Raw genomic sequence first — 144,179 nt, 5'->3', positions numbered from 1 at the left:
TCTCACAGTTATTGCCTGGGCTCAGAGAAGCAGGTCATTGTCAATACGATGCTTGTTGTAGGCAGCAGCAAACATCCTGATCTACCTGATATTCAATCTACACTGAACAAAAATATGAACGCAACATGTAAAGTGTTGGTCCCATGTGTCATGACCTGAAATAAAACATCCTAGAAAGGTTCTATACGCACAAAATCTTATTTCTCTCAAATGATGTGCATACATTTGTTTACATCTCTGTTAGTGTGCATTTCTCCTTTGCCAAGATAATCCATCCACCTGAAAGGTGTGGGATATCAAGACAGCATTATCATGACACAGGTGCACCTTGTGCTGGGGACAATAAAAGGCCACTTAAAATGTGTAGTTTTGTCACACAACACAATGCCACAGATGTCGCAGTTTTGAGGGAGCATGCAATTGGCATGCTGACTGCAGGAATGTCCACCAGAGCTGTTGCCAGAGAATGTAATGTTAATTTCTCTACCATAAACCGCCTCCAACATATTTTTTGAGAATTTGTCAGTAGGTCCAACCAGCCTCACAACCGCAAACCATGTGTATGGCGTTGTGTGGGCGAGCGGTGTGCTGATGTCAACCTTGTGAACAGAGTGCCCCACGGTGGCTCTGGGGTTATGGTATGAGTAGGCATAAGCAACGGACAACGAACACAATTGCATTTTATCGATGGCAATTTGAATGCACAGAGATACCGTGACCAGATCCTGAGGCCCATTGTCGTGTCATTCATCCGCAGCCATCACCTCATGTTTCAGCATGATAATGCACTGCCCCATGCCCAAAGATCTGTACACAATTGCTGGAAGCTGAAAATGTTGCAGTTTTTCCATGGCCTGCATACTCACCAGACATGTCACTTATTGAGCATGTTTGGGATGCTCTGGATCGAAGTGTTCGACAACATGTTTCAGCTCCCGCCAATATCCAGCAACTTCACACAGCCATTGAAGAGGAGTGGTACAACATGCCACAGGCCACAATCAGCAGCCTGATCAACTATGCGAAGGAGATGTGACGTGCTGCATGAGGCAAATGGTGGTCACACCAGATACTGACTGGATTTCTGATCCACGCCCCTACCTTTTTTTTTAAAGGAATCTGTGATTAACAGATGCATATCTGTATTCCCAGTCATGTGAAATCCATTGATTAGGGCCAAATTAATTAATTAATTTCTTTATAAGAACTGTAACTCAGTAAAATCTTTGAAATTGTTACATGTTAAGTTTATATTTTTGCTCAGTATAATATCTCACACAATCCTTAAACTCCATAACACACAGCCATATCTGCACAAGAGGGAACCAGATTTTCTGATATCTCATTCGAACACTAGAAATGGCATCTCATTCTCAAGGAGAGTAAACTTGGTAAGTACCCCTACCTAGTCTCCTACATATTCAAATCATATTTCCCCCCCAAAAATGACAAAACTGAATTTGTTTTAGTTTAAAACACTTTTTTAAAAACACAGTAAACGTCCCTACTCTCGTACCTATATGCACCCAGTGGTGGTTGCTATGGTGACGCCCCTAAACCACGCAGAGCGACAGCAGATGGAGAGAAGGAGAGCTAAATATATCTCCCAGCATCCTCGTTGAGAAAGGGAGAGAGAGAGATGGAAAGAGAGAGAGAAAGACAGATGGAAAGGGAGAGAGAGAGAGGGAAAAGGATGGAGAGATAGATGGAGAGAGGGCGAGAGAGGGAGCTGGAAAGAGAAAGAGGGAGGGAGAGAGAGAGAGAAAGCCAATTGAGATGCTTCCCTCCCACAAAGCGTATCTTTTTGGACAAATAAATGTACAAATCCAAAAATCAATACCTGGCTTTAAATCACCGCTCTACAGACATGTATCCCACCAGAAGAGAAACTGAGAATATGATCCTGTTCTTGAGATGACAACGAAGAACTAACAAACCACAGTAAATACAAAATGTAATATCTAAATTTGAAAATACACAAGAATTTACAACAGAATTCAACAGCATTAACAACACTGTGCACAGATAGTCTGGGAAACGACCTTGCCAAAAACATTTTGTTAATTGTGTCACCAAACTCTTTGTAATGGCTTATGTAACAATATTTTTTCCCCAATAACAACATGAAACATCTCTTTCTGTCTCTCTTTCTCTCTCCCTCCATCGCTCTCTCACATAGGGCTGGGCGGTATACCGTATTTTACTATATATCGGTATTGATGCACGGACCGGTTTGGGGTTTTACTTTACCTTTTATAATGGTATTTGAATGTTTGGTTTGTTAAATGTGATATGCTGTGTGTACCGTCCCTTTTTATACTACTTGAGTCATTCCTCTCTGCTCTCTCTCCATTCTGCTTTCCACACAGACCTAGCCCCGCCCCGTCACTCAGGGATTTGGTTTGTTGTTGCATGTCCAGGAGACACTTGTGTTCAATCTGCATGGTCAATGCAGCACATGAAACAATGTTGATGACAAAGATGTTGTTTCTACTTGCTTCTTAATATAAATATTGCTAAATTTTTAGCTAAATCGTGTTAGCCACTAATGCTAATCGCTAGTTAGCTGGCTAGCTAACTAATACATTTGCTGAGTCAGAGCAAACATTGCTAGCTAATAAAGCCTGATATCAGTGCTGGTGTAGGCCTAAATCAGCATGTTGTTTGTGCAACAGTCTCTTCTAAATCAAAGAGGAATAGGCGAAGCATGAGTATGTTGGCTACATGAAGAAACATTTTATGTAGCCAAGGATTATAGGGTCCCCTAGGAAACATTACATTTACATTACATTTACATTTAAGTCATTTAGCAGACGCTCTTATCCAGAGCGACTTACAAATTGGAAAGTTCATACATATTCATCCTGGTCCCCCCGTGGGAATTGAAGCCTGGTCCCCCCGTGGGAAACACTGACCATCACTTTGGTTCCTACCCTGCCACAATCAAATCGAATGTTATTAGTCACCTACGCCGAATACAACAGTGAAATGCTTCCAACCCTTAACCAACAATGCAGTTAAGAAAAAATAAGTGTTCAGAAAGTATTTACTAAAAATAACTCCACCATGGCATTTTAATTTGTTGTCATGTCAAACACTGTATTCAAAGTGCCCACTATTACTTATATTCTTACTATAGAATTAGAATAAGCATTCGATTTCCATGATTCCAACAGTTCACCTGTCACGCCCTGACCTTAGATTGCTTTGTATGTTTCTATTTTTAGTTTGGTCAGGGTGTGATGTGGGTGGGTATTCTATGTCTGCGTATTCTATGTTGTAGCTCTAGGTTTTCTGTTTCTGTGTGTTTGGCCTGGTGTGGTTCCCAATCAGAGGCAGCTGTCTATCGTTGTCTCTGATTGGGAGCCATATTTAGGTAGCCTGTTTTCCCACTTTTGTTTGTTTTCCGTTTCAGTGTTTGCACCATACGGGACTGTGTCGGTTTAAATGTATTCTCTTGTTCTTTTTGTATTCATTTTCGATTAAACGATATTATGGATACGTACCACGCTGCATTTTGGTCCTCCTCTCCTTCCACCAACGAAAGCCGTTACATCACCCAAATGTTTTAATCTAAATTGCAAGTCAAATCACAATTGCAACATTTGGTTAAAAATAATGCCTTGTTTTGCTGCCCATATCATGCAGCTCTACGTGGCAGTGTGGAAATTATTTCAAATGAGTGCAGGAAATGCCGAAATGTATGGAAATGCAGGAAATTATTTTAGGTTGAAGTTGAATTGAACAGTATAAAACAATCAGAATGGAGAAAGAGCCATTGAAATAATTTAGAATATGTGTTGCCACCCTAGGGTCATGCACCACTCATAAAGCAAATGTAGAACTTTTATTATGCAAAAACATAAAATACTGGCAAATAATGTCACACTGTCAAAAATTTGAAAAATACTGTGATATGATATTTTGGCCACATCGCCCGGCCCTACTCTCACAGACAATGTATTGTTTCAAGATAAAATGTCTCTTTTTTCAATCTGCCAGTTCTCTCTTTTTTTCTCTTTTTCACTCTCCCTCTCTCTTTCTCGCTCTCCCTCTTACATTATTTCAGGAACAGTATTAGCAGGACATTGAGTCAGAAACCGACCACAGCTTCATCAGCAGTCTGTCAGAAAGACAGAAGTAGAGCCCTGGGGCCATTACACACACGCAATGCTGACATTCCTAGGGCTGTGTGTGTGCGTGTGCGTGTGTGCTTGCACGCGCAGGTGTGTCTGTGCATGGGCGCACACTGGTGTGTGTTTGAGGCCCAGGGGTCTCTGACAGAGTACTGGAGTATGGACGGACAAACAACACACATGGAAACCATTCACAGAATCACCACACACACACACCAATAACCAGGCAATAAGTAAATAGTAAATTAACAATGTGGAATAAAACACAGTTATCAACAGTAAAAGGCTAGAGAATATTAATGTCCATTACCTGGAGGCAGGTAGTTTTCCCTCCACGTCTGACAGAAAGAGGGTAAGTAAAAGATGTGGCGAGAGAGAGAGAGCAAGCGTGAGAGAGAGAGTGAGAGAGTGAGAGAGCGAGACAGAGGAACAGAGCAAAAGAGAGTGTGAATGAATGAGAGCCCGCTCTGTGACTGTGAGAAGGGTAATTGAAACACCACTCTACTCTACGTGCACTGATAGACACCACTCTACTCTACGTGCACTGAGACACCACTCTACTCTGTGCACTGAGGTGACAAATAGTTAGTTTATTACGAGTGTCTTTCAGTCTGTGTATGAATGGGCAGGAGGGGTCTCTCTCTCTCCAATTTAAGGGTCTTTATTGACATGGGAAACATATGTTTAACATTGCAAAGCAAGTGAAAATAAAATAAATAATACAAATGAACAGTATACATTATACTCACAAAAGTTCCAAAGGAATATAGATATTTAAAATGTCATAGTATGGCTATATACAATGTTGTAACGATGTGCAAATAATTCAAGTACAAAAGAGAAAATAAATAAACATAAATATAGGTTGTAATTACAATGGTGTTTGTTCTTCACTGGTTGCCCTTTTCTTGAGGCAACAGGTCACAAATCTTGCTGCAGTAATTGCACACTGTAGTATTTCACCAAATTTCTACATTGTAGAATAATAGTGAAGATATCAAAACTATGAAATAACACATATGGAATCATGTAACCAAAAAAAGTGTTAAACAAATCAAAATATATTTCTATTTTAGATTGTTCAAAGTAGCTAAGCTGCCTTGATGACAGCTTTGCACACTCTTGGCATTCTCTCAACCAGCTTCACCTGGAATGCTTTTCCAACAGTCTTGAAGAAGTTCCCACATATGCTGAGCACTTGTTGGCAGCTGTTCCTTCACTCTGCGGTCCAACTCATCCCAAACCATCTCAATTGGGTTGAGGTCGGGTGATTGTGGAGGCCAGGCAGCACTCCATCACTCTCCGTCTTGGTCAAATAGCCCTTACACAGCCTGGAGGTGTTTTGGGTCATTGGCCTGTTTAAAAACAAATGACAGTCCCACTAAGCGCAAACCAGATGGGATGGCGTATCCCTGCAGAATGCTGTGGTAGCCATGCTGGTTAAGTGTGCCTTGAATTCTAAATAAATCATAGATAGTGTCTCCAGCAAAGCACCCCCACACCATCACACCTCCTCCTCCATGCTTCACGGTGGGAACCACACATGCAGATATCATACGTTCACCTACTCTGTGTCTCACAAAGACACGGCAGTTGGAACCAAAAATTTGGACTCATCAGATCAAAGGAAAGATTTCCACCAGGCAAAGGGTAGCTACTTTGAAGAATCTAAAATATTTTTGGATTTGTTTAACACTTCTTTGGTTACTACATGATTCCATGTGTGTTATTTCATAGTTATGATGTCTTCACTATTATTCTACAATGTAGAAAATAGTAAAAATTAAGAAAAACCCTGGAATGAGTAGGTGTTTCCAAACTTTTAACTGGTACTGTATGTGTCTCTAATATGGTCATACATTTGGCAGGAGGTTAGGAAGTGCAGCTCAGTTTCCACCTAATTTTGTGGGCAGTGTGCACATAGACTGTCTTCTCTTGAGAGCCAGGTCTGCCTACGGCGGCCTTTCTCAATAGGAAGGTTATGCTCACTGAGTATGTACATAGTCAAATTTTTCCTTAATTGTGGGTCAGTCACAGTGGTCAGGTTTTCAAATAGCATTCTAGTTTGCTCTGTTTTTTTGTTAATTCTTTCCAATGTGTCAAGTAATTATCTTTTTGTTTTCTCATGATTTGGTTGGGTCTAATTGTGTTGCTGTCCTGGGGCTCTATGGGATCTGTTTGTGTTTGTGAAAAGAGCCCCAGGAACAACTTGCTTAGGAGACTCTTCTCCAGGTTAATCTCTCTATAGGTGATGACTTTGTTATGGAAGGTTTGGGAATCACTTCCTTTTAGGTGGTTGTAGAATTTAATGTCTCTTTTCAGGTTTTTGATCATTAACGGGTATCGGCCTAATTCTGCTCTGCATGCATTATTTGGTGTTACGTTGTACACGGAGGGTATTTTTTCAGAATTCTGCTAGCAGAGTCTCAATTTGGCGTTTGTCCCATTTTGTGAATTCTTTGTTGGTGAGCGGACCCCACTCTCTCTCCATCTCTCTCTTGCTCATTGTAAAAGTGAAGTGGGATCTCCTTATTTGGAGGGTGACGTCAGGCCATGTTAATCTTGGCAGGGATCTCAGGCTGCCCAGCTGGCAGAGAAGGAGAACAGAGAGGGGGGTGGTGAGTTTCCCTATTCAGTTCTCACTTTCAATAGGCGGGGGAAGCGAGGGAGCAGTTGCATATTGCTGCTGCTGCTATCTGACAAAAACTTGGTTTCGTGGAAAAGCTGAAAACACAGGGACCCAGGTGTAAATAACAAGCTCACAGGGTTCCTAGGTTTTCAGAGTGGTTGTGGAGAATGTCCACACACACACCGTTTCCCTCTGCATACTGCAGACAGATCCAGCTGAACACAGTCCAGGCGATTCAGTCATCGCTACTCCTCTCTTTATACCACGGGAGGGAGAGCGAGAGGGAGGTACTTTTTCCTTTTTTCCAGTTTCACTTTCAAAAGGCTAAAAGCTTGCTGACATGTGGAGTGTTGAAGGAATGCCATCAAGGCACTGGGTAGCTAAAGAACGGCCACTCTCACACACACACACAGACACACGCACACACACACACACACACACACACACACACACACACACACACACACACACACACACACACACACACACACACACACACACACACACACACACACACACACACACACACACACACACACACACACACACACACACACACACACACACACAGAGGCTGGCTGGCTTTCAAAGGAAAGGCAGAGGCAGGCAGTAGGAGAGTGGAGAGAGAAACAGGAGGCAGCCCTAACCAAGGTCTTCATCCCTCTGCAGCAGTAGCAGGCAGTACAGAGAGAGTCCTTGTCAGCATCACAGCCATAACGCCAGTGACAAAGCTGCCAGTGTGCGTGTGTTGTGTTCCCTCGCCCTCCACAGGCAGCTGGGCCTTGAATGGGAAGGCTATTTGCCACAACGCGATGCCAGCCTCAATCTGCCCACCAACTTGTTCCTTTAGTTGCCATATTGATTGGGGGGGGGGGGGGGGGGGGGGGGGGGGGGCACACTGAATAACATCACAGAGATACACCCAGCTTGTCTGAGTCTCCCTAGTCCCCACCCTGTCTCTCCTTAACCTCACTGACTCAGACACTCACTGCATTCATTGTACTGTACTGTTCCCGACTTAGAGCAAGACAGTACATTTACTAGCAGTTAGCTAACTGGGAGAGAAGATGATGAAGGGGTGGAATAATAAAACGCACACTCACACACAAGGAGAATCAACCCTGTGCCATCACACGTTGTGGCCAGTGGAGACTGCTGAGGGGAGGACAGCTCATAATAATGGATCGAATGGAGTCAATGGAATGGTATCAAACACATCAAACACGTGGTTTCTATGTGGTTGATACCACTCCATTCCAACCATTATTATGACCCATCCTCCCCTCAGCAGCTTCTACTGGTTGTGACAATTTTTACTTTGAGAGTGTTTGAGTGTATATTTAGCTATCCTTATGTAAAAACAGTGTTTATATAAGCTCATACATAAAATACAAAGCTTAATGTCCTGTCTCTCCCGGTTGCTGCTGTCTATACCCATGCTGGAATTTCCACTCTCCATCTTCCCATTGTCCATCATATCAATCAATTAACTATAGGCCTAATGGTCATCCACTCAATAGGCAGCAGCAGCCGTAGCAGGAGTCAACCAGGATAAAAGACAGATAACCTTCTGCCTGGCAGAACACACCCCAAGTAGTAGCTCAAAGGCTTATACTGTCTCTGTCCCCAATATCCACACTAGCCCACTACTTAGAATGGATCAATGTACTGGGCATGTGTATTAAGTGGTATGTTGGTATGGACATGGCATGAAGCAGGTGTATGACCGTCTAATGTCAGCTAGCCAGGCGGTATGTATTCCGACATGTACAGACACCCACACCCAAACCCAAGCACACACAAACACAGACCCACACACACACACACACACACACACACACACACACACACACACACACACACACACACACACACACACACACACACACACACACACACACACACACACACACACACACACACACACACACACACACAGAGAGACCCAGGTACACACACACAGACACAGACACAGACACAGACACACACACAAGCACAGACCCAGACACACACAGAGACCCAGACACACACAGAGACCCAGGCACACACAAACACAGACCCAGACACACGCAGAGACCCAGGTACACACAAACACAGACCCAGACACACACACGCAGAGACCCTCCCTCACAGCCACATGAAATGGCGACATGACCGTCATGTGGTCACCCATCTTAAAGACCTTGTTCAGAGGAAGGCCCATATGAAGTTCTGAATAGTACCTGACCAGACAGGATCTTGTATGTTCCCCTATGATCTAATCAGTCTGACACGCCACCATGTTGACATGTATAATACTGTAGGGCTATGTGTGGTGGGTGACCCATTTCTGTAGAACCCTGTTGTGAACTGTTCCAGTAACAGGTTCATTACATGTATGTGGTGCATGTATTTACTCAGTCTGTACAAAGGACACTTCAGAGATTCATTTGGAAATAGAAACCCGATGGGTATACTTTGCTCACCTCATTTAGTCTAATTGATTCTGAGTCGGATGTTCTCTCTCTCTCTCTCTCTCTCTCTCTCTCTCTCTCTCTCTCTCTCTCTCTCTCTCTCTCTCTCTCTCTCTCTCTCTCTCTCTCTCTCTCTCTCTCTCTCTCTCTCTCTCTCTCTCTCTCTCTCTCTTCTGCGGCTATTTATTCTAAGTATTGAGAGTGAAACAGTACAATGTTACAGTGAATTCACTTTTGAATGACCTCACTAACTACAGAACAGAAGAAATCAGAACCCTTATGCAGACCCAGAACTACACCATGTGGTTCTAGTCATCTAGAACGTTCCTTTCACATTATGAAATAATGCACCATTATGAACCACTTAGTAGAGCTACTATGACGAAGTTCCACAAGTCTAACAATAACAATCAAAGTTTATCACGTTCAATCTCGGCCAAACAGAAATATAAACAGAACGTTTAAAGTGTTGGTCCCATGATTCATAAGATTTTCCATACACACAAAAGGCTTATTTATCTAAAATGTTATGCACAAATATGTTTACATCCCTGTTAGTGGTCATTTCTCCTTTGCCAAGATAATCCATCCACAGGACAGGTGTGGCATATCAAGAAGCTGATTAAACAGCATGATACTTACACAGGTGCACCTTGTGCTGGGGATAATAAAAGACCACTCTAAAATGTGCAGTTTTGTCACACAACACAATGCCACAGATCTTTCAAGTTTTGAGGGAGGCTGCAAATGGCATGCTGACTGCAGGAATGTCCACCAGAGTTGTTGCCAGATAATTAAATGGTCATTTAAATGTTCATTAAATGTTCATTTCATTTCAAGCCGCCTCCAAAGTCGTTTTAGAGAATTTGGCAATACATCCAACCGGCCTCACAAACGCAGACCACGTGTAACGCCAGCCCAGGACCTCCACATCTGGCTTCTTCACCTGTGGGATCATCTAAAACCAGCCACCCGGACAGATGATGAAACTGTGGGTTTGTACAACCAAAGAATTTCTGCACAAACTGTCAGAAACCGTTTTGGGGAAGCTCATCTGCGTGCTTGTCGTCCTCATCAGTATCTTGACCTGACTGCAGTTTGGCGTCGTAACCGACTTCAGTAGGCAAATGCTCGACTTTGATGGCCACAGGCATGCTGGAGAAGTGTGCTCTTCATGGCTGAATTACGGTTTCAACTGTACCGGGCAGATGGCAGACTAGCGTTGTGTGGGCAAGAGGTATGCTGATGTCAAAGTTGTGAACAGAGTCCCCCATGGTTGCGGTAGGGTTATGGTATGAGTAGGCAGGCATAAGCTACAGACAACATACACAATTGCATTTTAATCGATGGAAATTTTAATGCACAAAGATACCGTGACGAGATCCTGAGGCCCATTGTTGTGCCATTCATCCACCGCCATCACCTCATGTTTCAGCATGATAATGCATGGCCCCATGTCACAAGGATATGTACACACTTTCTGGACGCTGAAAATTTCCCAGTTCTTCCTGGGATGGGCTGCAGACATGTCACCCATTGAGCATGTTTGGGATGCTCTGGATTGACACAACAGCGTGTTCCAATTCCTGCCAAAATCCAGCAACTTCGCACAGCCATTGAAGAGGAGTTTGACAACATTCCACAGGCCACAATCAACAGCTTGATCAACTCTATGCAAAGGAGATGTGTCGCAATGCATGAGGCAAATAGTAGTCACACCAGATACTGACTGGTTTTCTGATCCACGCCCTTACTTTTTTTTTAAAGGTGACCAACAGATGCATATCTGTATTTCCAATCATGTGAATTCCATAGATTAGGGCCAAATTTATTTATTTCAATTGACTGATTTCCTTATATGAAATGTAACTTTAAAATTGTTGCATGTTGCGTTTATATCTTTGTTCAGTGTATGAGTCTTACCACAGGGCAATCATTACGCAAATACAGTACGACGCCATTGATATAAACAGAACACATGGGGTTTTTGTGCAATCATAGAAATACACACACACACAAAGAATCTGTTATGGGAAAGTGTTATAAATACAGTCAGACAGACTGAGAAGTGGACAAAAAAAGGACCATGAAGGAAATCAAAGAGGACATGAATGGGAGGCTTTGTGTGGTTAGAGAAAATACTGTAGAAAGAGGAGCTGCTACATTTAGAAAGTGTCCCTGCCCGCACTAGTTCTTTCTTTGAACCCACATGCTTCACTTTAGGTTTACTGTAGTGTGTGGGTGTCTGGGAAGGAGAGGGGGGTTAACACCAACTAATGTCAAGGAAACTGTGACAATATTCATACACACTCAACAGTCACCAGGAAGAAGGTGTTAGGAGGATGTCAACATTATATTGTGTCTGTCTGTACTTGCACCTGTTATTACTGTCATTGACGAAAAAAAGAGGTAGTGACAAAGATGAGGTCATGTGATCCAGAATATAACACGCACACGCACACAAGCACAAACACCAACCACTAGGAACAGAGCCAGGAAGCTGATTGCACAGAGTTGATAACAACCGTCATGCAGAAAGGCTTAACAGGCAGTCTACTCTGGATTTCGTCAATGTGAAGCAGCGTTATATGATGTAACTCCACATTACTAAAACACACTCACACAAAACACACTGGGCAGCAGTGAGAGCTATGATGTAACTACCATCAGAGGGATCGATCCAAACACAGTAGAGTGAGTAGATGTGATGCATTTAGCTGGCTGAGGGGTTCAGCAGGATGTCCAGCAGTAAACTGTTGGGAAGACAAAGCCTGCCACACAACACACTAACTCACCGGGTTGGCTCCCTCTCTTTCTCTGTATCAAGTTCACTTTGACACACATCGTTTTGACCCGGCGTGAGTTAGGAGTTCGACCGACCAGGGTTTCGAAACCGGTTCTCCGGGAAGCGCCACAAGACTCTGTTTTTAACCCGCTGAGCTAAAGCGTAGGCATTAGCTCAACGAGAAACACGTGGTTAAGTATCTGGCAAGGTTACTCATCACAAGAGTGCGTGCGGTTCACCGAACCACCTCTGTTGCATGAGCACATTTTGGTTGAAATCAGCTCCAATAACACACTTTCAGATCCAGTGCTTTCTCCTGATCCCTTTGCTCTCACCGAGCATGATGTCAAACCAATCAGCTCCCATATCAAGATGATGTAATGCAGAAAAAAAGAGAGAGGACGAAAGAGAAATAGAGACAGAGAGGAAGGGGGTGGGGATAGAAGGAGAGGGACTAGCCATATGTTCTCTTATTTCACCAACAGAGAACCAACACACTGGGGCATTCTGCCAACAAGCCCCTGTCCAGGAATCTATAGCAATTACGGGGAGGGGGGGGTAAGAGGAGGTAAAGGATATAGAGAAAGAAGGGAAGGGGTAAGAGGAGGGAGAGAGAATGAGAGAGAGAAGGGGGGTAAAAGGAGATAGAGAGAAAAGTGGATAAGAGGAGAGATAGAGGGTAAGATAGAGTAGGGTAGTGATACCGTGGACAGTGAAGCACTGAGGAAAATATTTTTAACGTCTATCAATGAAGCCTGCCACAGATATCGATAAAAGCGGCCCTTTTATCGATATCACAGCTACGCTTGACACGTTAACATTTTAAGACTTGATAAGACCAATTAATCCATTTAAAAAAACTATTCTCCACAAAGCTTCAACCAATCCCCACTCTAAGAGGACACAAACAAATAAATAGGTTTGCTATAGCTACTGGCATTGGTCGCTTGACTGTAGGCCCTGTTTTAACACACTGGCAGATAGTCCTCTATCCCAATCCAGAGAACACTTGACCTTCATCAACTATGAAAGCAGTAGAGTGTGTGTGTGTGTGTGCTGTTGGTGTCTTGTGAATGAGCCCTACAGCTGAAGGCCTTCTGGCCTGACCGGCTGCTCTCTCCACAGGACAAAGGGAGAGCAGAGAGAGCCTGGTCCTGCACCTCACTGCAGGCAAGCTGGACACTGAACGAGAGAGAAAGCAGAGAGAGAAAAATACCGTCCAGGGTCACACAGAACCAGCCAGCCTCTCCAACTAGCTGGGAAGGCAGGCTGGGCAGAGAGAGAGGGGGGGGGGGATCCCTCCGCCAAACTTCCCTCCACAGGAGAAAGAGAGAGCTTCTCCATCTAACTGAGAAGCCAGGTTGGGTTCATACTCGGGCCATACATTCTCCTCCAGGGTATTAGAACCATCCAACCTTTGACAGGACAGGCTCAGGTCCAAACACAGCACTCCACGGGAAAGGGAGAGCAGAGAGATCTCCATCCACCCCTCCACCTAACTGAGAAACATTTTGGGTTCATTCTGGGTACATACACTCCCCACCAAGCTCACAGTGTGATAACAGAACCACCCAAGCCCTTCACCTTGGTGAGAAGGCAGGCTGGGCAGAGAAAGTGCCTCTCCACCTCACTGTGAAAGCAAGATGGGTCCATATGCTCCCCACCAGGGTCACACAGTACTATCCAACCCTTGACAGGACTGGGCTACAGGCTACGTACAGGTCGGGCTCCAGGCCAAACACAGCACCCAGTCAACATGTGAGCTCATTCCCATACATAGTATAAACACATGAACACACACACACACTAGCCTAGACATGTTTATGTACACAAATGCTTGGGCGAGCACACACACACACACGTTTGTGTGCTCTTTCATTAATGAGGGTGATATAGAGAAAGAAAGAGAGAGGGGTGTAATTTCCGTTCGTGATGTCCTGTAAGCCGGTGCCAACAGGGAGGAAGCATGTTCACTTAGAGCAGTTTGAACATTTCTGCTGTCGCCGTGATGACCCAGGGAAGTCCTCCTGATTAATGGCCAAGACAAGTCCCTTCTCAGATCAGGTCCTCCTCAACTTCACTGTAGCTTCTGTCTGCTTCAATAACTGGCTTATTGGATATGTCTGAGTGTCTATAAATACACACTTGTTTAATAGAGTGACGTTGATACAGTAACAATACACTCATTCTTGATCTCTGTCTTTCTCTCTCACACACACAAACATTTATAGAACTCATGATTTACTGGTGACAGAGGTCGACAGATTATGATTTTTCAACGCCGATACCGATACCGATTATTGGAGGACCAAAAAAGCCGATACTGATTAATCGAACGATTTTTATAAATATATTTGTAATAATGACAATTACAACAATACTGAATGAACAATGAACACTTTAATTTTAACTTAATATAATACATCAATAAAATCAATTTAGTCTCAAATAAATAATGAAACATGTTCAATTTAGTTTAAATAATGCAAAAACAAAGTGTTGGAGAAGAAAGTAAAATTGCAATATGTGCCATGTAAAAAAGCTAACGTTTAAGTTCCATGCTCAGAACATGAGAACATATGAAAGCTGGTGGTTCCTTTTAACATGAGTCTTCAATATTCCCAGGTAAGACGTTTTAGGTTGTAGTTATTATAGGACTATTTATCTCTATACCATTTGTATTTCATATATCTTTGACTTTTGGATGTTCTAATAGGTACTTTAGTATTGCCAGCCTAATCTCGGGAGTTGATAGGCTTGAAGTCATAAACAGCGCAATGCTTGCAGCATTGCGAAGAGCTGCTGGCAAATGCAGGAAAGTTCTGTTTGAATGAATGCTTACGAGCCTGCTGCTGCCTACCATCGCTCAGACTGCTCTATCAAATCATAGACTTAATTATAATATAATAACACACAGAAATACAAGCCTTAGGTCATTAATATGGTTAAATCCGGAAACGATCATTTCGAAAACAAAACGTTTATTCTTTCAGTGAAATACGGAACCGTTTCGTATTTTATCTAACAGGTGGCATCCATAAGTCTAAATATTGCTGTTACATTGCACAACCTTCAATGTCATGTCATAATTATGTAAAATTCTGGCAAATTAGTTCGCAAAGAGCCAGGCGGCCCAAACTGTATATACACTGACTCTGCGTGCAATGAACGCAAGAGAAGTGACACAATTTCCCTAGTTAATATTGCCTGCTAACATGAATTTCTTTTAACTAAATATGCAGGTTTAAAAATATATACTTCTGTGTATTGATTTTAAGAAAGGGATTGATGTTTATGGTTAGGTACATTCGTGCAACGATTGTGCTTTATTCGCAAATGTGCTTTTGTTAAATCTTCCCCCGTTTGGCGATGTTGGCTGTCTTTGTTAGGAAAAAGTGGTCTTCACACAGTTCGCAACGAACCAGGCGGCCCAAACTGCTGCATATGACATTACCCTGACTCTGTTGCACAGAACGCAAGATAAGTGACACAATTTCCCTAGTTAAAATAAATTCATGTTAGCAGGCAATATTAACTAAATATGCAGGTTTAAAAATATATACTTGTGTATTGATTTTAAGAAAGGCGTTGATGTTTATGGTTAGGTACATTGGTGCAACTACAGTGCTTTTTTTTCGCAAATGCGCTTGTTAAATAATCACCCGTTTGGCGAAGTAGGCTGTGATTCAATGATAAATTAACAGGCACCGCATCGATTATATGCAACGCAGGACAAGCTAGATAAATTAGTAATATCATCAACCATGTGTAGTTAACTAGTTATTTTGTTAAGATTGATTGTTTTTTATAAGATACGTTTAATGCTAACTAGCACCTTACCTTGGCTCCTTGCTGCACTCGCATAACAGGTAGTCAGCCTGCCACGCAGTCTCCTCGTGGAGTGCAATGTAATCGGCCATAATCGGTGTCCAAAAATGCAGATTACCGATTGTTATGAATTGTTATGAATTCCATTCCGATTAATCGGTTGACCTCTACTGGTGACTATTCATTTTGCTTCGTTTTGCTTTCAATAGTAGTGAAATGTGTGAGTGTGTGAGTTGGTTAGGACAGTGGGCAGGAATTTCAAGATACTGTATAATGGAAACAAACAGTTGTTCTAATCAGATGGCTAGTAGAGTAATGAGTGCTGGACATAATGTAGCCTACTGGATCATATAGATCAATGGTGGACTGAACTGACTGTCATTTCCTGTAGATTATTATCAGCATTAAGCAATATGCATGGCTATAATCAGTCATCTGGTTCACTGGGCTCTCTAGAAGGATGTCTGTTCGTGTACTCTTATGTCTAGGACCAAGGATTAGAAGTTTGCAGAGAATGTTTCCTCTTATTCACCTGCTCCCAAGGTCAGCGTGATGACTGAAACCTGAGGGATGAGGAAACTGACAGGGCATCCAGAAGCAAGTGTAGGAAGAATATCAATGTTGTCCTCACCAGGCTGAACTAATCTTGGCTGAACAGAGACACCTTTGACACACACACACACACACACACGTGCAAAACACACACACACACACACTTTCAGGACCGCACTTTGGAGACTCTTCGTTCCTTCTTAAATGTTTACCATACCACCACTGTATGTGTTTTGGCTCGAGCTGGAATGACTCGTGAGACTGTGTTGCTTCTCAAAGTGTGCTCATGTTCAGTATCAAGAACAAACTGCATTCCATTTTGGTCCTAAAGGCAAACATGGTAAGTGCCATTTGGGCTCTGGGCCAATCAGTGTCACAGTCACAGCATTATGCTCTTGCTTTGGCTAAATACTATAGTTCACAGTGGAAAGTGAAACTGTGGTTATTCAAGTTTTATATAAAAGGTATTTTAACTGTGCGAATGTTCATATTGTTATTGTTCTGCATTGATCCCTTAGATTTTTAGGTCATTCTGTACAGGTGTTTTTCCTCAATAGCATCTAGTGTGATTGTCCTGATGTCCTTGGTCTCTCCTCTCCCCAGTCACAGACACAGCTGAGAGAGGGGCATTTCTATTCTACCACTCAAATAGAATCTGGGACAAATGTCTACTAGTGTTGTTAGAGGCTAGTTGAATAAAATATCACAAAATATGAATCAGTTACATCCTCCCTCAGTAGCAGCCTTGTGATCATCATCATCATCACCAATAACTGGGTTGGAGTAGAGGTTTATGCAACAGCATACAATCAACACTTACCATGATCTCTCTCTCACACACACACACACACACACACACACACACACACACACCCACACCCACACCCACACCCACACCCACACACACACACACACACACCTATTCCTGCTATTATATGTCTAAGAGTAAGGAGGAGGGACGCCTTGGAGAAAATAAATCATAATGTTACCACTGGGCTCTCCATGAAGCCACGGGGGAAATTCCCTCTATGAAGTCACACACACACAGTCAGAAGAATGCCAAACATCCCACCTTTCCACAGCAAAGCAGGGAGTGAGACTGTGTGCTCTCTCTCTCCTCCCTCTGCATGCCAAACTGACACCCAATCACCCTGCTGCACAGCATTAGGTGCCATGGGATGTCAGGACTGATCAGTTTGGGGGCACCAGATTCCTGGCCCTAAATCGTCAACTTTAAATACTGTAGCAGTTAAATACCAGCAACAGCTAAACCAACTAAATTAAATCAAGCTTTATTTATACAGCACATTTTAGACATGGAATGCAACACAATGTACTTTGCATGAACACTTGTACTACACAACATAAGAGGATTACAAAAAACTACAAAAACTGAACAAGTAAAAACTGGTCAAAAAAGCTTCAATGCCAAAACAAAAAAAGCTTTGATGAAGAAAACAAGGTTTTGGTGTTGAGTTTGAATAATTGGGAACCATTTAGTGTCCAAGGCCTATTATTTTGGAAATCATATTTGCATCAATAAAATACACTACGATATGGCACACATATGCATTGTTCTCTCTATAAATTCAAAACAGCAAAAAACATTTCTGAAGTGTCTAAAATCGACATTTCAACAGTTTGGCCTGAAATGCCCTCTGTCTTTACGACAGTCCATCGTCTTGATTACACGCAAGATGATAGTTAATACTATAGGGGCGCGTGGTATTGGAAATCGAAGCACTCTTGAGCTGTTGATGGACTCCAACTGTCACATGGGTAATACTTCTTATAATGCACTATTAACAAATACATCGCGGGACAATATGTATCCGTATTTCACCAAGAAAGAGGTGCTTGCAACAAACAGAAGGCTATGTGCGTGCTAGAGAATGGAGAAAGCGTCACAGAAAGCGTCACCGGGGCGCATGGATGGACGCAGCAGTGTCGTCCACAACAGTGCCACTGACTGCGGTGCGGCAGCGTTACGCCATCGTTCATTCCAAGAAACCTACGCGGCTGGAGTCTAATATAGGCGATCTAATTCTTACCAATGTAATTTTCTGACAATTTACTTGGCGAATAGAGTAGAATTTGATGAATAGGGTCCGGATCTGTGCAGACAGACAGACAGACACAGTGGATAGATATTGACTACTGACATTGCATGCTTCAGTATATCCGCAGTGACATAATATTAAACACAAACGAGCCGCAATCTGAGCCGAGCAATGGGGATTATGTATGCTAATATTTATTGATAACGATATGATTTCGTGTGCGGCTGACATTCCCGCGGACTGTACGGGATGCTCTCTCTGCCGTAGTCAGTCACATTGAATTCTAGCAGGTTAGCATTCCATGCACAGAATAAGTCAATTCATAGGGCATGCTCTGCAGAATGACCACTACATTTCCGGCTATTCTAAAATGGTTAAGAAATAGGCCTACGTTATTTGACATCCATTTTATGTTGTAAATTAATTTCCCTATTCTCGCTTTCGGAGATTGGAGGAGAAAGGGAGGCATGGCATCCCTGTCCTGTGGATGCTGATGTGGGATTGAGGGCTCTTGCATTCCTGAGAGAGCGACTCACATTAGTGAGATGCACGTTGGCAACAGCATGACCTAATCGAATGACAAATTATTCGAATAAGCAAATGGCATAATATTTGACCAAGATGTCTTTGTAAGACAAACACAACTAGAGGATTTTCTTATTCATACATAATTATTTCCGTTATTTTATTGATGAGTCAATAGCTACTGTAAAATAATGGCTGATAAAAAAATAAAAACACATGGCCGTCCGATCGCGTGTTGTTCCGTTTCCTATCTGCATAATGTAGCCTGGCGACTGTGTGGTTGGCAAGCTGAAACACTGGTTTCGCTCTTCCTTTTCTCATATCTACCTATTACACTTGAACAATGACAAACCAAGCCTTGGAATGGACCCAATACTGTACAAAACAGAGGCAGTAGGTATAAACTAGTAGCTACACATGCACACAACACGCAATCCACGATTTTCACAATGCATTCTGCTTCATACACAAAAACATAACACATTTTTCATAGTTCGCTGTTTTGTTGGATAGAAGGTTTTATGCACGCGACCTGCAACGCGCGAGAACGCACAATAACCTATCATCATCTCCTGTGAAAAACAGTTACTGTAGCTAGTGAGCTCTTGAAGGTTTCAAATAATGATACAATGTATCTAGCATTACTGTACCTGCAGAGCCGCTGGTAGTGAACTTCACTTCGTTGCAGTGCAGTTGCCGTGTCTCCTCCACAGAGGCTTATCAGCCAGGGGCATACCGGTATGCAAAATTATGGTAATAAAGCCAGATGCTAAAATGTAAATGTGCTACCTGTCAACATAGCTGCACTGTTTAAGCCATGTAGGCTATTCGGAAACAGAGCAGACTTTCTCAGAATCTATCCTACCATGTAAACGGACTGCCCCAGGTTGATAAGTGTTATTTTTCTTGACGCTGGCGGGATAGGGATGGATGGTCCCCTCTTCTCTCCTCATTGTCCCTTTTCAAACTGCGATTTCACACAGCAGCGTGCGCCAATGTCCCACACACACAGCTGGTCCTCGCGAAAAACATGCTGGTTCGATCCACGCAGTTCCAGCGCACCGCACTAGCACTCACGAGACCAGAGAAATACTCCGCCCACTTTAACAACTTGCAGTGCTGGCAGTGGCATACTGTAGTCACTACAGTGGAGAAACAGGCCTATGCCTTTTGTTTCTCATTAAAGGCTCTGGTATGGTATTAGCCTTCAATGTAGTGTTAAATAAACCTATGATATTATATATTTCATATAATCTCCGTTTGAACAAATCCTGGTGAGTGACAGAGACAATGGATAATAGCAGGCCTACATTGTAAAGGGGTTGCCATGAATTTGACAGGCAGCTTAGTGGCAAGTACAATTCTGTTTTTCATATTACAGTATTGCTACTGTAATATACATACAGTCTCAAAGCAAGTACTGTGTAATGACAGTACAATATTGTAAAATGGACTATTATACTATTAAAATACATACATTTTCCCACAATGCACCATCATTTAAAGTATTATGTAGTTAAACGTTTGAGTTTACTGTTGAAAGCCAAAATTACTGTATAAATGAGTTATGTTACAGTGTAACACAATAGACAATGTAAATAAATGTTGAATTACTTTTCTGTACCCTAATTAAATAATTACTATGTAATATTAATAATGATGCCAACAAATACAATAGGGTTTCTCGCAGCTTGAACCCTTAATTACTTGATGATCATACATCAGAATGTGAAGAGGTTCCCTATATTATTATTGTATTGTCTGAATCAAATATATAAGTCTGGACCTAAAGTACACTGCTCAAAAAAATAAAGGGAACACTTAAACAACACAATGTAACTCCAAGTCAATCACACTTCTGTGAAATCAAACTGTCCACTTAGGAAGCAACACTGATTGACAATAAATTTCACATGCTGTTGTGCAAATGGAATAGACAAAAGGTGGAAATTATAGGCAATTAGCAAGACACCCCCAAAAAAGGAGTGATTCTGCAGGTGGTGACCACAGACCACTTCTCATTTCCTATGCTTCCTGGCTGATGTTTTGGTCACTTTTGAATGCTGGCGGTGCTCTCACTCTAGTGGTAGCATGAGACGGAGTCTACAACCCACACAAGTGGCTCAGGTAGTGCAGTTCATCCAGGATGGCACATCAATGCGAGCTGTGGCAAAAAGGTTTGCTGTGTCTGTCAGCGTAGTGTGTCCAGAGCATGGAGGCGCTACCAGGAGACAGGCCAGTACATCAGGAGCATGTGACATTTATTGTCAATCAGTGTTGCTTCCTAAGTGGACAGTTTGATTTCACAGAAGTGTGATTGACTTGGAGTTACATTGTGTTGTTTAAGTGTTCCCTTTATTTTTTTGAGCAGTGTATTATCACAGCGCCTTCAGAAAGTTTTCACACCACTTGACTTTGTCCACATTGTGTGTTACAGCCTGAATTTTGTATTTTTTTTGTCACTGGCCTACACACAATACCTCATAATGTCAAAGTGTTATGTTTTTCGAAATGTTTACAAATTCGTTTTTTTTTTTTTAAGTAAAAAGCTGAAATGTCAAGCCTAAATAAGTTCAGGAGTAAAAATGTGATTAGCAAGTCACATAATAAGTTGCACGGACTCTCGGTGTGCAATAAGTGTTTGACATATTAGGTAGCCCTAAAAATTCTCTTTACCCCACACAGAGGTACTAATAATACACTTTAGATGGTGTATAAATACATCCAGTCACTGCAAAGATACAGGCGTCCTTCCTAACTCAGTTGCTGGAGAGGAAGGAAACCACCCAGGGATTTCACCATGAGGCCAATGGTGACTTTAAAACAGTTAGTTTAATGGCTCTGATAGGAGAAAACTGAGGATGGATCAACAACATTGTAGTTACTCCACAATACTATCCTAAATCACAGACTGAAAAGAAGGAAGCCTGCACAGAACAAAAATATTTCAAAACATGCATCCTGTTGCAACAAGGCACTAAAGTAATACTGCAAAAAATGTGGCAAAGCAATTAACTTTTTGTCCTGAATAAAAGGTTGTTTTGGGCAAATCCAATGCAACACTTTACTGGAGTACCAATCTCCATATTTTCAAGCATCGTGGTGGCTGCATCATGTAATGTGTATGCTTGTAATGGTTAAGGACTGGGGAGTTTTTCGGGATAAAAAATAAATGGAATGGAGCTAAGCACAGGCAAAATCCTAGAGGAAAACCTGGTAGTCTGCTTTCCGCCAGAAACTGGGAGATTAATTCACCTTTCAGAAGGATAATAACCTAAAACACAAGGCCAAATCTACGCTGGAGTTGCTTACCAAGAAGACAGTGAATGTTCCTGAGAGGCCGAGTTAGTTTTGACTTAAAAATAAATGGCTCGACCTGAAAATGGTTGTCTAGCAATGATCAACAAAGAATTTGAAAGAGCTTGAGGAATATTTTAAAGAATGGGACATGGTGTGTAAACTTTCAGAGACTTACCAAGCAAGACTCACAGCTGAAATAGCTGCCAAAGACCTCCGAGACTTCCCATTAAAGCCTTCAGTAGTTAATTGCTCAACATTTAGCTTGTTTTTCTACACAGGTTGCTAGGTTACATTCTGTACCAGAGAGTTGCCAGGTTATATTCTATACCAAAGAGTTGCCAGGTTAAATTCTGTACCAGAGAGTTGCCAGGTTATATTCTATACCAAAGAGTTGCCAGGTTAAATTCTGTACCAGAGAGTTTTTTTATTTTATTTTTATTTTTACCGTTATTTTACCAGGTAAGTTGACTGAGAACACGTACTCATTTGCAGCAACGACCTGGGGAATAGTTACAGGGGAGAGGAGGGGGATGAATGAGCCAATTGCCAGGTTTTATTCTATACTACAGAGTTTCCAGGTTATATTCATTACCAGAGAGTTGCAAGGTTATATGTTATACCAGAGTTGCCAGGTTTTATACTGAAAGTTGCCGGGTTATATTCTCTTCCAGAGAGTTGCCAGGTTTCATCACGCTAGTAGCTATCCTCCCTCCTGCATGAATCTGGTCTGACCCTACTACACACTTGATTCTAATCTATAGTAATAGATCGATGACCTTGAGTAACTGAATATGGAGTGTCAGAGCAGGGCTGAAGAAAAAGCCTGCACATCCAGTAGCTCACTAGAACAGGAATCTCCAAAACCTGTTCCTGGAAAGCTACCGACCTGTAGGTTTTTGCTCCAACGCCAGTTGTACCTAACCTGGTTCAGCTCATCAAGCAGCAACATTTTTTTGAATCAGGTGTGCTAGATTAGGGTTCTGGTGAAAACCTACAAAACGGTAGCTCTCCAGGAACTGGATTGTACAGCCCTGCTCAAGAATATACATTTTCCCTCTACCTGTGTTCACCTGAACCTACAGGAGGTATCCAGACGCACAGTGGGAGTGCTCATCCCCAGTGAGAGCATGATCCTAACTGGTTTATACAACAGACCTTTCCCGGATTCTGTCCTCTACCGCACCACAGTGGAGGCCCCAGACAGAGTCATGGCATGGTGTGTTCCCCCAGCCAGGCAGTTATATAACAGCATTATGTAGGCTAGGTCTGCCTGGCTGCTGTGAGGGGAACTCCACCACTATCGAACAGATTGTCACAGAGACCCAGGATCACCACACTAAAAAGGTCACCCACTCATCAAGATCATATAAATAGAATTACTAGTCCATAGCACCGAAAACCACTCAGATATTTCCTGTAAAAGAGCAAAAGGAAGGCTCTCAGTGATTAAATGAAAGCATGTGCACATAAGCCCAAACTAACAGACCACCATAAAGCAGTCAGCTGAAATTAATATGGCATGGCACTATTTTCCACTGTGTGTGTGTAGTACTACAGTGTGTGTCAGTGTTTAATTCTGCTATGCGTAAACTCACACTCAAAAATCAGTCAGTGATTTGATTCAAGGACTGGCTACAGACCCATCTCTCTGCGCTCCTCGTACCCAGCCGAACTCATTTGATCCTCAATAAATACACCGTTGGGCTTGTGTAAAACCCCCTCATGCCGATCTTGTGATGGGGAACTCTCCCTCCTTTGAGAGAAAAATCCTGCATCACAAGAAAATAAGAATAATCCTGTTGGAGCGTGATTGTGGTCAGGTGATCAGGGTGATGGAATGAAGCCAGAGGCTATGGGAGGTTCTGGAATCCCTGTTGGCTTAGACTGATGACATCACGTGACGACATGTCTTTGGTCCGTTTCCTTTACTTCTCCTGTGCTGGAATGTCCCGCAGATAGAATGAAGTAGGAGTAGTGTTGAACAGAGTATAGCACTTGATTCAAAGGTTGCTGCAGCCATTACATGGGAAATGCTATTTTATTAGTAGACGGCATTAGGCATTGGTTGTCCTGGTGAATTGAGCTAACATTTTTCACTTGAGGGAGAATGGCAGAGACACAATTCTTAAATATATCCCAAAAGAAGTACTAAGGGCACTTTCTACTTATATAAAAGAGGTGCATAGCACTAATCTCAAAGAGAATCTCGCAGAAATAAAGTTTATTTTTTTTATTTTATCCCCTTTTCTCCCCAATTTCGTGGTATCCAATCGCTAGTAATTACTATCTTGTCTCATCGCTACAACTCCCGTACGGGCTCGGGAGAGACGAAGGTCGAAAGCGATGCATCCTCCGAAGCACAACCCAACCAAGCCGCACTGCTTAACACAGCACGCCTCCAACTCGGAAGCCAGCCGCACCAATGTGTTGGAGGAAACACCGTGCACCCGCCCCCCTCGGTTAGCGCGCACTGCGCCCGGCCCGCCACAGGAGTCGCTGGAGCGTGATGAGACAAGGATATCCCTACCGGCCTAACCCGGACGACGCTAAGCCGTGCATCGCCCCACGGACCTCCCGGTCGCGGCCGGCTGCGACAGAGCCTGGGCGCGAACCCGGAGACTCTGGTGGCCCCACCCGGGAGGCGGAAATATACAGTAATTTGAGGGGCAACAGTCCCACCTACAGGATACCATGTACGCTTAAAATAACAATAGAACACGACATTTCAGAGATTCAGATTTATTACATTATTATAATAAGGCATTAGAGATACAAATCATATACAAATTTGAATATAAAGCTAGTTTATTATGTAGCAAATCTGTAGGTTTAAAAAGGCACTTTTACATTTTAGTAGATTCGCTGACCAGATATGTTAAGAAATATTATTAAAACCGTCAAACCAAGCAAATATTTTTGTATGTATATTAAAAAAAAACAGAATGATAAAACCAACCTCAAATATGGCTAACAACAACCTGGACTCATAGGTAGACTTAAAATTTTAAATGGAAAACACAAATTACTATATATATATATATAGTAATTTGTACAATGCGTTACGAATATGCAACGTTACAAATTCCAATTTATTGCGACTAACGTTAGCTAGGCTAGTAGTTACCCCCTAGAGTTGACATCCGCACCCCCGCGGAAATCTAGTTAGCATAAAAATTTCAACAAAAAAACATCACCATCAAAGCTGTCTGTTAAAGATAGCAGTTTATTTGCGTGGGCTGTCTCAATCCACCACACCCACCAATGGCAGCCTTCCGCATTTGTGGTGGAAGGTGGCCAAGCTAGAGGTGTTTGCCAGACCATGAGACATCCATGGGGGGATTTTTTTTAATTTATTTTTTATTTTTTTATCGTTCCTCACGAAAACATCTGTCGAGTCCGAACAGTTTGGACTACACACTAATATGTCCCCTCGATGAAGAAGTGACTCTCCCGAACACGTCGGTTGTTTTGCTCTAGGATGCCCACATCTTAAGGTAGTCCGGTACCAGTAAAAACATTTATGGAAGTATGCAATGTGTAACTTTTTGGGCTACCCGGCCAAATTCACATAGAAGTGTGGTATAGGTCTTTCACTTTTCTATGTGCGCCATTTCTATGTTTCCCATCCTGAAGTTTCCTTTGTGTGTGTTACTTTCGGTTTTGTACATCCTCTTCAAATAGCTGAAAATACAATATTTTTGGTTATGGAAAAGGGTATATTTCACAGCGGTTTAGATGTTACAATGATTCTCTACACCAGGGTTTCCCAAACTCGGTCCTCGGGACCCCAAGGGGTGCACGTTTTGGTTTTTGCCCAAGCACTACACACCTGATTCAAATAATTAAAGCTTGATATCATTATTTTATGTATACCGAAAGGGGTCCTAAAATTCTAAATCAAGTTGCTAAATGATCCTTGGTATGACTATCTAGACGCTTAAGGATTAAAGTTAAAAGGTAGCTAGCATGCTAAGTATTTGCAAAGTAGCTAAAAAGTATTAAGTCGTCACAAAGTTGCCAATTAGCTAAAATTGTCCGTGATGAGATTCACCCACACAGCCAACCACCCTCCTTTCGTTTTTGCCTTAAGTAACTAGTTTAATGAAATCATACCAAACGCTGCATATCATACTCATTTGAGTGTCCCAGATTCTTGTTAAGTCTAGTCAATGAGACAAGCCTGGACATTTTTCTTTTTAAATAAAACAAAAACGACAGTGATTCCCTTCTTCAAGCAGCACAATGAAAAAATTTTTACCCAGTAGTGTGACTCAAAACATGCCAAACAGTAAAGCAAATCTGAAAAGACACCTACCCTATTCCTACTTAGGAATAGAGGTACCATTTGGGACAGCCCTGGATGGAATGTGTATGCCTTTAGTTGAAGTCTCGGTTAGAGAGGATGAGAGGAGCTACCAAGGTCCAGAGGTAGAGAGCCAAGCCTATCCAGCTAGAGCTAATCTTCACCCACACTGCTGGCATACTGCTCTGCATGGCCTGGTAGTCTGCGTCAGGTCTGTGGAGAAAATCAGGATCAATCACATTTTATTTACTATCTCAAAAACACATAGTAGACCATATGTTTGTTTGAAAAACCGGGTCGTCTGAGTACCACAAGACTGTTAGCCTGCTGACCTAAAGCCCTGGCATTAAATTGGGGAGCTGACGCATGTATCCACGTCTTAAACAACATGAATCACCGCAGTTATACCTGTACACATTCCTATTCCTCTATCCCATCACATATAACCAAAGAAAAACAGAGCTACTTACTGGTACCAGTTGGTGAGTGTCATCATGATGTATAGGGAGGCCAGGCACAGGCTGAAGTGGAAGAAGGAGTAAGAGTAGGTGACCGCATCTTCCTCATTGTCCACAGCCCGTCTGATCCCGTCCTCCCCCATGGCCGCCTCGTGGTCGTCTGCAGCCAGACCCTGGTCCTCCTCTGTCTGCATCAGCCTGTTCACCTGGGTGTTGTTGGACGATCGGATGCTGCAGGCAAGAAGAGGGAAAGAGCAGGAAACACGTCAGGAAAAAAAAGGTAAGTGATGGACAGGCTCGAAGGGTCTGGATTTCATTTGAAAGAGCTCTAAACCAGTGTTTCTCAAATCTACCCCTGAGGATCCACAGGCTTAAATCTAGCACAGTACTTCGATCAGGTGTCTCTGGTCTGGGCTGCTACGAAGAGTACCCGGTCCAGTCCTGTGGGCAGTTGTGTAAAGTAACAAAGAATTTCTACTTTGTTACTGTACTTAAGTAGTTTGGAGTATCTGTACTTTTACAAATTATATTTGTCGACTTTTACTTCACTACATTTTCAAAAGAAATGGCAACTTTCAAAAGAAAATGTAAACTTTAACTCCGATACATTTCCCGAGACCTTCATTACTCACTACAAATTCAAATCAATCTGAAGCTGGAAGAAAAATAAATAAAACGCAACTCGGTGAGTTGATCGCGCTGCAAGTCCTGCCTCTCCCATCTCCCCATTGGTTTATAGAAGCAGGTACCCACGTGCTATCTCATTGGTGATACCCACGTGGGTGACTGAAAGACGAACGAGGTCGGTGGCAGTAATGCACTTCATTTATGAAAAAGTTGCCAATCGCAATATAAAGTCAAGAGAAGAAAAGTGTGGATTAATTGTCGGAGTAGAGGACCTTGTGCATTTCAGGTGAAACAACTCAATGTTTATATCCCAGGACAAATTAGCTAACAGCAAGCTAGCTAAATAGGACAAATTAGCTAGCATGTGCAAGCTTGTCCCCCCACACCAAACGCGATCACGACACGCAGGTTTAAATATCGAAAGACTCTGAACCAATTATATTAATTTGAGGACAGTTCAAAAAGCATGAAACATTTATGGAAATTTCACTAGTTAGCTTGCACTTGCTAGATAATTTGTCCTGGGATATAAACATTGAGTTGTTATTTTACCTGAAATGCACAAGGTCCTTTACTCTGCCAATTAATCCACACTTTTCTTCTCTTGACTTTATATTGCGATTGGCAACTTTCATAAATGAAGTGCATTAACGCCACCGACCTCGTTCCTCTTTCAGTCACCCACGAGATGGCACGTGGGTACCTGCTTCTATAAACCAATGGGGAGATGGGAGAGGCAGGACTTGCAGCGCGATCTGCGTCAGAAATAGAAAGGATTTCTATTTTAGCCCTTGGCAATGCAGACGCTCGTTGAAGCAATAATTGAATAACATAGATTTTTACATTTATTTTGCAACGCTCGAGCACGCGACGCGAGCGGTGTGGTCAGCCTGTAACGTTAGTCAAGCCAAATACCCTTGTTAGTTGATAAAGTTGTTCTTCTCACCTAGCTAATTACTGTAGACTTATGTTAGCTAGATCAATGAATAGTTTTTTTCTTATTGTTATATTCATTGGTCAAACTCACTTAACTAATGTTGTTTATAGCATTAAAATTAGGATCCTATACCTTAAGTATTTGGTAATGGTAGTTACCTAGTTAAGTAACTGTCTTTTCATTTTATTATTATTTCAGAGAAAGCATGTACACCATCTTAAGTTTGGAGAACTGACAGCAAACACATTGAAGAGAACATGCCCCTGACACTCCCTCCAACATCAAGCAGAGCAAATGACTGAAGGCAGCGTCTCAAATCCATCGACAAAGCTGTGGTGAATTATATGGTCCAAGGGCTCCAACTATTCGCTGTAGTAGAACAAGAACCATTCAGTTTGCAGGATCTGCAGCCTAACTCAACGATAATATCAAGGCCCACACTGCGCTCCAGGATTAATGAAGCATCCAAGGAAATTAAGGTGACTGAGGCCATGGGAGGAGTTGACCACATCACCACCACCACCGACTGCTGGTCTGCAAGAAGACGGAGCTTCATTGGTGTTACAGCCCATTGGATAGACCCTGACAGTCTCAACAGATGCTCTGCAGCCCTGGCCTGTAAACAGTTGAGAGGATCGCACACCTTTGATGTGTTGGCAGGCTCCCTAAATGACATCCATTCTGAGTTCGAAACCCAGAGTAAGATTGTCTGTTCTCACAATGACTTCCTTTTTCAAAGCTTTCCAAGTTTTTGGAGAATGTGAAAACAACGAGGAAGTCGAAGAAGTGGGTGGTGGTGGTGAGGCAGCTATCCAGGACGATGGTGAAGACGAACAAGAGGAGATTGAAGTGAAGTTTGATGTGGCAACGATCTTGAATGACGATGGTTGAAAGTACAAGCTGCGAAGCACCAGTGTTGTGCTTGCCACCTACGCAACTAAGGCTCTACAGGCAATGCCCTAAAAGCAACATCCAGTGAGGCTTACAAAATAAAGTGTTCTGTTCAACATTTGGCAAGTGCCAAGCACTTTGGAACAAATGCGGGAGATCTACACTTGCAGCCGAAACCATTGAAGATACTTGCGACCTCCAGCAGCTACGCCCGAATGCTACAAGGTGGAACTCCTGGTTCATGTTTGTAGAAAGACTGAGGATCGTCAAAGGAGAGGCGGCCGTCAGTTCTCTGCACAGACTTCAAGGTTCCAATGTAATTAAGAATTGTATTTTATAATGTAAGGTCTTGAATATCATATAAATATGTTGCAGTGTTTCCCGACCCTTTGCTTGGGGATTAATAACCGTTTCACATATTGTAGCCATACAATCATTTAGTCAACTACTCATCCAGCCATTGATTACGGTTGTTAAATCAGGCGAAATGGTTAGTGGTCCCCTTTGTAGGTTAGGAAACATTAGTATTTTTTTTTTCTTCCGCAGGTTCAATCCAGCTGAACTGGATTGAGTCTCGCCTTCCTCACAGAGTATGCTGCCACCATGAGCCCAGGGGCAAAGAGCATCAACATCCTGCAGACTGAATCCAATGTCCAGGTGGGGTGGCTACTTCCAGCTATCAACTTGCTGATCACAAAACTTGACCGAATCAAGTTGTCCCTGAAGTACTGTAAGCCTCTAGTGGATGCGCTATAACTGGGACTGAAGAAGCACGTCAGCCACGTTTCAAGACCCTGAGCTGATCGCAGCTGCAATCCTTTTCCCCAAATTCACGACAACTTGGACGAAGGATGACGCCACCGTCAGAATGGTTAAACCTAAATGTGGTTAACTAACAATATTTTATTCATAAACAACTTTTGTATAGTGTACATTGACACTTCATAGATTTGAGAAGCAGCCATTTAAACTACAATCCTGACTGTAGTTCAGTCCAATGGGTAGCCTACTTAGCCTTGTTGCTTGATATACACTGCTCAAAAAAATAAAGGGAACACTTAAACAACACAATGTAACTCCAAGTCAATCACACTTCTGTGAAATCAAACTGTCCACTTAGGAAGCAACACTGATTGACAATAAATTTCACATGCTGTTGTGCAAATGGAATAGACAAAAAGTGGAAATTATAGGCAATTAGTAAGACACCCCCAAAAAAGGAATGGTTCTGCAGGTGGTGACCACAGACCACTTCTCAGTTCCTATGCTTCCTGGCTGATGTTTTGGTCACTTTTGAATGCTGGCGGTGCTCTCACTCTAGTGGCAGCATGAGACGGAGTCTACAACCCACACAAGTGGCTCAGGTAGTGCAGTTCATCCATGATGGCACATCAATGCGAGCTGTGGCAAAAAGGTTTGCTGTGTCTGTCAGCGTAGTGTCCAGAGCATGGAGGCGCTACCAGGAGACAGGCCAGTACATCAGGAGACGTGGAGGAGGCCGAAGGAGGGCAACAACCCAGCAGCAGGACCACTACCTCCGCCTTTGTGCAAGGAGGTGCACTGCCAGCGCCCTGCAAAATGACCTCCAGCAGGCCACAAATGTGCATGTGTCTGCTCAAACGGTCAGAAACAGACTCCATGAAGGTGGTATGAGGGCCCGACGTCCACAGGTGGGGGTTGTGCTTACAGCCCAACACCGTGCAGGACGTTTGGCATTTGCCAGAGAACACCAAGATTGGCAAATTCGTCACTGGCGCCCTGTGCTCTTCACAGATGAAAGCAGGTTCACACTGAGCACATGTGACAGACGTGACAGAGTCTGGAGACGCCGTGGAGAACGTTCTGCTGCCTGCAACATCCTCCAGCATGAACGGTTTGGCAATGGGTCAGTCATGGTGTGGGGTGGCATTTCTTTGTGGGGCCGCACAGCCCTCCATGTGCTCGCCAGAGGTAGCCTGACTGCCATTAGGTACCGAGATGAGATCCTCAGACCCCTTGTGAGACCATATGCTGACACATGCACATTTGTGGCCTGCTGGAGGTCATTTTGCAGGGCTCTGGCAGTGCACCTCCTTGCACAAAGGCGGAGGTAGCGGTCCTGCTGCTGGGTTGTTGCCCTCCTACGGCCTTCTCCACGTCTCCTGATGTACTGGCCTGTCTCCTGGTAGCGCCTCCATGCTCTGGACACTACGCTGACAGACACAGCAAACCTTTTTGATACAGCTCGCATTGATGTGCCATCCTGGATGAACTGCACTACCTGAGCCACTTGTGTGGGTTGTAGACTCCGTCTCATGCTACCACTAGAGTGAGAGCACCGCCAGCATTCAAAAGTGACCAAAACGTCAGCCAGGAAGCATAGGAACTGAGAAGTGGTCTGTGGTCACCACCTGCAGAATCACTCCTTTTTGGGGGGTGTCTTGCTAATTGCCTATAATTTCCACCTTTTGTCTATTCCATTTGCACAACAGCATGTGAAATTTATTGTCAATCAGTGTGGCTTCGTAAGTGGACAGTTTGATTTCACAGAAGTGTGATTGACTTGGAGTTACATTGTGTTGTTTAAGTGTGCCCTTTATTTTTTTGAGCAGTGTATATAGATGGGGGAGGGATTAATGTAGGCTCACAAAAAAACATAACTGCATGATTTCTATTGTCATCTTCCTTGTATTTCAGGAATGTACTACATCAAGGACCACATGGAAGAAGCCTGCAGCTAGGTGATGGAGCCAGTTCATCAGAAGGACTTCTGCCATTAAGACATCACAAGCGCAATAAAGCTCCAAACAGCTGGACAGACACCTGGCCAGTTCAGCTGATCATAGGGTCTGTAATTGTAGTGTTGTGAGCTGTCATAGTAGTGACTGCAATTGTGGTGGCAGGTGCTATCGTGGTGGTGATTGCAGTTGTGGCTGGGACTGTTGTGGTGGCTGCTGCAGTTGTGGTGGCAGCGGGAGTTGTCGAAGTGGTAAATGCAGTTGAGGTTGTGGCAGATGCAGTTGTGGCAGCACTTGGTGGCAGCAGTTGTGGTGGGTTCAGCTGCTGTCGTAGTGGCAACTGCAGTTGTGGTGTCACCGGCTGTTGTCGCGGTAGTGGCGGCTTCAGTTGTGATAAGCGATGCACTTGTGGTGGCAGGGGCTGTCTTAGTGGTGGTTGCAGTTGCTGTACCAGCTAGTTGTGGTGGCAGGGCCTGACAGATGCAGCTAACACTGCATCTTCCATTATAACAGCAGCCCCTGCAGTTGTGGTCACAGCGGCTGTCGTAGATTGGGCTGCAGTTTTGGTGGCAGTGGCTATTATCTTAGTGGCAGCTGCTTTCGTAGGAGCGGCTGCAGTTATATTGGCAGCAGTTGCGTTGGCATGGACTTTTGTGGTGGCGGCTGCACGTGTGGTGGCAGCTGCACGTGTGGTGGCAGCTGCACGTGTGGTGGCAGCTGCACGTGTGGTGGCAGCTGCACGTGTGGTGGCAGCTGCACGTGTGGTGGCAGCTGCACGTGTGGTGGCAGCTGCACGTGTGGTGGCAGCTGCACGTGTGGTGGCAGCTGCACGTGTGGTGGCAGCTGCACGTGTGGTGGCAGCTGCACGTGTGGTGGCAGCTGCACGTGTGGTGGCAGCTGCACGTGTGGTGGCAGCTGCACGTGTGGTGGCAGCTGCACGTGTGGTGGCAGCTGCACGTGTGGTGGCAGCTGCACGTGTGGTGGCAGCTGCACGTGTGGTGGCAGCTGCACGTGTGGTGGCAGCTGCACGTGTGGTGGCAGCTGCACGTGTGGTGGCAGCTGCACGTGTGGTGGCAGCTGCACGTGTGGTGGCAGCTGCACGTGTGGTGGCAGGGGCTGACAGATGCAGCTACCACAACTGCATCTTCCATTACATCAGCATAGCCTGCAGTCGAAGTGGCAGTTGTGTTAACAGCGGCTATTATGGTAGTGGTAGCTGCAGTTGTGGTTGCGGCAGCTGCTGTAGTTATAGTGGCAGCAGTTGCGTTGTCAGGGACTTTTGTTGTGGCGGCTGCTATTGTCGTCGTAGCAGATGCAGTTGTAGTTGCGGCAGCTGCTGTTGTGGTAGCAGCTGCACTTGGTGGCAGAGGCTGTCATAGTGGTGGTTGCAGTTGTTATACCAGCTGCAGTTGTGGTGGCTTGGGCTGACAGATGCATCTACTTCCACTGCATCTTCCATTATACCGGCAGCAGCTGTCGTATGAGCGACTGCAGTTGTGGTGGCTGGACGCTGCAGTTGTGGTGGCTGGACGCTGCAGTTGTGGTGGCTGGACGCTGCAGTTGTGGTGGCTGGACGCTGCAGTTGTGGTGGCTGGACGCTGCAGTTGTGGTGGCTGGACGCTGCAGTTGTGGTGGCTGGACGCTGCAGTTGTGGTGGCTGGACGCTGCAGTTGTGGTGGCTGGACGCTGTTGTAGTGGCGGCTGCTGTTGTGGTTGCAGGTTGCAGTTGTTGTAGCAGGGGCTGACAGTTGCAGCTACAGTTGTGGTGTTAGGGGCTGTCATAGTGGTGGATGCAGCTGTGGTAGCGTCTTTAATTGTAGTGGCATGGACTGTCATAGTTGCTGCTGCAGTTGTGGTGGCAGTGACTGCTGTTGTAGTTGCAGCTGCTGTTTTGGTGACACCGGCTGCTGCCACGAACTCATCCGCCGCTACAACTTCCCCTGTCACAACAACTGCAAACACCAAAACTGCAGCCCACACTACAACAGCCGCTGCCACCACAACTGCAGCAGCTACCACAACAGTCCGTGCCACTACAAAAGCAACCCGAACAATTACAGCCGCTTCCACCACAACTGCAGCAGCTACCTCAACGGCATCTGCCACTATGACAGAAGCCGCTACCACCACAAGTGCTGCCACAACTACTACATCAGCTATCACAACTGTAGCTGCAACTACGACAGCACCTGTCACCAAAACTGCAGCCTCTACTACGACAGCTCCTCCCACTACAATTGCAGATGTTAACCACAACAATCTGCCACTATGACAATAGCCGCTGCCACAACTGCAATCGCCACAACAGCTACTGCCACCACAACTGCTCCCACCAATACCACAGCCCCTCACCACAACTGTAGCCGCAACTACGTCAGCCCCTGCCACCACGAATTCAACTGCCACCACAACAGCAGCTGACGCAACCACAACTGCATCTGCTACTATGACAACAGCCTCTGTCACCACAAAAGCAGCCGCCACTACAAAAGCCCCTATAACCACAACTGCATCCGCTGCTCAAGTCCTTCCCAGCAGTCTGTAAGCTGAGGTTGAACACACCCTTACCTGCATCAGCTGCCTGTGAAAGGCTGTTCAGCCTTGCAGGATTTGTTTCCAGCCCCAGGAGAGCAGGGCTGGATTCCAGAAACTTTTAAAACCATCTTATACTGAAGATGAACTGCAAATTCAACTTCAAGTAATGACACCTTAATGCTAGCAAGCCCAAGGAAAGGGATGCCTTATGCGTTTTGTTAAGTCACATTTAAAATTCACAAGTTATAGGTGTCCATGTTAAAGGTATGACATGACACACTGATGTCTAATACAGTTCAATCAGTGGTGATGTCCTCATATTCCTACAGTGAGGTTGTGTGCAGATCTGTACATGTACTTTTGATGAGTTACCTAAAATAAAAATACTCATGTATAGGGTTCTATACAATTGATTTCTCAAACAAAGTGACTGATTGTAACTGCTTATGTTTACTGACTATATTTTGTCTGTAAGAGATGTAATTTTAAGTGTTATCTGAGCACTTTTTGCATCCGTAAGACTTACCTTTCAGAAAAGCTCAACCCAAATAAAAGATCTGGCTGTTTTACTTTTCGGATTTACAGCTAACATTTCATACTTATACTTTTTATACTTAAAGTAGCTGATATTAAATGTACTTTAAGACTATTACTCAAGTAATATTCTAATGAGTGACTTTTTCTTCTAATGAGTCGTTTTCCAGTAAGGTATCTTTACTTTTACTCAAGTATGGCTTTTGGGTACCTTTTCCACCACTGCCTGTGGGTCCCCAGGATTGGAGAGAACCTTACTCTAGGTTGTGATGTCATACCTGGCGTACAGAGTGCAGAAGAAGAAGATGACCAGTCCTATGATGCCCTGTGCATCCCACCACTGGACCTCTTGTCCTGGGACAGGTGTAGGGCTGGGGGTGTTGTTGACCAGACTCAGCAGACTGGGGTTACACTTACGGTCTGTAGGAAGAAATATAATACTGCCATACCGATGAAGGCCAAAATGTTATGCTTTTAACCGAGAGAGTCACATCTATTTTTCTATCTCGTGATTTTTGGCTGCAACTCATTTCATGTTGGATGAAGTGATCACTGACCCAAGCTGATCTTTCAGGTAAAATATGCTTCTTCACATAGTCTTTGTTGCAGACTTTCCATTACATGAATTCCATGAGTCAGTATGCAGCCATGTGAGTCAGGGTTACGGGCATTGTGAACCATGATTCAGAACAGGGTCATGATGAAACTTACTGGGGTTGTTGGTCATGGCAGACCATGTGACATACATGGTGTAGAGGGAAATGAGGGAGGCCTGGAGCAGGCCTGAGCTAGGCTGGGCCTCCTGGGGGAAAATACATACATAAGTAAATAAACAAGACAGACACACCACACATTAGTCTAACTCTGTTCAACAACATTCACATGAACAAATTGTTCAGTTGCAATAAGCAGAAATTGCACCACCATTTCCTGGTTGCTAAAATTCAAACAGTTCACCTAATTTCTGTGTGACAATACAAGCAGTCATTGTGTAGATAATCCTTGTATCACTACAGCTGTGAAATATAATTTCCATGACCAAAATTATTGTATTTTCAGCTGTTTGAAACTGGTGTACAAAATCAAAAGACAAAAACTAAACTTAGGCATAGAAATAGCGCAGATAGAACAGATCTACCACTTAAATGTGCTTTCAATGAGAATAACAGATCTATAACTCAGTTACATATTGTAGTTAACATTTTGATGATCTTTGATAATTGCAAACATTGCTAATATTTACACTCCAGAAATAACTTCAGTATGTGTTTCAAAGAGTGCAGGCTGTTTCAGTCTTGTTCCTCAAAGAAACATTGTACTCAATAAAACGGTGGGAACTTTCAGTGTGCATGTTTCGATCTTTCGAGACTGAAACTTCACCTGAACTTTGGGCAGGACGGCAACGATGGAGATGATGATGCAAAAGATTAAGTTAAGGCTGATGAAGATCTTGTGTTCAGTGCAGTCATCTCCCGTGGTGTAATAGACATAGAACAACACCACAGCAGAGAAGGCCAGGGCATAGTGTAGCACCGTGAACGACAGGAGAGCTGTGGGAGGGGAAACATAAGAATATTTCACATTATGTTATGAAATTATTTTTCATTTAAATGGAGGTAGACTACACTAATTTAAAATTAGCAGACTGTATTAACGATCAGTACCTGCAAACCAGCACTTGCTGTTTCCCTCCTCAGCATTCTCCAACCAGGACTGGTTCCAGGTGTGAGAAAAATCCACCAGCAGGATCAGTTGGATGATGATGAAGATGAAGGAACCCACTACGCCAAAGTAGAACCACACTGGAACACACACGGTGAATTGTTAAAAGACAAAATGTGCAATGGGTGATTGACCATAATTGACTACACGTTATTGGCAGTGGCGACGTGTCACCGGGCCCACCAATATCCACGAGATTTGCATGCAATTCTGTTATTTCATATCACAATAATATCATATCAGTTAGCAAACAATTTCTTTTTTTTTTAATAGCTTGATCTAATAAAGTATGTGGTCCCTTTCCCATTGTATTGGTACATTTTCATTGAGTCAGGCAGCCCCAAAATGCAACTGTTCCAGCCTTGCTCAGTGCTTTCTGTGGTGGAGGGCCAGACAAAGAAAATACAGAGCGCAGGCGTCGTTGAACTTCTCTGGTTGCGCGTGATTGGCTGAGGGTATGGCCACTCATGGGGACACCACCTGACCGCAGCATTTGCGGGGAGAGCTAGCCATCAAAAGCTCTTATTCAGTGCTCCATTGATTTACAGTAGAAGTGCCCACCCATGAAGGCTCATTGCTATTGGCCACAGATAAAGCAAGGTCTTATGCTGTGTAATTTTGATTGGCTAGTTGTTTACCATGTCTTCAAGCTAGGTGAAACATGCCAACTAGCTTTGCTATCTCCTAGCAAATCATTTTCAAACTTAGCATTATGTAGTTGGTGGTGGATCATGAAGCAGTGGCTAACATCTATTTTGAGGTAGGCTAGCTATAATATCCTATAGGCTATATGTCTTATTGTTGATGCTTGATGGCAAACTAATACCCATGGAACCACATGTAGAAGAAGAGTTATACATCTCTTTGATAGAACTGTAACTGTACAATAGATGAAGGGAATAGCGTTATAAATGTTGCATATTGTTAACCAGGCCCCTTTGTAACAGGCAGGCAGGCAGACACACGCAGTGTTGCAATATTGCAGACCGATTACTAGCCAAGTTTACTCTATAAAAGTATGCTCGACTACTGTGGTCTTTCGTGCAATATGAGCTAAAGATAGGGAAAGTAGCCATAAACTGTTCATAACCCAAATCTTGTAACGTTTGTGTGGCTCCAAACTAATTTCTGGGATTGGTTATTATGGCATTCTATGTGTAGCCAGTGTAGTAGTTTTGATGCACTAGCTTTGTCTATTGCATTTTCCCCACCAATATTTTTGTTAAAATTGCCACTGGTTATTATTGTTTAGAGGAAGCTATTTAACATTGAAGTAATATAATAGAGTATACCTGTGTTGAATGTCCCATCTGGAATGAAGAAGGCTCCAACAGTTATCCCCACCAGTATAAGGAACTTGAAGAACCAGAATCTGAGAGGACAAAGCCACAGGCATTCATTCAATACATCACTTAATACAAAAAACACAAGTCCTGTGTCTGTGAGCTATTAATTAAAAAAACTGGTCATATTTTTTAGGGCAATATCGCAATGTTTTTTCCATGGCTAAAATTTGTATTTAGCAGGCCAACCTATATGCTCCTGCTGTATGTAAAACATTGTGCTATATCTTGGAAAATAAATAAATGTGACTCTGGATGACACCACAATGTTTGTTTCCAACATTAGTGTTGTTTTCCTAAAGAAGTTAAGTCCGCTTCGTGTTTTGTTTCCTTGCCATGATACAAACGAGAAAGCAAGATTTTATACTAGTATGTAAACAAATAAGGGTGTGGGGGGGATGCTTCACTGCCCTGGTCTGGCCAGCAGAGGGCAATGTATTCCCGAAAATCACTTTCCACTACTTTAAAAGTCTGCTACATACCCGTTCTGTAGTGAAGCTCGGGGGTCCTTGCTGCTGCGAACACGGATCATGATGATGGAGAACAGGAAGAAGAAGCAGGCCATGGCAAAGCACATGCGGTACACAGACTTGTAGCCCACGATGACATCACAGTTCACCTTGTTTTCAATGCCTGGTATGGTCATGGAGGTTCCACCAACACAGAACCCTGGTATCTGATTGATCAGTGAAGAAACGTAGTAAGAATTGAACCAACAATCTACGTAACACAAGTCAAAACTTTGTCGACCACAGGGCCTTCTACACCACCTTGTGACAGCAACTGTGTTCGAAACAGAGTCTCCTGCAAGCCACAAGTCTGTTAGCCCGCTGAGCTAAAACCTTGGCACTAGTTCAGGGAGCTAACACAAATTTTTAGGTTTCAGGCAAGGGCCCTCATCAAGCAACCAAGACCAGGGTTGTGTGGTGTTACCTTCTTGAGCTGAGTCTCCATGCCAGGTAGGATCATGATGACAGAGACCAGGGTTATGTGGTGTTACCTTCTTGAGCTGAGTCTCCATGCCAGGTAGGTTCATGATGACAGAGACCAGGGTTATGTGGTGTTACCTTCTTGAGCTGAGTCTCCATGCCAGGTAGGATCATGATGACAGAGACCAGGGTTATGTGGTGTTACCTTCTTGAGCTGAGTCTCCATGCCAGGTAGGATCATGATGACAGAGACCAGGGTTATGTGGTGTTACCTTCTTGAGCTGAGTCTCCATGCCAGGTAGGATCATGATGACAGAGACCAGGGTTATGTGGTGTTACCTTCTTGAGCTGAGTCTCCATGCCAGGTAGGATCATGATGACAGAGACCAGGGACCCCAGCAGCAGCAGGAAGGAGAAGGCCAGCCGGGACACAGTGGAGTTGTAGGTGGAGGGACAGCATCCTGACAGCAGACAGGGAGCGGAGCCACACAGACATGATGCCTAGATAGATTGCACAGACAAGTCAAATTGTTGGTGTGCCAGAGAGAGATGGCATAATCTGGCAAATACATGCATGGTTTGTGTGGTTGCAACAAATCTACTGTGCGCCATTGCCTGTTACTCCCTTTATACAGCTCCATTCCTGTGTATTTTATTCCTCGTGTTGGTTACCATTTTATATTATTAAACTCTGCATTGTTGGGAAAGGTTCTTAAGCAAGCGTTTCACTGTAAAGTGACAGAATTTGATACACTTTTTAAAATGTTTTTATTGTCACGGCAACCATTGTGTTTCCCATCCAAATGAGCCCGGACAACTGTTAGTTGTATTGATGATAATCCTGCCAGTGAAAATGACAGAGGCTGCCACTCATACAATTACAGTACAGCAATGAACACTAACACAGCCCGTCTGATGCATGCTCTTTCTCAAGAAACATATTTCCATGATTGCTTGTTTTCCCTCATAACATATTGGTGGAGATCCAAGGTTCCTTTCCAATGTGTTTTAAGAAGAAGCGTGGAGAGGATGGGAGCAATCAGGACCGATGAATTGAGGAAGACCCCAGTGGTATGTATGTGTTATATGAGGTCACAGAAGGATAATGCTCCTTGGGAGGCATCTCTACTCTCTGATGATTCATGAAGACTGTCAAGTCAAGAGATGCTGTGTGAACTATTGAGGCATAGGCTGGATCAGCCCAGAGATGTGCGAAGCATAGTTTAGTCGAGCACAGGGAAGCCTATGATGTGGTAGCTGGGAAGGATCAGCCATCCTTCATTAAATTATTGCAAGTTACAGTGCATTCAGAAAAATGTTGATTATCTTGGTGGTTCCAAACTTCTTACATTCAAGAATGATGGCGGACACTGTGTTCTTGGGGACCTTCATTGTTTTGTTACCTTTCCCCAGATCTGTGCCTCGACACAATCTTGTCTCAGAGCTGTCAACTGTGGGACCTTATATAGACAGGTGTATGCCTTTCCAAAACATGTCCAATCAATTTAATTTATCACAGGTGGACTCCAATCAAGTTGTAGAAACATCTCAAGGATGATCAATGGGAATAGAAGGCACCTGAGCTCAAGTCTCACAGCAAAGAGTCTGAATAATTATGTAAATAAGGTATGTTTTTTAATTTTGAATACATTTGCTAAAATTCCTAATAACCTGTTTTTGCTTTGTCATTATGGGGTATTGTGGGTAGATAGAGATCATTTAAAAAAAATCTATTTTAGAATAAGGCTGTAACGTAACAAAATGTGGACCATGTCAAGGGTCTGAATTCTTTCCAAATGCAAGCTGTATGCACCAGGGTAGGCCATGAAGTGGAGCAGTAGTTACAAGCTTTTTCTCAAAGGGTGTAACCATTTTAGGTAAATCAGACAGGGCTTTATGGTGAAGTGAGAATGTGGTATAAACTCGTCAATAGGCCGATCACTCTGTGCATTATCATTTCAGTGGTCCCCAAAATTGGATGAAATTCACGTTCTATTGCTCAAGTAGGCTTAGAAAACGTTCAGTGACTATCAAATATACTAAACATTATTATTGAACTCGCCCGCAACATAAGTAATCATTTCAGTCACGCAGACGACTTGGGGTGGGAGGGGACAGCGTGACACACTGAAACTGTATAGAAACCGGAAATTAGCCCAACATGAAACTGCTGACTTTTCTGCAAATAAAACCATGTTAATTGACCGTCTGTTTTCAAACGAAAGTATTTAAAACCACTTCAACATAACATATTAGAATATACTGGGAAAACAGTGTCTGTGTTTACATAAGGACCCCAAAACGAACGTCGTTGCACACTCACAAAGTGAGCAAAATGACAAATAGGAAGTCACATAATTTATACTTACACAGCTGGCGATTGAACACAATGCCATACACGCTCCCATTTCGGTTTAGAAAGAATACCCCAGTCCTAATTAAACGTAGAAAACCCCAAAACGTCAAAAAGATAGACTTGAAAACGTTGTTGAACTAAAATGTGTAGTTTCCTTCGACGCTATCCAAGCAGCAACAGGGCGTGTCTGAAGAATCAGGTACACCCTTTTGTTCGTCGGTAGCTCAACACCGTCGACGGTGATAGGTCCATGAGTGTCTTCAAACCAACTTCTGGACTAATCAGCTGCTGATGCGTTTAATAATTTAGTCATATAAATAGCTCACATTCTAACTGAGGTTTAAAGTTCAGAATTACATTTTTATATTAAAAATAACCGTATACTGTAATAAGTGGAAGACACACACACATACACATATAAATCATCTTCGTGCTTGTTAATAAATCCTGGACAGTCAAATGTGTAAATCACCTCTTTCCCTGATTGTTCTGGCAATACTCAAAAATAGGAACTTCATGGGAGTTAGGATGTTTGATATGCTTTTTACATGTATTGTAACAAAGACAATTAAATAGAAAAACATGATAAAAGTGGCCCTTTTAGGCCTATACGTTCCCCCTGTAAGACCAATGATCTGTGAACTTACAGTTGAAGTCAGAAGTTTACATACACTTAGGTTGGAGTCATTAAAACTCGTTTTTCAACCACTCCACAAATTTCTTGTTAACAAACTATAGTTTTGTCAAGTCGATTAGGACATCTACTGTGTGCATGACACAAGTAATTTTTCCAACAATTGTTTACAGACAGATTATTTCACTTATAATTCACTGTTTCACAATTCCATTGGGTCAGAATTTACATACACTAAGTTGACTGTGCCTTTAAACAGCTTGGAAGATTTCAGAAAATTATGTCATGGCTTTAGAAGCTTCTGATAGGCTAATTGACATAATTTGAGTCAATTGTAGGTGTACCTATGGATGCATTTCAAGGCATACCTTCATAGTCAGTGTCTCTTTGCTTAACATCATGGGAAAATAAAATAAAAATCAGCCAAGACCTCAGAAAAAAAAATGTAGACCTCCACAGGTCTGCTTCATCCTTGGGAGCAATTTCCAAACGCCTGAAGGTACCACGTTCATCTGTACAAACAATAGTACGCAAGTATAAACACCATGGGACCACGCAGCCGTCATACAGCTCAGGAAGGAGACGCGTTCTGTCTCCTAGAGATTACAATATTTTGGTGCAAATTAATCCCAGAACAACAGCAAAGGACCTTGTCCAGATGCTGGAGGAAACGGGTACATAAGTATCTATATCCACAGTAAAACAAGTCCTATATCGACCTAACCTGAAAGGCCACTCAGCAAGGAAGAAGCCACTTCTCCAAAACCGCCATAAAAAAGCCAGACTAGGGTTTGCAACTGCACATGGGGACAAATATCATACTTTTTGGAAAAATCTATGGTCTGATGAAACAAAAATAGAACTGTTTGCCCATAATGACCATTGTTATGTTTGGAGGAAAAAGAGGGAGGCTTGTAAGCCGAAGAACACCATCCCAACTGAAGTACGGGGGTGGTAGCATCATGTTGTTGAGGGTGGCAGCATCATGTTGTGGGTATGCTTTGCCTCAGGAGGGACTGGTGTACTTCACAAAGTAGATGGCATCATGAGGCAGGAAAATTATGTGGATATATTGAAGCAGCATCTCAAGACATCAGTCTGGAAGTTAAAGCTTGGTTGTAAATGGGTCTTCCAAATGGACAATGACCCCAAGCATACTTCCAAATTTGTGGCAAAATGGCTTAAGGACAACAAAGTCAAGGTATTGAAGTGGCCATCACAAAGCCCTGACCTCAATTCCATAGTAAATTTGTGGGCTGAACTGAAAAAGCGTGTGTGAGCAAGGAGGCCTACCAACCTGACTGAGTTACACCAGCTCTCTCAGGAGGAATGGGCCAAAATTCACCCAACTTATTGTGGGAAGCTTGTAGAAGGCTACCTGAAATGTTTGACCCAAGTTAAACAATTTAAAGGCAATGCTACCAAATACAGTCAATTAGTATGTAAACTTCTGACCCACTGGGAATGTGATGAAAGAAATAAAAGATGAAATAAATCATTCTCTCTACTATTGTTCTGACATTTCACAGTCTTAAAATAAAGTGGTGATCTTAACTGACCTAAGACAGGGAATTTTTACTAGGATTAAATGTCAGGAATTGTGAAAAACTGAGTGTAAATGTATTTTGCTAAGGTGTATGTAAACCTCTGACTTCAACTGTACATGGTACAGACAACACCTTGGTGTCATTATACTCCTAAATACTCCTAAATATGGAGTATCACTACATTCTGAAATACAATTTTACACATTAATTTATTGAACACGAATCCCCCTGTTGATGACATTATTATCTGGATCTTGTGAGGACACCAACTTGTTTGAGTAGACCATAGAATCTGAGGATTCCATAAATAAAATTGAGATCATGAGGACTTTTGAGTTCTGAGAGCCATTTTGTTCTGTGACATAAAAACGGGGGTATTCATGAGTCAGATTCCATTGCAAAACATTGTCTGTTACTCCAAACAAAAACATTCGGTGTGTGCTGTTTGGTTCCTAGAGTAAATGGTAAACGGTTTTCCGTTGCAAAACGTTTTGCGACAAAACAAAATGTTTAGCAACGGAATCTGACTACTGAATACAGCCCAGTTCATCCAGAGACACATGACGGCCATTGTTGTTGAGGTCTGAGTTTATCGATATGATCACAGTCGTCCTCAGTATATTCTACACAGATGGTGTAAGCCCCAATTGACGGCACTCCTTGACCTTCTTCAAAATGCTTTAGTTGGGTAACTTTATATTCTCTGTCCATGCATCTATCATCGGCCCCTCTTTTCAACAAACAAATGCAGCTTTCTACACTAAATGCCAATGGCAAAATGAACACTTCAATGATGACAAGTTCATACATCCTCATACTGTTCTTCACCAGCAACATAAGCAAAAGAAAACAATAGAATGTGATTAAGAATTAGACATTGGTTTCTTCAAGGGAACAACACTCCTAATCTAAAGATTAAACTCTCCAGTCAATACAAAGAACAATGAGTGTCCAATTGCATTTCATGAGGGAGAAAATATTCTGATACCCTGCCACACATGAATGTTTGACAAGATCAATGCCAGTGTGGGTGAAGGCTTTTTGTTCCAACAAGCACTAACACAACTGATACCAATCAAGTCGTGAATGATGACTATGGTTGACAGAATCCAGGGTGTTGCTGGTTGGCACTCAACTGCCTACACTGTCCCTAGAGTTCAGGGCCCGTATTCACATAGCTTCTCAGATTGAAGTGACTCAAATCCTATTCTTTTGTATATCCAATTCGAATCGGTTCATTTTCCTGTAGTCTGAACAGCCAAAAAGTACATGGAATCAGATATTTCAAGTCACATTTCGAACCACCTTCGTCTGTCCTTTTGTGGACCCTAAGCGAGATTTGGTGGTGGGGCAATTTTTTGTGTGCCCCCCTGTTGACGGTAGAGAGAAACATTTGTCTTTTAAAGTTTTTCCTGTAATTCTACATATTTTGCCATGGGGCGTAGAGAAAACGTTGCAGTTTTAAAGGAAGTCTTCTGCGGTTCTACACATTTTGCCATGGGGCGGAGAGAAAATGTTGCAGTTTTAAAACGAATTTCCTGCAATTCTACACATTTTGCCATGACTTATGCCAGCTGTAAATGATAACTTGTTCTCAACTAGCTTACCTGGTTAAATGAAAATGACCTGGAGGTCATTTTGCAGGGCGCTGGCAGTGCACCTCCTTGCACAAAGGCGGAGGTAGCGGTCCTGCTGCTGGGTTGTTGCCCTCCTACGGCCTCCTCCACGTCTCCTGATGTACTGGCCTGTCTTCTGGTAGCGCCTGCATGCTCTGGACACTACGCTGACAGACACAGCAAACCTTTTTGCCACAGTTCGCATTGATGTGCCATCCTGGATGAAGTGCACTACCTGAGCCACTTGTGTGGGTTGTAGACTCCGTCTTATGCTACCACTAGAGTGAGAGCACCGCCAGCATTCAAAAGTGACCAAAACATCAGCCAGGAAGCATAGGAACTGAGAAGTGGTCTGTGGTCACCACCTGCAGAATCACTCCTGTTTTGGGGGGTGTCTTGCTAATTGCCTATAATTTCCACCTTTTGTCTATTCCATTTGCACAACAGCATGTGAAATTTATTCTCAATCAGTGTTTCTTCCTAAGTGGACAGTTTGATTTCACAGAAGTGTGATTGACTTGGAGTTACATTGTGTTGTTTAAGTGTTCCCTTTATTTTTCTGAGCAGTGTATGTATAAACCTTTTTGGGTCAGGGGCCCCCTAGTGTCTGGGGACCCTAAGCGCCCGCTTTTGTCTGGAGCTGGCCCTGCACATCCAAAGTGGTTTGAAATCAGATACAAATTTGATTCCTGGCCATGCGCCTTGACTAACGGTCAAATCTGATATATTTTCCCTCGTGGTTATTAGACTGCTATTTTATATATTTCGTTGCTTGCTAGTTAGTCGGTTGACAAGAACATGTATTGCTTACAGACAAATTATTGAATGTGCTAGAAAGCTACCTAGCTAGTTGCCTGCAGTGGAGAGCCAGAAAGGACTCGTATTGAAAATAGTTTCATTGTCCTTTGAGGCTTTAAATGTTCTAACACTATGATTTTGAACATTCAAAGTAACTGGTTACATCCATGGTATGACTTTGTCACCTTAGCTTGGAGAGTCAGCATTCCAAAACAGCATCACCCACCCGTATCACGCACTCCAGCAGGTATATTTCACCTCATTAACTTTAAGCACCAGCTATCAGAGTAGCTCACATATCACTGCATCTGTACATAGCCCATCTGTAAATAGACCATCCAACTACCTCATCCCCATACCATTTTCTTTTTTTGCACCCCAGTATATCTACTTGCACATTTATTTTCTGCACATCTATCACACGTATTTAATTGCTAAATTGTAATTATTTTGCCACTATGACCTATTTTTTGCCTTACCTCATTTGCATTGTATATTGACTGATTAATCCATGTGTAACCCAGTTTGTGTCGCACTGCTTTGCGTTATCTTGGCCAGGTCGCAGTTGTAAATGAAAACTTGTTCTCAACTATCCTACCTGGTTAAAAAAGGTGAAATACATTTTTTTTAAGACAGATGTGAGCATTAGGCCTTGCAGTGTGAACAAGGCTCAAGTGCACTGATCTAGTAGGCAAAACCGAGCCATTGATTAGATGTTCTATACTGCGAGATGCTTTGGGAATATGGGCCTAGAACCCTAAGGCCATTGGCTTCGTTTAGACAGGCAGCCCAATTCTGATCATTTTTTCCACTCATTGGCCTTTTGACCAATCCGATCTGAAAAAAATCTGTTGCGATTGTTCTAGACCAATTAGTGGAGACCGGCAGCACAATTCTGATCAGTCTACATGCAGCCATATAAATTGGGACCTGAATCTCATCTCTGGCTTGTTGGAATCAGAACAGGTGCTGTGGCAATCCCGTGTGCATCTGACCGTAGCACCTGCCCAACTAGATATTAAGGCGTTGCATCCAGTGGTTGTGTGCCACGTCATCAACAGTGCATCAGATGGCTGTATGTGGTTAGCCGATTTGTTAAATACATAACCAGGCATTTTAAGATCTGGCATGCATCTGCAATGTAGTCGGAGGAACTTGACCAAAGCATTCCCATTGACTGAGGCTAGGCGTACACCACACTAAACCCAAACACTTGGGTTTTAGCACTAAATGATCCTTCTGGATAATAATGGAAGTCTTCCAAAAAACAAAGGGGCGGTTTAAGGGAAAGGACCAGTTAGAAATGCCAGTGCCGATTTCTGGTTCCAGTCCACCAGTGGAGGTTGAGGGAAGAACGGTCCAAATGGCAAACACTTGGAAACCATGGGTTTGATACCATTCCACTGCAGTTACCACAATCCCCAATTAAGGGGCCACCAACCTCCTGTGCAGTCCACCCATTCCTCAGACCCTTTATAGCCAGAGTTCACATTGCAAGCCCAATAGCTTACATGCTCAATCAGGAACCTTGGGACAGAGTCACATTAAGCCAGGATGTGATGTCTGGCTCCACAAACACCAATACAGACCAAAGACTAAGCTAGGAAATGTCAGTTGGCAGCAACAGGCACTCACTTTTTTAACAAGTGAAGGAAATATTTCAGATTACTCTAGCATGTAGTGCATAATGGTGAAGACAGAAAGTCAGTCTAAGTAGAATTAAATCATTTATTTTTCAAAGAGATTAACAGGCATCTCTTGAGATATCGTCTGTGTTGTGGTAGTCCCATCACTGGTTGAGTTCGCCAGGAGCAGATGTGGTGCTTATGTCACTTTGTTGTAGGGTCATCCTCCTTGTGTGCTGGGACATCAGGACCGGCATAAACCTCGGTGAGTTGGTGTGCTGCTGCTTGGAGCAAGGATATTAGGGGCCACCACGACAACAGCGCCTTCCAATTCTAGAAATGTGAAGTGGACTGGGAACATATCCCTTCTTTATGAAACCACATCAAAAGCTCTGAAGTCAGAGGCAGATATTTAAAAGTGATTCTGGCAATTGCCATGTTCCTGTTTTTTCCCTCTAAAATAGCAGTACCATCATCCTATACATACCCTTTCAGTAGGTTCCAATCTCATACTGATTCTCAGTCAGACCCTCTTTCTCTGTGGTAACCTCAAGGTCTCCAATGGGCTCAGGTGTAGGAATCAACTCAGGGTCTGGGGTGGCCTCCAGCTCTGAGAACAGACTATTTAGCACAGAGCCTACATGCCATTATCATACATGCAAAACAGTAACGTACTGTCATTACCTCTTTGGGCGATTAGTTCTTTCCGCCTGATGAAGCCATCATATGTTGCAGAGCTAACGAGACCGTGCTTGTTGTTGGGTCCGACCCTCGGACCCAAGGGACTAGCCGCATTTTGGGATTGGGCGAAATAAGGTCCTGGAATTAAATGTAACAGATTAACACAGCCAGTATTGGCAGAATTGCTAGCCTATAGGGATAGGAAAAGACAGGTGTCCGAAGTGGCACCCGATGACCTATAGAGTGCACTACTTTTGACCAGTACATCATGGTCTGGGCTATAGTCTAGACATCCTGGTTGCCTCCCACACATTATATAAACTGGCTTTACACTTCTGTACGTACTAGAATGCGAGTTAGGCAGACTTAGTTGCTCTATGCCAATGTCACTACCTTATCCGCTTGAATACATACAAAATAGCTAGCAAGATGATCAGTTATTTTTAATGAGCACATCATGCCATTGGCTAGTTTTCCTCAACTACCTACACTAAAACCACTGCAAAGGTATTCCCTACAAAATGTGGTTTCAAATCATGACGTTCTGCTATGTCTGCCTCGTCTGCCTTGTTGGGTGAAGTTGCCAAACGAGTCAGTCATTGAAACCAGACCCGAGTCACTGCTGTTGCCTAGGGTTGGGTTATCAAGACAACCTGATCAAAGGTAGTGCACTACATAAGGATTAAGATTACCTCTCTTGTAGTCCATGCCACTCACACGACTGCCAGGTGATACGGGCTTCCTGTCCCCTGTTGAGGCAGGGAAGCCAGGTTTATCGATACCTCCACTCATCCGTGGAGATACAGGTGTACTCTTCTGTTTACTTGGGAGGACCATCATGGGGCCCAAAGTAGTATCCTGGTCCCATACTAAAAGGACAACACATTAATTAAACGCATGCAGGCACACACATTTGCAGTCAAAACACTCAATTAGTCTTCCCTCAATTTCCATCTCAACCATATTGGAGAAAGTCCCGCCCCTGCAATGTGTTTTGAGAAGTTGGTGATGGAATAGAGGGATTAAGATGTCAAATACACCTTTCTTGGCTTTCATCCCAATACTCCAATTGTCACCAGAGGCTGGGGCTTTGTTGTGGTCGACATGAGGTTCAAGTTGGCTACCACCTAGTCTTGGACTGAGGGGACGTTGTGCTGGAGCTTGATCAACCCCCTTCTGTCTACTCAGGCTTGTACAACGCCCACATAGCAAATCATTCTCATCAGCAGACCTCCATCTGAAATGTATGAAAGATCTACTCATGGACCAAGAACACACCACTTTAAAAAATATATGGTTATTCCAGTGAATAGGTCACAGCCCAGTAACAGTAGCTAAGGAAATGTGACTTATCCCACCTGCCATCAATGAAGGAGCATGCCTTGTTGCTAGGCTCTGCATGGTTCATGACAGGGACTGCCATAAGGTGGCAGGTGATGTACAGCTGTAAAAAACAGGATAAGCAAAACAAAGATGCAGAATCACAGCCTACATAATGTCTGTAAATGTTACTGTAGAACCATTTAACTACAGTACCCATAGCCTCTACAACATCTGTTCTTTTTAAAAAAAATACCACCCTCACCTCTGCCCTGTCCTCCTGGTAGAACCTAAAGGCATCAATGTGGAACCCGAGCTTGTTGTCCTGGGTTCTACGCATGAAACCAGAGCGGGAACCAGGCAGCTGGGAATCCGTCAAGCACCTGGAGGGAGATAATATTAAAATACATATTGGGGCATTGTCCTTAGTAACCAATTAAGTCTCAAAGACGCCACCAAGCACCAGTTGACTACTTTAAAAATGGTGGAAGCCCTCAAACGGCATATTCTATTGTTCTCTACGGGCCAGCCGGAGAATAGTCTTCTAAGCCATTTCCTCCCCTGCTTACCCATCACTCTTAATGAAGACATATCTGGGGACAGAGTTGCTATCAGGGTCCAGTGTGGCCACGCAGCTGCTAACAAAGACCCTGAGCCTGGTGTGGTGAGCAACCCTGACAGACGCCTCAATGTTGATGGGATCACCCAGGAAGTAGACTCCAGAAACCCGCTCATAGAGCCAGTCACCTGGAAAGGAAATGGTAGTAAAGACAGGATATCCAATAATGAACTAATGGAGCCTAACAATACTCCTTATAGCCCAAGGACCATCTGTTTAGATGCGAATTGGCCCTGGCAGCTAAAACATCTATTGCAGTGTAGTTCAAGAAACAAAGCCCTCTTTCATATCACTTCACAAGCGCAACACTTACTCTACCCCATTTAGTTGTAGCCGACAGTATTTCAGCGACACCACGTTTGTGGGGTCAATCTTCCGTTTATACACAGGTATTTGAAGACAGATAACTAATTAGCACAAGTACGCCTCTCTCTTCTGTATGTTAACAAGCACTGTCACATGGAACTACACCCGTGTGGGAACCCTATAAAACGTGTAGTAATTGATCTTTTTTGAAAATGTATCGCTGTTATGAAAAACTGTACTGCAAGTGATGCATTTTAAAGTTACGAACGCGAGTCGCTATAAAAACTACCCCGGCCAGAACATTGTCAATAGTCACTCAACTAGTGAGCATCAAATAATGGATAAAAGGGGTTTGTTAACAGCGCCATGTTTTAGTAGGCAAACTGTATAACGTTGCAGATAGAAGTAAACCCCAATAACAGTTGTCTGATGTGATTCCGTATTTTGCATGTCAGAGGGGCATTTGTGCTACATAGTACATTTATATCTGCCTGCGGCTATGGATCCCTGACCTGTTCACTGGACGTGCTACCTGTCCCAGACCGGCTGTTTTCAACTCGAGACAGCAGGAGCGGTAGAGATACTCTTAATGATTTATATCTGAACATTCAATTCACGGGTTTTACCTAGCTTCTGGGAGAGCGCCATTATATCCTTGTGATTGACTATCTGAATGTTCAACAAAATTGTACCCTGCAAAATGCAGCCCAGGATTAATATACCCACTTGTCATAAGCTTCAATGAGAACTGCAGGGTGTCTTCAGCAGGCACTGTGGCGGTGAAAGGGATCCAGGTCGGCTGGAGAGGAGAGCTGTCCAAACTGTACTTCCTGAAACAGAAAGTACAGACCGGTAAATACACCAATAGGTCAACGCAGGATTCCTATGATCGTCATACAACAGTATAGCCTAAACTCACCTTTCATAATGACACTCAATTGGGATTACAGCACCAGCCATTCGAATAACGGCATCTGGTGTGGTTCTGGGCGTATATCTGAGGAGGTTTGTGTAGATCAATGAGTCTTCGTTCATCTGTGGAGTCACAAAGCAGCATTTAAGAGAAGGTTGTTTCAAGAAGTCAACTACTGAATACAAATATATAAATATATTACCAGGTACTTGGTTCCACAGTCTAAAAGTGGTGCAAATATTCTGTACTCATCACCGGCTGCTGACGCTGTAGCCCTACAGTTGTCTTGGTCTTGGTACTGTTCAACTCCAAGTCGCAGGTCATCCACGTCGATTAGATTACCGAGTTTAAACAGATCAGCCTTCACGACTATCTCCATGTAGTCTGAATGGCACGTCACAGCGACAGTTTCTACTCTAACTGGCCTTGAAACTGTTTGTTGGAGTGGAGGCTGTTTAAAGTGTGTCAAATTGTCAAATTGTGGTGTTCGCCTTGGAAGTTGTTGCCATGTGTCAGTGCTATAAGTATATGACAAAGCAGGAGAGACTAAGACGTTTTCCACAAGTAAAAACCAAACCAGTTGCTTGAACAATAACCTGAGCGTGTTTGCCATCATGAGTCCCATGCCAACAACTAATGTGACTCTGTAGGTTAGAGGACAGCGTGCCTCTGCTATGCTACAATAGATGAAACTGAGGTAGCTCTTAACAACCAACCAGGCTGCACACCTGGGCTGGATTACGCCCTAATTGGGCCTTGCATCTGATTAGTCAAGATCTTTAATTGGCACGCATGTTCAAATCAAATCACATTTTATTTGTCACATACAAATGGTTAGCAGATGTTAATGCGAGTGTAGCGAAATGCTTGTGCTTCTGGTTCCGACAGTGCAGTAATATCTAACAAGTAATCTAACAGTTCCCCGACAACTACAACTAATACACACAAATCTCAAAGGGGTGAATGAGAATATGTACATATAAATATAAGGATGAACGATGGCCAAGCGGCATAGGCAAGGTGCAACAGATGGTATAAAATACAGTACATAAATATGATATGAGTAATGTAAGATATGTAAACATTATTAAGTGGCATTGTTTAAAGTGGCTAGTGATACATTACATCAAGATGGCAAGATGCAGTAGATGGTATAGAGTACAGTATATACATATGAGATGAGTAATGTAGGGTATGAAAACATTATATGAAGTGGCATTGTTTTAAAGTGGCTAGTGATACATTACATCAAGATGGCAAGATGCAGTAGATGGTATAGCGTACAGTATATACATATGAGATGAGTAATGTAGGGTATGAGAACATTATATAAAGTGTCATTGTTTAAAGTGGCTCGTGATACATTTAAGTAAGGTAAGGTTCTGTTTTGGGACCACTATTGTTTTCACTATATATTTTACCTCTTGGGGATGTCATTCGAAAACATAATGTTAACTTTCACTGCTATACGGATGACACACAGCTGTACATTTCAATGAAACATGGTGAAGCCCCAAAATTGCCCTCGCTAGAAGCCTGTGTTTCAGACATAAGGAAGTGGATGGCTGCAAACGTTCTACTTTTAAACCCGGACAAAACAGAGATGCTTGTTCTAGGTCCCAAGAATCTGTTGAATCTGACAATTAATCTTGATGGTTGTAAAGTCGTCTCAAATAAAACTGTGAAGGACCTCTTTATTTATTTATTTATTTATTTAACCTTTATTTAACCAGGTAGGCAAATTGAGAACACGTTCTCATTTACAATTGCGACCTGGCCAAGATAAAGCAAAGCAGTTCGACACATACAACAACACATAGTTACACATGGAGTAAAAACAAACATATAGTCAATAATACAGTGAAAAAAATAAAAAAAATAAGTCTATATACAATGTGAGCAAGTGAGGTGAGATAAGGGAGGTGAAGGCAAACAGATATATGTATAAATAAATAAAAATATAAAAAGGCCATGGAGGCGAAGTGAGTACAACACAGCAAGTAAAATAAAAACAAAAAAAAACACTGGAATGGTTGGTTTGCATTGGAAGAAAGTGCAAAGTAGAGACAGAAATCATGAGGTGCAAAGGAGCAAAATAAATTAATAAATAAATACAGTAGGTAAAGAGGTAGTTGTTTGGGCTAAATTGTAGATGGGTTATGTACAGGTGCAGTAATCTATGAGCTGCTCTGACAGCTGGTGCTTAAAGCTAGTGAGGGAGATAGGTGTTTCCAGTTTCAGAGATTTTTGTAGTTCGTTCCAGTCATTGGCAGCAGAGAACTGGAAGGAGAGGCGTCCAAAGGAAGAATTGGTTTTGGGGGTGACTAGAGAGATATACCTGCTGGAGCGCGTGCTACGGGTAGGTGCTGCTATGGTGACCAGCGAGCTGAGATAAGGGGGGACTTTACCTAGCAGGGTCTTGTAGATGACCTGGAACCAGTGGGTTTGGCGACGAGTATGAAGCGAGGGCCAGCCAACGAGAGTGTACAGGTCGCAGTGGTGGGTAGTATATGGGGCTTTGGTGACAAAACGGATGGCACTGTGATAGACTGCATCCAATTTATTGAGTAGGGTTTTGGAGGCTATTTTGTAAATGACATCACCGAAGTCGAGGATTGGTAGGATGGTCAGTTTTACAAGGGTATGTTTGGCAGCATGAGTAAAGGATGCTTTGTTGCGGAATAGGAAGCCAATTCTAGATTTGACTTTGGATTGGAGATGTTTGATGTGGGTCTGGAAGGAGAGTTTACAGTCTAACCAGACACCTAGGTATTTGTAGTTGTCCACATATTCTAAGTCAGAGCCGTCCCAAGTAGTGATGTTGGACAGGCGGGCAGGAGCAGGCAGCGATCGGTTGAAGAGCATGCATTTGGTTTTACTTGTATTTAAGAGCAGTTGGAGGCCACGGAAGGAGAGTTGTATGGCATTGAAGCTCGCCTGGAGGGTTGTTAACACAGTGTCAAAAGAAGGGCCAGAAGTATACAGAATAGTGTCGTCTGCGTAGAGGTGGATCAGAGAATCACCAGCAGCAAGAGCGACATCATTGATGTAAACAGAGAAGAGAGTCGGTCCAAGAATTGAACCCTGTGGCACCCCCATAGAGACTGCCAGAGGCCCGGACAACAGACCCTCCGATTTGACACACTGAACTCTATCAGAGAAGTAGTTGGTGAACCAGGCGAGGCAATCATTAGAGAAACCAAGGCTGTCGAGTCTGCCAATGAGGATGTGGTGATTGACAGAGTCAAAAGCCTTGGCCAGGTCAATGAATACGGCTGCACAGTATTGTTTCCTATCGATGGCGGTTACGATATCGTTTATGACCTTGAGCGTGGCTGAGGTGCACCCATGACCAGCTCTGAAACCAGATTGCATAGCGGAGAAGGTGTGGTGTGATTCGAAATGGTCGGTAATCTGTTTGTTGACTTGGCTTTCGAAGACCTTAGAAAGGCAGGGTAGGATAGATATAGGTCTGTAGCAGTTAGGGTCAAGGGTGTCCCCCCTTTGAAGAGGGGGATAACCGCAGCTGCTTTCCAATCTTTGAGGATCTCAGACGACACGAAAGAGAGGTTGAAGAGGCTAGTAATAGGGGTGGCAACAATTTAAGCAGATAGTTTTAGAAAGAAAGGGTCCAGATTATCTAGCCCGGCTGATTTGTAAGGGTCCAGATTTTGCAGCTCATTAAGAACATCAGCTGACTGTATTTGGGAGAAAGAGAAATGGGGAAGGCTTGGGCGAGTAGCAGAGGGGAGGGCAGTGCTGTTGTCCGGGGTAGGGGTAGCCAGGTGGAAAGCATGGCCAGCCGTAGAAAAATGCTTATTGAAATTCTCAATTATAGTGGATTTGTCGGTGGTGACAGTGTTTCCTATCTTCAGGGCGGTTGGAAGCTGGGAGGAGGTGTTCTTATTCTCCATGGACTTTACGGTGTCCCAGAACTTTTTTGAATTTGTGTTGCAGGAAGCAAATTTCTGCTTGAAAAAGCTAGCCTTGGCTGTTCTAACTGCCTGTGTATATTGGTTTCTGGCTTCCCTGAAAAGTTGCATATCACGGGGGCTGTTCGATGCTAATGCAGAACGCCATAGGATGTTTTTCTGTTGGTTAAGGGCAGTCAGGTCAGGAGAGAACCAAGGGCTATATCTGTTCCTGGTTCTAAATTTCTTGAATGGGGCATGCTTATTCAAGATGGTGAGGAAGGCATTTTAAAAAAAATGACCAGGCATCCTCTACTGACGGGATGAGATCAATATCCTTCCAGGATACCCCGGCCAGGTCAATTAGGAAGGCCTGCTCGCTGAAGTGTTTCAGGGAGCGTTTGACAGTGATGAGTGGAGGTCGTTTGACCGCTGACCCATTACGGATGCAGGCAATGAGGCAGTGATCGCTGAGATCTTGGTTAAAAACAGCAGAGGTGTATTTGGAGGGCAAGTTTGTTAGGATGATATCTATGAGGGTACCCGTGTTTACGGAATTGGGGTGGTACCTGGTAGATTCATTAATAATTTGTGTGAGATTGAGGGCATCACGCTTAGATTGTAGGGTGGCTGGGGTGTTGAGCATGTTCAAATTTAGGTCGCCTAGCAGCACGAGCTCTGAAGATAGATGGGGGGCAATCAGTTCACATATAGTGTCCAGAGCACAGCTGGGGGCAGAGGGTGGTCTATAGCAGGCGGCAACGGTGAGAGACTTGTTTTTAGAGAGGTGGATTTTTAAAAGTAGAAGTTCAAATTGTTTGGGAACAGACCTGGATAGTATAACAGAACTCTGCAGGCAGTCTTTGCAGTAGATTGCAACACCGCCCCCTTTGGCCGTTCTATCTTGTCTGAAAATATTGTAATTGGGGATAAAAATGTCAGAATTTTTGGTGGTCTTTCTAAGCCAGGATTCAGACACGGCTAAAACATCCGGGTTGGTAGAGTGTGCTAAAGCAGTGAACAAAACAAACTTAGGGAGGAGGCTCCTAATGTTAACATGCATGAAGCCAAGGCTATTACGGCGTTACTCTGGACCCTGATCTCTCTTTTGACGAACATATCAAGAAAGGACAGCTTTTTTCCATCTACGTAACATTGCAAAAATACGGCTGCTAGAATCCTGACTAGAACCAAAACATTTGATCATATTACTCCAGTGCTAGCCTCCCTACACTGGCTTCCTGTTAAGACAAGGGCTGATTTCAAGGTTTTACTGCTAACCTACATAGCATGGGCTTGCTCCTACCTATCTTTCCGATTTGGTCCTGCCGTACATACCTACACATACGCTACGGTCACAAGACGCAGGCCTCCTAATTGTCCCTAGAATTTCTAAACAAACAGCTGGAGGCAGGGCTTTCTCCTGCAGAGCTCCATTTTAATGGAATGGTCTGCCTACCCATGTGAGAGACGCAGACTCGGTCTCAACCTTTAAGTCTTTACTGAAGACTCATCTCTTCAGTGGGTCATATGATTGAGTGTACTCTGGCCCAGGAGTGTGAAGGTGAACGGAAAGGCTCTGGAGCAACGAACCGCCCTTGCTGTCTCTACCTGGCCGGTTCCCCTCTCTCCACTGGGATTCTCTGCCTCTAACCCTATTACAGGGGCTGAGTCACTGGCTTACTGGTGCTCTTCCATGCCGTCCCTAGGAGGGGTGCGTCACTTGAGTGGGTTGAGTCACTGACGTGGTCTTCCTGTCTGGGTTGGCACCCCCCCTTGGGTTGTGCCGTGGCGGGGATCTTTGTGGGCTTTACTCGGCCTTGTCTCAGGATGGTAAGTTGGTGGTTGAAGATATCCCTCTAGTGGTGTGGTGGCTGTGCTTTAGCAAAGTGGGTGGGGTTATATCCTGCCTGTTTGGCCCTGTCCGGGGGTATCATCGGATGGGGCCACAGTGTCTCCTGACCCCTCCTGTCTCAGCCTCCAGTATTTATGCTGCAGTAATTTATGTGTCCGGGGGTATTTCTCCTGTCTTATCCGGTGTCCTGTGTGAATTTAAGTATGCTCTCTCTATTTCTCTCTTTCTTTCTCTCGGAGGACCTGAGCCCTAGGACCATGCCTCCGGACTACTCGGCATGATGACTCCATGCTATCCCCAGTCCATCTGGCCGTGCTGCTGCTCCAGTTTCAACTGTTCTGCCTGCGGCTATGGAACCCTGACCTGTTCACCGGACGTGCTACCTGTCCCAGACCTGCTGTTTTCAACTCTCTAGAAACAGCAGGAGTGGTAGAGATACTCTCAATGATTGGCTATGAAAAGCCAACTGACATTTACTCCTGAGGTGCTGACTTGTTGCACCCTCGACAACTACTGTGATTATTATTATTTGACCATGCTGGTCATTTATGAACATTTGAACATCTTGGCCATAATCTGTTATAATCTCCACCCGGGACAGCCAGAAGAGGACTGGCCACCCCTCATAGCCTGGTTCCTCTCTAGGTTTCTTCCTAGGTTTTAGCCTTTCTGGGGAGTTTTTCCTAGCCACCGTGCTTCTACACCTGCATTGCTTGCTGTTTGGGGTTTTAGGCTGGGTTTCTGTACAGCACTTTGATATATCAGCTGATGTAAGAAGGGCTATATAAATAAATTGGATTTGATGATCCTCCATGCTTCACAGTGGGAACCACACATGTGGAGATTTTCCGTTCATCTACTCTGTGTCTGACAACAACGCGATGGTTGGAACCAAAAATCTCAAATTTGGACCATTGCTCGTGTTTCTTGGCCCAAGCAAGTCTCTTCTTCTAATTGGTGTCCTTTTGTAGTGGTTTCTTTGCAGCAATTCTACCATGAAGGCCTGATTTACGCAGTCTCCTCTGACCAGTTGATGTTGAGATGTGTCTGTTACTTGAACTCTGTGAAGCATTTATTTGAGCTGCAATTTCTAAGGCTGGTAAGTCTACTAAACTTATCCTCTGCAGCAAAGGTAACTCTGGATCTTCCTTTCCTGTGGCGGTCCTCATGAGAGCTCGTTTCATCATAGCGCTTTATGGTTTTTGCGACTGCACTTGAAGAAATGTTCAAAGTTCTTGAAATTTTCCAGATTGACTGACCTTCATGTCTTAAAGTAATGATGGACTGTCCTTTCTCTTTGCTTATTTGAGCTGTTCTTGCCATAATATGGACTTGGTCTTTCACCAAATTGGGCTATCTTCTGTATACCACCCCTACTTTGTCACAACACAACTGATTGGCTCAAACGCATTAAGAAGGAAATAAATTCCACAAACAAAGTTTTAACAAGGCGGCAGGTAGCCTAGTGGTTAGAGCGTTGTACTTGTCCCCGAGCTGACAAGGTAAAAATCTGTCGTTCTGCCCCAGAACAAGGCAGTTAACCCACTGTTCCTAGGCCATCATTGAAAATAATAATTTGTTCTTAACTGACTTTCCTAGTTAAATAAAGGTAAAAAATGCACACCTGTTAATTGAAATGCATTCCAGGTGACCACCTCATGAAGTTAAGTGAGAGAATGCCAAGAGTGTGCAACGCTGTCATCAAGGCAAAAGGTGGCTACTTTGAAGAATCACAAATATTAACTATATTTGGATTTGTTTAACACCTTTTAGGTTACTACATGATTCCATGTGTTATTTCATAGTTTTGATGTCTTCACTATTATTCTACAATGTAGAAAATCATTAAAAATTAAGTAAAAACCTTGAATGAGTAGGTGTGTCCAAACTTTTGACTGGTACTGTATATATGTATAAACCTCTTTGGGTCGGGGGCATTAAGCAACCTCCTATGTCTGGAGCTGGCCCTGACCTTCCAAGGTGGTTTGAAATCAGATACACATTTGATTCCCGGTAATGCGACTTGTGTCTAACGGTCAAATTTGATCTATTTGCCCTCGTGGTTTTTAGACTGCTATTTTACAAATCTTGTTGCTTGCTAGTTAGTCGGTTGACAGTTTGACAAGAACATTTATTGCTAACAAATTAGTGAATGTGCTAGAGAGCTACCTAGCTAGTTGACTGTTGTGGCGAGCCAGAAAGGACTCGTATTGAAAACAGTTTCATTGTCCTTTGAGGCTTTAAATGTTCTAACACTATGATTTTGAACATTCAAAGTAACTGGGAACATCCATAGTAGGCTTTGTTGTCACCTTAGCTTGGAGAGTCAGCATTCCAAAACACAGCAGTACCCACCCGTAGCACGCGCTCCAGCAGGTATATTTCACTGGTTACCCCCAAAGCCAATTCCTCCTTTGGTCACCTTTCCTTACAGTTCTCTGATGCCAATGACTGGAACGAATTGCAAAAATCACTGAAGCTGGAGACTCATCTCACTCACTAACTTTAAGCACCAGCTGTCAGAGCAGCTCACAGTTCACTGTACATAGCTCATCTGTAAATACCTCATCCCAATACTGTTATATTTTTTGCTCCTTTGCCCCCCAGTATCTCTATTTGCACATTCATCGCTAAATTGTTATTTTGCCACTATGGCCTATTTATTGACTTACCTCACTTGCACACTGCATATAGACTTTGTGTTGACTGTTTGATTAGTCCATGTGTAACCCTGTTTGTGTCGCACTGTTTTGCTTTATCTTGGCCAGGTCGCAGTTGTAAATGAGGATTTGTTCTCAACCAGCCTACCTGGTTAAAGGTGAAATACATTTTTTTTGACAGATGTGAGCACTAGGCCTTGCAGTGTGAACAAGGCTCAAGTGCACTGATCTAATAGGAAAAACCGATCCATTGATAATGTCACGATCGTGTGGCGGATTGACAGACCAAAATGCAGCAGTTGGAAAATAAGCCATCTTCTTTTATTTAACACCACGAAGATGAACACGACACAAAACACTTTAACAAAACAACAAAAACGACCGTGAAGCTACAAACGTTGTGCACAAACATACAGGCTACAAGCGTTCTTACATAGACAGAATTACCCACCATAGGACCAAGCGGCATGGAAGGCGGCAACAGGACCTACCCACAAAGGATTTCTGGACATGGGAGGAGATACTGGATGGTAAGGGGCCGTGGGATCAACCTGGAGAATATCGCCTCCCTCGTGAAGAGCTGGAGGCAGCGAAAGCCGAGAGGAGGCGATATGAGGAGGCAGCACGGAGACAAGGCTGGAAGCCCGTGAGTACAACCCAAAAATTTCTTGGGGGGGGCCTTAAAGGGAGTGTGGCGAAGTCAGGTAGGAAACCTGCGCCTACTCCCTGTACTTACCGTGGAGAGCGAGAGTACGGGCAGACACCGTGTTACGCAGTAGAGCGCACGGTGTCTCCTGTACGCGTGCATAACCCGGTTCGGTACATTGCAGCTCCACGTATCGGCCGGGCTAGACTGAGCGTTGAGCCATATGTCATGAAGCCGGCCCAACGCATCTGGTCACCAGTGCGTCTCCTCGGGCCGGCGTACATGGCACCAGCCTTACGCATGGTGTCCCCGGTTCGCCTACATAGACCGGTGCGGGTTATTCCACCTCCCCGCACTGGTCAGGCGACGGGGAGCATAGAACCAGGTAAGGTTGGGCAGGCTCGGCGTTCAAGGGAGCCAGTACGCCTGCACGGTCCGGTATTTCCGGCGCCACCTCCCCGCCCTAATCCAGTACCACCAGTGCCTCCTCCACGCACTAGCTATATGGTGCGTGTCTCCAGCCCTTTACCACCAGTGTCTAAACCACGCACCAAGCCTCCTGTGTGTCCCCAGAGTCTTGTGCGTCCTGTTGCTGCTCCCCGCACTAGCCCTGAGATGCGTGTCTCCAGCCCGGCGCCACCAGTCCCGGCACCACGCACCAGGCCTACAGTGCGCCTCAGCCGGCAGGAGTCTGCCGTCTGCACAGCGTTGACTGAACTGCTCGTCTCCCCAGCGCCATCTGAGCCATCCGTCTCCCCAGCGCCATCTGAGCCATCCGTCTCCCCAGCGCCATCTGAGCCATCCGTCTGCAATGAGCCTGCAAAGCCGCCCGTCTGCCATGAGCCTGCAAAGCCGCCCGTCTGCCATGAGCCCACTGAGCCGTCCGCCAGACAGGAGCCGCTAGAGCCGCCAGCCAGACAGGAGCCGCTAGAGCCGTCCGTCAGACAGGATCTGCCAGAGCCGCCAACCAGACAGGATCTGCCAGAGCCGCCAACCAGACAGGATCTGCCAGAGCCGCCAACCAGACAGGAGCAGCCAGATCAGTCAGCCAGCCATGAGCAGCCAGATCCGTCAGCTAGCCATGAGCAGCCAGATCCGTCAGCTAGCCATGAGCAGCCAGATCCGTCAGCCAGCCATGAGCAGCCAGATCCGTCAGCCAGCCATGAACAGCCAGATCCGTCAGCCAGCCATGAGCAGCCAGATCCGTCAGCTAGCCATGAGCAGCCAGATCCGTCAGCTAGCCATGAGCAGCCAGATCCGTCAGCTAGCCATGAGCAGCCAGATCCGTCAGCTAGCCATGAGCAGCCAGATCCGTCAGCTAGCCATGAGCAGCCAGATCCGTCAGCCAGCCATGAGCAGCCAGATCCGTCAGCCAGCCATGAGCAGCCAGATCCGTCAGCCAGCCATGAGCAGCCAGATCAGTTAGCCAGCCATGAGCAGCCAGATCCGTTAGCCAGCCATGAGCAGCCAGATCTGTCAGCCAGCCATGGGCCGTCCCTCAGTCCGGAGCTGCAGTCCCTCAGTCCGGAGCTGCAGTCCCTCAGTCCGGAGCTGCCATTCCTCAGTCCGGAGCTGCCCCTTACCCTGGAGCTGCCCCTTACCCTGGTGCTGCCCCTTACCCTGGTGCTGCCCCTTACCCTGGTGCTGCCCCTTACCCTGGTACTGCCCCTTATCCTGGTACTGCCCCTGACCCTGGTACTGCCCCTTACCCTGGTACTGGTCCTTAGTCCGGAGCTGTCCCTTAGTCCGGAACTCCCCCTTAATGCAATGGGGTTAATGTGGAGGGGGGTCGTTTGGAGGAGGCCTAGGAGGTGGTTAGGTACTGTGGTGACGTGGGGACTACGACCAGAGCCGGAGCCGCCACCGTGGAGGGGAGCCCACCCAGACCCTCCCCTAGACTGTGTATGGTGCGCTCGGAGTTCGCGCCTCAAGGGGGGGGTTATGTCACGCCCTGGCCTTATTATTCTTTGTTTTCTTTATTATTTTAGTTAGGTCAGGGTGTGACATGGGTAATGTTTATGTTTTGTTGGTTTTGGGTGTTTATTTGGTAAAGGGGTTATGGGGTGTAGTAGATGGTTTTGTGTTGAGTGTATATGTCTAGTGTTGTCTATGTTGGTTAGTTATCTAGGAGAGTCTATGGTTACCTGAATGAGTTCCCAATTAGAGACAGCTGATTTCGGTTGTCTCTGATTGGGAGCCTTATTTAGGGTAGCCATAGGCTCTCATTGGTTGTGGGTAATTGTCTATGTAAGAACGTTAGTAGCCTGTATGTTTGTGCACAACGTTTGTAGCTTCACGGTTGTTTTGTTATTTTGTTGTTTTGTTAAAGTGTTTTTGTGTCGTGTTCATCTTCGTGGTGTTAATAAAAGAAGATGGCATATTTTCCAACTGCTGCATTTTGGTCCGTTAATCCGCCACACGATCGTGACAGATAAGCCGTTCTATACTCCGAGATGCTTTGGGAATATGGGCCTAGAACCCTAAGGCCATTGGCTGCGTTTAGACAGGCTGCCCAATTCTTATCATTTCACTCATTGGCCTCTTAACCAATCCGATCTGAAAAAATAATTTGATTGTTCGAGACCAATTACTGGAGAATGATCAGAATTGTGCTGTCGGTCTACATGCAGCCATATAAATTGGCACCTGAATTTCTCATCTCTGGCTTGAAGTCAGAACAGGTGCTGTGGCAATCCCGTGTGCATTTCTGACCGTAGCACCTGCCCAACTAGATATTAAGGCGTTGCATCCAGTGGTTGTGTGCCACGTCATCAACAGTGCATCAGATGGCTGTATGTGGTTAGCCGACTTGATAAATACATAACCAGGCATTTTAAGATCTGGCATGCATCTGCAATGTAGTCGGAGGAACTTGACCAAAGCATTCCCATTGACTGAGGCTAGGCGTACACCACACGGAACTCACACTTAAATTTTAGCACTAAATGATCCTTCTGGATAATAATGGAAGTCTCCCAAAAAAAACTTGGAAACCATGGGTTTGATACCATTCCACTGCAGTTACCACAAGCCCAGTCTCCCCAATTAAGGGTCACTAACCTCCTGTGCAGTCCACCCATTCCTCAGACCCTTTATAGCCAGAGTTCACATTGAGCATGTAAGCTATTGGGCTTGCAATCAGGAACCTTGGGAAAGTCACATTAATCCATGATGTGATGTCTGGCTACGCAAACACCAATACAGACCAAAGACTAAGCTAGGAAATGTCAGTTGGCAGCAACAGGCACTCACTTTAACAAAGCCAATATTTCAGATTACTCTAGCATGTAGTGCATAATGGTTAAGACAAAGTCAGTCTAAGTAGAATTAAATCATTTATTTTTCAAAGAGATTAACAGGCATCTCTTGAGATATCGTCTGTGTTGTGGTAGTCCCATCACTGGTTGAGTTCGCCAGGAGCAGATGTGGTGCTTATGTCACTTTGTTGTAGGGTCATCCTCCTTGTGTGCTGGGACATCAGGACCGGCATCAACCTCGGTGAGTTGGTGTGCTGCTGCTTGGAGCAAGGATATTAGGGGCCACCACGACAACAGCGCCTTCCAATTCTAGAAATGTGAAGTGGACTGGGAACATATCCCTTCTTTATGAAACCACATCAAAAGCTCTGAAGTCAGAGGCAGATATTTAAAAGTGATTCTGGCAATTGCCATGTTCCTGTTTTTTCCCTCTAAAATAGCAGTACCATCATCCTATACATACCCTTTCAGTAGGTTCCAATCTCATACTGATTCTCAGTCAGACCCTCTTTCTCTGTGGTAACCTCAAGGTCTCCAATGGGCTCAGGTGTAGGAATCAACTCAGGGTCTGGGGTGGCCTCCAGCTCTGAGAACAGACTATTTAGCACAGAGCCTACATGCCATTATCATACATGCAAAACAGTAACGTACTGTCATTACCTCTTTGGGCGATTAGTTCTTTCCGCCTGATGAAGCCATCATATGTTGCAGAGCTAACGAGACCGTGCTTGTTGTTGGGTCCGACCCTCGGACCCAAGGGACTAGCCGCATTTTGGGATTGGGCGAAATAAGGTCCTGGAATTAAATGTAACAGATTAACACAGCCAGTATTGGCAGAATTGCTAGCCTATAGGGATAGGAAAAGACAGGTGTCCGAAGTGGCACCCGATGACCTATAGAGTGCACTACTTTTGACCAGTACATCATGGTCTGGGCTATAGTCTAGACATCCTGGTTGCCTCCCACACATTATATAAACTGGCTTTACACTTCTGTACGTACTAGAATGCGAGTTAGGCAGACTTAGTTGCTCTATGCCAATGTCACTACCTTATCCGCTTGAATACATACAAAATAGCTAGCAAGATGATCAGTTATTTTTAATGAGCACATCATGCCATTGGCTAGTTTTCCTCAACTACCTACACTAAAACCACTGCAAAGGTATTCCCTACAAAATGTGGTTTCAAATCATGACGTTCTGCTATGTCTGCCTTGTTGGGTGAAGTTGCCAAACGAGTCAGTCATTGAAACCAGACCCGAGTCACTGCTGTTGCCTAGGGTTGGGTTATCAAGACAACCTGATCAAAGGTAGTGCACTACATAAGGATTAAGATTACCTCTCTTGTAGTCCATGCCACTCACACGACTGCCAGGTGATACGGGCTTCCTGTCCCCTGTTGAGGCAGGGAAGCCAGGTTTATCGATACCTCCACTCATCCGTGGAGATACAGGTGTACTCTTCTGTTTACTTGGGAGGACCATCATGGGGCCCAAAGTAGTATCCTGGTCCCATACTAAAAGGACAACACATTAATTAAACGCATGCAGGCACACACATTTGCAGTCAAAACACTCAATTAGTCTTCCCTCAATTTCCATCTCAACCATATTGGAGAAAGTCCCGCCCCTGCAATGTGTTTTGAGAAGTTGGTGATGGAATAGAGGGATTAAGATGTCAAATACACCTTTCTTGGCTTTCATCCCAATACTCCAATTGTCACCAGAGGCTGGGGCTTTGTTGTGGTCGACATGAGGTTCAAGTTGGCTACCACCTAGTCTTGGACTGAGGGGACGTTGTGCTGGAGCTTGATCAACCCCCTTCTGTCTACTCAGGCTTGTACAACGCCCACATAGCAAATCATTCTCATCAGCAGACCTCCATCTGAAATGTATGAAAGATCTACTCATGGACCAAGAACACACCACTTTAAAAAATATATGGTTATTCCAGTGAATAGGTCACAGCCCAGTAACAGTAGCTAAGGAAATGTGACTTATCCCACCTGCCATCAATGAAGGAGCATGCCTTGTTGCTAGGCTCTGCATGGTTCATGACAGGGACTGCCATAAGGTGGCAGGTGATGTACAGCTGTAAAAAACAGGATAAGCAAAACAAAGATGCAGAATCACAGCCTACATAATGTCTGTAAATGTTACTGTAGAACCATTTAACTACAGTACCCATAGCCTCTACAACATCTGTTCTTTTTAAAAAAAATACCACCCTCACCTCTGCCCTGTCCTCCTGGTAGAACCTAAAGGCATCAATGTGGAACCCGAGCTTGTTGTCCTGGGTTCTACGCATGAAACCAGAGCGGGAACCAGGCAGCTGGGAATCCGTCAAGCACCTGGAGGGAGATAATATTAAAATACATATTGGGGCATTGTCCTTAGTAACCAATTAAGTCTCAAAGACGCCACCAAGCACCAGTTGACTACTTTAAAAATGGTGGAAGCCCTCAAACGGCATATTCTATTGTTCTCTACGGGCCAGCCGGAGAATAGTCTTCTAAGCCATTTCCTCCCCTGCTTACCCATCACTCTTAATGAAGACATATCTGGGGACAGAGTTGCTATCAGGGTCCAGTGTGGCCACGCAGCTGCTAACAAAGACCCTGAGCCTGGTGTGGTGAGCAACCCTGACAGACGCCTCAATGTTGATGGGATCACCCAGGAAGTAGACTCCAGAAACCCGCTCATAGAGCCAGTCACCTGGAAAGGAAATGGTAGTAAAGACAGGATATCCAATAATGAACTAATGGAGCCTAACAATACTCCTTATAGCCCAAGGACCATCTGTTTAGATGCGAATTGGCCCTGGCAGCTAAAACATCTATTGCAGTGTAGTTCAAGAAACAAAGCCCTCTTTCATATCACTTCACAAGCGCAACACTTACTCTACCCCATTTAGTTGTAGCCGACAGTATTTCAGCGACACCACGTTTGTGGGGTCAATCTTCCGTTTATACACAGGTATTTGAAGACAGATAACTAATTAGCACAAGTACGCCTCTCTCTTCTGTATGTTAACAAGCACTGTCACATGGAACTACACCCGTGTGGGAACCCTATAAAACGTGTAGTAATTGATCTTTTTTGAAAATGTATCGCTGTTATGAAAAACTGTACTGCAAGTGATGCATTTTAAAGTTACGAACGCGAGTCGCTATAAAAACTACCCCGGCCAGAACATTGTCAATAGTCACTCAACTAGTGAGCATCAAATAATGGATAAAAGGGGTTTGTTAACAGCGCCATGTTTTAGTAGGCAAACTGTATAACGTTGCAGATAGAAGTAAACCCCAATAACAGTTGTCTGATGTGATTCCGTATTTTGCATGTCAGAGGGGCATTTGTGCTACATAGTACATTTATATCTGCCTGCGGCTATGGATCCCTGACCTGTTCACTGGACGTGCTACCTGTCCCAGACCGGCTGTTTTCAACTCGAGACAGCAGGAGCGGTAGAGATACTCTCAATGATTTATATCTGAACATTCAATTCACGGGTTTTACCTAGCTTCTGGGAGAGCGCCATTGTATCCTTGTGATTGACTATCTGAATGTTCAACAAAATTGTACCCTGCAAAATGCAGCCCAGGATTAATATACCCACTTGTCATAAGCTTCAATGAGAACTGCAGGGTGTCTTCAGCAGGCACTGTGGCGGTGAAAGGGATCCAGGTCGGCTGGAGAGGAGAGCTGTCCAAACTGTACTTCCTGAAACAGAAAGTACAGACCGGTAAATACACCAATAGGTCAACGCAGGATTCCTATGATCGTCATACAACAGTATAGCCTAAACTCACCTTTCATAATGACACTCAATTGGGATTACAGCACCAGCCATTCGAATAACGGCATCTGGTGTGGTTCTGGGCGTATATCTGAGGAGGTTTGTGTAGATCAATGAGTCTTCGTTCATCTGTGGAGTCACAAAGCAGCATTTAAGAGAAGGTTGTTTCAAGAAGTCAACTACTGAATACAAATATATAAATATATTACCAGGTACTTGGTTCCACAGTCTGAAAGTGGTGCAAATATTCTGTACTCATCACCGGCTGCTGACGCTGTAGCCCTACAGTTGTCTTGGTCTTGGTACTGTTCAACTCCAAGTCGCAGGTCATCCACGTCGATTAGATTACCGAGTTTAAACAGATCAGCCTTCACGACTATCTCCATGTAGTCTGAATGGCACGTCACAGCGACAGTTTCTACTCTAACTGGCCTTGAAACTGTTTGTTGGAGTGGAGGCTGTTTAAAGTGTGGCCGATAGTCAAATTGTGGTGTTCGCCTTGGAAGTTGTTGCCATGTGTCAGTGCTATAAGTATATGACAAAGCAGGAGAGACTAAGACGTTTTCCACAAGTAAAAACCAAACCAGTTGCTTGAACAATAACCTGAGCGTGTTTGCCATCATGAGTCCCATGCCAACAACTAATTTGACTCTGTAGGTTAGAGGACAGCGTGCCTCTGCTATGCTACAATAGATGAAACTGAGGTAGCTTTTAACAACCAACCAGGCTGCACACCTGGGCTGGATTACGCCCTAATTGGGCCTTGCATCTGATTAGTCAAGATCTTTAATTGGCACGCATGTTCAAATCAAATCACATTTTATTTGTCACATACAAATGGTTAGCAGATGTTAATGCGAGTGTAGCGAAATGCTTGTGCTTCTGGTTCCGACAGTGCAGTAATATCTAACAAGTAATCTAACAGTTCCCCGACAACTACAACTAATACACACAAATCTCAAAGGGGTGAATGAGAATATGTACATATAAATATAAGGATGAACGATGGCCAAGCACCATAGGCAAGGTGCAACAGATGGTATAAAATACAGTACATAAATATGATATGAGTAATGTAAGATATGTAAACATTATTAAGTGGCATTGTTTAAAGTGGCTAGTGATACATTACATCAAGATGGCAAGATGCAGTAGATGGTATAGAGTACAGTATATACATATGAGATGAGTAATGTAGGGTATGAAAACATTATATGAAGTGGCATTGTTTTAAAGTGGCTAGTGATACATTTACATCAAGATGGCAAGATGCAGTAGATGGTATAGCGTACAGTATATACATATGAGATGAGTAATGTAGGGTATGAGAACATTATATAAAGTGTCATTGTTTAAAGTGGCTCGTGATACATTTAAGTAAGGTAAGGTTCTGTTTTGGGACCACTATTGTTTTCACTATATATTTTACCTCTTAGGGATGTCATTCGAAAACATAATGTTAACTTTCACTGCTATGCGGATGACACACAGCTGTACATTTCAATGAAACATGGTGAAGCCCCAAAATTGCCCTCGCTAGAAGCCTTTGTTTCAGACATAAGGAAGTGGATGGCTGCAAACGTTCTACTTTTAAACCCGGACAAAACAGAGATGCTTGTTCTAGGTCCCAAGAAACAAAGAGATCTTCTGTTGAATCTGACAATTAATCTTGATGGTTGTAAAGTCGTCTCAAATAAAACTGTGAAGGACCTCGGCGTTACTTTGGACCCTGATCTCTCTTTTGACGAACATATCAAGACTGTTTCAAGGACAGCTTTTTTCCATCTACGTAACATTGCAAAAGTCATAAACTTTCTGTCCAAAAATGATGCAGAAAAATGTATCCATGCTTTTGTTACTTCTAGGTTAGACTACTGCAATGTTTAACTTTCCGGTTACCCGGATAAAGCACTAAATATACTTCAGTTAATGCTAAATACGGCTGCTAAAATCCTGACTAGAACCCCAAATTTTGATCATATTACTCCAGTGCTAGTCTCCCTACACTGGCTTCCTGTTAAGGCAAGGTCTGATTTCAAGGTTTTACTCCTAACCTACAAAGCATTACATGGGCTTGCTCCTACCTATCTTTCCGATTTGGTCCTGCCGTACATACCTACACGTACGCTACGGTCACAAGACGCAGGCCTCCTAATTGTCCCTAGAATTTCTAAGCAAACAGCTGGAGGCAGGGCTTTCTCCTATAGAGCTCCATTTTTATGGAATGGTCTGCCTACCCATGTGAGAGACGCAGACTCGGTCTCAGTCTTTACTGAAGACTCATCTTTTCAGTGGGTCATATGATTGAGTGTAGTCTGGCACAGGAGTGTGAAGGTGAACTGAAAGGCTCTGGAGCAACGAACCGCCCTTGCTGTCTCTGCCTGGCCGGTTCCCCTCTCTCCACTGGGATTCTCTGCCTCTAACCCTATTACAGGGGCTGAGTCACTGGCTTACTGGTGCTCTTTCATGCCGTCCCTGGGAGGGGTGCGTCACTCGAGTGGGTTGAGTCACTGACGTGATCTTCTCCTGTCTGGGTTGGCGCCCCCCTTGGGTTGTGCCGCGACGGAGATCTTTGTGGGCTATACTCGGCCTTGTCTCAGGATGGTAAGTTGGTGTGTGAAGATATCCCTCTAGTGGTGTGGGGGCTGTGCTTTGGCAAAGTGGGTGGGGTTATATCCTTCCTGTTTGGCCCTGTCCGGGGGTATCATCGGATGGGGCCACAGTGTCTCCTGACACCTCCTGTCTCAGCCTCCAGTGTTTATGCTGCAGTAGTTAGTGTGTCGGGGGGCTAGGGTCAGTTTGTTATATCTGTAGTACTTCTCCTGTCTTATCCGGTGTCCTGTGTGAATTTAAGTATGCTCTCTCTAATTTTATCTTTCTTTCTCTCTCTTGGAGGACCTGAGCCCTAGGACCATGCCTCAGGACTACCTGGCATGATGACTCCTTGCTGTCCCCAGTCCACCTGGCCGTGCTGCTGCTCCAGTTTCAACTGTTATGCCTGCGGCTATGGAACCCTGACCTGTTCACCGGACGTGCTACCTGTCCCAGACCTGCTGTTTTCAACTCTCTAGAGACAGCAGGAGTGGTAGAGATACTCTCAATGATTGGCTATGAAAGCCAACTGACATTTACTCGTGAAGTGCTGATTTGCTGCACACTCGACAACTACTGTGATTATTATTATTTGACCATGCTGGTCATTTATGAACATTTGAACATCTTGGCCATGTCCTGTTATAATCTCCACCCGGCACAGCCAGAAGAGGACTGGCCACCCCTCATAGCCTGGTTCCTCTCTAGGTTTCTTCCCAGGTTTTGGCCTTTCTAGGGAGTTTTTTCGAGCCACTGTGCTTCTACACCTGCATTGCTTGCTGCTTGGGGTTTTAGGCTGGGTTTCTGTACAGCACTTTGAGATATCAGCTGATGTAAGAAGGGCTATATAAATACATTTGATTTGATTTAATTACATCAAGATGGCAAGATGCAGTAGATGGTAGAGTGCACAGTATCTACATATGAGATGAGTAATGTAGGGTATGTGAACATTATATATAAAGTGGCAAGTGATAAGTTGATTACATAAATTGTTTTATTATTAAAGTGGCTGGAGTTGAGTCAGTATGTTGGCAGCAGCCACTCAATGTTAGTGATGGCTGTTTAACTGTCTGTTAGCCTTGAGATAGAAGCTGTTTTTCAGTCTCTCGGTCCCCGCTTTGATGCACCTGTACTGACCTCGCCTTCTGGATGATAGCGGGGTGAACAGGCAGTGGCTCGGGTGGTTGTTGTCTTTGATGATCTTTTTGGCCTTCCTGTGACATCGGGTGGTGTATGTGTCCTGGAGGGCAGGTAGTTTGCATCAGGTGATGCGTTGTGCAGACCTCACTACCCTCTGGAGAGCCTTCCGACTATGGGCGGGGCAGCTGTCGTACCAGGCGGTGATACAGCCCCACAGGATGCTCTCAATTGTGCATTTGTAAAAGTATGTGAGTGTTTTTGGTGACAAGCCGAATTTCTTAAGCCTCCTGAGGTTGAAGAGGCGCTGCTGCGCCTTCTTCACCACGCTGTCTGTGTGGGTGGACCATTTCAGTTTGTCCATGATGTGTTCGCCGAGGAACTTAAAACGTTCCACTTTCTCCACTGTTGTCACTTCGATGTAGGTGGGGGGGTGCCCCTTCTGCTATTTCCTGAAGTCCACGATCATCTCTTTTTTTTGTTGAATTTGAGTGAGAAGTTGTTTTCCTGACACTACACTCCAAGTGCCCTCACCTCCTCCCTGTAGGCTGTCTCGTCGTTGTTGGTAATCAAGCCCACTACTGTTGTGTCATCTGCTAACTTGATGGTTGAGTTGGATGTGTGCATGGCCACGCAGTCGTGGGTGAACAGAGAGTACAGGAGGGGGCTGTACACACACCCGTGTGGGGCACCAGTGTTCAGGGTCAGCGAGGTAGAGATGTTGTTTCTTACGTTCCTCACCTGGGTGTGGCCCGTCAGAAAAGTCCAGGACTCAATTGCAAAGGGCGGGATTGAGGCCCATGGCCTCCAGCTTGACGATGAACTTGGAGGGTACTATGGTGGTGAATGCTTACCTGTAGTCAATGAACAGCATTCTTACATAGGTATTCCTCTTGTCCAGATGGGATACGGCAGTGTGCAGTGTGATGGCGATTGCATCATCTGTGGACCTGTTTGGGCAGTATGCAAACTGAAGTGGGTCTAGGGTGGCCGGAAGGTCGAGATGATTTGATCATTGACTAGTCTCTTAAAGCACTTCAGGATGACAGAAGTGAGTGCTATGGGGAGGTAGGCATTTAGTTCAGTTATCTTTGCCTTCCAGGGTACAGGAACAATGGAGGCCATCTTGAAGCATGTGGGGACAGCAGACTGGGATAGGGACTGATTGAATATGTCTGTAAACACACCAGCCAGCTGGTCTGCGCATGCTCTGAGGATGCGGCTAGGTATTCCGTCTGGGCCAGCAGCCCTGCGAGGGTTAACACGTTTAAATGTTTTACTCACGTCGGCCACGGAGAAGAAGAGGGACGCCGCAGTTCTTGAAGCGTGGATTTTGATTGGTCAGACCAGCGTTGAATGGTTCTAGTCACCGGTATATCCTGTTTGAGTTTCTGCCTATAAGACGGTAGGAGCAAGATGGCATTGTGATCGGATTTGCTGAAGGAAGGGCTTTGTATGCATCGCAGAAGTTAGAGTAGCAGTGGTCAAGTGTATTACACCTGCGCATAGTGCAATCAATATGCTGATAGAATTTAGGTAGCCTTGTTCTCAAATTTGCTTTGTTAAAATCCCCTGCTACAATAAATGCAGCCTCAGGATATATGGTTTCCAGTTTACATAGAGTCCAGTGAAGTTCCTTTAGAGCCATCTTGGTGTCTGCTTGAGGGGGAATGTACACAGCTGTGAAGATAACTGATGGGAATTCTCTTGGAAGGTAATATGCCCGGCATTTGATTGTGAGGAATTCTAGGTTGAGTGAGCAGAAGGACTTGAGTTCCTGTATGTTGTTATGGTTACACCATGAGTCGTTAATCATGAAGCATACACCCCCGCCCTTCCTCTTCTCAGAGAGGTGTTTATCTTTGTCGGTGCGATGCATGGAGAGGCCTGGTGGCTGAATCGATTCCGACAACATATCCCGAGAGAGCCATGTTTCCGTGAAACAGAGAATGTTACAATCTCTGATCTCTCTCTGGAAGGCAACCCTTGCTCGAATTTCGGCTACCTTGTTGTCAAGACACTGGACATTGGTGAGTAGTATACTTGGGAGCGGTGGGCGATGTGCATGTTTATGTAGCCTGACCAGGAGGCCGCCCCTTCTGTGGAGCCGTTGTCTAGTGTCAGCTTTTGGGATCAGATCCATTGTTCTGGGTGGTGGTCCAAACAGAGAATCTGCTTCGGGAAAGTCGTATTCCTGGTCGTAATGTTGGTAAGTTGGTGTCGCTCTTATAGCCAATAGTTCTTCCCGGCTGTATGTAATAAGACTTAAGATTTCCTGGGGTAAGAAATAATACATAAAAAAACAAAATACTGCATAGTTTCCTAAATACTCGAAGCGAGGCGACCATCTCTGTCGGCACCATCTTGTCGGCACCATCTTGTTGGCCGCGTTCCTCTGCCCAGGCGTCGCTGATACGTGGCAAATCTTAAAATGCCTGGATAGGTATTTTACATATCAGCTAACACATCATATGTTATTGCAATCTGTAGTGATTGGAAAACACATCTTTCTGTAGGCTTCGGAGCTTTCACCAAATTGTGCCGAAAACGGTTAATTACTCGGAGCTTCATTGTCTGTTCACAATGCACATTATTGATATCTGCTGGCCAGCAATAAATATTTTAGATTCTTCAAAGTAGCAACCCTTTGCCTTGATGACACCTTTGCACACTCTTGGCATTCTATCACCAGCTTCACCTGGATGCCTTTTCTTTAAGAAGTCTTGAAGGAGTTCCCACATATGCTGAGCACTTGTTGGCTGCTTTTCCTTATTAACTCTGTGATCCAACTTATCCCAAACCATCTCAATTGGGTGGAGGTCGGGTGATTGTTGAGGCCAGGTCATCTGATGCAGCACTCCATCACTCTCGTTCTTGCCATAATATGGACTTGGTCTTTAACCAAATAGGGCTATCTTCTGTATACCACCCCTACCTTGTCACAACACAACTGATTGGTTCAAACACATTAACAAGGAAATAAATTCCACAAAGGAACTTTTAACAAGGCTCACCTGTTAATTGAAATGAATTCCAGGTGACTACCACATGAAGCTGGGAAATGGCACTCCACACTGCCCTTTCCCACCTGGACAAATGGAACACCTATGTGAGAATGCTGTTCATTGACTACAGTTCAGCATTCAACACCATAGTGCCCACAAAGCTCATCACAAAGTCAAGGACCCTGGGACTAAACACCTCACTCTGCAATGTATCCTGGACTTCCTGACGGGCCGCCCCCAGGTGGTAAGTGTAGGCAACATCACGTCTGCTATGCTGATCCTCAACACTGGGGCCCCTAAGGGATGTGTGCTTAGTCCACTCCTGTACTTCCTGTGACCAAACACTACTCCAACACCATCATTAAGTTTGCTGACGACACAACAGTGGAATGCCTGATCACCGACAATGATGAGACGGTCTATAGGGAAGAGGTCAGTGACCTGGCAGTGTGGTGCCAGGACAACAACCTCTCCCTCAATGTGAGCAAGGCAAAGGAGCTGATTGTGGACTACATGAAACGGCGGGCCAAACAGAACCCCTGGAGCGTTGGGCCAGTAACTGTCGTTCTGCTCCTGAAAAACTGTCGTTCTGCTCCTAAAAAACTGTAATTCTGCTCCTGAACAAGGCAGTTAAGCCACTGTTCCTAGGCCGTCATTGTAAATAAGAATTTGTTGTTAACTGACTTGCCTAGTTAAATAAAGGTTCAATTACATTTTTAAGTAAAAAAAAACATTGATGGAGCTGTAGTGGAGCGGGTCGAGAGTTTCAAGTTCCTTGGTGTCCACATCACCAACAAACTTAATGGTCCAAATACACCAAAACAGTCGTGAAGAGGACACAACAAAACGTATTCCCCCTCAGGAGACTGAAAGGTTTTGGCATGGGTACCCAGATCCTCAAAAATGTCTACAGCTGCACCATCGAGAGCATCCTGACCAGTTGAATCATCGCCTGGTATGGTAACTGCTCGGCATCTGACCATAAGGTGCTATAGAGAGTAGTCGGTACGGCCCACTACATCACCAAGCTTCCTGCCATCCAGGACCTATATTCTAGGCTTGTGTCAGAGGAAAGCCCGAGAAATTGTCAAAGACTCCAGCCACCCTTGTCATAAACTGTTCTCTCTGCTACCTCACGGCAAGTGGTATCGGAGCGCCAAGTCTCGGTCCAAGAGGCTTCTAAACAGCTTCCACCCCCAAGCCATAAGACTCCTGAACATCTAATCAAAATGGCTACCCAGACTATTTGCATTGTCCCCCCCCCCCCCCCCCCCCTTCTACGCTGCTGCTACTCTCCATTATTATCTATGCATATCTCAATATCAAATCATTACTGGGTAACAATTATTGTAAGTACCTTACTGTGATTGTTTTCAATAAAAATGGTCAAAAGGAAACAAATAGATTCTCAGCAAAGAGCATTTTCTCAATCAATAATTTTGCTAGGACTATCTGGTAGTGGTCTGAGTAGTGAGGGGGAAACTGAAACCTTGCTGTTATTGGCAGAGGTCTATTAACTCATTTACCGCAGGCTATTACTCCATCCCACCAAAACAGGCATTTCAGGCAGTCGTTTCAAATGTCTCTTATACTAAAAGGCCATTATCATTATTTTCACAATTTCACCGATTTATTCCAACCTCATAGTCTGAAAATATATATAAAACACATTAAAATATTTTTGGACTGCACTGGGCCTCTAAAGAAGGTGCTAATTAGATGGAGATGGAGCCCATTCATTACCCCCGTACAGCTTGCAGGTCACAAATACATTTTATCAACAAATCTTGAAGACCTGTGTACAGCACACAGCGATTAGGACACCGTATAAATCCCGAAACACAATCCACATTCTCTCAATTCCGCTATTGGACAAAACTGCGCCTGTACCATTTTGGGGGGCTGGTTCTTACTTGCTCATCATTATGGCTTTTATTGGCCATGACTTCATATAATCAAAATAAAACATTATTTTCAACTGAATATATTTTATGTAAGGCAAAAAAGGTAAAAGATATCACATTTGTTAACGTTTAGAAAACCTGTTGGCATTGTGCGCCCCTTCTTTAAAAAATATTGGTACGGTCTTTTCAATTGCGCTGAGAGGGTACATTGAGGCACAAGAAGAACGGGAGACCTGATCCGTATAACATGAAGTGGACCAATGTCGGTGGTAATTGATCGGTTTATTCTACTTTAAGAAAAGGAAACACCATACTACGGCATAATTTCATTTTTTCCCTGCGAAGAGGAGGATGGTGGCCGGGTAGTCACAACTTCGGACTCGCTGCTGTTCCTTGGCACGCGCACTGATCCAGTTGGTGAGGTGAGTGGTACTAGTAGCCGACTTGAGATGGAGAATGATAGGCTACATTGTTGTTATATTGTTGCACATCATAACCACCTTTATGGGATGTGAGCGGAATAGTTGTAGTCTGCAATGTCACACGTTTTTGTAAATCTAAATCCAATATAGGCTATGTAATAGTGCGTCAACAGCAAGCGTTATGCTTTTTACCTAGAAATCAGACGTAGGCCATTTCAGAGCTACAATATCTTCCAAATGTATTATTTTCTTAATGGTCAAATATATGCGCAATAATATGACCGTTGGACACCTACAAGCGAGCCAGCTGTGGTATCTAACGTGGGCTTTCTATGGTAATACAAGCATTTAGAATGGAATGACTGAGAATGTGAAGGTAGGGTTAGGCCTTTCTTTAATGCTTCTTTATTACTTGACGACAGTGGCCTACTGATCTGTCACGTATAGATGAGCACGCGTAGTGCTGCCTTTAGGGCTGATGAAGCAAAGCTTTCAGCTCTGATCCAATGTGTAATAGCCCCAACACGCGGGCGTCCAAAGGGTACTACGGTACTGTGCCTAACTGACCATCATAATGCTGTATAATAACGGCAATTGTTGATATTCTCCAACAGAATTATACATATTTAGACCAAGTTGGTAGTTTTCATAAATGCTTTCTCCCTCAGCCCTCTAAACTGGTTTTCATCCGCTTCTCCACGGTTCTCTGACAGGATTTTAGAGCGAAAAAACAGAATGTAAAACATTTTGTGACATCTGTCAGTGATGCAGTGATTTGTGCGCTGGGGACCCATAATTATTACAGTCTAGCCTGCCTCAGACCTGTCTTGTTTGTTTATCGTGTCAACCTTGGAGACACAAATGTCAAGATAGAAAACGCAGGAAAAGTTAGCCTGGGGCACCATGATGGCTTATTTGAGCAGCTCAGCTGAATCTGACAAGGCAAGCTGGATCAAAACTGTAATCTTACGAGGCCTGTATACAAACCTGCTCTGTCTGAAGCCATTTTATTGAAATGAGATCAGATAGCAGTTTATTGAACTCTTCCTCTGCTGTGTGTGTCACAGGAGGCTGCTGAGGGGAGGATGACTTATAATAATGAATGGAATGGTCAATACCATTCCATTTATTCCCTTCCAGCCTTTACAAAGAGCCCGTCCTCTCCAATTAAGGTACCATCAGCCTTGTGTGTGCTTCTCTGAGTCTGTTTATATATCTGGAGTGCTTTCATCTATTTTGTGATGGATAGAAGAAAGAACAGATCTTAGGACTAGAAGGGACCCAGGAGACCAATATCACAGTGCATGTGTAGTCTGCTGTCAGTTTGGTGTGTGGGTTAGTCAGACAATGACAGAGCTCCCATCTCCCCCATGGTGCCACCACTTTTCAGACAGAACTTCTCTCCTGTAGTGCAGGAAGTGAAATAACTAACAGTGACACTCCTTTTAGTTTTTTAGGCGCAATCCTTTCAACAACCACTATTTCACACCTGGCAAACAGTTTGACTACGTCCAGCTGGTCACCTGGAATAATATACATAGAATGAAAGATATGGACAGTAGGCTAAATACTTTGTGAAATGACAGACTGGCTCTGGCTGGTTCTTTATCAGTGACGTGGCTGATTGACTGTGATACTTCATTAGTGACCTCTGACCAGTTACAGCACCACTCACTCACTCCTCTCAGGACTCACTCCAGGCTCAAGTGACATTTCAGATGCAAGATAAAGCATATTCTGTGTCTCCCAGGGAATGCAACAGAGGCTGTTATTGTAATCAGCGAAACCACTTAAACTCATCCTTCCTCTCTTTCTTTCTCCCTCTTCTTCCTCCTCCTCCATACCATCAGCCTTCTGCCCATCAGCCTTCTGCCCAATTTTGCTAGGACAGTCTGGGGGTGGTCTGAGTGGGGAGGGGAAAACTGAAATTGGTCTATTAACCAGTTTACCGCATGGTGATGTCACCATGGAAAGCCAAAACTCCCGCTAATGCAAACCTCCTGACTGTATTTTAATCAGGAAATAACACTGATCAAATGTTTTGATACTTTTTACAGTGTTAATTTCATCCGCTTTTGTACAATATGACACAAAACAAAGGGGGAAAAACAGAAATTTGACTGCACTACTCTTTAACAGAGAGTGGTGAGTGTCTGTTATAAAAGAGACTGACTATGGGTTACTGCTGCTCCCTCTCACTCTGCCTAGGCCCTGGGTGGGTGGTCCTGTAGCGAGGGAGAGATAGTTTCAGCTAAGGTTCTCTCTATTGTTCTATACTCCATATTCTAACTGATCTATGTGTATCTCATTGCGGTGGTGGTCGGCTGGTTTTATAAAACAAGCTGATGTTTCCATCACTAAGTGAGCTGCTGTGTAATGTGATGGTGGCCAGCCGGGAAGATGCTTCATTGCCTTTTACTCGTGTGTGTGTGTGTGTGTGTGTGTGTGTGTGTGTGTGTAGAACGAGAGGGAGAAAGCTGTTGTTCTCAGTACCATTCCATCAACATGATCCCACTACCTCATACTCCTCCTGTTGTCTGACATGAGGTGGTTATGAAGACCAATAGTTTTTGATTTAACCAGGTAGGCCAGTTGACGACAAGTTCTCATTTACAACTGCGGCCTGGCCAAGATAAAGCAAAGCGCTGCGACATTAACAACAACACAGAGTTACACATAGACAAACGTACAGTGAATAACACAACAATAATAATCTATGTACAGTGTGTGCAAATGTAGACGAGAAGGGAGGTAGGCAATAAATAGGCCCTAGTGGTGAAAATAATTACAATTTAGCATTAATACTGGAGTGATAGATGATGATGTGCAAGTCGAGATACTGGGGTGCAAGCGGGTAAGTAATAATATGGGGATGAGGGTGTTCTATTTACAGTTTGGCTGTGTACAGGTACGGTGATCGGTAAGCTGCTCTGACAGCTGATGCTTAAAGTTAGAGAGGGAGATATAAGACTCCAGCTTCAGAGATTTTTGCAATTCGTTCCAGTCATTGGCAGCAGAGTGAATTCACTGCACTGTGGTGAACAGTTGCTGTAAGGAAGATGATCTGTAGGCCTATGAAGGGATGGCGGGAATAGACAGACTTTGGGGTGTCCTTGTAACATGATGACATGTCGTTTGTCAGATGTCACTATGTAGTTCAACACAGTGCAGTGAATTCACTTCACATTGATGTGAGGCTTCAGCCTTGTCAGTTTGGTTGCTAGACGTGTGTGTGTGTGTGTGTGTGTGAGAGAGCAGCGAAATAAATGGTAGTATTTTATTACTCCTCTGTATTGTATTGAGCAGGCCAGTGACCTAAGAATGGCAACCCAGCCAGTGATTGACTGAAGCTGAAGGTTGTTAACCTTTGCTGTGACCTATGGCAGGGTGGCTTTTCAGAAGGGATGTTTTCATTTTACCCATTGGTAAATGTCATTCAAGGTTCTCCAGGGGATCTGTGATTTCACTGAGAGTATAATAAATATATATATATATTACACACACCAGGACAAGCACAGCAGACACATATTTATCATCTATTTGATAGGGACACCCCCCCCCCCCCCCCCCCCCTGTCGTCGTCAGTTCACCAGTCCGTCCGCTCCCCAGCACAAGCATGAGTGTGTGTGTGTTTTCGTGCATGTGTGTGGTACTCCCCAACAGGCTCTGATGGGCACAGACAGCAGCTTCACAGACAGCAGCTTCACACACAGCTGTAACTCAATAGGCTTCCACTTACAGCAGGCAGCACAAACACACACACATTACTCCCTGCGTGGAATTCCAAATGAAGGGCCTCCAGTCTGACCTGTCTCTCTGAGATTGCTCAATGTCAATCCCCCTGCTGCAGCCGTCTCGTGTGTGTGCGTTTACTGTGTAGTTAAAACTTTATTGGCTGCATGCGCCGAATACTGCAAGGGTAGACTTTACCGTGAAATGCTTACTTACAAGCCCTTAACCAACAGTGCAGTTCAAGAAGAAGAAAATATTTACCAAGTAGGCTAAAATAAAAAGTAATAATAAAAAGTAACACAATAACGAGGCTATATACAGGGGGCACTGGTACCGAGTCAGTGTGCAGCGGTACATGCTAGTTGAAGTAATCTGTACATGTAGGTGGGGGCGAAGTGACTATGCATAGGTAACAAACCACGAGTAGCAGCAGTGTACAAGACGGGGGGTGGGGGGGAGGTCAATGTAAATTGTCTGGTGGCGATTTTTATGAATTGTTCAGCAGTCTATTGGCTTGGGGGTAGAAGCTGTTGAGGAGCCTTTTGGTCCGAGACTTCGTGCTCTGGTACTGCTTGCCGTGTGGTAGCAGAGAAAACAATCTAACTTGGGAGACAGGAGGCTCGGACAATTGTATGGGCTTTCCGTAGGACACCGTCTATTATATAGGTCCTGGAAGGCAGGAAGCTTGTTCCCAGTGATGTACTGGGCCATTCACACTACCCTCTGTAGCGCCTTACGGTCAGATGCCGAGCAGTTGCCATACCAGGCAGTGATGCAACCGGTCAGGATGCTCTCGATGGTGCAGCTGTAGAACCATTTGAGGATCTGGGGGCCCATGCCAAATCTTTTCAGTCTCCTGAGGGGAAAAATGTGTTGTCGTGCCCTCACGGCTCTATTGGTATGTTTGGACCATGATAGTTTGTTGGTGATGTGGACACCAAGGAACTTGAAACTCTCGACCCGCTCCACTACAGGCCCGTCGATGTTAATGGGCGCCTGTTCTGCCCGACTTTTCCTGTAGTCCACGATCAGCTCCTTTGTCTTGCTCACATTGAGGGAGAGGTTGTCCTGGCACCACACTGCCAGGCCTACCACTGTTGTGTCGTCAGCAAACTTAATGATGGTGTTTGAGTCGTGTTTGGCCACACAGTTGTGGGTGAGCAGGGAATACAGGAGGGGTCTAAGTACACACCCGTGAGGGGCCCCAGTTTTAAGGATCAACGTGGCAGATGTGTTGTTGCCTATTCTTACCATTTGGGGACGGCCAGTCAGGAAGTCCAGGATCCAGTTGCAGAGGGAGGTGTTTAGTCCCAGAGTTCTTAGCTCAGTGAGGATCTACGTGGGCACTATGGTGTTGAACGCTGAGCTGTAGTCGATGAACAGCATTCTCACAAAGGTGTTCCTCTTGTCCATGTTTAGAAAGGGCGGTGTGGAGTGCGATTGAGATTGCGTCATCTGTGGATCTGTTGTGGCGGTAGAGTGGAGTGGGTCTAGGGTGTCCGGGAGGTTGCTGTTGATGTGAGCCATGACTAGCCTTTCAATCCACTGCATGGCTACCGACGTGAGTGCCACGGGGCGTTAATCATTTAAGCAGGTTACCTTCGCTTCCTTTGGCACAGGGACTATGGTGGTCTGTTTGAAACATGTAGGTATTACAGACTCGGTCAGGGAGAGGTTGAAAATGGCAGTGATGACACTTGACAGTCGGTCCGCGCATGCTTTGAGTACACGTTCTGGTAATCCATCTGGACCAGTGGCTTTGTAAATGTTGACCTGTTTAAATGTTTTGTTCACATCGGCTACCGAGAGCGTTATCACACAGTCATCCAGAACAGCTGGTGCTCTTGTGCATGCTTGTATTTAGTTTTTTTTATCTCACCTTAATTTAACCAGGTAGGCTAGTTGAGAACAAGTTCTCATTTACAACTGCGACCTGGCCAAGATAAAGCAAAGCAGTGTGAAAAAACAACAGAGTTACACATGGGATAAACAACATACAGTCAATAACACAATAGAAAAATCTGTATACAGTGTGTGCAAATGAAGTAAGGAGGTAAGGCAATAAATAGGCCAATAGTGGCGAAGTAATTACAATTTAGCAATTTAAACTGGAGTGATATGTGCAGATGAGGATGTGCACGTAGAAGTACTGGTGTGCAAAAGAGCAGAAAAACACATTTGTTTGAGGTAGGTAGTTGGTTGGATGGGCTATTTACAGATGGGCTGTGTACAGCTGCAGCAATCGGTAAGCTGCTCTGACAGCTGATGCTTAAAGTTATTGAGGGAGATATAAGACTCCAACTTAAGTAATTTTTGCAATTCGTTCCAGTCATTGGCAGCAGAGAACTGGAAGGAAAGGCGGCCAAAGTAGGTGTTGGCTTTGGGGATGACCAGTGAAATATACCTGCTGGAGCGCGTGCTACAGGTGGGTGTTGCTATGGTGACCAGTGAGCTGAGATAAGGCGGAGCTTAACCTAGCAAAGACTTATAGATGACCTGGAGCCAGTGGGTTTGGCCACGAATTTGAAGCGAGGACCGGCCAACGAGAGCATACAAGTCGCAGTGGTGGGTAGTATATGGGGCTTTGGTGACCAAACGGATGGCACTGTGATATACTGCATCCAATTTGCTGAGTAGAGTGTTGGAGGCTATTTTGTCAAGGATCGGTACGATAGTCAGTTTTACGAGGGTATGTTTGGCAGCATGAGTGAAAGAGGCTTTGTTGTGAAATAGGAAGCCGATTCTAGATTTAATTTTGGATTGGAGATGTGTGAGTCTGGAAGGAGAGTTTACGGTCATGCTTCAGTTTTGCTTGCCTCGAGGTGAGCATAAAAGGCATTTAGCTCATCTGGCAGGCACTGGGCAGCTCGCGTCTGGGTTTCCCTTTGTAGTCTAATAGTTTTCGAGCCCTGCCACATCCAACGAGCGTCAGAGCCGGTGTAGTAGGATTCAATCTTAATCCTGTATTGACGCTTTGCTTGTTTGATGGTTCGTCTAAGGGCATAGCGGGATTTCTTATAAGCGTCCGGATTAGTCTCCCGCTCCTTGAAAGCGGCAGCTTTAGCTCGATGCGGATGTTGCTTGTAATCCATGGCTTCTGGTTGGGATATGTACGTACAGTCACTGTGGGAACGACGTCATCGATGCACTTATTGATGAAGCAGATGATTGAGGTGGTGTATTCCTCAATGCCATTGGATGAATCCCGGAACATATTTCAGTCTGTGCTTGCAAAACAGTCCTTTAGTGTAGCATTCCTGCTTTAGTTTTTGCTTGTAAGCAGGAATCGGGAGGATAGAATTATGGTCAGATTTGCCAATTGGAGGGCGAGGTAGAGCTTTGTATGCATCTCTGTGTGTGTGTGTGTGTGTGTGTGTGTGTGTGTGTGTGTGTGTGTGTGTGTATGTGTGGAGTAAAGGTGGTCTAGGTTTTTTTTTTTTTTTACCTGGTTGCACATGTGACATGCTGGTAAAAATTTGGTAAAACTGATTTAAGTTTGCCTGCATTAAAGTCCCCGGCCACTAGGAGCGCCACTTCTGGGTGAGCATTTTCTTCTTTGCTTATGGCCTTATAGAGTTGGTTGAGAGCGGTCTTAGTGCCAGCTTCGCTTGGTGGTGGTAAATAGACGGCTTCGAAACTCTCTTGGTAGGACGTGTGGTCGACAGCTTTTCATAAGGTACTCTACCTCAGGTGAGCAATACCTTGAGGCTCCTTTAATATTAAACATCGTGCACCAGCTGTTATTGACAAATAGACACACACCCCCACCCCTCGTCTTACCAGAGGTAGCGTCTCTGTTCTACCGGTGCATGGAAAATCCTGCCAGCTCTATATTGTCTGTTTCTTCGTTCAGCCACATCTCGGTGAAACATAAGATGTTACAGTTTTTAATGTGGATGGTAGGATAATCTTAATAGTTAGTAAACAAAATAAATGACCAACGATTGCATGTTAGCAAGGAGAAAGGAAGGCATTGGAAGTTTACTCGCTCGCCTCAGGATTCTCAGAAGGATCCCCGATCTGCATCCTTTTCCCGGTGTCTTTTCTTCACGCAAAGGCGTGGATCTGGGCCTGTTCCAGTGAAAGCGGGATATCCTTCTCGTTGATCTCGTTAAAGGTAAAATTTTCTTCCAGTCCATGGTGAGTAATCGCTTTTCTGATGTCCAGAAGTTATTTTCGGTCATGAGACGGTAGCAGCAACATTATGTTCCACAATAAGTAAAAGAATAAGCTACACAAAACGCAAAAGAATTGCGCAATTGGTTGGGAGAATGTAAATCGTCAGCCATCTTCTTCAGAGCCATCTTGATTTCCGTCAGGATGAGGCTTTTTTTCAGTAAGTACTAAGCCATCATCCAAAGATCAATAGGACTAGTCCTTATATAATTCTGAATCTTAAGACAAGACCATACATATCAAATGGCACGCTATTCCTAATGTAGTCCACTACTTTTGACTAGGGCCCATATGGCTCTGATCAAAGGTAGTGCACAATATAGGGAGTAATGTGCCATTTGGGACCTAGGATAATGTATAATGATGGAGAATCCAGTGTTGATCTCATTAGATCATTTGTAACCTGTTCTCTAACTCTCCCAAACAGTTCGTCCGTCAGACATTGTTTATGTTGACTAGGCAGCAATAATATATTCTGAAGAGCTCATTTCATAGATTGCCTAAGGTAGGGTCTGTTAAGTTGGTCTCAGGCACAATGATGGGTTCAATTGGATTTCAATTGGTACTATTAATTAGGCTTTTATTAATAAGGGCTCACAATGAGTGACCTGAAGATCCCTCTTGAATCTCTGACAAAAACAGAACGACAATATAGTCGATGTAAGAGGATGAGTGAGGTGATATTGGTGTGTGTGTCTACAGTCTAGTTGTACCGTCAGGATGAGCGAAGAGGTGTGTGTGTCTACAGTGTAGTTATACCATCAGGAGGAGAGGTGTGTGTGTGTGTTCTGCTCTTTTGTCTCTGCCAGTGTCCATCTGCCAGCCAAGTGCTGTTGTCAGACACTGCCTGCGGGCCATGTCTCTCTGTGCATGTGTGTGTGCGTGGCCCTGTCCAGCAGGTGAGAGAAGCACGTGCAGGCCAGATGGAGAGAAGCATGTGCAGGCCAGATGGAGAGAAGCATGTGCAGGCCAGATGGAGAGAAGCACATGCAGGCCAGATAGAGAGAAGCACGTGCAGGCCAGATGGAGAGAAGCATGTGCAGGCCAGATGGAGAGAAGCATGTGCAGGCCAGATGGAGAGAAGCACATGCAGGCCAGATAGAGAGAAGCACATGCAGGCCAGATGGAGAGAAGCATGTGCAGGCCAGATGGAGAGAAGCACGTGCAGGCCAGATAGAGAGAAGCACGTGCAGGCCAGATGGAGAGAAGCACGTGCAGGCCAGATAGAGAGAAGCACGTGCAGGCCAGATGGAGAGAAGCACGTGCAGGCCAGATGGAGAGAAGCACGTGCAGGCCAGATGGAGAGAAGCACGTGCAGGCCAGATGGAGAGAAGCACGTGCAGGCCAGATAGAGAGAAGCACGTGCAGGCCAGATGGAGAGAAGCACGTGCAGGCCAGATAGAGAGAAGCACGTGCAGGCCAGATGGAGAGAAGAGATGTGACCCACAGCACAGCGCTGTTTACATGTCTGTTTAGACGAGGGACGGGGGAATGTGGCGAGAGGGGACAGACTTGTCTTGTACACATTCTTGCAAGAGGCTGTGGGCTAAAATATTGATGTGTGATGGTTGGTTGTTGCTACTCGCACAGGCTGCCCACCTACTGTTGTCACATGTTGGGGACTCCGACTCTCCAAGTCTCCTCTTCTCTCTGTCATCTCTTCTCCAAGTCTCAGATTCAGCTCACTGTCGCAATTGTCGTTGTTGACCCCCTTTTACTCCATAAAGTTCTCAGGGTGGCATTTTCCTCTCACAATCATACACGCTAGGAGTAAATGCACCATAATGTTTTAAATAAACGGAGAGCTGATACTGCAGCTCGCAATTGCATTAAGTGTAATATGAGTTTTGTCTCTGTCATCTCCACTAACTGTTAGCGCAATAGTTTAACTATCTCATTAGGCTTGAGCCATGTCAACCTTTTCCACATCGTTGATCAAATTGCTCAATGAAACGCAGCTAAAGTATTTGAAAGAAAACAAATAGTATAGGCCCCATGTTATGGAGCGGGGCCAGACTGGCTCTAAAGCCCTCTGCAAATATGCTAATGAGTCTGAATGACCATGGATGCAGCGTTGTGATTGACCCTCTAGAAAGGAGCACAATGGATCTCTTGTTTGGTGATCACGAGGGCACTCTGCTCCCACACACACACACTCTTTCTGCTTCATTTGTCATGTTTTTGACAGTTTGTTTTTATGGGTTAGAACACACTTTGAACCCCAGAGTTAATAATTGTTAATCATTGTTAACTTCTGACGTCTCCAAGAAGAAAGACTTTATGGTTTGATGATAAGGGCCTTTTGAACCTGATCACCAGTGTTCACAAGGAAGGAAATACACTGCTCAAAAAAATAAAGGGAACACTTAAACAACACAATGTAACCCCAAGTCAATCACACTTCTGTGAAATCAAACTGTCCACTTAGGAAGCAACACTGATTGACAATAAATTTCACATGCTACATGGGATGATTGACAGATAACAACCAAGATATGGCATCTGGTCTGTCCCGGGTGAAAAATACATCTTTATCTAGTTGTTATGTCTTTTCAACCAGGACTAGGTTCCAACCTGACAATTAACTAGTTATGACATTTTATTACCAATTTTGATTTCTGGATATTGTGGGATAAAGAACAGGAGTAGTAGATTGATTCTCTCGCTCCAAACAACTTGTTCTTATAGTGGACACTTCAGTGTAGCACCTTTTCCGAGGGCACACTTGTTAAACTTGTCGCTAGGGGTGGCTCATCAAGGTGGGTGGTAGCCTGAGGCACAAACGGGTAGCTAGAAGAACAGCCACATTCAGCCTTTAAGATCTCCTGTGAGAGAGAGCCACCAAATGCAAGTCTCCTCTGATTTGTCTTCGTCTGAGAACTTAGCTTGTGGAACATGAGAGAAGCGAGATGCTGTGTAAACGTTCTGGGGATCAGTGGCGAGCGAGAGGTCTACTGGGATGTGTGAGTCTGGGGCCGTGTGATTGTGCTGTCTCACTGGATCGGTCTACCTCTCTTTCGCCATCTTCTCTTCCTCTACTCTCCTCCTCATGGCTTTCTCTCTTCCTTTCCTCTCTTTCTCTCTGTGAATGCACTGAAAGATGCAATATTGATTGGGCTTCACCCAACAGACTGTAAAGATAATTCCCCATGAATCCCCTGAAACAAAGGACAAGCAGTCAGTGTAAACAGAGAATGTAAAGAATATCTCTATCCCTCTCTCTCTCATTATCACTCTTTCATTGTCTCTCTCCTTTTGCGCTCCTTCACTTGCTCACTCTCACCCCCCCTGTTTCTGCAGGGTCTCACCTTCCATCCTATGGAGAGGCTGATTGCAATGCTGCTGTTACCATGGCAGCCAGTGGAACACATTAAGCTTTATAATAACACACAGAGCGGAGAAAGGGAAGAAAATAATCAAGAGCATGAGGAGGAAACTATAAATAGAGAGAGCAGTAATCCCTAGCATCATTTATTAAACCGTAACTTCAGATGGCTGTGTTGGCTTTGTAACACATAATTTCCCTTGCAGCTAGTACAGTATACACACTGTCCCTTCCCAGAGTCCCCTATCAAGTCAGTCAGTTTTGACAACGAGGGCTGATTCCAGTAATGTAAGATAGCTACTACGGTGTTTGTGACCTCATTCAGCTATTCTGAGCTCCACTCATATTTTAAGGATGAATAATGACACACGCCCAGTCATCATAGTGACAGTCAGACTGAGATGTGGCCCGCGGGTGATTTTGTATTTTTTATTGTTTATTATTGGATCAGAAATGTACGAAATGCAAAAACTGGATGTGGAGGTCCTGGGCTGGCATGGTTACATGTGGTCTGCAGTTGTGAGGTCAGTTGGATGTACTGCCAAATTATCTAAAATGTCGTTTTAACACATGAATGGCAGGGATATTAAAGCATGTAGAAAGTGAAGTACTAGGAACCATTTTGTCCTTGTGATGATTTTACAGAGCTGTTAGATAGCGATCATGTTTCAAAATAAAGAATATAGAGAAGAAGGCAGACGATTGTTTTTTTTGTTAGTTTAAATGTTAGTTTTTTTGTCGCAGTTGTAAATGAGAACTTGTTCTCAACTGGCCTACCTGGTTAAATTAATAAAGGTGTAATAAAATGAATAGCGTTGTTTGTAACTTATTTTTTAACTTATTTTATACATAATGTTGCCGCTACCATCTCTTATGACCGAAAATAACTTCTATACATCAGGACTCCAATTACTCACCAAAGACTAGCAGAATCCTTTTTTCCTTTCACGACTCTGATGAGCCCGACGCGAAGGATATACTGCTTCCTCGGGAACAAGCCCCTAGAAAGAGAAAGAGGAGCCGAAGGGCGGGCTGCCTTCTGAGAATTAGTGATCCAGTGATGGAATAAACAGACTTCCCTCCATTCTGCTAGCAAACGTGCAATCTTTGGAGAATGAAATCGACGAGTTAAGCGGAAGATTAAACTACCAACGGGCCATTAAAAACTGAAATCAAATTCAAATCAAATGTATTTATATAGCCCTTCTTACTTCAGCTGATATCTCAGTGCTGTACAGAAACCCAGCCTAAAACCCCAAGCAGCAAGCAATGCAGATGTAGAAGCACGGTGGCTCGGAAAAACTCCCTAGAAAGGCCAAAACCTAGGAAGAAAGCTAGAGAGGAACCAGGCTATGAGAGGTGGCCAGTCCTCTTCTGGCTGTGCCGGGTGGAGATTATAACATGCCCAAGATGTTCAAATGTTCATAAATGACCAGCATGGTCAAATAATGATAATCACAGTAGTTGTCGAGGGTGCAGCAAGTCAGCACCTCAGGAGTAAATGTCAGTTGGCTTTCATAGCCAATCATTAAGAGTATCTCTACCGCACCTGCTGTTGAAAACAGCAGGTCTGGGACAGGTAGCACGTCCGGTGAACAGGTCAGGGTTCCATAGGCAGAACAGTTGAAACTGGAGCAGCAGCACGGCCAGGTGGACTGGGGACAGCAAGGAGTCATCATGCCAGGTAGTTCTGAGGCATGGTCCTAGGGCTCAGGTCCTCCGAGAGAGAGAATTAGAGAGAGCATACTTAAATTCACACAGGACATCGGATAAGACAGGAGAAGTACTCCAGATATAACAAACTGACCCTAGCCCCCCGACACACAAACTACTGCAGCATAAATACTAGAGGCTGAGACAGGAGGGGTCAGGAGACACTGTGGACCCATCCGATGATACCCCCGGAACATCTTATGCTTCACGAAGTTGTGGCTGAACGACGACAATATCAACATACATACAGGTGGCTGGTTATACGATATACCGGCAGGATAGAACAGCGGCGTCTGGTAAGGGGCGGCGGACAATGTATTTTTGTAAACGAGCTGGTGCACAATATCTAAGGAAGTCTCGAGCTATTACTATCCTGAGGTAGAGTATCTCATGATAAGCTGTAGACCACACTAGCTGTTTACATAACTCCAGCCTCTGACTGTGGTGGTAAGACAGCATTTGAATGAGCTGTATTCCGCCAGAAGAAAACGCCCACCCAGAGGCGGCGCTCCTAGTAGCCGGGGACTTTAATACAGGGAAACTTAAATCTGTTTTACCAAATTTATTTCATGTTAAATGTGCAACCCGAGGGAAAATAACTTTGGACCACCTAGACTCCACACACAGAGATGAATACAAAGCTCTCCATCGCCCTCCATTTAGCATATCTGACCATAATTGCATCCTCCTGATTCCTGCTTACAAGCTAAAATTAAAGCAGGAAGCACCAGTGACTAGATCAATAAAGTGGTCAGATGAGGTAGATGCTAAGCTACAGGACTGTTTTGCTAGCACAGACTGGAATATGTTCCAGGATTCCTCCGATGGCATTGAGGAGCCTCGATGACGTCGTCCCCACAGTGACCGTACGTACATACCCCCAACCAGAAGCCATGGATTACAGGCAGCATCCGCACTGAGCTAAAGGGTAGAGCTGCCGCTTTCAAGGAGCTGGACTTTAACCCGGAAGCTTTAGAAGTCCTGCTATGCCATCCGACGAACCATCAAACAGGCAAAGCGTCAATACAGGACTAAGATCGGATTGTACTACACCGGCTCTTACGCTCGTCGGATGTGGCAGGGCTTGCAAACTATTACAGACAATGACGGGAAGCACAGCCAAGAGCTGCCCAGTGACACAAGCTTACCAGACGAGCTAAACTACTTCTATGCTCGTTTTGAGGCAAATAACACTGAAACATGCATGAGAGCACCAACCGTTCCGAAAGACTGATCACGCTCTCCGCAGTCGACCTTTTAAACAGGTCAACATTTACAGGGCAAGACGGATTACAAGGACATGTACTGCAAGCATGCGCTGACCAACTGACAAGTGTCTTCACTGACATTTTCAACCGCTCCCTGTCTGAGTCTGTAATACCAACATGTTTTAAGCAGACCACCGTAGTGCCTGTGCCCAAGAACACAAAGGTTACCTGCCTAAATGACTACTGACCCGTAGCACCCACGTCTATAGCCATGAAGTGCTTTGAAAGGCTGGTCATGGCTCACATCAACACCATCATCCCAGAAACCCTAGACCCACTCCAATTTGCATACCTCACCAACAGATCCACAGATGATGCAATCTCTATTGCACTCCACACTACCTTTTTCTATCTGGACAAAAGGAACACCTATGTGAGAATGCTGTTCGTTGACTACAGCTCAGCATTCAACACCATAGTGTCCTCAAAGCTCATCAATAAGCTAAGGACCCTGTGACTAAACACCTACCTCTACAACTGGATCCTGAACTTCCTGACGGGCCGTCCCCATGTGGTAAGGGTAGGTGACAACACTTCTGCCACGCTGATCCTCAACACAGGGGCCCCTCCTGTACTCCCTGTTCACTCATGACTGCACGGCCAGGCACGACACCAATACCATCATTACATTTGCCGATGACACAACAGTGGTAGGCCTGATCACCGACAACGACGAGACCGCCTATAGGAACTCCTCAGAGACCTGGCTGTGTGGTGCCAGGATGACAACGTCTCCCTCAACGTGATCAAGACAAAAGAGATGATTGTGAACTACAGAAAAAAGAGGATGAGCACACCCCCATTCTCATCTACGGGGCTGTAGTGGAGCAGGTTGAGAGCTTCAAGTTCTTTGGTGTCCACATCACCAAGAAACTACCATGGTCCAAATACACCAAGACAGTTGTGAAGAGGGCATGACACAACCAATGTCCCCTCAGGAGACTGAAAAGATTTGGCATGGGTCCTCATCCTCAAACGATTCTACAGCTGCACCATCGAGAGCATCCTGACTGGTTGCATCACTGCCTGGTGTGGCAAATGCTCTGCCTCCGACCGCAAGGCACTACAGAAGGTAGTGCGTACCGCCCAGTACATCACTGGGGTCAAGCTTTCTGCCATTCAGGACCTCTATCCCAGGCAGTGTCAGAGGAAGGCCCAAAAAATTGTCAGACTCCAGCCATCCTAGTCAGACTGTTCTCTCTGCTACCGCACGACAAGCGGTACCGGAGCGCCAAGTCTAGGTCCAAGAGGCTAGTCAAATGGCTACCCAGACTATTTGCATTGCCCCCCTCTCCCCCTATTTACACCACTGCTACTCTCTATTGTCATATATGCATAGTCACTTTAACACTACCTGCATGTACAGTTGAAGTCGAAAGTTTACCTACACCTTAGCCAAATACATTTAAACTCAGTTTTTAACAATTCATGACATTTAATCCTAGTAAAATCCCCTGTTTTAGGTCAGTTAGGATCACCACTTTATTTTAAGAATGTGAAATGTCAGAATAATAGTAGTGATTATTTTCAGATTTTATTTCTTTCATCACATTCCCAGTGGGTCAGAAGTTTACATACACTCACTTAGTATTTGGTAGCATTACTTTTAATTGTTTAACTTGGGTCAAATGTTTCGGGTAGCCTTCCACGAGCTTCCCACAATACGTTGGGTGAATTTTGGCCCATTCCTCCTGACAGAGCTGCTGTAACTGAGTCAGGTTTGTAGGCCTCCTTGCTTGCACACGCTTTTTCAGTTCTGCCCACACATCTGCTATGGGATTGAAGTCAGGGCTTTGTGATGGCCACTCCAATACCTTGACTTTGTTGTCCTTAAGCCATTTTTCCACAACTTTGGAAGTATGCTTGGTCATTGTCCATTTGGAAGACCCATTTGCGACCAAGCTTTAAATTCCTGACTGATGTCTTGATGTTGCTTCAACATATCCACATAATTTTCCTGCCTCATGATGCCATCGATTTTGTGAAGTGCACTAGTCCCTCCTCCAGCAAAGCACTCCCACAACATGATGCTGCCACCCCCGTGCTTCACGGTTGGGATTGTGTTCTTCGGCTTGCAAGCCTCCCCCTTTTTCCTCGAAACATAACGATGGTCATTATGGCCAAACAGTTCTATTTTTGTTTCATCAGACCAGAGGACATTTCTCCAGAGAGTACGATCTTTGTCCCCATGTGCAGTTGCAAACCGTAGTCTGGCTTTTTTTATGGCGTTTTTGGAGCAGTGGCTTCTTCCTTGCAGAGCGGCCTTTCAGGTTATGTCGATATAGGACTCATTTTACTGTGGATATAGATAATTTTGTACCTGTTTCCTCCAGCCTCTTCACAAGGTCCTTTGCTGTTGTTCTGGGATTGAATAGCACTTTTCGCACCAAAGTACGTTCATCGCTAGGAGACAGAACGCATCTCATTCCTGGGCGGTATGACGGCTTCGTTGTCCCATGGTGTTTGTACTTGCGTACTATTGTTTCTACTGATTAATGTGGTACCTTCAGGCGTTTGGAAATTGCTCCCAAGGATGAACCAGACTTGTGGAGGTCTACAATAATTTTTCTGAGGTCTTGGCTGATTTCTTTAGATTTTCCCATGATGTCAAGCAAAGAGGCACTGAGTTTGAAGGTAGGCCTTGAAATACATCCACAGGTACACCTCCAATTGACTCAAATGATGTCAATTAGCCTAACAGAAGCTTCTGTAGCCATGACATCATTTTCTGGTATTTTCCAAGCTGTTTAAAGGCACAGTCAACTTAGTGTATGTACACTTCTGACCCACTGGAATTGTAATACAGTGAAATAATATGTCAGTAAACAGTTGTTGGAAAAATGTGGAGTGGTTGAAAAACAAGTTTTAATGACTCCAACCTTAGTGTATGTAAACTTCTGACTTCAACTGTACTTACTACCTCAACTAACCAGTGCCCCCACACATTGACTCCTTATCGGTACCCCCTGTATATTGTCTCGCTATTATTATTTTACTCTGATCTTTAATTACTTTTATCTCTTATTCTTATCCTTTTTTTAACTACATTGTTGGTTAGGGGCTCGTAAGTAAGCATTTCACTGAGGTCTACTACACCTGTTGTATTCGGCACGTGACTAATGACATTTGATTTGACATGCAATTAGTTAAAGGCCCTGTGAGTAATTGGCACCATTTTATTATCACTTACTTTTAAATGTAGTGGATCCAGGTTTTTGGATCTACATTAAGGGAAGTGAGCCCCACTAACTCCATGTCAGAAGCCTATTGAGCTCTCTATGCTTAGCAGTGTTGTAACAACCCTTGCCCTCTGACGATTTGAATGAAGAGGTCTTTTATCAAATCACATTTTATTGGTCACATACACATTTAGCAGATGTTATTGCGGGTTTTGCAAAATGCTTGTATATTACCTGGCTTTAGTATTGTCTTCTACACAGTACACACCACAGATATTGTCTGACGAAACACTCCTATTTATTAAATACAGTGGGGAGATCAAGTATTTGATACACTGCTGATTTAGCATGTTTTCCTACTTACAAAGCATGTAGAGGTCTAATTTTTATCATAGGTACAGTTCAACTGTGAGAGTTGAACTGTTGAACGGAATCTAAAACAAAAATCCAGAAAATCACATTGTATGACTTTTTTGAAAGTTTGATACATCAGAAAAGCAGAACTTAATATTTGGTACAGAAACCTTTGTTTGCAATTACAGAGATCATACGTTTCCTGTAGTTCTTGACCAGGTTTGCACACACTGCAGCAGGGATTTTGGCCCACTCCTCCATACAGACCTTCTCCAGATCCTTCAGGTTTCGGGGCTGTCGCTGGGCAATACGGACTTTCAGCTCCCTCCAAAGATTTTCTATTGGGTTCAGGTCTTGGAGACTGGCTAGGCCACTCCAGGACCTTGAGATGCTTCTTACGGAGCCACTACTTAGTTGCCCTGGCTGTGTGTTTCGGGTCGTTGTCATGCTGGAAGACCCAGCCACGACCCATCTTCAAAGCTCTTACTGAGGGAAGGAGGTTGTTGGCCAAGATCTCGCGATACATGGCCCCATCCATCCTCCCCTCAATACGGTGCAGTCGTCCTGTCCCCTTTGCAGAAAAGCATCCCCAAAGAATGATGTTTCCACCTCAATGCTTCACGGTTGGGATGGTGTTCTTGGGGTTGTACTCATCCTTCTTCTTCCTCCAAACACGGCGAGTGGAGTTTAGACCAAAAAGCTCTATTTTTGTCTCATCAGACCACATGACCGTCTCCCATTCCTCCTCTGGATCATCCTGATGGTCATTGGCAAACTTCAGACGGGCCTGGACATGCGCTGGCTTGAGCAGGGGGACCTTGCGTGTGCTGCAGGATTTTAATCCATGACGACATAGTGTATTACTAATGGTTTTCTGTGAGACTGTGGTCCCAGCTCTCTTCAGGTCATTGACCAGGTTCTTCTGTGTAGTTCTGGGCTGATCCCTCACCTTCCTCATGATCATTGATGCCCCACGAGGTGAGATCTTGCATGGAGCCCCAGACCGAGGATGATTGACCGTCATCTTGAACTTCTTCCATTTTCTAATAATTGCGCCAACAGTTGTTGCCTTCTCACCAAGCTGCTTGCCTATTGTCCTGTAGCCCATCCCAGCCTTGTGCAAATCTACAATTGTATCCCTGATGTCCTTACACAGCTCTCTGGTCTTGGCCATTGTGGAGAGGTTTGAGTCTGTTTGATTGAGTGTGTGGACAGTTGTCTTTTTATACAGGTAACGAGTTCCAACAGGTGCAGTTAATACAGGTAATGAGTGGAGAACAGGAGGGCTTCTTAAAGAAAAACTAACAGGTCTATGAGAGCCGGAATTCTTACTGGTTGGTAGGTTTTCAAATACTTATGTCATGCAATAAAATTCAAATTAATTAATTACTTAAAAATCATACATTTTCTGGATTTTTGTTTTAGATTCCGTCTCACAGTTGAAGTGTACCTATGATACAAATTACAGACCTCTACATGCTTTGTAAGTAGGAAAACCTGCAAAATCATCAGTGTCTCAAATACTTGTTCTCCCCACTGTAGGTCACCATTTCTATACAAAATGATCCCTCCCAACCAAGACCTAGTGGGGTCATTATTCTAAGCCTCCACTGTAGATGCTGTGCATTATTCAGGTTTGGTTCAGAAGTGTTCCATTGCTAGACTAGAAATGTGTTTATTTTTATACAGCGACGTATAGATCAAAACATAATATATTCCTTTTCAACTGTCATTGATTGCTGTGGATTGTGGTATTACATACATCTGAAGCAGCCAGCCCTGGATAACAAACATCTCTGGATAACAGTAGACTTGTTTCCTGTCTCTGTCAGCCAGCCAACCCTGGATAACACACACATATCTGGAGCGCAGTAGACCTGTTTCCTGTCTGTCAGCCAGCCCTGGATAACACATACTGTACTTTTCTGGAAACCATCAGACTTGTTTGGAGTGCATCTGTTCGTCAGCCTTCCACATTGCATGATGGTCCTGCTTGGCCCTGATTAGTCCTGTTGTCTCATGCCTGCTTGTAATGTGTCTTATGATTTCAGCAGGCAGACTGAGACAGGCCTCTCCTGTAATGTATGTAGCCATGAAGGCAGCTGTAGATCTGCCTATTTTAATTGCAGCTTGTCTTCTCTGCTTCTGGAGGCTGGAAAGGCCACACAAAGAGAAGCTCTGACATGTCTGAGAGGGGAAGAGGAAGAAACTGTCCTCCTGCCTCCCTGGACGCCTACACACACACTTAACGGGCTGGAGACAGAGGGCAGAGCTTAGCACACACACAGCCACACATTCATATCCACTCCCTACTGTCTCTGTAGGGGGTGCCAATTGAAGAGCCTGGGAATGTGATGTGTTATAGTACCCTACTGAAGGGCCTGGGGTGAGATGTCTAGTATCCTATTGAATGTAAAGCCATTTCAGTTGGAGGAAAACTCAAATTTGAAATTTATTATCGTTATTTTCACTATGAAATAGGCCAGGGTCAAAACAGAGAAATGGAGGCTGGAGGGAGAGTTTCTATATGAGATTGTGGAGAGAGACAAGGATGGTGAGTGGGAGTGATTTACAAGTAGAGGAGCAGAGAGAGGGAGAGAGAAAGGGAGAGGGTAAGCAGTGTGAAGTGAGAGCGATAACAACTGTTGACAAAGGGCCGTCTTGTGCATGCACACATTTCCTTACCCATGTCAGAACACTCAACTGCTGTCATTATGTTGACATGGTATGAGGACTTACCAATCCTCCCACCTTATGCCAGTGTTTACCTGACACCAGTCAACATGTGACCGGCGAGGAGGTGTGTTTGGGTGTGTGATTGCATGAAAGGGTTGTGTGATACCAGGACACAGTGATTATGATGACGTCATATTGAAACTAGGCCACGACAAACCAGTGATGGATAGGAGGAGGAACCATTAGGCTCACGCTAGTGCTCAGGGCTAACAGATGGCCAACCTGTGGCCCCTGTCCTTTAATGTGTATGGCCCCTCAATATGGTTGTGGAGACAGGGATTGTACTGAAGAAGACAGGGGTTATTTCAAGAGAACTGAATACTGAGAAAGAGAAGAGGGAATAGTTAATTTGCTTGCCAGAGGTGGTTTTTCACCCGTTGCCATAGAAACAGCAGCTCAATGTGTGTGAGTGTATTTGTGCAGAAATGCATGTGCACATTGTGCAGTTTTTTTTTCTTCCTATCGCTGTGTGTGTCAGAGTTGGACTCAATTCAGAATTGAATTCTTGACTTTTTTCTAATTTCATTTTGAAGTAGTAAACAGGATACAGAATTGCAATTCAAATTTAAAGGAAATTCAATTGAATTCAGTGAAATTAAAATAAATGCCTCGGATTTCTATATTAGGTGTTGTCTATACAAACAGTTTATTAGGTACAACCATCTAGTACCGGGTCTGACCCCCCCCCCCCCCCCCTTGCCTCCAGAACAGCTTGAATTCTTCGGAGCATGGAAAGGTTGCTCAATTGGTATCAAGGGACCTAATGTGTTCCAGGAAAACATCCCCACACCTTTACGCGACCAACCTGTACCATTAACACCATTTAGGATTGGGCCATGGACTGCTTACGCCAAATTCTGTCTCTGCCATCAGCATGACGCAACAGGAACCGGAATTCATCAGACCAGGATGTCTTTCCACTCCTCAATTGTCCAGTGTTGGTGATTGAATGCTCACTGGAGCCGCTTCTTCTTGTTTTTAGCTGAATGGAACCAGGTGTGGTGGTCTGCTGCAATAGCCTATCTGTGTCAAGGAGCGACGAGTTGTGCATTCCAAGAGGCCGTTCTGCACCCCACTGTTGTACTGCGTTGTTGTTTGCCTGTTAGCTTGCATGATTTTTGCCATTCTCCTTCGACCTCTCATCAACGAGCTGTGTTCACCCACAGGACTGAGGCTGACAGGATGTTTATCTTGTTTCTCGCACCATTCTTTGTAACCCCTAGACACTGTCATGCATAAAAAGCCCAGGAGGCCAGACGTTTCTGACATACTGGAACCGGCGCGCCTGGCACAGATGATCATACCATGCTCAAATTCGCTTAGGTCACTCTTTCCCCATTCTAACGTTCAATAGAACAGCAACTGGATGCCTGCTTTGTATCGCAAGCCAAGGCCACGTGACTCATGTGCCTGTAGGAGCTAACCATTTTTGTGAACGGGTGGTGTACCTTTTTTATTTGTTTTATTTCACCTTTATTTAACCAGGTAGGCAAGTTGAGAACAAGTTCTCATTTACAATTGTGACCTGGCCAAGACAAAGCAAAGCAGTTCGACACATACAACCACACAGTTACACATGGAGTAAAACAAACATACAGTCAATAATACAGTAGAAAAATAAGTCTATATACAATGTGAGCAAATGAGGTGAGATAAGGGAGGTAAAGGTCATGGTGGCGAAGTAAATACAATATAGCACGTAAAACACTGGAATGGTAGATTTGCAGTGGAAGAATGTGCAAAATAGAAATAATCGGGTGCAAAGGAGCAAAATAAATAAATAAATACAATAAGTGTACATCTTGAACATATATATATATATATATATATATATATATATATATATATATATATATATATATATATATATATATATATATATATATATATATATATATATATATATATATATATATATATATATATATATATATAACTAGGAAAGTCAGTTAAGAACAAATTCTTATTTTCAATCACAGCCTAGGAATAGTGGGTTAACTGCCTTGTTCAGGGGCAGAATGACAGATTTTTACCTTGCAGCTCGGGGATTCGATCTTGCAACCTTTTGGTTACTAGTCCAACACTCTAACCACTAGGTTACCTGCCGACCCGTATATATTGTGTGTATATAAATGGGGTGTGTATATATTGTATGTACATGCATAAACAATAGATTTTCAGGACAAACTCTAAATGATCATGGAAAACAAAACCTGTATGCAATTATTCAAAGTTATTATATTTCATTAATTACCAAGATTGTGTTCAATGGGGGGAATACTACATTTCCCAGAATGCATTAGGTTAACTCAAGTTGACCCTGAGGCCTTAAGAAATAAGCTAAACAAATGAAATGGTTGAAAATATAATGGTATAGTCTAAGCACTAAAGTTAAGAGTATATTAACAGTTTCCAGAGAAAAGGGATATATTCTTTGGTATCTGGAAGTGTGATCTGTCAGATTCAATTAAACTTATGTTCTATGACTGAGTGTAACTTATTTGAATTGCACTGAATTAAATTATTTCTGATACTTGAATTCAAATTATACGTCCTGTGGTGTGGCCAATTAGAATTTCGACTCATGAGTTGAGTGGAAGTCAATTCAGAATTGAGCCCAACCCTGGTATTTAGCTGCGTGCAACCCCGCAATAGCGTGAGACCGGGGATGAATTCTGCCTGTCACTTATGTAGCTTAGAGAATGCAAAACAAAATCCCCAACTACAGCGGTCACAATGAGAGCAGGCAGCCAGCCAGTATGTACAAAGAGGAGAAAGCTATTGTTTCCAGCCATGTCCCAGATTAAACTGACATACGGATGACGTCCATCTGAGCTGCATGATGTCTGATGAAAACAGCTGTGCTAGCTGAGGTGGAACATTAGAAGATAAATGTCCTATGAGATGTGTTACCTGTTTTTTTTTGAGGGGGAGGGACAAAAATTGAAATGCTTGAGTGGTGTAAAAAAACAAATGAGAAATCTGAGGTCTTCACAATATTACAAGGACTCCCTCCAGTGGTTAAAAACGGCACTAGAAAATAGTTCATTCCGAAGAGTAGATATTTTTGGTGTGACTATTATTTCTTTACCCTCTCTCTCCCTTCATTCCCCCTCTCCCAGGCAGCAGTAGCATCTCCTGTGGAGATGACGGAGGTGGTAGAGCCCAAGCTGGACTTTGCATCCTCGGGTCGCTCGGGGAGAAGGAATGCCCTACCTGACATCCTGGGTTCACCGGCTGGGGTCAACCCCACTGACCTGCAACTCAAATTGTCCGAGCTCCACCTCACAGGTGGGTTAGCTTAACCTGTTTTTGTGTTCTGTGTCTCTCTCAGTCTCTGTGTCTAATTTAGTAGATGTAGGCCTAAAACTAAATTATTTGCCCAGGGTTCCAGGTTTTGTTCACAAAATAGGATTTTAACCCCATGGGTCTTTCCTGGTGAAATTAGGTGAAAAATGCTAACTAACTGCAGTCCTGTGGGTTTGTCTCTCTGTCTAGATGGTCTGGGAGAAGCCCAGTCTCCCACGGCAGAGGAGGCCCCACCCCCTACAGAGAGCTCTGAGAGGAATGACGGATCATAAGGCTGCCTGGTGTGGGGAGGGGGGGCATAACTAGCCCCGATGTTTACTTCCTGTGAAGCTGATGAGAACTGGAGAAGAGGGATGGATGGGTAGAACGATACAGAAGGACCGATGAAGGAGAGTGATGGGCCTGTTTTGAACAGCAGCTGAGCTGCACAGAGAAGGATGATGGACAGGGAATGGTCTCTATCACCCAATCTGAAAAGACTCTTAAGAAAAGCGTTGGTGTGTGTGTGGGTGGAAAGATCACCTCTACTCCAACACACTGCCATGAGAAACAAAGGATGTATGCTGATTATATACTGTTGTACACTACACATTTTTATGATTCAATCAAGACTCAAAACATTCAGCAATGGAGAAGTCGCAAGTGAAAAAATAAAAAATGTACAATATCCTACTGGTGTCTATTAGTTGGCCACTGATTCAACACTGCCAATCATGTGGGACGAAGGGCGGATCCTAGTGGCCAATAGTGGTTCAGAGCTTTCTGATTGGTTTGGAAGAGAAAGTAATGATGTATTATAATGTACTGGATGTGTATGAAGAACGAGGTGAGAGTGCGTTAACTGTATAACAAGAGGCAGCTGGCTTCCTCTTTCGGTGTCTCACACAGACATTGATGTAATCATGAATTCACATCTGAGACTTTAATACAGAGGGCAGTGTGGTATGTACCGCATATATGGGTTTTTAAATGTTGTTTGAATGGTTTTAATGACAACCAATGGTACTATAAAGCTAATGGATTGAAATGATTGCTGTGATTGTGGCGAGAAGTGTTGATGTGTTAATTTGCAAAGGTTAGCTAGATGCTAAAGCTAACATTATGAGTAGCCTGACAATCCAATCCCTATCTTTTAAAACATTCCTGAAATGAACCTGAAATGGTTTCTCACTGCCAACCATGTACTGTTAAAGCACTCTGACGCTTTTGGCGTATTTCCATACAGGATTTACCTCAATGTAGGCTCAGACTTTTCTGTTTCCATCTACGCGGGCACCCGTGTCTTGGTTCCGGTGGACCAGGTCTCACTTGTGGCCAAAGCCAGGCCGCTGGTACTTTTCAGCTGGCAATTAAATAACAAACTGTGAACTTTAACACCTTCTCACAAAGCAATGGAAACAGTTTACCCTACTATAACATAAGGGTGTGTACACTAGTGTAATGCTGGTGTAACAGTTGAAAAGCAGCATGTGAAAACTGCTATTGTGTTCCTCTCAGCTCAATGCTGTCTTTCATTAAAAGGATTTATATTTTTCCAGACTTCAGAAAATGTACCTGGTAGCAGTTTACACAAGAAACCTGCTTTGTTGTGTTCTATGGGTGCGTTCGTAAATTCGCTCTGGTTATCTACTCTGATTTCAGAGCACTTTCGTCTGAGGGTGCCAGAGCGCAGAATAATTGATTAATTTATGAATTCTTAACACCCGTTGAATATGGCCGGTGTCAGTAAACGTCGGCAAAAAAACGTAGTAAAATTGTTGCCAGCAGCACAGTTACAGTCACCTACACTCTGGATGACATGAAAACAGCCCAACCAGCTCTGACCATTTTACTCACCCTAGCAGAGTGAAGTGTTCTCTCATTTTAGTCTGGAAGTAGCTAGTAAACGTTAGCCAGTTAGCTTGGGTGCTTGACTGCCGTTGTAAGGTAAGAATGCTCGGATCAACCCTACTCCTCTGAATTTAGGAATGGACAATCTGACAACACTCTGAATTTAGGAACGCCCAGCACATTAGATTGAATTTACCAACACCCCCTATATCTCTGAAGTACTTTTAAACAGTATTTGGGCTATTGACACATAGAAGACATATCTACCAGGTCTTTGATGATAAACTGTATAGAAAAATGTCACATTTATCACAACAGTACATCTGTTACTGATGTACCGGCTCGAAGAGGAATTACCACTCACACTCACAGCAAGGCCTTGGAGATGGAACGCTTGTGCACTTGCAGTGTGGTCAGCATATGCCTGTTGTCTGGGCATGGGAGCAAGCACCAAGCAGCACTACCAAAGTGTTGCATCATGTATGGAGATGGCAGCATGCCTTCTGCCTCCTGCTGCTCCACTCAGCCACAGACGGACAGCCCGGGCATTCACACAGGCCCATTTTTTTTTTGCCAGCACACCGGCCATCTTTTTTTCTTGAAGCCCCTAGAATATCTAAGTAATGGTAATTCTGCACAAAACAACAATTTAGAATGGCCCATCTGGCATTTGCCCGAACTGCCCTATGGCCAGTCCGTGCCTGCACCTAGCAGCCTGTCTGAGAGAATTTGTATCTGTTCTATTTCACTCATCAACACATTAATAGAGCTGTGAGAAGGGAGATATGCATGATCACGATAGACTAATGATATGAACACTCAGGACCAGATGCACGGTGAACAGAAGGACAGCCATATACAGTACTTAGTAATTAATGCCAATATATACTGTTTAACATTACAGGATGCCAGTTATTACACTGTTGTATATATTGTGATATTACATGAGGAAGAGTATATTTACTATATATACATGTGTTCATATAGTGAATATACATTCACGATACAATACAAGAGAATGAACATTCTGTATTATCAATTGTCTTTTTATGAAATGTTTGGGCTGTGTGTATCTTTGTATGGTTTTGTCTGAAGTGCAAGCAGCTGATGCTCTTATTTGTGATGTACTTATTACTGGAGTCGTTCATGTAATAACTCAAGGTAAATGCTCATTCTATGGGGAGGGAAAATCAGAGGTGTGTCTCGTAGTGTACTCTGTTCTCAGTTGTGGTATGTGCAGTATATTTTAATTAGCATAATTCCACATGTCGATTCTTTCAGGTGGGTAGGCAACATGCTATAATAAATCCACAAAGCTTCACATAGATAATTGGTGTTTGCTGTTTTTCTTCTAAGCCAGAGGTGGTTCTACAACGTCCGTCTTGGAATACATCAGTCCTGCTGCGAACCCAGAAGTAACGTTATGTTTTACATATTGTAAAGTACACTACATGACCAAAAGTATGTGGACACCTGCTCTTCGAAAAACTCCTTCCAAAATCATGGGCATTAATATGGAGTTGGTCCCCTAGTATGATGTAGGGTTAAGATTTCCCTTCACTGGAACTAAGGGGCCTAGCCTGAACCATGAAAAAGAGCACCAGACCATTATTATTCCTCCGACAAACCCAGATTCGTCTGTCGGACTGCCAGATGGTGAAGCTTGATCCATAACTCCAGAGAACGAACTTCCACTGTTCAGCAGTCCAATGGCATTGAGATTTACAGCTCTCCAGCTGACGCTTGGCATTGTGATCTTAGACTTGTGTGCAGTTGCTCGGCCATGGAATCCCATTTCATGAAGCTCCAGGCGAACAGTTATTGTGCTGACGTTGCATCCAGAGGCAGTTTGGAACTCTGTAGTGAGTGTTGCAACCGAGGACAGACGATTTTTACGTGCTATGCGCTTCAGTACACGGCGGTCCTGAGTGCGGCCGAGCCGTTGTTGCTCCTAGACGATTCCACTTCACAATAACAGCACTTGCAGTTGACCGGGGAAGCTCTAGCAGGACAGAAATTTAACAAACGGACTTTTTGGAAAGGTGGCATCTATGACGCTGCATGGCTGTGTGCTCAATTTTATTCAACTGTCAGCAACTGGTGTGGCTGAAATAGCCATATCCACTAATTTGAAGGGGTGTCCACATACTTGTGTGTGTATATAGTGTATATTGGATCACCTAGATACCAAGTTGGAGAATGTAATTATTTTTGTAAAACACCCAGTGGACAAAACTGGTTCCAATGACATTTCAAGCAGCATTGCCCTCTGCATGGGCATGGACAAGGGCTAAGGCTAGCAGGAGTGTAAAGTACTTAAGTAGTAGTAGTTTTTGGGGTATCTTTACTATTTTATATTTTTGACTACTTTTACTTCACTACATTCCTAAAGGAAATAATGTACTTCTTACTCCAATTCCCATGCTTCTCGAGAGAACATCCCTGGTCATTCCTACTGCCTCTGATGTCTGAGTGTTGGAGTATGCCCCTCCTTAAAAAAAAGAAAATGATTCCGTCTGGTTTGTTTAATGTGAGGAATGTGAAATGATTTATACTTTTACTTTTGACACTTAAGTATATTTGGGCTCCGAGTGGCTCAGCTGTCTTAAGGCATTGCATTTCAGTGCTAGAGGTGTCACTACAGACACCCTGGTTCGAATCCATAGGGCGGTGCTCAATTGGCCCAGCATCGTACGGGTTTGGCCAGTGTAGTCCGTCATTGTAAATAATAATTTGTTTTTAACTGACTTGTTCAGTATTTTACTACGTGACTTACACTTTTACTTGAGTCATTTTCTATTCAGGTATCTTAACTTTTACGCAAGTATTTCAACTGGGTACTTTTTCCACCACTGATGGCTAGAGATTAGGGATGGATTTGTCAGTGATGCTGTGTTAGTGTGTAATGTGGTACTGTATGTCCACCAGGGGGAACCATTTCCTTACTAACCACCCAGACTTCAGCATGTCGGCTTGTTGTGACAGTCTCTGTTATGTCGGGCACAAAGAGACACTGTCTGGAATAAGAGCTGTAACCAGATCGAATAGATAAATGTATCGGTCTTAACTAATTGAATGCCAAAGACCTAGAGAATGTTAGACTACTGCACATTCATTGTTCGCCCCCAATCCAACAAATAGAAAGTTCATCACAACCAATGAAAATCATCAGGTGCTGAGTGTTGAGTTGCTGACACACCCTGTGTTGTCCTGAAGCTAGCTCTAGTCTAGAAAGTGAATATGTTCTGCTAGGATCTACACCACTATTTTCTGCTTGCCTGTCAGAGTGTCTGCCTGCCTGTAATCGTTCCTTCCTGTCTGTCTGCTTGACTGTTTGTGTCTATCTGCCTGCCTGTCTGTCTGTCTCGATTGCATCAGCCAACACAGACACAGCAATGAACACACATAGACAACCATACAAAATATAAACAACAATAAAAACATCACCCATCTATCTTCTATAATAACAGCTAGCGCCAAGCTAGGTCCTACTCCTTCCCTCTCTGCCACACTATCGTCTGCCCCAGTGTCTTGTATTGAACTGTAATCCTCCCAAGCCAAAGGGACACATTCATATTTGTTGAGCTGCCTGTGTCTTTCTACAGTAATGAGTGGAGCAGAGCTTTGTCCCATTTTTTACTCGAGGGATATCAATGTTCTGTGTGCTGGCAAGATAAGCAGCCTGAGATGGAGACTGTATCAGTACCAAGGGAGGGAGGGAAGGAGGGGGCACGATAGACACATTGTGTAGAGAAGAGATGTAATGATAATGGAAGTGTACTACTGACACTCCTCCAAATAAGAGTTGATCAGATATGTCATCCAAGATTCTATGACTGCACCAGGGTTAACAGGAATAGCAACTAATACATGTGGTTAAAACCATAAACCAATACAGACAGATTGAGGAAATGTACTGTGGTTCTATTACGATCAGATTAATGTCATGTAACTAACAGATTTTAGTCAAATTTCCCAATACTTTTCGACCATGGATTACCCCTCCCTCCGTCCATCCCTAATGCTACAGAACTAGGATTGCTGCATCACCCTGCATGACCAGGGCATGTCTGATAAGACTGTATCAGAGGATGATCTAGTAACTACACAGACAGACGGAGTGATAGACCGAGAGAGAGACAGAAAGACAGACCGACGGACAGAGAGAGACCGACCGATAGAGAGAGAGAGAGTTGGGGTTCGGGAGATGGAGACAGCGTGAGACAGAGACAGAGAGAGTTGGGGTTCGAGAGATGGAGAAATCGAGGGAGAAACAAAGAAAACGAGCGATCTAGAGCTGTTGATCAGGCTGGCACTGGTGCCATGGAGATGAGGGTCAGAGAGAGAGTGTGTGTATGCCAGCCTTCTCAGAGCAGAGCAGAGTGGAGCAGCCTTCTTATCACGTGTAGCTCAACGTGCCATCCATTCCCAGCGCAGCCTCGGCAGGAACAGGGAGGAAAGAGAGAGACATAGGGAGGCTAGAGAATGTGTAAAAGGGAAAGCAGTGGGAGACAAAGAGCGAGAACGACAGAAAGACAGAGAGAGCGAGAGTGAGAGAGGTTTCTTTGTGGTAACATTTTGTACATTTGATTTCTACTTTTATATCCAGTAAGACTATTCACAGTGGATACTAGAGATGCAGTCCATTGATCATTTCAGGCACCAGAGCAGTAGTGGATGGGATGTCCATATAACCTCCCATAGAGTCCACCTTTTAACTGACAGCCATATCTATTGGCCAGTCTTGTGTTCAGTGCCCTTTTCAAAAACAAAGTAGACTGTTGCACACTCCTCAGCCAATCCTGTGTTTGGGTAAGTGTGACCAAAACATCATTATGAATGATGGCTGATGCCTAGGCCCTAATCCTCTCATACAAGTGTCTGGAAGATTCCAACTGGGAAGATAACGGGGGTACAAGATAAGGAACAAAACATTACTCTACCACTAAAAACAAGGTTGTTGTTAGGGATGTGTTTTCTTTCATCCTGTGAAGCAGGCTCAGCAGGTGAAGGTATTCTTTTCAAAAAGGCATTTATGAAGTATCTGCAGGTTTGATGATTTTGGCTCCCCTCCTCATCTTCCTCCTTCTCCCTGTTCTCCTCCCTGTCCACCACCACCCCTTCTCCTCCTCTCCACCAGAGCCATACTTGGCAATGACTTCATCCTTTGTCCATAGACAAAACACAAGGCTGTGAACACGGCCCACATCCACATAGACACACACAACTGAGGCGGCAGACAAATCAAATCAAAGTTTATTTGTCACGTGCACCGAATACAACAGATGTAGACCTTACAGTGAAATGCTTACTTATAGGCCCTAACCAACAGTGCAATTTAAGTAAATGACATCATCCCTCCTCGCATGGGGCGGAGGCTGGCAGCGTCAGCTTGGCATCACACTGGGGTGGCATCTCTGTGTGTGTGTGTGTGTGTGTGTGTGTGTGTGTGTGTGTGTGTGTGTGTGTGTGTGTGTGTGTGTGTGTGTGTGTGTGTGTGTGTGTGTGTGTGTGTGTGTGTGTGTGTGTGTGTGTGTGTGTGTGTGTGTGTGTGTGTGTGTGTCACTCTCATCACATAAGCTGTGTCAGACAACCTCAGTTTAGCATCACTCTCATACAGAATACAGATTATCTTGCCCTATTCACATCCGACATCTCGGATATCCCCGACCTTGGAGAAACGGAAGCCTATGAAGCATTCAAAGATTGTGGAAGAAAGCCGTCTGGCGCAAGAGACTATTTTCATATGGTATCAAATCATTAACGCTAAAATAACATGCCTCATGCGTAAAATGCCAAAGATCAATGTCTTGCACAAATCTTAGAAAAACATTGGAAATTGTCTCCTACATGATTGGGATTAAGGGTCTGTCAATAACAACATTTTGATCCAAGTTACATCGATAAATTAAACTATTATCTTAGATTACGGAGTCCTGACAGCAACTGTCAATACCACTTAGCCTGCTCTAGAGGGGACAACACCTGCTGCCATGGTGATTATTCCCATCCATTGTGACTGTCCTGCTGGTCTACATGGTGACCGGTTGTAGCGCTAGAATATTGATTGATCCCATTCACGATGTGTTCACAGCAACAGCTGTCCCCCATTGGGAATTGGAATGAATCAAGGTACAATCCCTATGCAAACACAGTTCCTCTCTGCTGCCACCAGAACTTCATTCACTCATGTGAATGAGAAGGGGAGGGGGAGAAGGGGAGTTCCTGGCTGTTTTTCAGGTTGGGGAGAGACTAAGGGGCTGCTAGGTCCAATAAAAACCATGAGCAAGCCAACCACATGGGACCGGTGGGGTACAAAATGTGTGCCCAAAGCTGCGCAATCACTTTGTTTGTCTCTCCCTTTGGGTTGTAACAGTTCAGAGACATTCCTTTCGGAGAATGTACCTGTTATTAAATACACCTGCTATTTAGTGCCACCCAAAAGCCCTGGTGATGTGGTCAGATTATACTTTGAAATGGCAGACTAGAGTCCCCCATGCCAGGGGTTAACATGGCATCTGGACCTCACCAGAGGTTCTAAATGACAGCTGTATCTCTTACTGTAATATTAAAGTCTGTTGGTATAATAATGTCAGGATCAGTGTAATACATCCAGATTGGATTACAATTTGAACCACTCAGTGTTGGTAGCAAAACAAAAGGATATTGATTGTATTTTTAATCTCTACAACCCTGTGTAAAACTGATTAAACTGATACCACCAAACTCTGGCTGCATTGATTCTGGCTTAAAAGGGCTTAGAGTAATATCCAAAGATAAGTGATATCATTGGATAAGAGTGATATCACTCCTAAATTGCTCTCTGCCACATGTCTCCATTCACCTCTAAAGACTTTAGTGGTTGTTAGGTTGTAGCATTACAGCCATCTGTACTTTATATCACCCCTGTACTCTCTTCTGTCAATACCCTTGTGGTTACCACCTCCTCATTTGCTCCTCCCTTTTCATCTTCCTTCTCCTTTCTTCACTGTCTACCTCCTCCTTCCTCCTAATATCTTTACCTCCCTTTGCTTTCCTCTTCCCTCCACGTCCCCCCATTCTGCCCTGACATCATGGTCCCAGAGGAACACTGTGATGGTAACGAGCCCTGATTCAGCAACGCGACTCCAACCCCACCCCTCCTGCATTATCATTTAGTCAGCCTCTCTCTCCCTCAAGGTCTCTGTCTTTATCTCCCTCTCTTTCTCTTTATCTCCCTCTCTTTATCTCCCCCTCTCTCTGTACCCCTGCCTACCCATCCATTGAGCCAGCCTCTCTCTCTCTCGTTCTCTCTCCATAGCCCCTCACCCTCCCTCTACCTCTCTTTCACTCTCTCCCTCTCTCTCCCTCCCCCTCCCCTCCCTCTCTTTCTGCTGTGAGCTCCCCTGCCTCCAGCAGGCTCCAGGGCTCAGACAACTCCTAACATGAAGCAATAACCGCGTCCCAAGGGGGTCAGGCTCTCACTTCACTGCTGTATGTTTGGTACCAACACTGCAGGGTTCTTCCCTGTTTCTGGGGCATAGAGGAAGCCAGCCAGGGAAGCACTAAAATTAATATGTATCCATGTTATGTGTATCAGTATCACTTTAGGTCAAGGATGTAATTTGAGCACTTTCCACATAGTTGGTGTTTATTTTTATGGTTTTGACTATATAAGGTAAATAGGCATTTCTCAAGTTGCATTTTCTACTTTATTGCAAAAGGGCAAACATCATCAAAGAGCAAGACGCACAACATAACTGAATATCCTGATACGTCTCTACAATAACAGAGCTGAATATCCTGATACGTCTCTACAATAACAGAGCTGAATATCCTGATACGTCTCTACAATAACAGAGCTGAATATCCTGATACGTCTCTACAATAACAGAGATGTAGGTCAGACTGTAATAGGGTTATACTGTGTTTTTAAAACAAGTAGGGCTTATGCATATCTAGAAATGCAGATGGAGAACAGTTTCAGTGTTAATGTCCAATGCAATTATCATTCATGCTTTGCTTAGTGAATTATTCATGAATTCATTTAAGCTATCAACCTCTGATCAATAGAAGTGTTTGCTTGTTTACTTCTTCTTCAAGGTCTAATCTCCTAAAAGGAGGACGTGGACATCATGCAGCAACACAGTGTGGTTTAGAAATAGCCCTGTCAATGGAAAAACACTGCAGTGTGTTATCACCATCCCACTCCACACAGAGACAATCAGCTATGCCATGCCTTGAGAGAGAGAGAGAGAGAGAGAGAGAGAGAGAGAGGAGGAGAGAGGAGAGAGAGAGAGAGAGAGAGAGAGAGAGAGAGAGAGAGAGAGAGGAGGAGAGAGAGAGAGAGAGAGAGAGGAGAGAGGAGAGGAGAGAGAGGAGAGAGAGAGAGAGAGAGAGAGAGAGAGAGAGAGAGAGAGAGAGAGAGAGAGGAGAGAGAGAGAGAGAGAGAGAGAGAGAGAGAGAGAGAGAGAGAGAGAGAGAGAGAGAGAGGAGAGGAGGGAGGGAGAGGGAGGGAGAGGGAGGGAGAGGGAGGGAGGGAGGGAGGGAGGGAGGAGAGAGAGAGAGAGAGAGAGAGAGAGAGAGAGAGAGAGAGAGAGAGAGAGAGAGAGAGAGAGAGAGAGAGAGAGAGAGAGAGAGAGAGGGGGGGGGGGACAGAGAGAGACTGGGATAAAGAGACAGAGAGAGAGACTGGGAGAGAGACTGCGAGAGAGAGAGAGTCCGTCCCATCTGTTGGTCCTCACTAGGCAACAGGCCCAAGACGTGACCATTATCTGTCAGCTGCAGCGACGGGGGGTCGAGGACATGGCGTATGTGTGTTGTGTGTATGTGTCAGATCAGGGAGAGTAATATAGAGCAGATCAGCTAATGGGACAGAGACACCAGAATGATGCCCCTGTCTGACGCCTGCCCTGAGTCATCAAGAGGTCATATCACTAATCTGGGGCTGTGATAGGGCAGCTTTGGCCTCATCCTCAACAACCTGAGGGCATAGGGGGACCTCAGTCACTCCTCCAAATAATGCCACTATATTTAGTGTTCAAGTCTTGACATTGAGGTGTTTGAGCATGACACGAGGTTATAGTATTTACTACAAGGGCAAAGGGTATACAAAAAAGGCCTGAAAAATTATTGAGCACATACATTTTTTGTCAACAGTCTTCACAGGTATTCTAGGTATCAGTCTTTAAACATGCAACCTTACATTCTACCCAAAAAATGCATTAGCTTATTCAGATTTCCTTAGTCTTTTATCCAAATACTTTTAGTAAAGGTGTGACGACCTAATTATTATTCTACATTGTATCAAAAAACTAAATAAATCTCACCAAGATTTCCCCTCCAGATTTTGGGCTGTTTTGGGCTGTTCAATGGAATATTAGAATCACATAAATAAAACAGCAAAACTGTAGCCCTTGCTATTACATTTGCATATTCAGTCTAATTTAAGACCAAGCGGTTTGTCCTCCTCTACTTTGGTCCAAATGGACAGCACGGGATGTATTTCTGTGTGTTTACATGTGCCGTGCAGTGCATGCACTGTGGACACACTGACATACACACTGAAATACACACACACACGGGTGCCTGGAGAGTGAATGTATAGCTAGGGAGGTGGGGGCTGGGAAGCAGCTCACAGGCTCCCAAGTAGAGAAAGGAGAAGCTGAGAAGGATATTATGTAACACTCGTTATATAAGTCATGGTTGTATCTAAACACCATATAGATGTTCCTTGCCTCTTATATACAATATTTGCAAAAATGATATTGTTATGCTGGGTAAATCCATACAGCATAGCTACAGTCACAGAAATCCAAGATGCTGTAACTGAGTTTATAGATGCTTCAAGCTACCTGCACATGTTATAGCCACCTCTCTTTCTCTGAGGACTTAGCCAAACATCACATCAGCCTTGTTCCTTAAACAGACCATTACAACATGAGGCCATGTTTGGCCAGACTGGGAACTGGGCCTACTTCATCCCCACTTCTTAGAAGAAGTGGGTCATCTCCAGCCACAGCACGTAGAGCCAGGCCTGAGTGCTCCTGAAATGGGATTTTTTTTTTCTCCCTTGTCTCGCAGGGATATGCTTCCTGTAGATCAGCTGCTGCTGCTGTGTGTGTGTTATTGTCTGTGTAGTGATACTAGGAAAAACTGCTTGACAGTGGTAGCCCTCCAGGAGAACCACAGACCTACAACCACCCATTGTGTTCTCCCTCATGCTACCAGTTGGCTTTTGTTTATCATTGTACACTTAGAAAAAGGGTTCCAAAATGGTTATTTGGTCATCCCCAGAGGAGAACCCTTTTTGGTTCCAGGTAGAACCATTTTGGGTTCTATGTACAGTCGTGGCCAAAAGTTTTGAGAATGACACAAATATTAATTTCCACAAAGTTTGCTGCTTCAGTGTCTTTAGATATTTTTGTCAGATGTTGCTAGGGAATACTGAAGTATAATTACAAGCATTTCATAAGTGTCAAAGGCTTTAATTGACAATTACATGAAGTTGATGCAAAGAGTCAATATTTGTAGTGTTGACCCTTCTTTTGCAAGACCTCTGCTATCCGCCCTGGCATGCTGTCAATTAACTTCTGGGTCACATCCTGACTGATGGCAGCCCATTCTTGCATAATCAATGCTTGGATTTTGTTAGAATTTGTGTGGTTTTATTTTTTCATCCACCTCTTGAGGATTGACCACAAGTTCTCAACGGAATTAAGGTCTGGGGTGTTTCCTCTCCATGGACCCAAAATATCGATGTTTTGTTCCCCGAGCCACTTAGTTATCACTTTTGCCTTATGGTAAGGTGCTCCATCATGCTGGAAAAGGCATTGTTCGTCACCAAACTGTTCCTGGATGGTTGGGAGAAGTTGCTCTCGGAGGATATGTTGGTACCATTCTTTATTCATGGCTGTGTTCTTAGGCAAAATTGTGAGTGAGCCCACTCCCTTGGCTGAGAAGCAACGCCACACATGAATGGTCTCAGGATGCTTTACATGACACAGGACTGATGGTAGCACTCACCTTGTCTTCTCAGGACAAGCTTTTTTCCGGATGCCCCAAACAATCGGAAAGGGGATTCATCAGAGAAAATGACTTTACCCCAGTCCTCAGCAGTCCAATCCCTGTACCTATTGTAGAATATCAGTCTGTCCCTGATGTTTTTCCTGGAGAGAAGTGGCTTCTTTGCTGCCCTTCTTGACACCAGGCCATCCTCCAAAAGTCTTCACCTCACTGTGCGTGCAGATGAACTCACACCTGCCTGCTGCCATTCCTGAGCAAGCGCTGTACTGCTGGTGCCCCGATCCCACAGCTGAATCAACTTTAGGAGATGGTCCTGGCGCTTGCTGAACTTTCTTGAGCGCCCTGAAGCCTTCTTCACAACAATTGAACCGCTCTCCTTGAAGTTCTTTATGATCCGATAAATGGTTGATTTAGGTGCACTCTTACTGGCAGAAATATCCTTGCCTGTGAAGCCCTTTTTGTGCAAAGCAATGATGACGGCACGTGTTTCCTTGCAGGTAACCATGGTTGACAGAGGAAGAACAATGATTCCAAGCACCACCCTCCTTTTGAAGCTTCCAGTCTGTTATTCGAACTCAATCAGCATGACAGAGTGATCTCCAGCCTTGTCCTCGTCAACAGTCACACCTGTGTTAATGAGAGAATCACTGACATGATGTCAGCTGGTCCTTTAGTGGCAGGGCTGAAATGCAGTGGAAATGTTTGTTTGGGTTTCAGTTCATTTGCATGGCAAAGAGGGAATTTGCAATTAATTACAATTCATCTGATCACTCTTCATAACATTCTGGAGTATATGCAAATTGCCATCATACAAACTGAGGCAGCAGACTTTGTGAAAATTTTGATTTGTGTCATTCTCAAAACTTTTGGCCACGACTGTAGAACCCTCTGTGCAAAGGGTTATATCTGGAACCAAAATAGTTATACCTGGAACCAAAAATCTCTCCAGGGAACAGCTGAAGAATTCTTTCAGGCTCTAGATAGCACCTTTCTTTCTAAGAGTGTAGGCTAGAGAGCCACCATGTATTTAACCCCTAGTGTGTGTTTGTGTGCATGTGTGTGTGTGGTCTAACTTTACTATCCTTTTGGCTTCTAAAAGTCCTCATAAGGATAAAACAATGAACATTTGGCAAGTGGGGACATTTTGCCGGTCCCCAAAAAGAAACATGATATTTTAGGCCTAGGGGTTAGGTTTATGATTCCAATTAGGGTTAGGAGTTAGGTTTACTTTTAGGGTCTGGGGTTAAGGTTAAGGGTTAGATTTAGAGTTAGTGTCACGACTCCCGCCGAAGTTGGCTCCCCTGCCTGTTCGGGCGGTGCTCGGCGGTCGTCGTCACCGGCCTACTAGCCGCCACCGATCCCTTTTTCCTTTTCTGTTAGTTTTGTCTTATTAGTTGCACCTGTTTCTATTTATGTTTTCTTGATTTGCTCGCCTATTTATGCTTGTGAAGCTTGCTCTTGTTTGTGCGGGATTATTTTGTGTTCACGTTTTGAGTTGGAGGTATTGTTGTGCTCTGGACCGTGTTACCCTGTGTTTGGGTTGGTCAGTGTTTTCCGCCCTGTGTTTGGGCAGGACCATTTTTGTGAAGGAATACATTTGCCATTTTTCCTTGAACCCTCTGCGCCTGATTCCTACCTTCCACTCCTAGTCATCCGTGACAGATAGGGGTTAAGGAAAATAGAATTTTGAATGGGAATACATGTTTTGGTTCCCGCTTGGATAGTAAAACACATGTGTGTGTGTACCAGTTAGCCTCTGTTTCATCTCTAGGCTACAGATCCACCATGCAGTTTGCCCTTCGCACCTCACAACCTGAAGTCAGATAACCTCCATTTAATTGTGTAAATGGGATTTAAATTACCAGAACTCACACCGTACAAGAGACTAGGGGAATCCTTATGCTGCCGAACAGCAACAAAGACCTGTTGTACAGCAATTGTTTTGGGAATGAACGACTACATAGTGGACCTAATCTAGTTAAAGAATTCCCATGGTTCGCATACTTTTTTAATAGGATGTGTAAAAGGAAATGGGCATCTAACATAGATTATGGGGGTTATTTGAAACATGGATTAATCTGATAGTTTTGGAAGACCCAAATGTACATTTTTGTTGTTTTGGTTTGTAGATGAGCGACAACTATAACTGCTTTAATCTGGTGTAAACACTTGAACCTTCAAATAAACATGAGGCTTTAGAGAGAGAGAGAGACAGACACTGCCTCATCTAGTCCCCAAATCCCCTGCCACACACATGTCACATCTGCACATATTGGTCACTGATGTCCCTCTGTCTGTCTTTTTCCTGTGGTGGAATAGAGGACCAGACCAATCAGTGGGGGAGACCAGAGCTGGTTGGGAGGGGGACACTGGCAGGCTGGCAGGCACCATCTGCTCATTCTGCTCTCCAGGGCACAGATGAGGCACCCCTCTTAAACCATTTGTACAGGAGCAGACAATGCAGCAGATTTTTTAAAGTTTCCGTTATTAAACCAGGGAACTCGAACACATTGTGATTTAAATCTCTTCTTGATTGAGGTGCAAAATAAATAAATATTTTCTCATACTATGCTTGTTTATTTTACAAGTACACATGGCATGTGATTTGTTTTGATGGATGGCAATGCCAGATCAATCAACAGAATGTGCCTGATCATGTAGGCTCTGGCTTTGTCACAGACAGGGGATGGATGTATCCATGGATAGATATACAGTTCAAATGATGAGGCCATACCAGAAAGGTCAAGGTAACTCAGCGATTGTAGCAAGACAATTTAAATGGGTAGCATGCTGAACTACAGCAGTTCAATCAATGAACACTGACTTCACTGGCCTGGAAAGAGAGAGCAGGATCCTCTCTGTACAGTCACACAAACTCTGGAAAGATCTCACACAATGCCATGACAATACAAAAGCTTTCTATTGAAAATGCCTTATGTATATTTTAGTTATTTGTAGTTGATATATGTTTAGTTAGTTTTTTCCAGACCGAATTTCAATCAGTGCATTCAACTAAGGTATGTACAACTGATATAGAATGCAATTGGTTAAATAGTGAGCTAGAACCGAAGTGACACAAACAGCAAAATTGCAATCTAAATATAAACCCATGGAAGTTTAAAATATTCAGAGAGCTCGACATCACAGCCTGAACAAAATCAATGCCTCTTCTAAGTTTGGGTTATTGTTTTTCTTTGCCATCAGGATAGAGAATCGAGCTAAAAATATAATGACATGAAATAGTTTGTCGTTTCACATTGATTGAAGTTTAATTCTGCTTCTATCCCAACACTAACATTTACATAACCACCTTTCTTTTTGTGTGTCTAATACAGAGGCCTTGAGTGTATTCAATCACAAAACATAAGTTTCATCTTGCCCATGAATCTTATAGCTACTGGTGCATGTAGGAAGGAGATACTGTCTGAAGAAGTATGTGGCTTAGTTGGTAAGAGCATGCATGGTGCTGGCAATGGCAAGGTCATGGATTCAATTTTGGCAGGGATCATACTAAAAAGACTACTGACATTATGGGAGACAGAATACATTGTTCTACCACTGACCACCATTATTCATAATTAGTCACCATCATTCAATCCTAATTATGCATTAGCTGGATGATGGTAGATGGGTGTAGACAATGAGAAAGGGGGATGTAACGCCTGTTAACCATCTTGCCTGAAGGGGACCACCATATGGTGACTTGAAAGGATGGCAAACACGGTGCCAAATAGATATTACTCTGATATCTTAAAGAAATGTGATTCTTGCTTCTCTTTGAGGCATCATTGTCCAACAGAAGCATTGTGTTAACTAATACGTCAATAGCCTAAGTATTATGCCTTAACCTTATGTATGCTCTCATCCCCTTACCCCAATTTTCTAAGATTTGTCATGGAGTGATAGGTATTATCCCATAAACACAACATATAAAAAACATGTCTGTCTCACTGAACCTAATTCCTTTTTTTCAAATAGATTAAGTGGGGGTAAAGTTCCTTGCTGTTTATCCCTTTAATTATGTGATCAGTGTTAATACTACAGCTGTTTTTAAGCCTTACACAGTGCACACACGCGCAGCCACATACTCTCTCTTTCTCTCTCAACACAGCACAGCAGGACTGGGAATGCTGATGGAATACAAAACCATAGTGGGTTACAGCAGTATAAGCTACATCAGCAGAGAACACTGAAAGTAAACGGTGCTGCTTTCCCAAATGAAATCCTCCAACTACAGTGCCTTCAGAAAGTATTCACACCTCTTGATATTCATTACATTTTGATATGTTACAAAGTGGGATTAAAATGGATTGAATTGTCATTTTTGGTAAACGATCAACACAAAATACTATAATGTCAAAGTGGAAGAAAATGTTGAACATTAGTTGAAAAAGTATGGAAAATAAAACACTATATATATATCTTGATTAGGAAGTATTCAACCTTCTGGGTCAATACATGTTAGAATCAACTTTGGCAGTGATTATAGCTGTGAGTCTCTCTGGGTAAGTCTCTAAGAGCTTACAACACCTGGATTGTGCAACATTTGCCCATCATTTTTTTCTGAATTCTTCAAGCTCTGTCAAATTTGTCGTTGATCATTGCTAGACAACTATTTTGAGATTTCCAAGCAGATTTAATTCAAAGCTGTAACTTGGCCACTCAGGAACATTCACTGTCTTCTTGGTAAGCAACTCCAGTGTAGATTTGGCCTTGTGTTTTAAGTTATTGTCCTGCTGAAAGGTGAATTCATCTCACAGTGTCTGGTGGAAAGCAGACTGGAACAGGTTTTCCTCTAGGATTTTGCCTGTTCTTAGCTCCATTCCGATTATTTTTTATCCTGAAAAACTCCCCAGTCCTTAACGATCACAAGCATACCCACCATATGTGAATTGATTGCCCCCCATCTATCTTCAGAGCTCGTGCTGCTAGGTGACCTAAACTGGGACATGCTTAACACTTTGGCCATCCTACAATCTAAGCTTGATGCCGTCAATCTCACACAAATTATCAATGAACCCACCAGGTACAAACCCAAATCTGTAAACACGGGCACCCTCAAAGATATCATCTTAACCAACTTGCCCTCCAAATACACCTCTGCTGTTTTCAACCAAGATCTCAGCGATCACTGCCTCATTGCCTGCATCCATAATGGGTCTGCGGTCAAACGACCACCCCTCATCACTGTCAACCGCTCCCTAAAACACTTCAGCCAGCAGGCCTTTCTAATCGACCTGGCCCGGGTATCCTGGAAGGATATTGACCTCATCCCGTCAGTAGAGGATGCCTGGTTATTCTTTAAAAGTGCCTTCCTCACCATCTTAAATAAGCATGGCACATTCAAAAAATGTATAACCAGGAACAGATATAGGCCTTGGTTCTCCCCAGACCTGACTGCCCTTGACCAGCACAAAAACATCCTGTGGCGTTCTGCATTAGCATCGAATAGCCCCCGTGATATGCAACTTTTCAGGGAAGCTAGGAACCAATATACACAAACAGTTAGGAAAGCTAAGGCTAGCTTTTTCAAGCAGAAATTTGCATCCTGTAGCACAAACTCAAAAAAGTTATGGGACACTGTAAAGTCCATGGAGAATAAAAGCACCACCTCCCAGCTGCCCATTGCACTGAGGATAGGAAACACTGTCACCACTGATGAATCCACTATAATTGAGAATTTCAATAAGCATTTTTCTACGGCTTGCCATGCTTTCCACCTGGCTACCCGTACCCCAATCAACAGCCCTCCACCCCCCACAGCAACTCGCCCAAGCCTCCCCCATTTCTCCTTCACCCAAATCCAGATAGCCGATGTTCTGAAAGAGCTGCAAAATCTGGACCCCTACAAATCAGCCGGGCTAGACAATCTGGACCCTCTCTTTCTAAAATGATCTGCCGAAATTGTTGCAACCCCTATTATCAGCCTGTTCAACCTCTCTTTCGTATTGTCTGAGATTTCCAAAGATTGGAAAGCTGCCACGGTCATCCGCCTCTTCAATGGGGGAGACACTCTAGACCTAAACTGCTACAGACCTATGTCTATCCTACCCTGCCTTTCTAAGGTCTTCGAAAGCCAAGTTAACAAACACATTACCGACCATTTTGAATTCCACCGTACGTTCTCCGCTATGCAATCTGGTTTCAGAGCTGGTCATGGGTGCACCTCAGCCATGCTCAAGGTCCTAAACGATATCATAACCGCCATCGATAAGAGACATTACTGTGCAGCCGTATTCATCGACCTGGCCAAGGCTTTCGTCTCTGTCAATCACCACATTCTTATCGGCAGACTCAACAGCCTTGGTTTCTCAAATGATTGCCTCGCCTGGTTCACCAACTACTCCTCTGAAAGAGTTCAGTGTGTCAAATCGGAGGGCCTGTTGTCCGGACCTCTGGCAGTCTCTATCGGGGTGCCACAGGGTTCAATTCTCGGGCCGACTCTCTTCTCTGTATACATCAATGATGTCGCTCTTGCTGCTGGTGATTCTCTGATCCACCTCTACGCAGATGACACCATTCTGAATACCTCTGGCCCTTCTTTGGACACTGTGTTAACTAACCTCCAGACGAGCTTCAATGCCATACAACTCTCCTTCCGTGGCCTCCAACTGCTCTTAAATCCAAGTAAAACTAAATGCATTCTCTTCAACTGATCGCAGCCCACACCTGCCGACCCATCCAGCATCACTACTCTGGACGGTTCTGACCTAGAATATGTTGACAACTACAAATACCTAGGTGTCTGGTTAGACTGTAAACTCTCCGCCCAGACCCACATTAAGCATCTCCAATCCAAAATTAAATCTATAATCGGCTTCCTATTTCGCAACAAAGCATCCTTCACTCATGCTGCCAAACATACCCTCGTAAAACTGACTATCCTAACGATCCTCGACTTCGGCGATGTAATTTACAAAATAGCCTCCAATACTCTACTCAGCAAATTGGATGCAGTCTATCACAGTGCCATCCGTTTGGTCACCAAAGCCCCATATACTACCCACCACTGCGACCTGTACGCTCTTGTTGGCTGGCACACGCTTCATACTCGTCGCCAAACCCACTGGCTCCAGGTCATCTACAAGTATTTGCTAGGTAAAGCCCAGACTTATCTCAGTTCACGGGTCACCATAGCAGCACCCACTCGCAGCACGCGCTCCAGCAGGTATATTTCACTGATCACCCCCAAAGCCAATTCCTCCTTTGGCCGCCTTTTCTTCCAATGACTGGAACGAACTGCAAAAAATCGCTGAAGCTGGAGACTCTTATCTCCCTCACTAACTTCAAGCACCAGTTGTCAGAGCAGCTCACTGATCATTGCACCTGTACATAGCTCATCTGTAAATAGCCCATCCAACTACCTTATCCCCATACTGTATTTATTTATTTTGCTCCTTTGCACCCCAGTATCTCTACTTGCACATTCATCTTCTGCACTTCTATCAATCCAGTGTTTAATTGCTATGTCGTAATTACCTCGCCACTATAGCCTATTTTATTGCTTTATCTCCCTTATTTTACCTCATTTGCACACACTGTATGTATACTTTTTTTCTACTGTATTACTGACTGTATGTTTGTTTATTCTATGTGTAACTCTGTGTTGTTGCATGTGTCGAACTGCTTTGCTTTATCTTGGCCAGGTCTCAGTCGCAAATGAGAACTTGTTCTCAACTAGCCTACCTGGTTAAATAAAGGTGAAATTAAAAAATAAATAAAAATATAACATGATGCAGCCCCCACAATGCTTGAAAATATGGATAGTGGTACTCATTAATGTGATTTATTGATACACCATCCAAAGTTTAATTAATAACTTCACCATGCTCAAAGGGATGTTCAATGTCTACTTTTCTTTCTTTATTTTTACCCATCTACAGTACCAATACGTGCCCTTTTTGTTAGTCATTGGAAAACCTCCCTGGTCTTTGTGGTTGAATCTGTGTTAGAAATGCACTGCATGACTAAGGGACCTTACAGATAATTTTATGTCTGGGGTACAGAGATGAGGTAGTCATTCAAAAATCATGTTAAACGCTATTATTGCAGACAGAGTGAGTCCATGCAACTTACGTGATCTGTTAATCAAATTTGCACTCCTGAACTTATTTAGCCTTGCCATAACAAAGTGATTGAATACTTATTGACTCAAGACATTTCATGTTTTTATTTTTAATGAATTGTTAAAAACAAACAGACAGAAGCTGACTTCTTTCAGGATTGGGGGTGTAGTCCTCTCAAGTCCTCTGACGTCAGACAACTGCAGCTTTCTGGCTCTGGAGGAAATATGGGTCATTCCATGGATCCTTTGCAGTCATATATCTCTGTGTGATAAAAATAAAGTAGGACACAATAACAGTCATGACTATGGACGATGTTGCAAAAAATAAAATAGTGCAGACAACGTGATGAAAACGTTAATAAATCGTATAGTTACCCTACAGTCCTCGAGAGCGCACGGTCGAGAACGTGCATCTGGTTAGTTGGAGCTAAACAATGAAGACTTATGTAATGGTGCACACCCTGAATCATCACACACTTCATTCAAGGGCTGACTGACTGATGTAGGTCAAAGACACACTTTTGACATTTCTTCCCCAAAATACACATATTTTTTATCAATTAAATTGAAACAATCAATTTATATGTTCATTCAAATTTCATTATTCATTACCAAAGTAATTGAAATGTTAGGAAGATACTCGTCTGCCTGTGTTGACGTCTAGAAAATACTAAAACTACAACTACCAGGAGTGTTATAAAGTTATAAACAGCCAATAGAATTGTAGTATTGGCTTTGACGACACACATTTGGGGCTTTTTATGCGCGAACTGGCCATGCTCGAGCATAGAATTCGCGGTTAAAGTCTGTCTGTTAAGGAGAATTTTTCACTGTGTTATTAAGGTGGGTGTAATATAGCTAACGTTATCCGTACCAAAAATATGACTTAAAGATTGTAATTGTAGGTAATCTTGCCTGATTTATGAAAGTACTGGTTTTACCTGAATTTTTTTGTTTGTTAAGTGGTGATCGAATGTGTTACCTCAGTTTCAATCCTGGCTAAACGACTTCGGTTCTTTTTTTTTTATATATTTATTTGTTTTAACGTTAACTAGCAACCAACCTACAGTAACTAGTCAACGTTTAAAGGTTGTTGCTCAGACATTGTTAACTTAATGTCTTTCATTGATGCTTTGGTAAAAAATGTATGAAATTGTAAAAAGACCATTGATCTAATGGTGGGTGACTTGTTGTTCCACAGTAACGTTAACCATATTTGATCTATTCAACTTCAGACCGTGATTAACGTTAGTTGTGGTTGACCAATGAATGTTTGTCTTGACACTACTTGCTGGTTAGGGATGCACACTTGATAGTGAGGCAAATTATTTTCTTGATTACACGACGTAGCTAGTAAAGTCATGAATTTATAAAAATAATATACACACGTCGCTTTGAATCTTTTAAATTAGCAATTTTTTTTCTACTTTGGTCAGCCATCAACTGATGCGCCTCCATTACTTTTTTAAACATTTGGTTTGCAGGGTGCTTTACAAAATAAACGCTACCATCCGTATTTGAAGCTTCCAGTCGCCATTAACTATTATCAGCTTTTTGACGTTTAAATTATTTATCGTTGAATGTTCTGGCCTATTATTAGTTTAACTTAGTTGTGCACTTGGTGTCGTGAGGGGCAGCATGCGAATAGCTAAACGGGCGGAGCTGCCTTGAACACGCGCTCCTCTTTGTTTGCAACTGGTCTCATTGACGTTCATTGCAATCAAACAAAAGAGCCATTGTTGTGCCATTAACTGATATTTTGGAAGCTATACGACCTCTTTGTTGTGACCCTGAAACGTTACCTATTGATTATCAACCTCAAGACAACAATCAGAGCTTTTTGATTGTTGCAGGTGTCCCTCCCAATTTATCGTGATCTGTTTACACACCTCAGCGTCTTTGTCTGTCCTTTAGCAGCACCATTTCAGTCAAATTCCTGTACATGCAAATGTGTGCGACGATTAAAGGCGATTCTGATTCTTCTTGCAATTGGGCGGTTCAAGTAATACGTGCTCTCGAATTTGCGGCGGTTGGAACTTATTTGTTTTTCTCCCCCTGCGGCTTATAGTTAGTTCGCTATGTACACACGGGTGCACGGTTGCAGCTTGTGTTGAATGTCTTCTGCTGAATCTGCTTGAATATTCATAGATTAGGTTTGTTGGCGTCGTCTGTAGGTTATAGCTGCCAAATATCTGCAGCTTCCAAATCGCATCAATACACTGCAATTTTGGAAAGCTCTAGCCTTTTTGTTCTAACCATGGCCTGTTAGTTCAAAGTATCCATGCAACAGAAGGGCACTGAGCTGCTGTAGATGGGCATTGAAAGGGCCCCTCGCCCATCTACAGTAGTATATTATTGATTGCATGTGGCTATCACTTGCTAATGTAGTTATTTAGCTGTGAATGAATACCAGACAGTTTTTAAAAATGGGCTGTATTAATAGGGTGTTGCTTGTCGTTGTTGAACATGACTGAAGGATGTCGCCACTGAGTGGACCTTGTTTTGCTTTGCCCTGCTGTTTAGTCAGTCTTCCACCTAAACACACAGTAAATTGTTTCTATTCCACTAGAGGGTGCTAATGATTCAGGCACTTTGTAAAGATGAGATGAAGTTTTATCCAGTCCTTGGGAGTGGGTGTAGCTGGTTCTTCATGTTCATGGATGTACTAATGTGTTGGCAGGCTTGGTTGTTGGGGTTAAGGCCGGGTTATTGTAAAGGCACTGACAACTGCAATTGTTAAAGGCTTTAAGTAAATGTGACAGAACTTTCTTCCAGGTACATTGACTTGCTGTCCACTGCTGAAATGGCCGCCTCCTGCGGAGGTAAGTTGTGATTTTGAGAGACGTGAAATTAATTGTTTCTCACCCCTCTCCATCTGAAAGAAATGACCAAGTGGAAGCCAGTCTAATGATGCGCTTTCACTGTATTGTTTTGACTAGTCATGTCTATTCCCAGCAGTCCAGGTGACAGATGCAGTGTCTTTTGGAAATGGGAGAACCCTAGTTTAATGTCCACACAGTGGCCTTCTCTCCACCCCTTCTCCCTGTAATGTTCAGTTTCCTGTCCTCGTCCCTCATTTGGAAATAATAGTTCAGTTTTACCAAACAAGTGCCACATTCCCTTAACTCTGTCAGCCTACATGTATCCCTCACCTGGAGTTCATATGTTTGTGTACTGCTTTCTAGTCATGGCTCATTATATATAACTACTGCTGATGTACAGTTTCTAGTCATATGCTGGCTATACACTTTATAAAATATATTTTCTGGCATTGCTGCTTCTGATTTCTTAAATTTTGGATTATGTGCATATTGTTTGTTATTGCGCTGTTGAAACGCAAGTAATTCGTTGCATCTGTGTGGCCCACCAATGAACTTTGATTAATAACAAATGCATAATTTGTCCGCTCATAGATATTCAGGTAAAGGAGATTGACAAACGTGCATCTGGCCAGGCGTTTGAGGTGATACTGGGTACTCCAGCTCCAGACGCCAAGGGAGAGTTCCCTCTGTCTCCCCCCAAGAAGAAGGACCTGTCCCTGGAGGAGATCCAGAGGAAACTGGAGGCTGCAGAGGAGAGGAGGAAGGTAGGTCGTGCTCCAGTTAAAGATGCTAGACGGAAGTTTTGCTAATGGGTGTGCTCTTGAGCCAAAAGGGGTCCTCTAAAGGTAAAACTATTGTATAGAAAAAAGGTCACCTACCCTCACCCATGAATAAGTGTGTATATTGTTATCTAAAAACACATTTGGGGGGGGGGGGGGGATCCTAGCCTTGACAGGCACAATTTGGGGGAATGCATTTACTAGGTGTGGGAATAGCAAGGACCATATGATATTATCATGACATTAAGGTGGAAAATTTACAAATGTCAAATGCGGGTATATTTTGTCTTTGACGGTTAAGGAAGTTATTTCACCAGCCATGTTGGGTGGTCACACACAGAATTTGGGACGTTTTTCAATCCAAAGCTCAAATGTATAGCAGTTTGTTGACTTGACCTGAGAGGCTACTGAAGTGACTGTCTGTGTTTCTTGGCTAGTTGCACCGTTTTGGTCACATGCTATTTTTTTCAATATTAGTTTGCTCTCTGCAACTAGCACAGACAAAGATTACCACAGTAATGGCCTGTCCCTTAAAGGAGCAGCTGAACACTTTCTCTCCTAATGATGCAAATATTTGGGGGTACAATGTGCTTGAGCATGGAACACCAATAATATTTCAACCATTAACCTTTAGTAATTTTATTTAAAATGAACACTTCTGGGCTCCTTTAAATTTCAGATTTCAAATCCTGAACTAATAATGCAGCTAATTTATCACTCAGCATTTTATGACACTGATTCTTGATGTTCAGTTGTAGAACTGTTTTACTTGATACAATAAATACTATTGTAACATGAATTGGCTAAGACTTGTCACAAATTGAATTGAGCAGGATACTACTTCTTTAAACTATGATAGTCAGTTAAGAACAAATGCTTATTATACAATGACAGCCTATCCCGACCGAACCCTCCCCTAACCTGGACGACGTTGGGCCGATTGTACACTGCCTTATGGGACTCCTAAACACGGCTGGTTGTAATGGTGCCCAGTATCAAATCGGGGTCTGTAGTGATGTCTCTAGAGGTCGACAGATTATGATTTTTAACGCCGATAGCGACTATTGAAGGACCAAAAAAAGCTGATACTCATGATTAAAAAAAATAAATAATTCCCGGGGTGTGTAATTATTGGAATTTCCCACCCTGCTTAGGTTACATTATGTATTGTGTTTCTCATGATTCGATACTGGTTTCAATATTCCAGACATATTGCTCACCATATGTCTGCTGCAGATGGACAAGACTGAGCCACAAAACGAGTTTTGATAGGTCATGGAAATAAAGTGCTAGAAACATATTGTCTCCCTAGTAAGAAAAGAAAAGGCAAACAAGCTAATGAACAAAAAATGCTGTAGTTTTGGTACCACCAACTAGTGTACAAATAGTTTTATCAATACAATATATTGCTAAATTATATCCTGTTTGGATCCCAATAAATATTACTATATCCCGAAATGTAACTACCTTAATTTTTTTACATTTTTATCGCTAGTGTGTGGATACACTAACTTTTTGCAATGATGCATTACATGCCTCTATGCCTGCGATTAACTAGATTCAGTTGAGGGTTGTGTTTTGAAGTGGGTAGTCGGGGCCCGGAACATAATTACAAAATTTGTAGACTGCAAATTGACCGACAAGCCAAAACTGATATTTGACTAAACCTAATCCTTGCTTATATTTGTATAGGATTACGTGTCTGAGTGGTAATACTTTGGAACGATTTTCCTAAGTTAAAATCACTTGGTGCTGGTTGAGTCATGTCCAGCCTCAACTTTATTTACTCTGAACTTAGGGGCTGTATTTGGCCTGGGTTCTGCCTTTTTGGGGAGCCCTGCTTGACAGTCTATTGTAGTAGTCAACTGTTTTGTTGGGTGTCTGAATCAAACTCCTCTCCCCTTTGCGCCATCCTCCAGTCCCATGAAGCAGAGGTTCTGAAGCACCTAGCTGAGAAGAGAGAGCATGAGAAGGAGGTGCAAAGGAAAGCCATGGAGGAGAACAACAACTTCAGTAAGATAGCTGAGGAGAAGCTTAACCAGAAGATGGAAGCCAACAAAGAGAACAAGGAGGCCCTTCAGGCAGCCATGAGCGAGAAGTTCAAGGAGAAGGTATGTTGGCCTCTTGATATCTTTTACTTTCAAACCAGTCTTGCAGTGACAGTCTGGACTTGATCACTTATCTCTGCAAGTGATTTGAGTTGGGAGACTTCAGAAGTTATCAACATTTTGATTTCACACAAAGTTAACACCAATGTCACTGGTCATCCATGACAAAATGGTGCTGGAAAATATTAATGTATGTTGTCACTGACACAAGTCGCACTTTGTATGGTCTGTTTAAATGTTATTTTGAAGGATATGTCACTTTTGAACTTCTATTTCTTCTCAGGACAAGAAACTGGAAGAGGTGCGGGCCAAAAAGGAAACCAAAGAGGGTGGTGCCGAGACATCAGAGAACTGAACTTCTGTCTATTGGGGATTGTATACTAGAGGGTTTTTTACATATCCAAAGATTGATTTATATTTAGTTAATGGCCAGTATTTTTGTCTTCACCGCCACCCACCTATTGACAAAAATAATAAAGTTCTCCCTGTTTGTGAATTCAACTTCTCTCCTGCTATAAGTGTACTTGCACTAGTTTTACACGTGGCTATTTTTGTCCCCTTGTTGCTTCTACTCCATGGCGGTCTGCAAGTTACTAACCGTCAATTCCTCTCAAAATGCATTGGAGAGGATCTAAAGTCCTTTTCTTAAGACTTCCTCAATGAAGCTTTGAGAGAAATTAAGGAAGCAAGGATTTGACCGCTAGTGACCATTTCATACACAGCCCATTTCTTTGGCTATTTAGCTTTTGTTATTGCATCTTCTGACCTAATGGAAAAATAGCAGTATATGTACTTATCCTTTAAGGAAGCATGTCTCTATGCATAGGTCCTCGACATGATCTCTTCCATAGTGCCGCTTTGGAATCTTGTATCTTTTACACCTGGCTAACAGTTGATCAATGGTTGTTGATCTGGGTTGGTAACATGTTGGATCAATTTCACCTTTTTCACAGCAGGTGTCGTATCGAACCTTTTACTATTTCGAGAACTTTTAGTCTTGCTCTTCTGAAGGTCTGTGGCATCCTGATCCTATTCCCTAATGCACTTCCCAAAAGTAGTGCACTGAATAGGGTGCCATTCAACTCACCCATGTTTAATCTTTGTGCCACTGCAGGTTTTTTGCTTATGTAAAGTGGGGTTTTGTCTCAAAGCACATGACTTTGTTCTATTGTAGGTCCATGAATTAACTTTTTTTTTTTTTTTCAGGCTTGTGTATTATCTATGATGTTCCTGGAAGACTGGGTTTACACATGGAATGCACTTTGGCATCTCAATAGATAATGTTACTAGTTGACTTAACGGTTGTACTAAAAACAATAAATAATAGCATTGTCAAACCCCCTTCCATGTGTGCTTTATTGATACCTGTGCTGCTTCAGATTTCTGCAGTTTGAAGCCCATCCTTTGATACGTAGAACAGGTTATTGTATTCTGTGGATCTAGCTTCGCTGGAATCCACACTACTCTGTTTAGATTCCAGGCAAAGGTTTATTTTTAACTAGGTAAGAACAAACTTATTTACAATGACTGCCGAACCCGGACGATGCTTGGCCAATTGTGAACTGCCCTATAGGACTCCCAATCACGGCCAGATGTGATTCAACCTGAATTTGAACCAGGGACTGTAGTGAAATGTAGTGCCTTAGACCTTTGTGGCATTTTTAACAACCAGTATTTTCATATCACTCAAAGGTCAAGGAAGAATGTTGGGTTTAAGCTTTGACAATGTAATACACACAAGGACCAATTAGCCTAGCTTAATGCTTCTCTTGATGCTTGTCATGTCAATTAGTGTGGTTTTCTACTCCGTGCGCCATCTAGTGGGGTTTGGGAGGGTGGAAAAGCACTGGACAGTATTCACCCTTTTTAAAAATCTGGTTCAGACTGAAGGGACAATGAACTGGAAGGATATTTTTCCAAGATGAGCAGTGGTATAATGTACTTAAGTAAATGTCTTGGTGTAGCGCTGTACTTTATATTTGACAACTTACTCCACTACATTCCTAAAGAGGTGTACTTTTTACTCTATTTTCCCTGACACCCAAAAGTACTTGTTACATATTGAATGCTTAACAGGACAGAAATGGGCCAATTCACACACTTAAGAGAACAACCCTGTTAATCCCTACTGCCTCTGATTTGGCAGACTCACTAAACATATTTCAATTGTAAATGTACGTTGGCTATCTGTAAATTAAAACAAGAATCATGCAGTCTGGTTTGTGCAATATGAGGAATTTAAAATGATTACTCTTGATACTGAGGTATATTTAAAGCCAAATACTTCCAGATGTTTACTCAAGTATTTTACTGGGTGACTTTCACTTGAGTCATTTTAAATTAAGGGATCTTTTACCTTTACTCAAGTATGACGACTGGGTACTTTTCCCACCATAGAATGAGAATTGATTTTTGCACAGTTGCTGGGAACTGAGATGCATTCTGCCCTAGCTGCATTTGACCGTCTCGGCTCAAGAGTTTAGATTTGGTTGCATAAAATATCACTAGCGTTGTCATAGTAATGTTCTCTGCATGGAATGCAAACAAAGTAACCATAAATATCAGTTTGAGCAATGTGGCTTCTCCCCCTGGTGGGAGTTGATAGGTTCACAGCTAGGGATGGAACAATACTTTTGTTTAGTGCATGTGGACACCCCTTCAAATGAGTGGATTTAGCTATTTACCGCCACATCCGTTGCTGACAGGCGAATAAAACTGAATACACAGGCATGCAATCTCCATAATCAACTAAGTGCTGTTATGGTGAAGTGGAAACGTCTAGGCTCAGCAGCGAAGTGGTAGGCCACACAAGCTCATAGAACGGGAGGGCTGAAGCACGTAGAGGGTAATAATTGTCTCCTCGGTTGCAACACTCACTACAGAGTTCCAAACTGCCTCTGGAGGCAATGTCGGCACAACTTTTCATTGGGAGCTTCTTGAAATGGGTTTCCATCGACGAGCAGCTGCACACAAGCCTAAGATCACCATGCGCAATGCCAAGAGTCTGCTGTAGTGGTGGAAAGCTCGCCGCCATTGGACTCTGGAGCAGTGGAAACGCGTTCTCTGGAGTGATGAATCACGCTTCCCAATCTGGCAGTTCGACGGACGAATATGGGTTTGGCAGATGCCAGGAGAACGCTACCTACTCCAATGCATAGTGCCAATTGTAAAGTTTGGTTCCAGTGAAGGGAAATGTTAACGCTACAGCAGACAATGACATTCTATACGATTCTGTGCTTCCAACTTTGTGGCAACAGTTTGGGGAAGGCCCTTTCCTGTTTCAGCATTTCAATGCCCCCGTGTACAAAGCGAGGTTCATACACAAATGGTTTGTGTGGAAGAACTTGACTGACCTCAACCACATCGAACACCTTTGGGATGAATTGGAACGCTGACTGCGAGCCAGGCCTAATCGCCCAACATCAGTGCCCGACCTCACTAATGCTCTTCTGGCTGAATGGAAGCAATTCCCCGCAGCAATGTTCCAACATCTAGTGGAAAGCCTTCCCAGAAGAGTGGAGGCTGTTATACCAGCAAAGGGGGGACCAACTCCATATTAATGCCCATGATTTTGGAATAAGATGTTTGACGAGCAGGTGGCCACATACATCTCAAGAGGTCCAGAAGAAAAAGTACTTATCTGTCATATCTAGGAACATACATATAATATTGCGTGCCGCTAGCTGTCAATCATCCACTCTCAGGTTGACTCCAAACAATGGTAAGTCATTCTGGAAGATTTTGGGGAGCAGTAGTTCCGCTGACAGACAATCTTCACATTTCTTCTGCAAGGGACCTAGGATGGTAGACAGATATGCAGCGTTTTAGCATGCATCTCAAGCCACACAGAAGTAATGTCCGGAGGCCATCATGGAGAGTGCAGACTGCAAAATACAAACAGCACATAGGAATATTGAACATGGAAGTAGCATAGTAAGACCATTAGGTGGCAATGTTTCACTTATTTCAAGAAACAGCACTATCTAGTCTCATATCTCCACTCTTTTCAGGATATCTAAAATATTCACCTTCTCCTTTCATCATATTAATCTCAAATTTTCCCTTTGAGACATCCATCTCTCACCTTATCAACAAACAACCATTTTGTCAAAGGCTATATTAACAAGTCTGGAAGATAGGAGAAAAATGTATCCACCATTTATGAGCACTTTCATTTGAGGAAATGGAAAATATAATTAATCCCTGGATGGCTGCCAAGATTCTAGCTAAAATCTAATATCAATAATATGACTTGATGAGGCCTTATGTGAAGGTGTTTCTATAGAAATTGATCAAACCCATGGTTTTTCCTTTCGACCCCATGGTAAACTGGAAGATTCTAGGTAATATTAATCTAATGTCTATGTGAACATGATGGCCCTATGTGTCAGTGTTTAGTTAGTTCAACTATGGTGTCATGTTCCATTTGAGCCCTGCAGTCGTTAACTGAAGCGAAGGTCACTTGGTCCAGAGGTTAGTTGGCCGTATGCAGCAGGTGTACACCCAGGTGGATAGGTCATGTATTTCCAGCTATACAGAAACGTCACTCAGATCATGTAGAAAACGCTGCAATATTGATGCTCTCCATAGGTCAGGTAGAAGCCGATGCTAGGCTGATGAGACAGTGGATTGCTCAGTCAGATGGAACAGAGTAAATAAGCATTTTAACATCATAGATTTAGCCGGTGGTAACTTGTGGAATAGACACTGGCTGGAATGCGGTTTTAGCCAATCAGCATTCAAGATTTGACCCACCCGTTGTATAATTAAGCAATAAGGCCCGAGGCTGTTTGGTATATGGCCAATATACCGCGGCTAAGGGCTGTTCTTAGGACACTGCTAGGACACAGCTCTTAGCTGTGGTTTATTGGCCATACAGTATATCACAAACCCCCGAGGTGCCTTATTGCTATTATAACCTGGTTACCAACGTAATAAAGCAGTAAAAATAAATGTTTTGTCATACCCATGGTATATGGTCTGATATACCACAGCTTTCAGCCAATCAGCATTCAGGGCTCGAACCACCCAAATTACAAATTCAGATAACATGCTCTGGGTGGAGGAAAAATAAGGTACAAACAAAAAAGGGTTGAGAGAGGTATGTGGATACAATATAGCTAGAATACCATGAAGTAGAATTGGATGTGCTGTTTGGTAAGGTACTCACAGTATTTACAGTGCCGCCAGAAAGTATTCACACCCCTTGACTTTTTCCACATTTTGTTCTTACAAAGTGGGATACAATTGAATTAATTGTAATTTTTTGTCAACAATCTACACAAAAATACTCTAAAGTTTAAGTGGAAGGAAAATTCTAACATTTGTAAAACATTCATGAAAAATAAAACACTATCTTGATTAGATAAGTATTCAACCCCTGAGTCAATACATGGTAGAATGAACATTGGCAGCTATTACAGCTGTGATTCTTTCTGGGTAAGTCTCTAAGCGCTTTGCACACCTGGATTGTACAACATTTGCCCCTATTATTTTCACATTTCTTCAAGCTGTCAAATTGATTGTTGATCATTGCTAGACAACCATTTTCAGGTCTTGCTATAGATTTTCAAGCAGAAAATCAATTTTTGCCTAAATAACATACTCAAATCTAACTGCCTGTAGCTCAGGCCCTGAAGGAAGGATATGCACATTCTTGGTACCAATTGAAAGGAAACACTTTGATGTTTGTGGAAATGTGAAAGGAATGTAGGAGAATATAACACAATAGATCTGGTAAAAGATAATACAAAGAAAAGACAAACTGTTCATTTTTATTTTCTTGTACCATCATCTTTGAAATGCAAGAGAAAGGCCATAACGTAATCTTCCAGTTCAGGTGCTACTTAGATTCTGGCCACTAGATGGCAGCAGTGTATGGGCAAAGTTTTAGACTGATCCATTGAACCACTGCATTTCTGTTCAAAATGTTGTATCAAGACTGCCTAATTTGTTTATTAACAACTTTTCATGTTCAAAATTGTGCACTCTCCTCAAACAATAGCATGGTATTCTTTCACTGTAATAACTACCGTAAATTGGACAGTGCAGTTAGATTAATAAGAATTTAAGCTTTCTTCCAATATCAGATAGGTCTATGTCTTTGGAAAATGTCTTGTTATTTACAACCTCATGCTAATCGCATTAGCCTATGTTAGCTCAACCGACCCGTGGAAGGGACACCGATCCCGAAGAAGTTTTAACAATTAAAAGCATTCCCATAACTGTGACGGCAGATCCTGGGAGACGAGAAGCAAGTACAGGGAGTGAATATTTAATAAATAACAGAAATGAAACAAAACACGGACAGCGTCTGGACAAGGGAATCATAACGACATTAATGCTGACACGGGGATCAAACTGAGGATTAGACATATATAGAGGAGGCAATCAATAAATTGATGGAGTCCAGGTGAGTCCAACGAAGCGCTGATGTGCGTAATGATGGTGACAGGTGTATGTAATGATGAGCCGCCTGGCACCCTCGAGTGCCAGAGAGGGGGAGTGGGAGCAAGCGTGACAATAACATGATGCAGCCACCACTATCCTTGAAAATTTGGAGAGTGGTACTCAGTAATGTTTTGTATTGGATTTGCCCCAAACATAACTTTTTGTCCTGAACACAAAGTGTTAATTGCTTTCCACATTTTTTTCAGTATTACTTTAGTGACTTGTTGCAAACAGGATGCATGTTTTGGAATATTTTTATTCTGTACAGGCTTCCTTCTTTTCACTCTGTGAATTAGGTTAGTATTGTGGAGTAACTACAGTGTTGTTGATCCATCTTCAGTTTTCTTCTGTTACAGCCATTCAACTCTGTAACTGTTTAAAGTCACCATTGGCCTCATGGTGAAATCCCTGAGGGGTTTCCTTCCTCTCCGACAACTGAGTTAGGAAGGACGCCTGTATCCTTGTAGTGACTGGATGTATTGATACAACATCCAATGTGTAATTAATAACTTCACCATGCTCAAAGCGATATTGCTTCTTCTTTTTTACCCATCTACCAATAGGAGTCCTTCTTTGCGAGGCATTGGAAAACCTGCCTGGTCTTTGTGGTTAAATCTGTGTTTCAAATTCACTGCTCAACTGAGGGACCTTACAGATAGTTGTATGTTTGGGGTAGAGAGATGAGGTAGTCATTATACAATCATATTAAAGACTATTATTGCACACAGAGTGAGTCCATGCAACTTATTATGTGACTTGTTAAGCACATGTTTACTCCTGAACTTATTTAGGCTTACCTCAACAACGTTTTTGAATACTTATTGACTATTTCAGATTTAATTTTTGTATTAATTTGTCAAATTCTCGAAAACATAATTCCACTTTGACATGGGCTATTGTGTGTGGGCCAGTGAATTTTAAATTCAGGCTGTAACACAACAAGATGTGGAAAAAGTCAAGGTGTGTGAATACTTTCTGAAGGCACTGAATCATGCATTTATTGTTATGGTGTTTTCAGAGGAACATCTTAAAAACTCTGACACATTTCTGCCTCTCCCTTTGTCAGGGGGTAGTTACACTGTGGGTGTATGAGAAAAGGAACTGTAGTGTAGGTAATGTGAGTTTAGGATTTGAGCTTTTTATGTTCCCTCTTCATTAAATCATAGCTACATGACAGTGCTCTGAAAGTGCATTTATAAAAATCTATTTGTCAGCACTGTAATTGTACATTTTCTTTTGGACAAAAGAGTGAGAGAAAAGACAGGACTTGAACAATGGAGAACAGGTCATCCATATTACGTGAAATGTTTTGGCTGGTTCAGTTTGATGTTTTCTGTTCTACTCCTCCCAGCCTAGATGCCTGTTAACATCAGACACGGGTGATTCCCTCCAGGGGGATGGGATGGGACTGTGTGTGTGCGAAGGCATCCATGTTACATTTTTTACAATTTACTAATTTAGCAGACGCTCTTATCCAGAGAGACTTACAGTAAGTGCATTCATCTTAAGATAGCTACAGTGGGGCAAAAAAGTATTTATTCAGCCACCAATTGTGCAAGTTCTCCCACTTAAAAAGATGAGAGAGGCCTGTAATTTTCATCACAGGTACACTTCAACTATGACAGACAAAATGAGGGAAAAAATCCTGAAAATCACATTGTAGGATTTTTAATGAATTTATTTGCAAATTTTGGTGGAAAATAAGTATTTGGTCACCTACAAACAAGCAAGATTTCTGGCTCTCACAGACCTGTAACGTTTTCTTTAAGAGGCTCCTCTGTCCTACACTCGTTACCTGTATTAATGGCACCTGTTTGAACTTGTTATCAGTATAAAAGACACCTGTCCACAACCTCAAACAGTCACACTCCAAACTCCACTATGGACAAGACCAAAGAGCTGTCAAAGGACACCAGAAACAAAATTGTAGACCTGCACCAGGCTGGGAAGACTGAATCTGCAATAGGTAAGCAGCTTGGTTTGAAGAAATCAACTGTGGGAGCAATTATTAGGAAATAGAAAACATACAAGAATACTGATGATCTCCCTCGATCTGGGGCTCCACGCAAGATTTCACCCCGTGGGGTCAAAATGATCACAAGAACGGTGAGCAAAAATCCCAGAACCACACGGGGGGACCTAGTGAATGACCTGCAGAAAGCTGGGACCAAAGTAACAAAGCCTACCATCAGTAACACACTACGCCGCCAGGGACTCAAATCCTGCAGTGCGAGACGTGTCCCCCTGCTTAAGCCAGTACATGTCCAGGCCAAATGCTAGAGAGCATTTGGATGATCCAGAAGAAGATTGGGAGAATGTCATATGGTCAGATGAAACCAAAATAGAACTTTTTGGTAAAAACTCAACTTGTCGTGTTTCGAGGACAAAGAATGCTGATTTGCATCCAAATAACACCATACCTACTGTGAAGCATGGGGGTGGAAACATCATGCTTTGGGGCTGTTTTTCTGCAAAGGGACCAGGATGACTGATCCGTGTAAAGGAAAGAATGAATGGGGCCATGTATCGTGAGATTTTGAGTGAAAACCTCCTTCCATCAGCAAGGGCATTGAAGATGAAACGTGGCTGGGTCTTTCAGCATGACAATGATCCCAAACACACCGCCCGGGCAACGAAGGAGTGGCTTTGTAAGAAGCATTTCAAGGTCCTGGAGTGGCCTAGCCAGTCTCCAGATCTCAACCCCATAGAAAATCTTTGGAGGGAGTTGAAAGTCCGTGTTGCCCAGCAACAGCCCCAAAACATCACTGCTCTAGAGGAGATCTGCATGGAGGAATGGGCCAAAATACCAGCAACAGTGTGTGAAAACCTTGTGAAGACTTACAGAAAACGTTTGACCTCTGTCATTGCCAACAAAGGCTATATATAAAAAGTATTGAGATAAACTTTTGTTATTGACCAAATACTTATTTTCCACCATAATTTGCAAATAAATTCATAAAAAATCCTACAATGTGATTTTCTGGTGTCACGCGGAACTAGGTTGGCGAAAGAACCAGACGCAGAGAGAGAGAGAGCCGCTTTGGAAAAAAATATTCCTTATATTTTTTCTTAATTCAAAACTGAATAAGCCCGAACATCAAGGGCGCAGAGAGAACACTTGCCAAAACCCAAACATACACACACGTAACAAAAAACAATCCCGCACAAAACAAGGGCGGGTCAAACTCCTAATTATAGGGATACTCATTACGAAACAAAAAACAGGTGCAACTAATAAGACAAAACAAACAGACAAACGAAAACGGGATCGGTGGCGGCTAGTAGGACGGTGACGACGACCGCCGAGCACCGCCCGAACAGGCAGGGGAGTCAACTTCGGCGGAAGTCATGACAGTACCCCCCTCCTGACGCGCGGCTCCCGCAGCGCGCCGCCACCGGCCTCGGGGACGACCCGGAGGGCGAGGTGCCGGGCGATCCGGGTGGAGGCGGTGGAAGTCTCTCAGTAAAGTAGGATCTAAAATGTCCCCCACCGGAACCCAGCATCTCTCCTCCGGACCGTACCCCTCCCAGTCCACGAGGTACTGTAGGCCCCTCACCCGGCGTCTCGAGTCCAGAATGGCACGTACTGTGTACGCCGGGGACCCCTCGATCTCCAGAGGGGGTGGAGGGACCTCAGGCACCTCACCTTCTTGCAGGGGACCAGCCACCACCGGCCTGAGGAGAGACACATGAAACGAGGGGTTAATACGGTAATACCTAGGGAGTTGTAACCTATAACACACCTCGTTTATTCTCCTCAGGACTTTAAACGGCCCCACACACTGTGGCCCCAGCTTCCGACAGGGCAGGCGGAGAGGCAGGTTTCGGGTCGAGAGCCAGACCCTGTCCCCCGGTGTGAACACGGGGGCCTCACTGCGGTACTGGTCAGCGCTCCTCTTCTGCCGTTGTCCTGCTAACTTTAGCGATTCCTGGACGGCTTTCCAGGTGTCCTTGGAGCGCTGTACCCATTCCTCTACCGCAGGAGCCTCGGTCTGACTCTGGTGCCATGGGGCCAGGACCGGCTGGTAACCTAACACACACTCAAACGGGGACATGTTCGTTGAGGAGTGGCGGAGGGAGTTCTGAGCGAGCTCAGCCCAAGGAACATACCTCGCCCACTCACCAGGCCGGTCCCGGCAATATGACCGCAGAAACCTGCCCACATCCTGGTTTACGCGCTCCACCTGCCCATTACTCTCGGGGTGAAAACCCGAGGTCAAGCTGACCGAGACCCCCAGTCTTTCCATAAACGCCCTCCAGACTCTGGACGTGAATTGGGGGCCCCGATCAGAAACGATATCCTCAGGCACCCCATAGTGCCGGAAGACATGGGTAAACAAGGCCTCCGCAGTCTGCAGGGCCGTAGGGAGACCGGGCAACGGGATGAGACGGCAGGACTTAGAAAACCGATCCACAACGACCAAAATCGTAGTACTTCCCTGGGACGGGGGAAGATCGGTAAGAAAGTCCACCGATAAGTGTGTCCACGGCCGTTGTGGAACGGGGAGGGGCTGTAACTTCCCTCTAGGCAAGTGCCGAGGAGCCTTGCTCTGAGCACACACCGAGCAGGAGGAGACATAAAATCTCACGTCCTTAGCCAACGTGGGCCACCAGTATCTCCCTCTAAGACTCCGCACTGTCCTCTCGATGCCAGGATGACCCGAGGAGGGGAGAGTATGAGCCCAACGGATTAGTTTATCCCGGACCCCTCCCGGCACGTACTGAACCCCTGCTGGACAGTTAGGAGGGGTCTGCTCTAACCGTGAGGCTCTCTCTATCTCCGCGTCCACCTCCCATACCACCGGTGCCACGAGACATGAAGGTGGAATGATGGAAGTTGGCTCAACGGACCGCTCCTCGGTATCATAGAGACGGGACAGCGCATCGGCCTTGGTGTTTTGGGAGCCTGGTCGGTACGAGATGGTGAACTGAAACCGGGTGAAAAACATGGCCCATCTAGCCTGACGCGGATTTAGTCTCCTCGCTTCCCGTATGTACTCGAGATTACGATGGTCAGTCCAGATGAGAAAAGGGTGTTTCGCCCCCTCAAGCCAATGTCTCCACACCTTCAAAGCCTTGACTACAGCTAACAACTCCCGGTCCCCCACATCATAGTTTCGCTCCGCCGGACCGAGCTTCCTCGAAAAGAAGGCACAAGGGCGGAGCTTGGGTGGTTCGCCCGAGCGCTGGGACAGCACGGCCCCGACCCCCGCCTCGGACGCGTCCACCTCCACTATGAACGCTAAAGAGGGGTCCGGATGCGCCAACACGGGCGCATTGGTAAACAGCTCCTTCAGACAACTGAAAGCTCTGTCCGCCTCTGCTGACCAACGCAAGCGCACCGGTCCTCCCTTCAGCAGTGAGGTAATGGGAGCAGCCACCTGACCAAAACCCCGGATAAACCTCCGGTAGTAATTGGCAAACCCTAAAAACTGCTGCACCTCTTTCACCGTGGTCGGAGTCGGCCAATTACGCACGGCTGTAACGCGGTTCTCCTCCATCACCACCCCGTAGGTGGAAATACGATAACCCAGGAAGGAAACGGCCTGTTTGAAGAACTCACATTTCTCCGCCTTGCAATACAGGTCATGCTCCAACAGTCGCCCAAGTACCTTACGCACCAGAGACACATGCGCCGCGCGGGTGGCAGAGTAGATCAAGATGTCATCAATGTACACTACCACTCCCTGCCCGAGCAGGTCTCGGAGAATCTCATCTACGAAGGATTGAAAGACAGCTGGAGCATTTTTTTAACCCATATGGCATGACGCGGTACTCATAATGGCCAGATGTAGTACTAAATGCAGTTTTCCACTCATCTCCTCCCCGGATACGCACCAGATTATACGCACTCCTCAGGTCCAATTTTGTGAAGAAGCGTGCCCCGTGAAATGATTCCACCGCCGTAGCGATGAGAGGTAGGGGGTAACTAAACCCCACTGTGATGGAATTTAGACCTCGATAATCAATGCACGGGCGTAAACCACCATCCTTCTTTTTCACAAAAAAGAAGCTCGAGGAGACAGGTGATGCAGAGGGCCGAATGTATCCCTGTCCCAGTGATTCAGTAACATATGTCTCCATAGCCGCTGTCTCCTCCTGAGACAAAGGATACACGTGACTCCTAGGAAGTGCAGCGTTCTCCAGGAGGTTTATCGCGCAGTCCCCTCGTCGATGGGGTGGTAATTGGGTCGCCTTCCTTTTACTGAAGGCGATAGCCAAATCGGCATATTCAGAGGGAATGCGCACGGTGGAAACCTGGTCTGGACTCTCCACCGTAGTCGCACCAACGGCAACTCCTAGACACCTGCCTGAACACTCCTCTGACCACCCCTTCAGAGCCCTCTGTTGCCAGGAAATCACCGGGTTGTGCTGAGCTAGCCAGGGAATTCCCAACACCACTGGAAACGCAGGTGAGTCGATAAGGAACAGACTAATCTGCTCCTTATGACTACCCTGCGTTACCATGTCCAGTGGTACCGTGGCCTCCCTGACCATTCCTGACCCTAATGGTCGGCTATCTAAGGAGTGCACGGGGAAAGGTAACTCTAACGACACAAGGGGAATCCCTAGCCTTAATGCGAGCCCCCGATCAATGAAATTCCCAGCTGCGCCTGAATCGACTAGCGCCTTATGCTGTAGAGAGGGAGAAAACCCGGGGAAATAGGTTAACACAAACATATGACTAACAGGAAGCTCTGGGTAAGTCTGGTGCTGACTCACCTGGGGTGATCGAGTAGTGTTCCGCCTGCCCTCCCGACTCCCAGAAGAGTTCCTCCAGCACCGGTCGGCCGTGTGCCCTCGCCGACCACAACTGGTACAGGAGGACACTCCTCCTCCGGTCCCCCTTGACGCTGCCCCCCCTAACTCCATAGGGATAGGAGTAGGAGGGCTGGGAGGTGGAAACGACAGGACCTGTTCCGAACGTCCGCGGGCAGCCAGCAGGTTGTCGAGACGGATGGCCATGTCAATAAGTTCGTCCAGCGTGAGTGTGGTGTCCCGACACGCTAGCTCCCTGCGGACGTCCTCCCTAAGGCTACATCGGAAATGGTCTATTAAGGCCCTGTCGTTCCACCCTGCTCCTGCAGCCAAGGTCCTGAACTCCAGGGCAAAGTCCTGTACGCTCCTCGTCTCCTGACGCAGGTGGAACAGCCGTTCACCCGCCGCACGACCCTCTGGTGGGTGGTCAAACACAGCTCGGAATCGGCGGGTGAACTCAGGGTAATGATCCCTCGCCGAGTCTGGGCCATTCCACACTGCGTTGGCCCATTCAAGAGCTCGTCCAGTCAAACAGGAGACGAGGGCGCACACGCTCTCCTCTCCGGAGGGAGTAGGACGAACGGTCGCCAGGTAAAGCTCCAGCTGAAGAAGAAACCCCTGACACCCGGCCGCCGTTCCATCATACTCCCGTGGGAGCGCCAGCCGAAGAGCCCCGGAGCCGGATGCTGAAACAGGAACAGGAGGTGTTGGAGGAGGGGGTGCTGGAGATGAGGTGGGAAGGCCACTCCTCTCCCATCGATCCATCCTCTCCATCATTTGGTCCATAGCCGACCCAATACGGTGGAGAACACTGGTGTGATGGAGGACCCTTTCCTCCATCGATGGGAGAGGAGACGCGGCTGCTCCTGCTGGTTCCATTTTGTGTAGGTGCGGGATTCTGTCACGCGGAACTAGGTTGGCGAAAGAACCAGACGCAGAGAGAGAGAGAGCCGCTTTGGAAAAAAATATTCCTTATATTTTTTCTTAATTCAAAACTGAATAAGCCCGAACATCAAGGGCGCAGAGAGAACACTTGCCAAAACCCAAACATACACACACGTAACAAAAAACAATCCCGCACAAAACAGGGGCGGGTCAAACTCCTAATTATAGGGATACTCATTACGAAACAAAAAACAGGTGCAACTAATAAGACAAAACAAACAGACAAACGAAAACGGGATCGGTGGCGGCTAGTAGGACGGTGACGACGACCGCCGAGCACCGCCCGAACAGGCAGGGGAGTCAACTTCGGCGGAAGTCATGACATCTGGATTTTTTTCTTCTCATTTTGTCTGTCATAGTTGAAGTGTACCTATGCTGAAAATTACAGGCCTCTCATCTTTTTAAGTGGGAGAACTTGCACAATTGGTGGCTGAATAAATACCTTTTTGCCCCACTGTAGGTGGGACAACCATGTATCACTGGCATAGTAAGTACACTGCTGGGTGGAGGGTCAAGTGCAAATGTTGGTTCAGGAAAGTTTTTAACCAATGACTCACGTAACTTCTGAATATAACAAATATAGTTTGTACCTGTTGATTTCTTCGAAGTAAATGAATGTGCTTTTCTCTAAAATATTATGGCTACCTGCACTGGTCGTTCAGTTGTTCACAAAAACACTTAATAATTATAAGTAATTTAGTACTTTCTTTAAATGGAGCTACATTATTCTGACTTCAATAAGGAAAATATTCTAACACACCTGTACCTGTTGATTTCTTCTGAGCTGCTTTGTGGAATCATGGACAATGTAATTGCAGAGAACCCCTACTGCGCTGTATAATATACCAGCTGAAAAAGTAATTATCGTAATCAAATTCATTCTGTCTCAGCCGGAGTCGTATCAATTGCTTTGTTTTGTTATATTGACTCTGGAGACAGAACAAAGAACATAGAGCTTTTAACAGTAATTAACTATGCCTGATGTCTTTGGATCACAGCTCCTTGTACCGAACCTTCACTTCACCATATGTCATAATGTAAAATAACTTGGCTGTCTGTGGTAAGTGCTCTAAATCAAATCAAATCTCCTTTTATTGGTCACATACACATATTTAGCAGATGTGTTCAGTAGGGTCAAATGGAATGGCAATACCCTTGTTATAACTCACTGGTGGGCTTAGTTTATACAAAGGTAATGACTTCACGACAAACCTGATGCAACTCTGAAACCTAACAAAGTGATATCGTACCTTGTATCTTCACTGTGTCTCTCATCAGAGCCAAATCAATCTATGTTTGAGAAATAAAGACGAAAGACGCCTGTCATTTGACAGAACAAAACAAATCACCACACTACTGCCGGATACCCTCCCTATCTACCCCATCCTCTTTGTATATCTTTATCACACTAAAAGATGGTAAAACAGGGAAAAATTTGACACAAAGACAACCAGCCCAGTGTCTCCTCTAGTAAACAGAAATGCAGGATGAAGTTGAGTTTATCCTGACACTATCTTAATGGAAGTGTCTGAGGAGGGGACACAACAAATAGGGAAGGCTGAGGCTCGAGTTGAGACTGGGGCTTGGGCTGAGACTGGGGCTAAGGCCATACACTCACTGGGGACAGGGTGAGGTATTCTCAGTACCCAGAACCAAATCTCCTGCTACTCTCACAGGAGACGAACGTGAGGTAAGGGGGGATGACGAGCGTGCTGCTGAGAGGCGTCAGTTAAAATATACTTTCATGGATATAAGGAGGTTGAGGGTGTATTGTTGACCAGGAATATCGGTTGAACAGACGATGCGTGGAGATAAGAGGGTGACGTTGACAATGTTCCCAATGAATAGTAAGTATAAGAGGCAGTGAACACCGAGGGGTTGAGGGAGAGTGCTATGGGCGATTGGTAGATGCTGTGGTCAATTTAGTGGAATGACGTTTAGAGGAGGATACGGATCAAAAATAGAGATTCTCCGTTTGTCGAACCACTACCAATCCAATATAGCATCACCATTCTAAACACCTCCTCACTCTCAACCCCCTTCAGTTTCGCCTCTTCAACCCTCAAACCCTCTGTGTAGATCCAGAATAATCTCACCTCTGCCTACATCACTTCACCGAGTGCAGTTACATGCACACAATAATACTATTATTGTGAATAGTCGGGCTATAATAGTTTGTTTAAAAAGTTGACAGGCTTTGCAAGAACAACGATTTCCCTAATATGTTCACATGGACACATCTGAAATCAGCTTTCCTAATGGGACTTAAATAAATGCAGAAAGTCCTCAATCAAAAAAACGTTCTACCACAGCGACCATGTTATTTTGGCGAGGCCTATTTGATTCCTAGTTGGTGCCTATGAAGTTTGTACGTAAAAACAATTTCTAAGATGCATACTTTGTTTTTCCAAAATCACTTCAGTCACTCATTAGGGAGGCTTGTGCTACCTGTGCTGATCATATATACTGCTGGAACGCTGATTAAACTGTGTCCATTTCCTAATCATTCCAAAGATTGCTCAGAAAATCAGGTGTTTTAATCGGCGTATGCTTACTTCGATTTTGACCTTACGCCGATTAAGATAAGCAGAGTAAGGTGTTTACATGACTAATGCCATACTCGGCCTAATGCGATAATCAGTTTAATATCGAAGTATTAGTGTGCATGTAAATGTACTCACTGAGGCCCATCAACACTGTTGTATGGTTTACACTTCTCACTACATAAAAAACATATATGCGTAGGTGGGTTCTA

At 44.0% G+C, this 144,179-nt stretch overlaps 6 protein-coding genes and 1 long non-coding RNA gene across 14 annotated transcripts in view; 2 read left to right on the top strand and 5 right to left on the bottom strand.

Annotated features, from left to right (window-relative positions):
• The window catches only part of LOC129831055 (transcription factor HIVEP3-like), a 45,627-nt gene extending 25,565 nt beyond the window's left edge, over nucleotides 1-20,062 (bottom strand). For 2 of the 3 annotated variants that reach the window (XM_055894057.1, XM_055894059.1), the window contains exon 1: nucleotides 19,619-20,062. The gene's annotated coding sequence lies outside the window, so the exon portion shown is untranslated. Of the gene's footprint in view, nucleotides 1-4,446; nucleotides 5,114-19,618 lie in introns of those variants that run through there. The other variant, XM_055894058.1, reaches the window with a different exon arrangement.
• Nucleotides 20,063-24,991: 4,929 nt separating this feature from the next.
• Nucleotides 24,992-41,827, bottom strand: LOC129831054 (serine incorporator 1-like). 3 transcript variants are annotated; one of them, XM_055894056.1, is made up of 10 exons: nucleotides 41,634-41,827; nucleotides 39,604-39,765; nucleotides 38,818-39,011; nucleotides 38,285-38,364; nucleotides 36,935-37,072; nucleotides 36,651-36,820; nucleotides 35,982-36,072; nucleotides 35,549-35,690; nucleotides 27,042-27,260; nucleotides 24,992-26,784 (listed from the first exon to the last, which is right to left on the bottom strand). In XM_055894056.1, the coding sequence occupies exons 1-10, from the start codon at nucleotides 41,670-41,672 to the stop codon at nucleotides 26,646-26,648; spliced, it is 1,374 nt and encodes a 457-aa protein (XP_055750031.1). In that variant the 5' UTR covers nucleotides 41,673-41,827; the 3' UTR covers nucleotides 24,992-26,645. The 3 variants fall into 3 exon arrangements, with proteins under 3 accessions (XP_055750031.1, XP_055750029.1, XP_055750030.1); XM_055894054.1 differs by lacking the exons at nucleotides 39,604-39,765; nucleotides 41,634-41,827 and adding an exon at nucleotides 39,336-39,521; XM_055894055.1 differs by lacking the exons at nucleotides 39,604-39,765; nucleotides 41,634-41,827 and adding an exon at nucleotides 39,269-39,349.
• A 6,102-nt stretch (nucleotides 41,828-47,929) lies between these two features.
• Nucleotides 47,930-52,366, bottom strand: LOC129830548 (zona pellucida sperm-binding protein 3-like). 2 transcript variants are annotated; one of them, XM_055893118.1, is made up of 11 exons: nucleotides 51,882-52,366; nucleotides 51,686-51,801; nucleotides 51,493-51,596; nucleotides 50,411-50,588; nucleotides 50,107-50,224; nucleotides 49,880-49,965; nucleotides 49,562-49,758; nucleotides 49,214-49,390; nucleotides 48,525-48,659; nucleotides 48,328-48,450; nucleotides 47,930-48,191 (listed from the first exon to the last, which is right to left on the bottom strand). In XM_055893118.1, the coding sequence occupies exons 1-10, from the start codon at nucleotides 52,302-52,304 to the stop codon at nucleotides 48,332-48,334; spliced, it is 1,653 nt and encodes a 550-aa protein (XP_055749093.1). In that variant the 5' UTR covers nucleotides 52,305-52,366; the 3' UTR covers nucleotides 47,930-48,191; nucleotides 48,328-48,331. The 2 variants fall into 2 exon arrangements, with proteins under 2 accessions (XP_055749093.1, XP_055749095.1); XM_055893120.1 differs by having other exon boundaries at nucleotides 48,101-48,121.
• An 11,707-nt stretch (nucleotides 52,367-64,073) lies between these two features.
• LOC129830547 (zona pellucida sperm-binding protein 3-like) lies at nucleotides 64,074-68,475 on the bottom strand. Of its 2 annotated transcripts, none has more exons than XM_055893116.1 (11): nucleotides 68,017-68,475; nucleotides 67,821-67,936; nucleotides 67,628-67,731; nucleotides 66,546-66,723; nucleotides 66,242-66,359; nucleotides 66,015-66,100; nucleotides 65,697-65,893; nucleotides 65,349-65,525; nucleotides 64,669-64,803; nucleotides 64,472-64,594; nucleotides 64,074-64,335 (listed from the first exon to the last, which is right to left on the bottom strand). In XM_055893116.1, exons 1-10 carry the CDS (start codon nucleotides 68,437-68,439, stop codon nucleotides 64,476-64,478), a joined length of 1,653 nt encoding a protein of 550 aa, XP_055749091.1. In that variant the 5' UTR covers nucleotides 68,440-68,475; the 3' UTR covers nucleotides 64,074-64,335; nucleotides 64,472-64,475. The 2 variants fall into 2 exon arrangements, with proteins under 2 accessions (XP_055749091.1, XP_055749092.1); XM_055893117.1 differs by having other exon boundaries at nucleotides 64,074-64,265.
• Nucleotides 68,476-76,633: 8,158 nt separating this feature from the next.
• Nucleotides 76,634-103,822, top strand: LOC129831053 (cAMP-dependent protein kinase inhibitor alpha-like). 2 transcript variants are annotated; one of them, XM_055894052.1, is made up of 4 exons: nucleotides 76,634-76,870; nucleotides 77,938-78,042; nucleotides 100,476-100,644; nucleotides 100,852-103,822. In XM_055894052.1, exons 2-4 carry the CDS (start codon nucleotides 77,956-77,958, stop codon nucleotides 100,932-100,934), a joined length of 339 nt encoding a protein of 112 aa, XP_055750027.1. In that variant the 5' UTR covers nucleotides 76,634-76,870; nucleotides 77,938-77,955; the 3' UTR covers nucleotides 100,935-103,822. The 2 variants fall into 2 exon arrangements, with proteins under 2 accessions (XP_055750027.1, XP_055750028.1); XM_055894053.1 differs by lacking the exon at nucleotides 77,938-78,042 and having other exon boundaries at nucleotides 76,639-76,870.
• Nucleotides 103,823-121,651: 17,829 nt separating this feature from the next.
• Nucleotides 121,652-123,831, bottom strand: LOC129831052 (uncharacterized). The gene is made up of 3 exons (XR_008755666.1): nucleotides 123,451-123,831; nucleotides 121,937-121,988; nucleotides 121,652-121,823 (listed from the first exon to the last, which is right to left on the bottom strand). It is a non-coding gene; the product is annotated as an uncharacterized LOC129831052 (long non-coding RNA).
• LOC129831051 (stathmin-like) lies at nucleotides 122,317-128,607 on the top strand. Its single transcript, XM_055894051.1, has 5 exons — nucleotides 122,317-122,404; nucleotides 124,337-124,383; nucleotides 124,975-125,147; nucleotides 127,082-127,273; nucleotides 127,554-128,607. Exons 2-5 carry the CDS (start codon nucleotides 124,365-124,367, stop codon nucleotides 127,623-127,625), a joined length of 456 nt encoding a protein of 151 aa, XP_055750026.1. The 5' UTR covers nucleotides 122,317-122,404; nucleotides 124,337-124,364; the 3' UTR covers nucleotides 127,626-128,607.
• The last annotated feature ends 15,572 nt before the right edge of the window (nucleotides 128,608-144,179 follow it).

Source organism: Salvelinus fontinalis, chromosome 32, assembly GCF_029448725.1.
Source record: "Salvelinus fontinalis isolate EN_2023a chromosome 32, ASM2944872v1, whole genome shotgun sequence".
In the NCBI taxonomy this organism is placed as follows: Eukaryota; Metazoa; Chordata; class Actinopteri; order Salmoniformes; family Salmonidae; genus Salvelinus; species Salvelinus fontinalis.
The sequence above is the reverse complement of the archived record's forward strand: the minus strand, read 5'-3'. Positions and strand labels throughout refer to the sequence as shown.

Excerpts from the sequence above, each read along its gene's own strand:
- LOC129831051 (XM_055894051.1), top strand. Across the intron at positions 125,148-127,081 it reads CTGCAGAGGAGAGGAGGAAG|TCCCATGAAGCAGAGGTTCT; the intron begins GTAGGTCGTGCT and ends GCCATCCTCCAG. Across the intron at positions 127,274-127,553 it reads GCGAGAAGTTCAAGGAGAAG|GACAAGAAACTGGAAGAGGT; the intron begins GTATGTTGGCCT and ends ATTTCTTCTCAG.
- LOC129830547 (XM_055893116.1), bottom strand. The coding sequence starts at position 68,439 with ATGGGACTCATGATGGCAAACACGCTCAGGTTATTGTTCAAGCAACTG. Across the intron at positions 66,101-66,241 it reads ACCAGGAGGACAGGGCAGAG|CTGTACATCACCTGCCACCT; the intron begins GTGAGGGTGGTA and ends TGTTTTTTACAG. Across the intron at positions 65,894-66,014 it reads TGCTCCTTCATTGATGGCAG|ATGGAGGTCTGCTGATGAGA; the intron begins GTGGGATAAGTC and ends CATACATTTCAG.
- LOC129830548 (XM_055893118.1), bottom strand. The coding sequence starts at position 52,304 with ATGGGACTCATGATGGCAAACACGCTCAGGTTATTGTTCAAGCAACTG. Across the intron at positions 51,597-51,685 it reads ATTGAGTGTCATTATGAAAG|GAAGTACAGTTTGGACAGCT; the intron begins GTGAGTTTAGGC and ends TTTCTGTTTCAG. Across the intron at positions 49,966-50,106 it reads ACCAGGAGGACAGGGCAGAG|CTGTACATCACCTGCCACCT; the intron begins GTGAGGGTGGTA and ends TGTTTTTTACAG.
- LOC129831053 (XM_055894052.1), top strand. The coding sequence starts at position 77,956 with ATGACTTATAATAATGAATGGAATGGTCAATACCATTCCATTTATTCC. Across the intron at positions 78,043-100,475 it reads GCCCGTCCTCTCCAATTAAG|GCAGCAGTAGCATCTCCTGT; the intron begins GTACCATCAGCC and ends CCCCTCTCCCAG. Across the intron at positions 100,645-100,851 it reads GTCCGAGCTCCACCTCACAG|ATGGTCTGGGAGAAGCCCAG; the intron begins GTGGGTTAGCTT and ends CTCTCTGTCTAG.
- LOC129831054 (XM_055894056.1), bottom strand. The coding sequence starts at position 41,672 with ATGGGAGCGTGTATGGCATTGTGTTCAATCGCCAGCTGT. Across the intron at positions 38,365-38,817 it reads CGAGCTTCACTACAGAACGG|ATTCTGGTTCTTCAAGTTCC; the intron begins GTATGTAGCAGA and ends TTGTCCTCTCAG. Across the intron at positions 27,261-35,548 it reads TTCTGCACTCTGTACGCCAG|CATCCGATCGTCCAACAACA; the intron begins GTATGACATCAC and ends TCTTGCCTGCAG.